The sequence below is a fragment of the Lampris incognitus genome, chromosome 10, assembly GCF_029633865.1.
Source record: "Lampris incognitus isolate fLamInc1 chromosome 10, fLamInc1.hap2, whole genome shotgun sequence".
NCBI classification, from domain to species: domain Eukaryota; kingdom Metazoa; phylum Chordata; class Actinopteri; order Lampriformes; family Lampridae; genus Lampris; species Lampris incognitus.
In genome coordinates this window covers 16,910,864-17,055,042 of record NC_079220.1, presented here as the reverse complement: position 1 = coordinate 17,055,042, position 144,179 = coordinate 16,910,864, and the positions used below count along the sequence as shown (strand labels likewise).

Genomic DNA, 144,179 nt, shown 5'->3' with positions numbered 1-144,179 from the left:
CCTGAAGGTGTCTTGTGATATCTGGCACCAAGACGTTAGCAGCAGATTCTTCAAGTCCTGTAAGTTGCGAGGTGGAGCCGCCATGGAACAGACTTTTCGGTCCAGCACATCCCACAGATGCTCAATCGAATTGAGATCTGGAGAATTTGGAGGCCAGAGCAGCACCTAGAACACTTCATTATGTTCCTCAAACCATTCCTGAACAATGTGTACAGTGTGGCAGGGCGCATTATCCTGCTGAAAGAGGCCGCCGCCATCAGGGAATAACATTGTCTGAAGGGGTATACCTGGTCTGCAATGAAGTTTAGGTAGGTGGGTGGCTAGGGCTGTGATGGTATGGATATTTTCTTACCCCGGTGAAAAAGCAATATATCCCAGCGGTTTGGCGGTTTACCGCCAATCCACCCCATGACCACCACTGAAAAATTCAAATGTGGCATATTGCCTTAGCCAAATTTGCTGGCTGCCCCTTGTTGTCTAGCTCCTAGCCAAAATGGACCCAAATAGGCGACGTAATATTTGGCTTTGGAACTTGTCACCATTGTTGAATCGAATAAAGTCTACTGTATGTGTGTTACCACATAAGAGAGGTGTGTTCGCTATAAGCACCTGCAATTAAAATCTGACTCCAACTGTTTACTTTATGCTTCTGTCTTTTATGTCTGTGTATTATGAGTTTTTAATTTAAAATTTTCTGTGGATATCACAAGTACCCAAGCCTAGAAATAATTGACAATAATGATCGGTCACACGCAAAAGAAATCCCCCATATGTTTCATGGACTTTCCCTCCCCCTCGCTCACGAAGCTGAAGTGACGAGCAACTGAAAAGTTTTGTTTCTCCAGAAGCCCTTGAACATAGGATGGAAGACAGTCAATGATGATAATCAAACAATGATTATTGTGTTTATATGTATTCTTGTTTATATTCATATCACACACACCATATGCACTCCTGTAATTTTCACCAGCAAAGGAATGAAATGCAAAAAATATATATAAATAAATAAAATTGCATTGATGGTGGTAATGCGGTCAACCCTAAGGTAGGCATCACATGACTGCAGTATTGCGGTCATGCGGTTATCATCACAGCTCTACTACAGGTGGCACATGTCAAATTGACATCCATATGAATGATGAATGGCCGGACCCAGGGTTTCCCAGCAGAACATTGCGCATAGTATCACACTCCCTCCACTGGCTTGTTGTCTTCCCACAGTGCATCCTGGTGCCATCGCTTTCCCCAGGTAAACCCAAGTAGCACTGGCTGCAGCCTGCGGGAAGGCGGAGTTGGCCGTCCAGCCCGACCAGCCCTGCCCACATTTACCGGCAGGCTGCAGCCATTACCTTATGGGTAAACAGCGCGCGTATACACGGCTATCCATGTGATCTATAAAAAAAATGGGACTCAATGGGACAAGGTGACCTTCTTCCACTGCTCCAAGTTTCCATTCCAATGCTCACGTGCCTGTCGTAGGTGCTTTTGGCGTTGGACAGGGGTCATCGTGGGTGCTGTGATCGGTCTGTGGCTACGCAGCAGGGTGCGATGCACTGGGTGTTGTGACTTGTGCCACATTAGACCTTCTGTTGGTTTGGACCAAATGGGATAGCCTTCATTGCCCTCGTGCGTCGATGAGCCTTGGGCGCCTGACAGCTGTCACCAGTTTGTGGTTTTTCCCTCCTTGGACCACTGTTGGTAGGTACTCACCACTGCTGACCGGGAGCACCCCACAAGCCTTGCCGTTTCGGGGTGCTCTGACCCAGTTGTCTGGGCATTACCATTTGGCCCTTGTCAAAGTCGCTCAGGTCTTTATTCCTGCCCATTTCTCCTGCATCCAACATGTTGACTACGAGAAATTATTGTTTGCTTACCATCTAATCTACCCAGACCTTGACATGTGCCCTTGTTTGGAGATCATCAACGTTATTCGGTTTACCTGTGAGTGGTCATAATGTTTTGGTTCATCGGTGTATCTATAAAATCACTATCACTCTAATTCTCTGCCTTTGGCGGCGTTTGCCTCTCTGTTGCTCTGTCAATCTCTTGAAATATAGTTCATTTCACATGCCAACTGAATATATACTCCTCTTACACCCATACCTCTCTCTCTCACATGCAGGCTCGCATGCATGCACACACGCTCGCTCGCTCGCTCACTCACTCACTCACTCACTCACTCACTCACTCACTCATTAAGCATCTGCAGTCAGCAGCCTGCAGCAGACCATGAAGGCTAAATTGTGTCTGACCAGAAGTCGGAAGTCAAGCAGCGATTGTTAAATCTAGACTTTGACGCTGTAGACATCTTGGATGTAAAGTGCTGAAGTAACCCTGATAACAGACTGTTGCAGAGAAAACTTTAGCTGTCAGGGATCCTACCAGTGAAAACGGGGGGGGGGGCTTGTCAGTAGGGGTGGGTGATATGGCCAAAATCTTAATCAGGATAATGACATTTTTCACGATATAGTAATTTTTTTCTAGAAATTCAATTCACAAGTAGTTTACTGCTTCATCTTTAGGGAATAAAAGAGGTTGCTCATTTGCACCACAACAATCCTTGGCATGGGAGGGATCAGGAATAGTTAATGAGCGCATGGATGACACTCAAAAACATCCAATCATGAACCAACTAAATCAGGGGGTTTAGGGGTTAAGTTTAGATAGTGGTTATATTTATGGTTAAGGTTAGAGTTAAGTTGGGGTTAGATTGCCATCGTGTTGAACAACCTGTAATTTGTTGGGATACAGGTGGCAAAAGAATAACTCCATTCCTGCTCATGAATTATTCATGATCCTTCCTTTGCCATTCTAGCAAAGAAAGAAAAATTGCTTCCAGCAACAACAACAAATGTGGTGTTACACAGCTTTGTAGTTTCTTTTTTGTTCGGTGTTGGATTTTGTCAACCCAAACCGTGTCCACACAAAAGAGGTGATGCCCCATTTAGCAATGAGCTTGTCCTCCTGTTCTGCATTTACAATTCACTCTCCTCCATGTCACTCTCACGTGGAAATACCATAAATGTCCAAATCACGTAAAGCCAATATATCTGTAAAGCAGTTCCACTCACTGATTAGCGACATAGCACCAGACATGCTAAAGGGAAAGGCTACCATGGCAGAAACGATATATCCAAATCTCTACCGATGGACAAGTTTCTATGGGCTTGAGAGGAGGGGTATACCATCGTACCGACCAATCCTACTTATAAGGTACAACACAATGAAGTGAATGATTATTTGCTGATAATAGTGTGTACGATGAGTATGAAATAAGGATACACTTTAAAAAATTCAAAATATTTCTTTAAAGCCACTAGAATTACATGAGACCTTTACAAACCAGTGGTCTCCAATATGCCATCATGAGACATGAGTATACGAGTTTATATTCCAAATAAACTTAGTGGTGTGCTTTTTAGTCAAATCAGTTTCTTTAGTAGTTGTAGTAGTTGGAGTGACAAGTCGCATACATGGCTTTCCATGGTATGGTTGGAGACCACTGCAACATACATTCCTGACATGGAAAAATATACATAATATCAACAATATGGATAACTTTATTGTTGGCCATGTTTTTAAAAAAAATCAACCAATCAGTCAATTATATGTTAATATGTAAAAGTAGAATCAGGAAATTTTGATCACTGATTGTTTAGTTTGGATTCACAAATGGTCAACCATTCAGTGTGCTTGTCTGTGGTTCTCTCTACTTAACATAACAGATGAGATGGTGATCTCTATGTGCCATTATTTATAGCTGCACAAGCAAAATGCTGTTTTCAAAGCACTTTACAATGATACAGGGCTGTACTTGAAAGAGGGTCCATATGGCTTAGCTGAAACAAATTCCTGTACCATGCCTTTTCAAAAGGAACTCTGAAAAATGATAATGTAAACCTGTTAAAGATGTTAGCGGGGTGGGCGTCCAGGTAGCATTGCGGTCTATTCCGTTGCCTACCAACACGGGGATCGGCGGTTCGAGTCCCCTGTGTTACCTCCGGCTTGGTCGGGCATCCCTACAGACACAATTGGCCGTGTCTTCAGGTGGGAAGCTGGACATGGGTGTGTGTCCTGTTTGCTGCACTAGCACCTCCTCTGACACAAAGCCGAGATTCTTCTGACCTTGCACTGTTCCATACGCAATGCTCACAAAAGTGTAAGCGAAAATTGAAAGACTTTTTGAGAGATGACATCATCACTCTGGTGAAGTACTCGGAGTGGGCAGCACCAGTAGTGCCTGTTGTAAAACCAGACGGCTCAGTGCACTTATGGGAGGATTATAAATGGACTGTGAACAGTGTCTCCTTGCTAGAACAGAATCCCATACCACGAGTTGAAGATCTCTTTGCAACACTATCGGGGGAAACGATTCTCAAAGCTGGACATGAGTCACGCATATCAACAAATAGTCATGGATGAGGAATCAAAGGAATATCTGACTGTAAACACACACAAGGGCATGTTTACATACAACTGGCTACCTTTCAGCATCTCATCGGCACCAACTATTTTCCAGAGGACAATGGAGGGGCTGTTGCAGGGGGTTCTGAGAGTAGGGGTGTACTTGGATGACATCCCAATTATGGGAGTGGACGAGGACAAACATTTGAGGAACCTGGAGGAGGTCCTTAGACGCCTGAACAGTGCAGGCTTGCGTCTGAAACGAAGCAAGTGTGCATCCCTAGAAGAGCAGGTGCAGTACTTGGGGCACAAAGTAGATGTGCATGGGCTACACCCAGTAAAATCAAAAGTCAAAGCCATTGTGGAGGCTCCTGTGCCCGCCAATGTGGCTGAATTGAAAGAATATTTGGGCATTCTGAATTATTATAAGTTCCTACCCAACCTGTCCACACTGCTAGCCTCACTCCACAGGTAGTTGAAAAAAGAGGCCTGCTGGGAATGGAAAAAGGAGTGAGAAGAGGCGTTTGTTAAGTCCAAGATGCTGTTACAGTCAGCCGAAGCTTTAGTGCACTACTGGTCAGACAAAGAACTCATTCTCTAATGTGGTGCTTCACCATATGGTGCTTCACCATATGGCGTAGCGCCGTGTTGTCACACAATATGGAGGACAGAAGTGAAAAACGGCGAGGCTTAATGTCAAGCACCTTTACAACCACAGAAATACGCTACTCACAGCTGGATAAAGAGGGTTTAGCTGTGATTTTTGGAATTCAGAGATTTCACAAGTATCTCTATGGTAGAGTCTCCACAATCTATACTGACCACAAGCCACTGATCACCTTGTTCAATGAGAAAAGGCCAGTACCACAGATAGGGTCACTGCGAGTCCAGAGGTGGTCACTGCTGCTGAGGGCATACGAGTACAAAATTGTGTGCAAGCCAGAAAAGGACTATGTCAGTGCTGACACGCTGAGCAGGCTGCCAGCTCCAGAGGTCATTGGAGAAACCGAAGTGGCAGATCACGTTCTGACACTAGATCTATCACGTATCTGGAAAAACCCAAAAGCAGACGGGACAACCAGGTAAGGGAAGAAATCAAGTCTTTATTGAAGTGGCCGATCCCAGGGATAGAGCAGGAGTTGGCTCAGTGGCAGGTAGACTGGCAGGCTGAAGTCCTGAAGAGCAGAGGGCAAAAAATCAGACAGGCAGGCAAGAATGCAAAAACTATGAACATCAGAGAATGCGGGCTAGGACTGGGACTGGACGTGCAATAACCTTGAGGCAACAAACCATGAATGGCAACATTCCAACGAAGACTGGTCCACAGTGGAGGCTTCTTAAGGGTGAGGGCGATTGCTTGATGGCCAGCAGGTGTGCCGGGGTGAAGGAGGGGTGAGCAGGTGTCAAGGGAGAGGGGGTGATTGCTTGATGGCCAAAAGGTGTGCCGATTGAAACCACGGGCAGGTGTGCCAGGGTGAAGGAGAGGTGAGCAGGTGTCAAGGGCGAGGGGCTGTGACAGTACCCCCCCCCCCTCCGGGGGGCACCACCGGGCGACCGACCAGGCCCGTCAGGGTGCGTCCTTTGGAAGTCCCGGACGAGGTTCACGTCCAGGACAAGGCGACGAGGGACCCAACACCTTTCCTCCGGGCCGTATCCCTCCCAGTCAACGAGATACTGCAGGCCGCAACTGCGGCGACGAGAGTCCAGGAGACGACGAACAGTGTAAGCAGGATGATCATTGATCATACGATGAGGTGGGGGCGGGGGGGCCGGAGGAACTAGAGGGCTGGTAGAGACAGGTTTGAGGCAGGACACATGGAAGGAAGGATGAACCCGGAGAGTGCGGGGCAGCTTCAGACGGACCACAGAGGGGTTAATGACTTTGACAATGGAAAAGGGACCAATATACCTGGGGGACAGTTTTTTAGCGTCCGATTTCAAGGGTACGTCCTTGGTAGAGAGCCATACCTGGTCACCGGGGGAGTAGTCCGGAGCAGGGGTGCGATGACGATCCGCCAAGCGCTGGTAACGGCCGGAGGCCCTGAGCAGTGCAGCACGGGCTCACCGCCAGGTCCGACAGCACCAACAGACATGGGCCTGGACAGACGGAACCGGAATGTCTACCTCCTGAGAAGGAAAAAGGGGAGGTTGATAGCCGTAAAGGCATTGAAAAGGGGACAACCCAGTAGCAGACGATGGCAAGGTGTTATGGGCATATTCTACCCAGGGAAGTTGTGAGGACCAAGAGGATGGGTTGGCAGACACCAGACAGCGGAGAACAGTCTCCAATACCTGGTTGGCCCTCTCGGCCTGGCCGTTGGTCTGAGGATGGAACCCCGATGACAGGCTGACGGTGGCACCGATGGCAGAGCAGAAAGCCTTCCAGACAGCAGAAGTGAACTGGGGACCACGGTCAGACACTATATCACAGGAAAGAAGGTGGACCCGGAAAACCTCCCTGACCAGCAGATCTGCAGTCTCTTGGGCCGAAGGCAGTTTAGACAAGGGCAAAAAATGAACAAATTTACTGAAGCGATCAACAATAATCAGTGCAACGGTGTTACCGTCGGAGGCGGGCAGACCAGAGACGAAATCCAAGGACAGATGCGACCAGGGATGGTGTGGAACAGGTAGGGGGCGCAGCAGACCGGCACTGGCCCGAGTGGAGGGCTTATTCTGGGCACAAACAGGACAGGTAGAAACAAAAGACCCAGTATCCTCCGTCATGGAAGGCCACCAGAACCGCCTACGGAGGAAGGCTAGGGTACGGGTTACTCCAGGATGGCAGGTAAGTTTGGAAGAGTGAGCCCACTGCAACACACTAGATTTAACAGCATCTGGAACAAACAAGCGCCCAGGGGGACCGTTACCTGGGTCAGGCTGAGTCTGTTGTGCTGCCATGACCTCCCTTTCAATGTTCCAGGTGACAGCCGCAGCCGCAACCACACAGCTAGAGGGAACGATGGTGTCAGGTTGGAGCTTGGGCTCAGACTCCTTCCCATGCACACGAGACAGAGCATCGGGCTTGGCATTCCTGGAGCCAGGTATGTAAGTCAAAAAAAAATTAAAACGACCAAAAAAAGAGCGCCCACCTGGCTTGGCGCGCATTGAGTCGCTTTGCTGACTGGATGTATTCCAGGTTCTTATGGTCAGTCCACACTATAAAAGGAAGCTCAGACCCCTCCAGAAAATCTCGCCATTCCTCCAGTGCCAATTTCACTGCCAGGAGCTCACGATTCCCCACATCGTAGTTCCTTTCAGCTGGGGAGAGACGGTGAGACAGGAAGGCACAGGAGTGTGTCTTGCTATCCTTGCTGGAGCGCTGAGAAAGGACCGCCCCCACCCCAATCTCAGAGGCGTCCACTTCTACAATGAACTGCTTGGTTGGGTCTGGCTGTATGAGGATAGGAGCTGTGGTGAAGCGGTGCTTGAGGCGCTTGGAAAGCTGCCTCTGCTACATTGGTCCACAGGAACTGTCTGGAGGTGGAGGTAAGAGCGGTTAGTGGGGCCGCAACACGGCTGTAATTGCGGATGAACCGTCTGTAGAAGTTGGCAAAACCGAGGAACCTCTGAAGCTGCTTATGGCTGGTCGGGCTTGGCCACTCAAGAACCGCTCTGACCTTGGCGGGGTCCATTCTCACCTGCCCATCGGCCACGATGTAGCCCAGGAAGGTGACTGAAGGAGCATGGAATTCGCACTTCTCTGCTTTTACGAAAAGGCGGTTCTCCAGAAGCCGTTGAAGGACTTGGCGGACGTGCATGACATGCTCTGACAGGTCTCTGGAAAAAATCAGGATATCATCCAGGTAAACAAAAACGAAACGATCCAACATGTCACGTAGGATGTCATTGACCAGACTCTGGAAGACAGCTGGGGCATTAGTGAGACCAAACGGCATCACCAGATATTCAAAATGCCCCAGGGGGGTGTTGAAGGCAGTTTTCCATTCACCTCCGTCTCGAACCCGGACCAGGTGGTAAGCATTGCGGAGGTCTAGTTTAGTGAACACTGTGGCTACCTGGAGAGAATCAAAAGCAGAAGTCATGAGGGGCAGAGGATACTTATTCTTGACCGTGATGTTATTGAGGCCTCTATAGTCAATACACGGCCGGAGGGTCTTGTCCTTCTTGGCCACAAAAAAAGAACTCCGCACCAAGGGGTGACGATGAAGGGCGAATAAGACCAGCAGCCAAGGAGTCCTTGATGTACCTCTCCATGGATTCCCGCTCAGGCTTGGAGAGGCTACATAGACGGCTGCTGGGGAGGGGAGCGCCCGGCAGCAGGTCAATAGCGCAATCATAGCGGCGATGAGGAGGCAGGGAGAGAGCTTGCTATTTGCTGAACACGGCTTGGACGTCATGGTACTCTGGAGGCACCAGTGACAGGTCAGAGGTCTCAGGGCTTGACACCTGACAAGGGACAGACTGAGGCAAAGCAGACTGGAGGCATATGGCATGACAGACGGGACTCCAACTTGAAATTCTGGCCGATGACCAATCAATATGGGGACTATGCTTAACCAGCCAGGGATGACCAAGTATAATGGGAACAAATGGAGAATTGATAACAAAAAAACTTAACTCCTCTTGATGGTTTCCCGACAACAGGAGGCGCACAGGCTCGGTCTTAGAGGTTATCCGGGCCAGGAGACGTACATCCAGGGCATTAGCTTCAAGAGGCTGGTCCAGACTCACAGTGGCAAGACCTAACTGCATCACAACACTTGCATCCAAAAAGCTTTAATCAGCTCCAGAGTCAATTAAAGCCAAAAGTTTAGTGGACTGACCTTTAAAACTGATGATAGCTTGCAACTGGGTACGTGGACAAGGAGACAGAGGGCAGAGAGTTGGGCTCGCGAGGATCGTCCCCCTCCCTCGTGAGCCTGCTAGTTTGACAGACGGTGAGGGCAGGAGGCGAGAAAGTGACCAGGCTGACCACAATACAAGCAGCTGTTCTCGGTGATGCGGCGTTGACGCTCCTCCGGGTTGAGCCGGAAGCGGCCGAGTTGCATCGGCTCCGAAGCTGGGGAACACTCACGCCTCGGGCATTCTCGGAGGACGTCAGCCTCAGTCGAGCGAGCTTGGCCCCCAGAGTTTGGAGGTGTGGCCCGTTGAAAGTTGTTGTGACCAGGAAAGCGGCGCGTCCTCTCTCTCCTCCACTCCCGGAGACGGTTGTCCACACGAATGGCCAGGGTAACCAATTCCTCCAACCCTCCAGGCTTGGGGTAGGAAACCAATTTGTCCTTTATGGATTCGCTTAGAGCGTTGGAAAACCCGTCCTGGAGGGACTCGTTGTTCCATCCGCTCTCTGCTGATAGCGTACGGAACTCAACTGAGTAGTCAGCGACGCTGCGGGAACCCTGGCGGAGAGAGATCAGTCTTTTTGAAGCATCCTTTCCTTGCACGGGATGATCAAAAACCTGGCGAAACGCAGTGGTGAACTCAGCGTAGGATGAGGAAGTGGGGGCCTGCATCTCCCACACCGCTGTAGCCCAATCCAGAGCGCTTCCCCGGAGAAGACCCATGATGTAAGCGACTTTGGCTCCATCCGTGGAATATGACTTGGGCTGCTGGTTAAACACAATCTCACACTGCATCAAAAAAGGGCGACAAAGTCCAAAATCTCCATCATACTTATCGGGCAGGGCAACCCACGGTTCCTTAGCCGAAGTTGATGGCGCTGAGGGTGGCAGAGCTGGAGGGGCAGGTCCCGGGCTAGCGGAGGCACTAAGTTGGGTCTGGATTCTGGAGATCTTTGAGCTGAGCTCACGGAGGGCGTCAGCCATCCCCTGTAGCACCTGGCTGTGCTGGCCAAGGACCGATTCCTGGTTGGCTACAGCCTGGCAGACCGTGGCGAGGTCTGTGGTGGAATGGTCTGCTGGGTCCATAGTGGCTGGAACGTACTGTCACGTATCTGGAAAAACCCAAAAGCAGACGGGACAACCAGGTAAGGGAAGAAATCAAGTCTTTATTGAAGTGGCCGATCCCAGGGGTACAGCAGGAGTTGGCTCAGTGGCAGGTAGACTGGCAGGCTGAAGTCCTGAAGAGCAGAGAGCAAAAAATCAGACAGGCAGGCAAGAATGCAAAAACTATGAACATCAGAGAATGCGGGCTAGGACTGAGACTGGACGTGCAATAACCTTGAGGCAACAAACCACGAATGGCAACGTTCCAGCGAAGACTGGTCCACAGTGGAGGCTTCTTAAGGGCAAGGGCGATTGCTTGATGGCCAGCAGGTGTGCCGGGGTGAAGGAGGGGTGAGCAGGTGTCAAGGGAGAGGGGGTGATTGCTTGATGGCCAACAGGTGTGCCGGGGTGAAGGAGGGGTGAGCAGGTGTCATTCCGACCAACGGCTGCGGCACCCTTCTGAAGCTACCTCACCAGACGCACTCTGGCATGTCGTGGATGAAGGGCTTAGCCAGGTCATACATCTGGTGGCCAGGCATGGACCAGGAAATAGAGTGAGAGGTGCAGGCATGCAATGATTGTCAAGAAAGCAGAAAGGTACCCGACATACCCTTGGGAGTGGCCAGAGACTCCATGTAGACTATGCAGGCCCATTCCTGGGGAAGATGTTTTGCTGATCGTGGATGCACATTCAAAGTGGATGGACATTTACCCTGTGAGTACCACCACCTCACAGGCCATGATCGAGAGGCTCAGACAGAGTTTCAGCACCCATGGACTGCCACAGGTTACCATGTCAGAGAACGGCCTGTTTCAAGAGTACTGAGTTTGAGATGTTCATGAAGCAGACTAGCATCCACCATATAATGTCAGCTCCTTTTCATCCCTCTTCAAACGGACTAGCTGAACGGGCTGCCCAGACATTCAAAGCAGGGATGAAGAAATCAAAGGGGGAGACAATTGACTGTCATGATTCCTCTTCAGCTTCTCTATCACACCACATGCCTCCACGGGCCTGTCACCGGCGGAAATGCTGATGTCAAGCAAACCAAGGTCACTGTTTGATCTGCTCCTGCCCGACTTCAAAGCAAAGATCCAGAAAAAACAGGAATAACAGAAAGCATCACATGACAAACATGCAAAGCTGCGAAGTTTCCAGCTGGGAGAGGATGTCTTCATACAGAACTACAGTTATGGGCCGAAGTGGATTCCAGCAGTCATCGAGAGTGACACAGGTCCAGTGTCATACACTGTCATCGCGGGGAACGGCCAGTCCATGAGAAGGCATGTGGACCAGATAAGAGCATGCTTCATTACCACGACCAGCACTGCCAACTTAGAGAACAGCTAGGACCAGACTGTCATTGGGGTGAGGATCCTGCTAGCTCGCCTCCAGAGGTGCCGGGCGAGTTGCTGGAACCTGAAACAGCAGCAGAACAGGCACCTGAAAACATTCCTGAGAGCACACATGCACCAGAGACACGTAGGTCAGACTTGCCTGGGAACTTACCTGTCGCACTTCCCATGTGAAGCTCCACATGCGAAAGAGCACCTCCAGCTTCACTGAAGGATTTTGTTAGGTAGGAGTGAGATCATTTTTAGCGCAAGAATGTTCTCTGGTCTCACTAGAAGGCTGGCAGTCTACCTGCTCCTTCTTAGCTTAGGTAGCTCTAAAAAATTTTTTAAAATAAAGATAAAAGAAGAGCGAAAGAAAAGAGACTACTGTTTTGTGTAAAAGATTTAACTCTGAACTTGTTGAACTTTAACATATTTAAAAGAAAAAAATGCTTTAAGATTACTATCTGTTTTAGCCTAATACTTAGGATATTAAACTGGTGAAAGTTATATGATTGTTGACACTGTTGTTGATTGTATTCTTAGCTTAAAGGGAGGGGGTGTAGTATCCTATCTTTGACAATTAAAGCACTTACCAGTGTTGGAGCCCATCAGTAAGGGGGCGTTCTATATATATAAGCTAAGGTTGAAACGTCACAAAAAGCCCCAGAAGTGCAAGATTTGTGGGAACGTGCTTTATACAGCGCTTTATAAAGCACTTATAAAACCAGCAAGAGAAGTTGAGAGAATAAAATAGAAAATGTGTAGTATATTCGCAAACAATGGACTAAAAATTTCAATTGAGGCTAACAAAAAAGAGACTGACTTCCTCGACATCTCATTAAACCTTAAAAATGGCGCATACAGGCCATACATGAAGCCCAATAATATACTGCAATACGTCCACAGAGAACACAATCATCCACCCTCCATCTTGAAAAATACCCCAGTGAGCATAAACAAGAGACTCTCATGTTTATCATCAAGCGAAGCCATCTTTAATGAAGCAGCCCCCCCCCCATACCAGGAAGCCTTAAAAACATGTGGATATAATTTCAGACTTAAGTACAATCCACCACCAATTAGTGACAGCCAGCCACAAAAAAAAAACGCAGCAGAAGGCGGAACATCACCTGGTATAATCCTCCCTACAGTGACATCGTGGCCTCTAATATTGGAAAACAATTTTCCAAGCTTTTGGATGATTGCTTTACCCCAGACCATCTATTGAGAAAGAATTTCAACAGGAACACAGTCAAAATGAGCTACAGCTGCATGCCAGATGTTCAGCAGGTTATTTCATCCCACAGCACAAGCATCATGGCCAAGGCACAGACCCCTCACCACAACCAAACACCTCCAACTGCAAATGCCATGTTAAGGCATCATGTCCTCATGAAGGAAAGTGCCAGACAGAGTCATCTACCAGGCATCGGTGACAAGAGAACAAAACTGCAATGTGGACTCTTATGTGGGATTAACAGAGAGCCCTTTTAAGATTAGGTTTAACGCCCATATGAGTAGCTTCAGAAATGAACATGCAAAAAATGCAACGACCCTAAACTGCCACATTTGGTCATTGGTAGACAAGAATATCAGTTATTCTGTCTCACGGAAAATGCTTGCAAAGAGCAATGCATATTCAGTTAGAGGTAAAAGATGTAACCTGTGCTTGGCAGAAAAGTATTTTATTATTTGCAGACCTGATATGTCCACCTTGAATAATAGAAACGAATTGGCCCCCAGCTGTAGACACCGAAAGAAATACCTCCTTTGTAACTGTAAGTAAAAGGTCTTTATTATTTCCCCCCCCCCATCCATTAGATGATACACATGTGACATTTATTGGAGGACACCACCTCACTATATGATTCACATAAATTACCTTGTTATATTTTAAATGTATGCCATTTCAATAGTGCCCTGTCCCTAAATGATTTTCAAAACAAGCCCCAGTCCCTTACCCCATTGGTTGTAATGTTTTCCACCCCTCCATTGTTTGCTGTGCATCATAAGTACCTACCCCATTGGTTGTTATAGTTAAAATGTTTCCTCATCTGATTGGTTGCTGTCCAACCGAAATTAGGGGCGAGACGCTGGGCAACATAAACTATGATTCTTTGTTGAATCACATTAGCAGCTGATGAGTGCGTGACGCACGAAACAGGCCTGTACTGCTATGTATTAAAACTTTTTTCCCCCCTGTATCAGTATTGATATTCCGCTCCTCATTAGTTGAGCACCATTGACGGTTTCGGGAAAAAAACGTTTTATATATATATATATATATATATATATATATATATATATATATATATATATACTTGCCTCGAGGAGGAGTGCTGTTCCGTTGATAGAGTGTACACACAGAGGTCTGCAAGATAAGACAATGTTAAATAAAGAAGTAGACTTACCTGTCCAAGTGTTCATCCGTCCTGAAGACATAACAAATACAACAACAAAAAAGAAGACGTTAGCAGGGATGAATTGGCTGTCCCCTAAGATGCATACCAATCCTTCATACCCAGCGTTACTCTAATCACCCAGAATAAGCTCTCTTTATGTTTTACTGTCAGTAATTTTGTGCAGCGTCAGATTAAATTCAGTGGGTTGTCTTTGGTGTGGGCCTGTCAATGATTCTGTCCTGTCTTTAAAGAGTAGATAATTGCCAAATGTATGCCGAAAGCTAAAGGGCGCACTGAAACAAACCAATATTTGTTTTCTAAAATCCCTACAATGAGGGCAATGTCCATACATACATTTCTAACTTTAGATAAACCTACACTTGCTATGAAATTGCTTATGCATTGCTGGCCCTGGCGAAGGCATGAAAGCCCCAATATTTACGTCACACTGCCAGGCATTCCTCTGTTATGACAGCCCCTGCGTCAGAAACACACAGATCATATCATGTTTGATATCCATCTTCATTAGTTGGGTGGTGTGATTAAAGGGTGTTACCTTCACAGCCACCAACACTTGCTTGCTTCATGACAGAAGCGTTTTCATCACTATGACACATCGCAGCGCTGGAGCCTGGTCAGATGCCTGTGTGGGAAACGGACATATTCCAGCCAATTTGTGTTTGTTATTGAGTTTGTGTGTGTTGTGTCAGCGGGAGAGAGCTAGGGATACATCTGTCCTATATCTATCCTGTCAAAGCAGAAATATGTCGCTGAAATTAATCCTCATCTCCCAACTGCCCCCCATCAAACTACCCAATTAAGAGTCATAAACGGCGGTTGAGGGGAATCTGGGTAAACAGTGCTGCTAATCGGCAAATGTGTGGCATATGGTTCCTGAAAAATCATCATCAGGCTTGCTTGGGTTTGTATGTGGAACACCCCTGAAAAGTGGATCACTTATTGGCTTTTAAATACATACAAAATGGTGTGTTCAGAATCAAATAAAAAGGCTTAAGAGAATGTTTTCTCTTCCACCAAGCAGTACAACAGCAGATTAAACAACTAAGGCTGCGATCACATTTTTTATTTTTTTTGGCAGTGAGAGGCACTAATCTGGTTGCTTTCAATGGGGTTTAGTGTTATTGCGTTATCATGTACTGTGTATGTGTATATATTTTTTTTTCTTTTTTTGGGGGGGGGGGTGTCCTTGTGTCCTTGTATCCTTTGAGCTTACATCCCACACTTCCCTCCCGGAACCTCTGTTTCTACCTACGGTGGCAACCCACGGTACTGTTTTGTCTGATAGCTTCCTCCACTGGCCTCATCTGTCATCAACCCTCTCACCGGGCTCAAAGCAAGTTGAATCAGCTCATCTGGACACAACGTTGTGTCCAGATGAGCTGATTCAACTTGCTTTGATTTTCTTACCTGGATTATTGAGCATGCATAAAGACACTTCTTAACGGGAGTTTCCCCATACAGACTATTATTAGGCACCGGGCCTCTTATCCACACGACATATTATGACGTGACCGGCATGTAGACCATAGCGTGCTAACTCCGCTAGATAAATCAGCTATTCATACGCGCACGACCTGTCATAAGTTTGCCCTCTATAATATCCTATCTATTACCAGCAAAGCCCCTCTGGTCAATGACTTGGTCACAGAGCACAAACTGGACTATTTATGTTTCACGGAAACCTGGCAGTTACAAAAGGACTTTCTACAGCTAAGTTCATCAACTCCTCCAGGATTTGTTTGCACATGCAAACCTTGGTCTTCAGGCAGACGAGGCGGCCTTCCGCTGATCTATCGCAATAGTATAAAACTAACGCCACTCTCTTTACCTGATCAATCTTCCTTTGAACTGCTGGCTGTTTAGCTCTGGCCCTACACCCATCATTATAGCTGCTCTGTGCAGACCACCTAAGGCATCAAATATTTTCATCACTGAACTCTCAACAGCTTTAACCACCCTTTAGTACAATGTCTCCGAATCCTAATGGGGGGATTTAAATGTTCATTTTGATAACACTGACAATATGTTCACCAAAGATATTAAAGAAAAGTTAGATTGCTTTGGTCTAACGCAATATGTCAACTTTACAACCCACACAAAGGGTCATATCCTTTACTTGGTTTGCTGTTCCGGCATCGCACCATGTAACATCACCTCTGCTGAACTACCCATCTCTGACCATAAAGCTGTGTTATTGAACACCAACCTACTGCTTTGTAAATCAAGGGTGCATCTTACCATATCACATTAGATATGTTAAATCAGATGATCTTAGCAGTTTAATTACCTCGAATTCCATTCCTGCTCCCACCTCGCGCCCACCTCCTCACTCCCTGATATTATGGACTACTATAATAATATTCTATCTTCTGCACTTGATACTTTAGCCCCCCTGAAAACACGGGTTGTCTAATTTGCCCGTACCGCTCCCTGGTACACACCTGAATTATGTCAGCTCAAGGCTATAAGTCGGTGCCTTGAGAGGCTTTGCACCAAGACTGGACTTGCTGTATACTCCATTACAAAAATGCTTTTTCAACAGCTAAAACACCCTATTATGCAAATATAGGTGGCATGGTGGTCCAGTGGTTAGCACTGTCGCCTCGCAGCAAGAAGGTCCTGGGTTCGAACCCCAACCTTGGGGGTCATCCCAGGTCATCCTCTGTGTGGCGTTTGCATGTTCTCCCCGTGTCTTTGGTGTTTTTTTTCCTGGTGCTCCGGTTTCCCCCACCATCAAAAAGACATGCATGTTAGGGTTAATACTCCTGTCTGTGCCCTTGACTGAGTCATGGCAAGACTAACTGGAGTTGGTCTCCGGGCGCTGCACGGCGGCTGCCCACTGCTCCTAGCTACACAGCTAGGATGGGTTAAATGCAGAGATGAATGTCCCCACAGGGATGAATAAAGTCTATCAAATATGTTTTTTTTCTAAATGTAGGCTATCAATAAAGGTGAACTACAAAAATACATTTTAAAGGTGAACTGCAAAAATACATTTTGTCGGCACATTCTATTTTTTTGGGGGGGGGGTTCTTTCCCCCCTTTTCTCTCCATTTGTATCCGGCCAATTACCCCACTCTTCCGAGCATTCCTGGTCGCTGCTCCACCCCCTCTGCCGATCCGAGGAGGGCTGCAGACTACCACTTGCCTCCTTCGATACATGTGGAGTCGCCAGCCGCTTCTGTCAGACCTGACAGTGAGGAGTTTTAACAGGGGGACTTAGCACGTGGGAGGATCACGCTATTCCCCCCTGTTCCCCCTCCCCCCTGAACAGGCGCCCCGATCGACCAGAGGAGGGGCTAGTGTAGCGACCAGGACACATACCCACATCCGGCTTTCCACCCGCGGATACGGCCAATTGTGTCTTTAGGGAGGCCCGACCAAGCCTGAGGTAACACGGGGATTCGAATTAGCGATCCCCGTGTTGGTGGGCAACGGAATAGGCTGCTACGCAACCCGGATGCCTTGTCGGCACATTCTTGTACTACTATATTTATACTTTTTAATTCTCTGTTTTTCTCCCCAATTGTATCCGGCCATTCTTCCAAGCCGTCCCGATCTCTGCTCCACCCCCCTCTGCCGATCATGGCCAGCTTGGGCACCTTTTTTTTTTTTTCATTTCCCCCCTTTTTCCTGGCCAAATCCCCCGAGCCATCCTGGTCACTTCTCCACCCCCTCTCTGCTGATCCGGGGAGTGCCTCGACTGACCCTGACATCCCTCTCACTCACATCAGTGACGTCACGCTTCAACTCACCTTGGTTTTTAAACGGAGGAGAAAATGCCGAAGACCTCAGCTGTACTGCTGTTATTATAAATGCACTACCTTGTTCTATTTATTACAGTTCTTTTTTTTTTCTTTACTGTGTTGGTAATTGGTAAAAATAATAATTGTATTTCTGAGTGATCTGTGATTTCTTTGTCAGAAAGATGTCGGAGTATTACACTGTTAAGCCTACTGTTACGGCTATCTCATTAAGAGTAGTGTTATAACAGAAATAAGTGTGTTTTATATCTCTGTTTGACTCTTGTTGGGTTCAGATTGTAAAATGTTATAGACTTAGGCTAACAGCTGGTGGAATGTGGAACTGGAGTTGGCCCCGCCCACTGCTCCTGGTGTATAGGAAGGATTAAATGCGGAGGACAGATTTCATTTCAACATATGCGAGTACTGAGAAATGACAATAAAGAAATTATAAATAAATATAAATCTCAACTCTTAAATTTGTCAGAGTTACTCATAGCCGTGGGAACGTATTTTGAGCAGGGGGGGCTGAGAAAAAAAGAGGGGGGGGTCGAGTTTTGCTAGGCTTGACATTATGACTGCATAGCCTAGACACTTAAGTAAAACATGGATAAATGACTAAAATGCGACATTAGTTGCTGCTGAGGGACAAATAGACTTTCTCTCTCTCTCACACACACACACACACACACACACACACACACACACACACACACACACACACACACACACACACACACACACACACACACACATACACACACACAGTGGTGCCAGGCTTAACGTTATGGGCGCTGCTTTTTTATGCGGAGTGCTTGTACGCTGACCGTGATGCTGAACATCAACACTCATTTATGCATGACACATAAAAGCACGTCACCATACAAATGCAGACTGCTCGGCGGCAGCATAAAAAAACAAACAAACATAAACGCACATCATATGTACGCCTATAGCCAAAGCACAATCTCCAAAACACAACTGCAGGCTGCGCAGCGGCAGCATATAGCCTAAAAATTAACCTATAATAACACATGGGCCTATCAGCCACATGTAATCTCCAAACACAACTGCACGCTGCATGGCGACAACATGTAAAAATCAACTCATACACATAGCCCTATCAGCCACAATCTCCAATCAAGAAATATATAATTGTATGCAGAACTCCAAACGTGGCCTTTCTCTCCGGGTTGGTGCTGATAAAGTCCCTCATGAGGGCATCAGTGTCCAAACTGTCCAATATATCTCCATGAACATGCATCAGAGCAAGGTGGGTCAGTCTTTTTTGCGCCATAGTTGTGCGTAACCATGTCTTCAGACAGCGGAGAGCGGAAAATTTCCTCTCCGATGAAACAGCTGAGATGGGGAGACTTAGGCAGAGTTTGATGAGGTTTTCAACTTGGTTGAAAAGAGCCCTTGTTCTTGGATGGAGTTTAGACATGGTTGTTGCGATGTCTTTTACTGTCTTGGGAGAATCACTGCAGAGGTCTCCCATCATTTTCAGCTGGATCTCCAGTCGGGCTTTGTCAAAGTGCAAAGGAAGGTGAAAGGAATCTATATCCACTATTTGTTCCTTGTTGGCTGCCTTAATAAGCACCCTTTCTCTGAGAGCTGCTGTTTTCATACCATCTTGATGAAATCTCCTCTTTACTTCTGTTGTGACCAAGTCCACAGCTTCACAGAACTCTCGTCTCCATGAGAGTTGTGCAACTTGTGCGTCTGCCTCTGGCTCTAGTGTGTCGATAACTGGCTGGGTTTTTTTTCACCCTGTGCTCACCTGGCATTTTAAGTCCCGCCGTGGATACAGTTTGCTGTAGCATGTTATCCACCACTGTATCATCCCGAAGGGCCTCCATGCCCCTTCCAAGCAGTTTAGCACACTCAAGGGCGCCCAGTGCGCTGGCTTTGGTATGCTGCAAACTCCTGGTCACCGACTCGCACTGCTCGAATATTGCTTCACAACAGAGGAGGCCATAGTAGGTTTTAGCCTTCATTGCTTGCTTGAGCAGGCCTCCGATCTTAGCTCTGGTCTCTCCCCTCACACTTTTGTCATCCTTAAGCTGCTCCAGTGTTTTGATGATTTCTCTGCAGGCACTACACACACGTTTGATAGCTATTGTTCATATGAACCATTTTGTTGGACACATGGCCAGTATAGTAACTATCTCATTGCAGCCAAACATGGACTCATAGAGCTCCTTGCATTTTGCTGACTCACGGATTACCACAGCTATGCCCTGAACAAAGTTAACTGAATCAGCGATTAGACCCACCTCACGTACAGCCTCCTGAAGAGGTAGGTCAAGTGAATGGTTGGCACAGTGGACGAAGAGGGACTCAGGGCATGTTTCTTTTAGCCGCGTCTGAACACCCGAAAACAGTCCTGACATGTTAGAAGCTCCATCAAAACAATATCCAAGGAGACGCTCAATTGGGATGTTCAGCCTGAGAAATACATCTTTGATGCACTTGAACAGGGTCTCTCCGCTGCTGTCGGGGGCATTGTAAAATCCAGTGAATTCAGAGTGAATCTCCAATTTCTCATCCACATACTGCAGCATCAATGAGAACTGCTCTATTGTACTGGAGTCGGTGGTACCATCAGCTGTGAGTCCATAGTACGGACTATTTCTGGCACGGGATACAATCTCACGTTGAATAGCGCAGGCATACTGTTGAATGACTTCACTCTGGATTGTGTCTGAGAGCCAGTTACCTCTCCTCTCAAGCCACTGTCTCTCTCCTGGGAGGTTGTAGGTACATTCAAGCATCTGTTCATACAAAATGCCATCACGGGTGCCATCACCCTGAAAAGCCACCCCCTTCTTTCCCAGGAAGAGCACTGACCTGAACATGAGCTCCAAAACATGCCTTGCTGTGCCTCGAGTTCGGCGGGCAGCATCGGATAAAAGGGCAGTAATTGGGGTGCTTTGTGGAGCAGCGATTTTTTTGAATGGCATCACTATGAAGTTTAGACTTTTCATGCTCGTTGAGTCTTTCTGTGGCTTTCCGCCAGTTTGTGAAGCTTCCCTTGACAAAACTGCTGTCAAACCTTACACTATCTTCATTGATGAAACGTTTCTCCAGCGCTTTCACACAGCTAAAACAGACAACGCCATCACCTTCCTCAATATAATGCAGCCATCTCCATTTTTTGAACCAGTTTGCATTGAATGAACGAGAAAACGTCTAATTTCCAAACTGCCTTCCAGGAAAACTGAAGTTGGTTGGTTGGTGTGGAGTGACTGCCTCGACTGAAACCACATTAACACTAGCATGTTGTCCTGGTACTGCCACAATGCTAGCTTGAATTAGCTCAGTCTCTTTTTGTCTTTTTTGGGCTTCCCAAAAAAACTCAGAAATGCGTTTTTGCGCCATTTGGACTGGTGTTCAGACACTTGACCTGACTGAGTCACTGACGGGTGCCGTCATGAGACAATTGTTGCTTGTTACCATTGTGGCTTAGGCCATTTACTTTTTACAGTCAAGTCATTAATATTTCCAATGAATTTTAATGAATAGATGAATGAATAAAATGAATTTTATTTATTTTTTTGTTAAAACATGGGCTCCACGCCAGCGGGTGCTGCAGCACCCTCAGCACCCCTACTTCCCATGGCTATGGAGCTAGTATGCTGTTTCTGCACTTCTGTTTCACAGTGCTTTCTCGGATTCGGGGCCCATTATAATGAGCATTTTTGTAGGTCTATAATTTATCCACGATAAGAAAAAATTGTCACAAGCTGTTATGTCAAAAAAGTGCATAGACCTTGTTCAGTCAAATCACTCGGGATTACGAACATGCATAAAAACACCAAACTTTTTGGAAAATGTTTTCTATTAACAATACACAGCGTTCGGGTAGCGTAACAGTGTATTCCGTTGCCTATCAACACGAGGATCACCGGTTCAAATCCCCGTGTTACCTCTGGTTTGGTCTGGCGTCCCTGCAGACACAATTGGCCGTGTCTGTGGGTGGGAAGCCGGATGTGGGTATGTGTCCTGGTCGCTGCACTAGCGCCTCCTCTGGTCGGTTGGGGCGCCTGTTTGTGGGAGGGGGAACTGGGGGAAATGATCCCCCCACGCCTCCTCCTACGTGCCCTTGGCGTTACTCCTCACTGTCAGGTGAAAAGAAGCAGCTGGCGACTCTACATGTATCAGAGGAGGCATGTGGTAGTCTGCCTCCCCGGATCGGCAGAGGGGGTGGAGCAGCGACCGGGACGGCTTGGAAGAGTGGGGTAAATTGTCCAAAAAATATAATTGGGGAGAAAAAGAGGGACCCCACCCAAAAAAACAAACAAACAAACAAATAACAATACAAACAACAATACTGTAGAATAAGAGAATCCTTAACAATTAATAGCTTTAATTAAAGTGAAAGATATGCGTTGCACCACTACGCCGTCCATCTCAGCCAACAACAGAGTCTGGCTGACTCCTTCCCAAGTCATGGCACCCCCCCCCCCCCCGGCCAAAGCTCCGAATATTCGCTGTTGATTACTACTGAAGCTCTGGGGCCCAAAAAAAAAAAAAAGAAGTGAGCGGGACAGCCCTACAGGTATCCCCAACAAACTTCTTTGCTGACTTCAACACATCCAGAATTCTGCAGCACGGATTATTACATATTCATAGTCCACTGACAATGTCTCTCCCCTGCTGATTCAATTACACTGGCTTCTCGTGTCACAGCGGATTAAGTTTAAACTTTTATTATTAACATTCAAAACTCTTCATAATCTATCCCTTATCTCACAGACCTCCGTCAGACTTACACCCCATCTCACTTCCTGCGGTCTTCACCAGCAGGTCAAATGGCACTACCAGCCATCAACCTCAGCACAATGGGTGCCAGGGCTTTCCCCTACGCTGACCCCAAACTCTGAAACTCCTCCTTTCCCCATCACATCCACTTACTGGTCTCCATTACAGAACCCAAAACTGCTCTTAAAACCCACCTTTTTAAACTAGCATATGCACTTTAACAGCATTAACAGCATCAAATTCTTTTCTTTTTTATCTCCTGCTGATGTATGCTGTATTGCTTATTGTGTGTTTTATTGTTGATTGTACTGTTTTACTGCTTTGTTTTGTTGTGTTTCATGAACAGTGCCTTTAAATAAAATGTTTATTATTATTTTTATTAGGCAGAGAGAGCCAGAGCACAAGAATTTCAATGTATTCTACACATTACAATAAAGTTGAACCTGAACTTGTTTTGCTCGCTGTTTACATGACATCTGATTCCGGGACAAACGCCATGGATGCCTAAATTTGAACAAAACATTTTTTTACAGCTATATTGAAATAGACACGTTTACAACATCTTATACAATTTGATTATACAATCAAAAACACGCCAGGGGGACTAAATGTTAATAAAAAAAAGAATAATAAAGGATAAAGTAAGTATCTTGCAAAGCTTACAGAGTTTATACATTTGAAAAGCTGTTTTGTTTGTAAATACAGATATTGAAGAAATGTATTGTTTGATATGAACAGTCAGCTCTGAAAAGTTTGGCTTTTTGCTTAAGAATTTGGATTTGTGAATATAAAACTTAGCCATAATAATGAACAAATTAATCAAATAAACTGCGAACAGAGATTCCTTTCATATTCACCAAATATAAACAATATATTTTTCCAAAGTAACAAAAACTGAGGATAGATATGATCAGCAGTAAGTTGTGACAATTTACTCCACAACTGTTTTGTATGTGAGCAAGACAAAAACAAATGTGCCCGCATTTCTCTGAACTCTCCACAAAAGATGAAACTTACATCAATTTCCTTCTTGAGTTTCTGCAAATAATGATTAGTTGGATAAAACCTGTGAAGTATTTTAAAGGATATCTCTGAATTTGTTAGTCCAAAAAATATATATATATATATATACATATATATATATATGTGTGTGTGTGTGTGTGTGTGTGCGTGTGTGTGTGTGGCAGTAGCCAAACTCTTTCCCAGCAAATGTTTCCAACAAACATGGACCAGTATGATAAGGCAAAGGGTGTACTTATGACATCTTGTTTAAAAAGTTGACGGAATACCTTATTTTTAAACTTCATTTGCCATAAAAAACAAGTTTTACCAACAGTTGTTTGAGTTGCATCTAACAGTATATGGTGATTGCCATTTCCCTTAAAACCTTCCCCCCCTCCCCCTTTTCTCCCCAATGGTATCCGGTCTGCCGATCCAGGGAGGGCTGCAGACTACCATATGCCTCCTCCGATACATATGGAGTCGCCAGCCGCTTCTTTGAGGAGTTTCACCAGGGGGATATAGTGTGTGGGAGGTTCATGACATTCCCCCCAGTTCCCCCTCCCCCGAACAGGCGCCACGACCGACCAGAGGAGGCGCTAGTGCAGCGACCAGGACACATATCCACATCCGGCCAATTGTGTTTGTAGGGACGCTCGACAAAGCCGGAGGTAACACTGGGATTCGGACCAGAGATCCCCGTGTTGGCAGACAGTGGAATAGACCGCTATGCTGACTGGATGCCATTAAAACCTTCAAAAAGAAATAATACCCAAGGGGACAGCATCAACGACAATTGAGAAATCCTTTGGCGAGACAGGGATTCCATAGTGTTGAATAAATTCAACATAATTAAAGAGTTGACCATGTTGGTTAAATAACTGACTTAACAATAAAATATTATTACTTAACCACTGTTGAAAAAAAATGTATTTTTATATGACATATGTCTATTTTTCCAGATAGGAAAAAACCTGTGAGGACTGAGGTTATGCTTGTAAATTAAACACCATTTCAGTAGCATTTGTTACTAGAATGAAGAACGTTTAAGATGAATTTTGTCAAAATTATAAGTGCACAACAAAAAAACTTAAGACCACCAACCAAGGAGAGGATATAGTGGAGAATACAATTCAATAAGGAGGTTGGACACCTGAAATTACGCCTGATCCAATTAACTCTGAAGGTGTCATTTAGTGTGAAGTCTAGAAAATTAAGGCAACCTTTACTGTACTCGCTCATGAAACAGACATTTTTAGATAATGACCGGTTTATCCACACAAAGCCAAGCAGAGCTTTGTCTATTGTTTTACATGTGACAATCTACATAATATAGTGACAGCACAGCGTATGTTAATCTTCAGCCTTTGAGAGTAGAACCCGCCTCTTAATGATAAATCGCGTAAAATTCATTGATTAAATTTCTTTCTCAATAATTGGATTAAAATTATTGGTATATCTCTGGGGTTCATTTTAATCTACTACTACTACCACTACTTTTGGCTGCTTCCGTTAGGGGTCGCCACAGCGGATCATCTGTTTCTATCTCTTCCTGTCCTCTGCATCTTCCTCTATCACACCAGCCACCTGCATGTCCACCCTCAGCGCATCCACAAACCTCCTCTTTGGCCTTCCTCTTTCCTCTTTCCTGGTAGCTCCATATTCAGCATCCTTCTCCTAATATACCCAGCATCTCTCCTCCACACATGTTCAAACCATCTCAACTGTTGCTGTCTCCAAACGTCCAAGCTGAGCTATCCCTCTAATATACTTGCAGAGGCTAAGCCGGTGCTTTAAGTCACTGAGGTGTTGCACCACAGATAATGTAATTGACGCACTTATTATCGTGTCTGATGAATCAAAGTCAAAGACAAACTTGCCAGTTGAACAGTCCGTCCATTTATTGTTAGTGTCCATTAAACTCGAACGAAGCACATTGACAAACAAACAGTAATAGCCAGAACCACAAGTAACGACCACAGCAACAAGCTGCTCAGCATATGTCTCTGGGTGTATGGTCAAAAACTGTTAACCTTCCGGGCGGAACACCTAACCAGACAAAGATTGGTTCCTATTTATACAGTCGAGCACTAATTGGCTCCTACACACCGGCCCCTAATTGTTAGTGGCAGACAGACACTACAATTCATTACAAAACAATAGAGGAGCCAAATGTGAAAACTTCAATTACCATACATGGAAACATAGTTCAATCTACACCTCTTGTACTAAACAAAGTTTAGTTACAGGTCTCTTAATAATGTTGTTTTTGGTCTGTTGCTTGACAGAACGCACCAGGCCCCTTTTGTCAGGAAAAACTTCCAACACTTTGTCGAGAGGCCAGGAACCACATGGAGCTGAAGAATCCATGATGACTACAACATCTCCAGCAACTGAGCTCCCTTTCCTTTGGTTCCACTTTTGTCTCCCTTGCAACAACGGCAGGTACTCCCTGACCCATCATTTCCTAAACAAATCAGAGATGTATTGAACTTATCTCCATCAACGTTTCACATACATGTCAGAGGGTTCAAAAAGTTCAGGTGGCAAAGCTAGTTTTCCCTTTAATAGAAGAAGATAATTGTGCGTGAGAGGTTCCAAATCATTTGGATCGTCAGATGGCTTGGTGATTGGATGACACTGCCAACATACCTAAAGGATTGTAAACTGAGCTGGTTGTGGACAGCATGCCGCGTCTGGTTAGAGACTGCTGTTTCACTTCCATCTTGAACTTCTGAATCATGAGAGAGCATTAGAAATTGAAGGAGTCTGACTCGACACACCAAAGCAGACCTAAAGCTCTCTCCATAAGAAGATTATCTCTATCCAGATTCAGCTCCTTCAGATCCTTGGCCCTTTGGTCTTCTGCAATTGTCTGTAACACTGCCTGACTATTGCTGATACACTTCTCCAACATGAAACCACCTCTTTTACAGAGAGCACTGAGATCTTTAATCATTTGCATGGCCTCCTTTTCCAAGCCCAAGCTCATCAAATAGTTGTCCACATAAAAAAAATTCACAACAGCTTCAACAATCTCAGCAGAAAAAGTCACACGTGTTGTCGTCACCAGTTTTCCTCAGTGCATAACTAGCGCAACTGGGCAATGAAACAGCCCCGAACAAATGTACAGTCATTCTGTAGACCTGGAGCTCTCTGCTGAAGTCTCCTTCTGGCCACCAGAGAAAGCAAAGAAAATCTCTGTCTTGTTCTGCAACCTTCACCTGATGGAACATAGCCTGTACATCACCCATAAATGCCACAGGCTCCTGCCTGAATCGAGTGAGAATTCCAAGCAGTGAACTGGTGAGGTTAGGACCTTGCAATAGTTCGCTGTTTAACGATGTTCATTTAAACGTAGCCCCACAATCAAACACCACTCGTAGAGAACCCTTTCTGGGATGATAGACACTGTGGTGGGGAATGTACCACACTTTTCCACTTCTACACTGCAACTGCTGCTGAGGTACTTGCTTTGCATAACCTTTATCAATAACCCCATTGAGATAGCTTGAATATTCCTTGTGCAACTGTGGGTTATTCACAAACTTCCTCCTTAATCCAAGTATCCTTTGCTTAGCCACTGCAAAGATGTTTGGTAGGACGACATTGGGTTTTTTAAGGGGCAACTTCAGGCAGTACCTCTTATCCTGTAGTGTTGCAGAGGAGTCCATGATTTCCATAAATCTGAAGTCTTCTCCAGACATCTCTTTGTCCTCTGAGGTCTTTTCATTAAAGTCGTGGTTATACTGATTTTTCAGTATGAGTTTCAAGTTAGATACAAAAATTCTATTCACCACAACAGAAGGAAGCTCAATGTCAAGATTGCTGCCATTTCCATTTAACTGACCATTGATGACCCATCCCAACACTGTTCTTATAGCATATGGGCCATCTCCACAGCTGTTGACATTTTCTCAAGTTTCCCATATCTTGGGAGCGTTGGTTCCTATCAACATGTCAACATTAGCCTTTATGCTGGGGATATGAACCTTTGACAAATAAGGCTACCTTTTCAAGTCTGCAGCAGTAGCAATGTTTTCTGCAGTGACTGGCATTTGCTTCTGTGTGAGGACCTCTGGGAGACGGTAAAAGTTATTTCCATCAAGACCAGACACCTCCATCTCAAATAAGGAGTATGCTGGAACAACCTTTTCTTGTCCTATAGTTTAAGAGAAAATGAGTTCTTTTTCCTGTAACATATAACTTGTGCATGAGATCCTTTGAAAAGAACGTAGCTCTACTACCAGAATCCAAAAATGCATAGGTCTGTATGACTTCACTTCCCTTAGTGGACTTGACCTGCACTGGAACAATGGAAAGAATACAATGATCCTTTCCAGCCCCTGTATGCCCGCATGTCTGAGGGAGAGTTGATGGTTTAGCTCGTGGTGGCTCATTCATTTGCTCAGACTCCACATTTTCCTTCTTGATATGAAGCACAGTGGGATGCTGTTGATCACAAACCTCACAGATCAAGCGCTTATTACAGTCATGGCTTATGTGTCCAACACCTAAGCTTCCAAAACAAATTCCTTTCTCCTTTAGAAGGCGAATCTTGTCTCTGTGCCTTTTACCTTTCAATTGATGGCATTTCTCTAAAAGGTGAGCACATGAACAGCAATGACAGTACAAGCTCTGTTTCTTTGAGTTATTTGTCATAGTTTTATCCTCAGCAGAATCCATTGGTGTTACTGTAGCAGAAAAACGACTTCCTCGCACTCTGTTCTTTGACTGTAGCTTAAACTTGTCGGGAAGATTTAAGCTAACTGTAATTTGAGATACATCCTCAATATTTCCAAAGATCGGGTCAGAAAGGATTCTCACATGCTTCTCAAGAAATACAACCACATCAATGAAATGAGCCCTGTCATTGGAGGCTTCCATAATGTCATGAACTTTAGCCCTCCATCGTTCCCCGAGTTTGAATGGCAATTTAGAAACGACAATTCTCATATTGGTTGGCATATCCAACTCCTGCATGTAATGAAGCTCTTCCATTGCATTACGACATCCACACAAGAATAAAGCATAGGCTTGTAGGGCTTTGACATCCTCAGACTTTATTGTTGGCCAAGCTGAAGCCTTTTCTATGTATACAGTAGCAATCTTGTACTCGTTTCCGAAATGTTCTTGTAGAAGACCCTTTGCCAGAATGTAGCCACGTTCAGGAGCCATGTGCTGGCAGCCACGAACCAATTTCTTTGGCTGTCCTCTGGTGAACTGTTCCAAGTACAATCAGTCAGCTCTGCTAGCATTGTCCTCCACTCCTTGTTCAAATGCTTTAATGAAAGTTTTATATTGAAATGGATCTCCTTTCAATATAGGAATTTCTTGTGTTGGCAGAGACAATAAGCGCTGCTGGTGAACAAGGGCAGCTGTTATCTCATTTTGCATGTGCATGATAGTGACAACGTCTCCAGATGGAATTTGGTCATTTTGTTATGATTCATATATTGCCTATTACTTTGATTTGCCCAAGAAGTCATTGCACCTTGTGATGTTTCCCAGTGCTGTTGATCATGTGTATCAACCTCTCACTTTGATGCACTTGAAACCTGCCTATCAGTTTGCTTTGGTTTGATGTCCATTGCCGTCTGTTTGCTCTATGGCAATGACCACTCCCTTTGCTGTGCTTTCCATGCTGCAGGCTCATATTCCTTTGCCATAGGGTTAAGTGTTGAATGGTGCCAGTCTCCTCTTTTCCTTTTTCAAAATAAGAGTTCATGCCATTTGTCGCTGCATGAGAGGAACGTTGTCCATCTGAAGTCTGCAAAACTGCCAACTTAGCAGTAGATGCAGCTAACTCAGTTTCCAAATCGAGCAGTTCTTTTCTCCTCATTTGTTGTTCCTGTTCCTCCAACGAATGTCATTCCTTTACAACTGCCATACAAAGTGCAGCTCTTTCTGCCGCTGCTTTAATTTGTGCAGAAGTGGTGCTTGGCTTATCACTGGTGTCACTTTTGTTTGAATGTTTACCTACATTGGAAACACTGTCATTGGGATTAATAGCATCATAATTACCACCGTCAATATTAAAATCACCAGTACCTGCATTTTCAGACACATGCTTTTCATTTCTTAACACCCACTCTTGTGCATTGGCAATAAATTCATCATTGAACATAATTTTTGCCTTAAACCATTTTCATGTCTTTTTCCTCATGTGGCCATAAACTCATTATGGAAGCATGCATATGTGGCAGGAATGAGGAAAAACACAGGAGACCAAGGCGAGTTTGATGTTTACTCCTCAACTCCAAAAACCAACTGCAGCAGGAACAACCCTGCACCGGCGAGCCCGGGAACGTAAATCACGCCCCCAGCTCACAGTCCTGCTGGGTGAGAGGCATAGCCCCTAGTATCCGCCACACAGCCCCCCCCCCCCCCGAACACCCAGAAGGGACTCCTGGAAAGAAAATGAGTGTCTCACTGGAGGCTTAAGCAGCCTGCCATAACGGCTGCGCCGTTTCTCAGCCGAAACAGTAGGTGAAACACAGTCCAAAGCCGGCTGAGAAGCAGAACGCTGAACCCGTGAAGACACTGCAGGGGTCCTGGCAGGAGGACGACCCCGACGGGGAACCTGGGCCGGAAACACAACTTCGCCTGCCACCCTGTGCGCCGGTTTAAGCCTATCAAGCGTGACACGCTCCCTACGCCCACCCATATCTAGCACTAAACCCTTAGGACCCGTCTCAAGAACACGAAATGGGCCATCGTATGGGGGTTGGAGGGGCGAGCGGTGAGCATCATGCCGTACAAAAACAAAACGAGCCGACATGAGCTCCGCAGGCACGAACGACCGCGGAAAACAGTGGTGAACGGGGCCTGGAACCCGAGTGCTGTCGGACAAAAAAGGATAAACGGCCGGACGGGGTCGAGGAGCGGAACTCCCAGGCAAAAATTCCCCAGGGACGCGGAGCGGCTGACCGAGCACCAGCTCAGCGGGTGACGCGTCGAGGTCCTCCTTAGGAGCCGAACGCAACCCGAGCATAACCCAAGGTAAACGATCCACCCAGTTACCATCCGAGAGCGCAGCGCTGCCTTGAGCGACCGGTGAAAACGTTCACACAACCCGTTAGCCTGAGGGTGATACGCGGTAGTGCGGTGTACCTGCACACCCAAGGATCGCGCAAGTGCCGACCAGAGCTCTGACACGAACTGGGGGCCCCTGTCTGAGGTGATATCTGACGGAGTGCCGAAACGGGCGACCCAGGAGGAAAGAAAAGCGCATGCAACATCCGAGGATGTTGTGGAGGATAGAGGGACAGCCTCTGGCCACCTGGTGGTCCGATCTACCATTGTGAGCAGGTGCGTAAAACCCTGTGAAGAAGGTAGAGGGCCCACCAGGTCCACATGCACGTGGTCGAAACGTCTGGCCGGGATCGGAAACGGTTCGAGGGGCGATTTAGTGTGCTGGTGGACCTTAGCGCGCTGGCACGCTACACACGCAGCTGCCCACCCCTTGACGTCCTTGCGGAGGCCAGGCCAGACGAACTTGGAACCGACCAACTTCACCGACGCCCGAACTCCAGGGGGCGAGAGGGAGTGAATCGAATCGAAAACTCGACGGCGCCAGGCCACTGGAACAACGGGGCGGGGACGGCCGGTGGAGACATCGCAGAGGAGGGCAGGACTGCCTTCCTGCATCACAGCGTCCTCTAGCTTGAGACCGGTACGCGTTGACCTAAGGGCAAGGACGTCCGGGTCGCTGGGCTGGTCGGCAGCCATAGCGGAGAAATCCACACCGAGGTGCACAGGACACACAAGCACACGCGACAGACAATCAGCAACAGGGTTGGACTTCCCGGCCACATGCTGAATGTCCGTTGTGAACTCGGAGGTCGCCGCTAGGTGGCGCTGTTGACGAGCAGACCACGGCTCAGTCACCTTGGACATGGCAAAAGTCGGCGGCTTATGATCCACATAAGCCGTGAATGGGCGACCCTCCAGCAGGAAGCGGAAATGCCGGATTGCAAGGCGCAGTGCCAGCAACTCCCGGTCAAAAACGCTGTACTTGCGCTCGCTATCCCGCAGTTTGCGGCTAAAAAATGCGAGTGGCTGCCACGCATTCGCCACACGCTGTTCAACCACAGCCCCCACGACTATGTCAGACGCATCGGTTGTTAAAGCTATGGACGCCGTGGGTGTGGGATGGGCGAGGAGGGCAGCGTTAGCCAGGGCGCGCTTAGCTCCGTCAAAGGCCTGGACCTGTTCAGGAGTCCAGTCGACAGGGTCGTTAGCCTTCTTGAGCCGCAGGGCTTTGTAAAGTGGCTGAAGGAGGTGGGCAGCACGAGGGAGGAAACGGTTATAGAAATTCACCATGCCCAAGAATTCCTGCAATGCCTTAACAGAGACTGGGCGGGGAAATTCCGCCACCGCTTGCACCTTAGAAGGCAACGGGACCGCGCCTTGCGGCGAAATGCAGTGACCCAAGAAGTCAATCACCGGCAGTCCAAACTGACACTTGGCCGGGTTGACTATCAGGCCGTGTTCGTCCAGACGACGGAAAACCTGTTTCAGGTGCGCCAGGTGCTCTTCAGCTGACGGACTGGCCACTAATATGTCGTCGAGATAAACGAACACGAAAGCAAGGTCACGCAACACCGAGTCCATCAGCCTCTGAAAGGTTTGCGCTGCCCCCTTCAAGCCAAAAGGCATGCGCATGAACTCAAAAAACCCAAACGGGGTGATCACTGTGGTCTTGGGCACGTCCTCTGCGCGCACGGGAACCTGATGATAGCCGCGCACCAGGTCCACCTTAGAGAAAATAGTGGTACCTGCCAGGCGTATGGAAAAGTCCTGTATGTGTGGGATGGGATAGCAGTGATTGGCGGTGACGTTGTTTTTCAGGCGGTGAAAATCGCCGCAAGGCCGCCACGACCCATCCGCCTTGGGCACCATGTGAAGCGGCGAGGCCCACGGGCTGTTGGAACGCCTCACTATACCCAGACGCTCCATGATGGCGAACTCCTCCTTAGCTGTAGCCAATTTTACCGCGTCGAGGCGCCGCGCGTGCGCAAAAACTGGCGGTCCCAGAGTGGGAATGAAATGTTCTACCCCGTGTTTAGTAACCGCGGTGGAAAAGGCAGGCGTAGTCACCGATGGAAAATCCGTCAGCAAACGCTGAAAAACATCCCCTAATGCTAAAAAGTTAGCGTGTGTTAACGGCCCGGCTCCCTCTGTCTCGCACGGAACAGTGGCGAAAGACACAGCATCAATTAAACGGCGGTTTGCAACATCAACCAGCAGACCATTAGCACACAGAAAATCCGCGCCGATAATGGGAACAGTAATGGCGGCCACTACAAAGTCCCACTCAAAATGGCGCCCGTGGAAGCAAACAGTCAGCAACCTTGTGCCAAACGTCGCAATGGACGAACCGTTAGCTGTACTCAACTGTGGGCCGCCGCCTTCGGCCGACCTGTCTGTCTTAGCAGGAGGAAGTAGGCTCTTTTGCGAGCCTGAGTCCACCAGAAACCGTCCTCCTGACATCGTGTCCTTAATGAAGAGCAGCTCACTATGTCCGCCAGCGCCCACAGCTGCTACTGAGCGCTGGCCCTGGAGTTTCCCGCCGCCTCAAACGTGCACGGAGGGACGCAGCGCCTCGCTTTGCCGCCGAACCGCTGGTGGAAGAAACAGAGGCCTCTCCCGCGCCGTCTCCGGGCAGTCACTTCAGCCACCACTGCCGGGTCCGTGTCCGCCGACGTCGGCTGCAGAGGCTCCGATGCCACACTCTGCACAGAGAACCATCTGGTAGCCAGCAGGACCCGATCGGCCTCCTCAGCCAAACCTCGGCAGTCACCAGCGGCCAGACACGGGGAGTTAGCCAAAGCCGCGCGCACAGGAGACGGGAGCTGGCGCAGGAAAACGTGCGGGAAAAGGAACCCACCTTCGTCTGAGCCTAGCAGCGACAGCATATTGTCCATGAGATCCACAGCCGTCCCGTCGCCCAAACCGGATAGGGAAAGGATTCTATCTGCCCTCTCTGCGGTAGATAGGCTGTACCTCCGGAGCAGAAGATGTTTGAGGGCGACGTATTTATCGTGTTGCGGAGGGGCGCGCAACAGCTGCATGGCCCGGCGTGTGGACTGCTGGTCCAGCGCAGCGATGACCAGATAGTATCTGGAGTCGTCCGCGGAGATTCCACGCAGGTGGAACAGCGCCTCGACATGCTGGAACCACAAGGCCAGGTCGCTCTGCCAGAACTCTGGGAGTTTCACAGCCGCGGCGAGAACGGCCGGCTGTGAGAGTTGGGGTAGCGTGGCCGAAGTGGATTCACACTCCTCTTCTGCTCCAAACATGTTCAATTCGGGGTCACCAATGTGGCAGGAATGAGGAAAAACACAGGAGACCAAGGCGAGTTTGATGTTTACTCCTCAACTCCAAAAACCAACTGCAACAGGAACAACCCTGCACCGGCGAGCCCGGGAACGTAAACCACGCCCCCAGCTCACAGTCCTGCTGGATGAGAGGCATAGCCCCTAGTGTCCGCCACACATACACCTTATTTCATCACACAATTCATTGTAACCATCAAGAGCATTCTGTACCTCTGGATTTTTACCATTTTGCATTAAACCTTGTATCATTTGTCTTAAATTGCTAGCCTTATTTGGCTTAGCTTTTCTACTACTTTGCAGTCTGTCCAATCTATCAGCAAGTGCTTTAGCAGAAAGTTTGACCACCTGCTTGCTTGTTTGTGTTTCCCTACAGCTGACCACATTGTCCTGTTTACCAGCAGTAGGCACACTCGCACCTGACGGGATGTCCATGTCCGCAACGGACTCTTCCATATTTAACAGTCATCAGATTGCAACAAATCAATCGATACAACGTTTATTGTTCATCCACTTCAGCAACCAGTACATTGGAATTACGCTCTTATGTTTGCACACAAACTTAGCTGTCCATCTTAATGGTGGTAGCACCACACATACTTCCTTAAGATGAACGTTGTTCCGTGATTCAAGCGGCGGGAAGTTCCACAGCATCCTTCACAACGTTGCTCCGCTCATGGTGTGCTGAGCAGCACATAAGCAGATGAAATGCAGCTGTGCTGCTCTCCGGCGTCCTGAGCAGCAGATGAGCAGACGAGATGCAGCTGTCGAAGCGCTCCAAACACCCAGGCCCCCTCTGGCTCCCTCGTCTGGCTCCCTCGTCGCCGCCGTAATTATCAAACATACAGAAACTCGTCTCCAAAACTCCAACAAAGCACAGTTTTTGACTTGTGTTGTAACGTAACATGTAACGTAATTGACGCACTTATTACCGTGTCTGATGAATCAACGTCCGAGACAAACTTGCCAGTTGAAAACTCCATCCATTTATTGTTAGTGTCCATTAAACTTGTATGAAGCACAGTGACAAACAGTAATATCCAGAACCACAAGTAACGACTGCAGCAACAATCTGCCTCAGCATGTGTCTCTGGGTGTGTGGTCAAAAACCGTTAACCTTCCAGGCGGAACACCTAACCAAAGATTGGTTCCTGTTTATACAATTGAGTGCTAATTGGCTCCTACAATACTCATTCCTAATCCTGTCCTTCTTCATCACTCCCAATGAAAACTTCAGCATCTTCAATTCTGCTACCTCCAGCTCCGCCTCTTGTGTTTTCCTCAGTGCTACCATCTCCAAATCATACAACATAGCTGGTCTCACTACCATCTTGTAAACCTTCCCTTTCACTCTTGCTGGTACCCTTCTGTCGCAAATCACCCCTGACACTCTTCTCCACCCACTCCACCCTCCCTGCATTCTCTTCGTCATCTCACTTCTGCAGTCCGCGTTACTTTGACAGTTGACCCCAAGTATTTAAACTCATACGCCTTCGTCACCTCTACACCTTGCATCCTCACCATTACGCTGTCCTCCCTCTCTTCATGCATATGTATTCCATCTTGCTCCTACTGACTTTCATTCCTCTTCTCTCCAGTGCATACCTCTGCCTCTCCAAGCTCTCCTCAATCTGCTCCCTACTCTCGCTACAGATCACAATATCGTCTGTGAACATCATAGTTCATGGAGACTCCTGTCTGATCTCATCTGTCAACCTGTCATCACCATTGCAAAGAAGAAAGGGCTCAGAGCTGATCCTTGATGTAATCCCACCTCCACCTTGAACGCATCCGTCATTCCAACCGCATACCTCACCACTGTCACACTGCCCTCATACATATCCTACACCACTCTTACATACTTCTCTGCCACTCCTGACTTCCTCATACAATACCACACCTCCTCTCATCTGCTTTCTCTAAATCCACAAAGACACAATGTAACTCCTTCTGACCTTCTCTATACTTCGCCATCAACATTCTGAAAGCAAATATCGCATCTGCAGTGCTATTTCGTGGCATGAAACTATACTGCTGCTCGCTAATCATCACCTCTCCTCTTAACCTAGCTCTCACTACTCTTTCCCATAACTTCATGTTGTGGCTGATCAACTTTATACTTGTTACAGCACAACAAGTCACCCTTGTTCTTGAAAATCGGTACCAGTATGCTTCTTCTCCACTCCTCAGGCATCCTCTCACTTTCCAAGATTGTGTTAAACAATCAACTTTATACTTGTTACAGCACTACAAGTCACCCTTGTTCTTGAAAATCGGTACCAGTATGCTTCTTCTCCACTCCTCAGGCATCCTCTCACTTTCCAAGATTGTGTTAAACAATCTAGTTAAAAACTCCACTGCCATCTCTCCTAAAAACCGCCATGCTTCCACAGGTATGTCACAGGGTTCATTTTTATCTACAATGACATCTAAATAGCTACCAGAATTCTTTACAGGGATATTAGAAATGTAGTCAACATAACAATGTATGATAGCTAATAATTCACATTTTTTAAGATTTAAGCGAAGACTAGAAGCTTTAAGTAAAGAGCTCTATACTACTGATAGCTAGAGGCACTTAGGATCTGTCCTTTAGAAAAAAGTTTGTGTTGTCTGCAGGCTTACTGATAATAATAGTTCTACCAGTAATTGAGATTACTAGAATTAATATATTCACATAAAAGCTGGGCAGCACGTAAAAAGAGATAAGGGGATATTGGGCATCCTCTCTGAATGACATGTTTCACTTCAAATCTGGAATATGACCCATATTTAAGCTTAATTTAACAATTGGCATTACAGTAAAGCGTTTTAATTGCCTACAAAAGAAATCTCCAAAGCCAAACTTCCTTAGTGAATGGTAAAGTAAAATATGCTCAACATTATCAATAGCCTTGAAGTCTTAGAAGAAAGAATAAAAGACTGTTTTATGAAATTAAATGTGAATAATCAATTGCATCTACAACTAGTCTAACGTAATATGTCTATTGGGCATGAATCCTGGTTGTGCTTCATCAATTATAGAACCCAGTACTGTTTTGATTCTTGTAGCAAAGATTAAGGCCAACATTTTATAATCATTATTCAAAAGGCAAATTGGGCACCAGTTGTCAATGTAAAGTAAATATTTGCATGGTTTGGGGATTAGAGTAATCAAGCCTTGAGTCATGCTCCAAGATTGTAAGGCACTGGCAGAAATGCTGTCGATAAACACTTGTAATAAGAAGAGCATTATCTGCTGGGAAAACAATTTATAAAATTCAGATGATAAACCATCTGTTCCAGGGGACTTATTATCCTTCAGAAGTCCTACACAATTACTGACCTCTGTTAGGGATAAAGGGCGATCACAAAGATCCCTTTCTGTGTCATCTAGTTGATGGATGTTGTGTAATGAATTAACGAATTTTGATTTATCATTTTCAGAGTATTCTGACACAATTTCCTATAAAAAGTGGAACAAAAGTAAGATATAAGCTTTGGGTCATCAAATATTGTGTCATTAATCTTTAACTCATTAATAGTATTAATTTCTGCGGGATATTTTTCCACTTTGAAGAAATATGAGGAGTTCTGTTCTCCTTCTTCTAACCATTGTTTCCGGGACTCAATGAAAGCTCCTTCTGCCTTCCTTTTATACAGCTTATCTAAGCTCTCTTGTAAATTAAACATTTATATTTTGTCTTCTTCTGTTAAGGTGTCTGATGATATTTGAGAGAACAAGGAACTACCTGGGTTAATATCTTGTTCCTCTAATTTCCTAATTTTAGCAAGATTACTTCCAAACTTCTTCGGGTATTTTGCTGTCTCATATTCAAATAACTCCCAATTTAAACAAAAGGAATTTCCCATCTTTGCTTTGCTAAAAAGTGTGTTATTAATTGCAAGATATTTGTCTTCACTTCCTCATGTTTAAGAATATAGTTGTTCCGTTTCCAATAATTTGTTTTCCAACCACTGTCTGAGGGAAATAATTTAATAGAAATGTACATAGCTTTATGATCACTAAGAGTATTGTTTATTAAAACAGCTTGCTCTTTAATACTTAATGAAACCAACCAGAAGTCTAAACAAGATAGCCTTGTAATTTCTTTGTCACTCCAATTGAACGTTACCACAGCTGGGGATTTAACTCTCCATACATCTATATTAAGTCATCTCTTTCCATAAAAAGTTTCAAGTATGGGAGCATCCGGGTAGCATGGTGGTCTATTCCGTTGCCTACCAACACGGGGATCTCCGGTTTGAATCCACATGTTATCTCCGTCTTGGTCGGGCGTGCCTACAGACACAATTGGCCGTGTCTGCAGGTGGGAAGCCGGATGTGGGTATGTGTCCTGGTCGCTGCACTAGCATCTCCTCTGGTCGGTCGGGGCGCCTGTTCAGGGGGGAACTAGGAGGAATAGCGTGATCCTCCCATGCGCTACATCCCCCTAGTGAACTCCTCACTGTCAGGCGAAAAGAAGCGGCTGGCGACTCCACATGTATCGGAGGAGGCATCTGGTAGTTTGCAGCCCTCCCCGGATCGGCAGAGAGAGTGGAGCAATGCCCGGGATGGCTCGGAAGAGTGGGGTAATTGGCCGGATGCAATTGGGGTGAAAAAACATTTTTTTTAAGTGATTTATTTCTGCCAAAATTGTATGCAGGTGGCCATCTATCAATCAGGGAGTTCAAAGCTACTACAGCTAGATAAGATATGGGAATTCAGAAATTTAGCTAACCACCGCTTAAGTATATTCTCTATGTCCGCAAATAATTGGGTGTTTTCTAAATTAGAATTGTACATTAAAAATAATCAAAACAACCTTGTTGTAATTGACAGCTTGACAGATAATGTGCCCTTTTGGATCTGTGTCTGTATGTAAAATGTCACCATTGTACCTTTATTTCACGGTTAAAACACAAGCTGATCTTTCTGTGAAGTGCGAAAACCACAAAGCATTACCCCACTGGGTTCTCCAACAATTCACATCGCTTGAAATTGAATGAGATTCCTGACAAAAACAAAAATCGTGTTTTGCTGCTTAGCAAATAAACAAAGCTTTACGTTTTGTAATATTTCTTCATGCCCTATGGAAACTATAGACAATAAAATACTTTGAAATAAAAAAAACCCTTCTGAAATACTGCGGAACAAGTATTAAGATAATGTCACGCCGAGCATCTGCTGCACCTTAGAAGATTAGCAAAGTTATTTGGTGAAAAATTGAAAGTATAAAATAAATAAAGAAGTCCAACACGTTCTTTGGATTATGTAGCCCTTTAGATTGTTGATCAGCAAATATAGTCTTTATAGGATAGATCCAACAAAAGTGCTCTTCATGCAGCAAAAATTAATGGAAATAAAATTAGATGAAAGAATAAAAAGCGAGAAGGATGAAGTGATTTTAGGTATCCTAATGATGCAGTGTCAATCATGTTATAAAAAATCAGTACTGGTGAGCCAGAGCACTAAACCTGGTTACATGACATAGGGATCCCGGTTGAATTTTAATTTCACATATACAGTACCTCAAGTAATTTCCTTCCCACTGACAAAGTCCCATGCTCCAACATAGTAGGCAGGCATTCCCTCACTTTGTGCCTTCTTTACCATAGGCCACATCTTTAATCTGGCCTCCCTGACAGGTGGAGAAAGATCCTCAGCAAAGCGGAGCTTGTTATCATGCATGAAGAGATGTTGTTTTTTTTGTGCAAATTTCTAAACAATATCTATGTAGGATCTCAGAGAGGATTGGATGATGGTTGCTCTTGGTTTGGAGCTGGTTTGTGTTGGTTTCCCAAGGTGATGTGCAACATCAGTAGCATTCAGAAGCTTGTCCTTTTCCTCTGGGAGAATGTTCTTACAGAACTCTGACTTTTTCCTTTGTATTTTTTTCTCCCTTAAGTTTTTATTGTTTTCAAAAAGATACAGTCCATCCGGAAAGTATTCACACCCCTTCACTTTCCCCACATTTTGTTATGTTACAGCCTTATTCCAAAATGGATCAAATTCTTTTTTTTTCTCATCAATCTACACACAATACCCCATAATGACAAAGTGAAAAAGGTTTTGTAGAAATTTTTGCAAATCTATTAAAAATAAAAAACTGAAATATTGCATGTACATAAGTATTCACACCCTTTGCTGTGACACTCAAAATTGAGCTCAGGTTCATCCTGTTTCCACTGATCATCCTTGAGATGTTTCTACATCTTGATTGGAGTCCACCTGTAGTAAATTCAATTGATCGGACATGATTTGGAAAGGCACACACCTGTCTATATCAGGTCCCACTGTTGACAGTGCATGTCAGAGCAGAAACCAAGCCATGAAGTCAAAGGAATTGTCTGTGGACCTCTGAGACATGATTGTATCGAGGCACAGATCTGGGGAAGGGTACAAAATAATTCTACAGCTTTGAAGGTCCCAAAGAGCACAGTGGTCTTCATCATTCGTAAATGGAAGAAGTTTGGATCCACCAGGACTCTTCCTAGAGCTGGCCGCCCAGCCAAACTGAGCAATCGGGGGAGAAGGGCCTTGGTCAGTGAGCTGACCAAGAACGCAACGGTCACTCTGACAGAGCTCCAGCGTTCCTCTGTGGAGATGGGAGAACCTTCCAGAAGGACAACCATCTCTGCAGCACTTCAACAATCAGGCCTTTATGGTAGAGTGGCCAGATGGAAGCCTCTGCTCAGTAAAAGGCACATGACAGCCCACTTGGAGTTTGCCAGAAAGCACCTAAAGGACTGATGAAACCAAGATTGAACTCCTTGGCCTGAATGCCAAACGTCACATCTGGAGGAAACCAGGTACCTCTCATCACCTTGCTAATACCATCCCTACAGTGAAGCATGGTGGTGGCAGCATCATGTTGTGGGGATGTTTTTCAGCGATAGGAACTGAGAGACTAGTCAGGATCGAGGGAAAGATGAATAGAGCAAAGTACAGAGAGATCCTTGATGAAAACCTGCTCCAAAGCGCTCAGGACCTCAGACTGGGGCGAAGGTTTACCTTTCAACACGACAACAACCCTAAGCACACAGCCAAGACAATGAAGGAGCGGCTTCGGGACAAGTCTGTGAATGTCCTTGAGTGGCCCAGCCAGAGCCCAGACTTGAACCCCATTGAACATCTCTGGAAAGACCTGAAAATAGCTGTGCAGCAACGCTCCCCATCTAACCTTACAGAGCTCGAGAGGATCTGCAGAGAAGAATGGGAGAAATACCCCAAATATAGGTGTGCCAAACTTGTAGCTTCATACCCAAGAAGACTTGAGGCTGTAATCGCTGCCAAGGGTGCCTCAACCAAGTACTGAGTAAAGGGTGTGAATACTTATGTACATGCAATATTTCAGTTTTTTAGTTTTAATAAATTTGCAAAAATTTCTACAAAATCTTTTTCGCTTTGTCATTACGGAGTATTGTATGTAGATTGATGAGGGAAAAAAAGGAATTTAATCCATTTTGGAATAAGGCTGTAACAAAACAAAATGTGAGGAAAGTGAAGGGGTGTGAATACTTTCCGGATGCACTGTATAAACAGAACAGTACAACAACATCAACACACAAAAAAAGAATAGAGTATACAAAAAGATAAAATATTCGTTTTTGGTGACGCCATAGACTTTCAGATTCCACCTTCTTGAGTAGGTCTCCAACTCACATGCACACATTTGAAGTTTGGCCACCTTGTATTCTTCCTCTTTAAGATGAGCATCGACATTCTCCATTTTCTTCTGTGTGTTCTTTACTTCACTGCATGCAAAGTTCAGTGTTTCTTCAACCCTTCTGTAAATTTTCATCAATTTTCTTGGAGTTTACACTTACCAACTTTTCAATAGAGTCAGTATGCTTATTTGGGAGTTGGGGGAAAGGAGAGATGACTACGTTGTTCTGGGATGTAGACTCATACTCTGTCTTTTAGAGAGCCTTTTTTTTTGCAGCTGGGTATTTACATGGAGTCACAGCTAGTGGAAGAAGTTCTTCTGACATGGAGACCACTACTGTTGATATTTGCTAGGATAATCATTACACAAGGCTCAGATCATTACCCGGCTTGGCTTCAAGAGTGTGGTTTTTGCTCTTTTGCACTTTTTCTTTCACAACTCGGCATTAGGTTGCTTCCGACCATCACAAAAGTTAACCCAACTGTCGTGAAAGTTAGTCAAATTATAACTTCTTCATTTTTCAATGTTTTAATACTTTTTTGTGCAGGAGCTCAGCAGTACCGATCATACTCTGCAGCCATCTTGGAACGCTCCCAATTGAAAAATGTTCACCTGTGAACAGAAAAACATCCTTCGTCACTGCGGCTTTATCTCTTCTGAACCAATCAGAAGAGCGGGAGCCGGAGGGGGGGGGGCACTTATCAACTAAATCATTTACAACCAAAATGGAGGAGAACAAGCTAAAGCTAGTGCTCTCTGCCATGTTTTAGAATAATAAGAAATATTAGTATAGGTAATCAAAAGAGATACAAGTTTAAGTAGTGGTAGTTTAAGATTGTGTAGCTATGCTAATTCACTTATCACTAATGCTGGCACACAAGTGATTGACAAGAGACTCGGCTGCTTAGCAAGGGGAAAAGCCTCTCACTGCCGATAAGGGGCCCAATGTGTTTGGGCAGCACGGTGGCGCAGTGGTTAGTGCTGTCGCCTCAAAGTCCCAAGGAAGGTCCTAGGTTCGAACCCCGGGGTTGTCCAATCTTGGGAGGTCATCCCAGGTCCTTTTTGTGTGGAGTTTGCATGTTCTCCCCATGTCTGCGTGGGTTGTCTCTGGGTGCTCCGGTCCCCCTGACTGAGGCATGGCAAGACCAACTGGAGTTGTTCCCCGGGCGCTGCATGGCAGCTGCCCACTGCTCCTAGCTACACAGCTAGGATGGGTTAAATGCAGGGGGAAAATTTCCTCACGGGGATCATTAAGTAGTAAAATAAAATAAAATAAAATAAAATGTGTTTGGGATCAGGGTTGTTATATGAAAAAGCAGTTTGGCATGTCTTGCGGTAAAAGACATCCAATGTGACTGCAGCCTAAAGGGGTTCAAGACGGATGCACAAACTCCACTCCCACGCAATCAAAGACATTGGGGTTGCATCATTTTAACTTCTGTTCAGACAGAAGCAGTTAAAACTAACAGCTAATCTATTTGTCATACGCTATTTTTGTGTTTTTCAACAACCCCAGTATGTCCACGTGACTAACTATGCTTCCCTGTGATAGCTTTCCTCCCAGCATCTTGATTTGATGTCTATATTTTGTGATACATTTTGGGAAATTTGGAGATTGCCAAAAGAAAAAAAGAGAAAAAAAATCCTTAGTTTTCCTGTTGTTTCGTGACAAGGGTTTCTTTTTTTTTGTTACGTTTTTTTTTTCCTCGCCTGAATGGACAGGGGGTGTTGTACTGAAGGTAAATTTATTTGTGAAGCCCTCTGTGCCTGAATTGTGATTTGGGGCCATACAAATATATTTGATTTGACTTCACCTATTCCTTTTCGTTATTTCTCTTGTACTGGATGGGATGACAAATCTGCAATACAATGTGGGCCAAATGACATCTTAACAGATCTGTTTTGTTTGTTTCACTTTTGAAATTCACATTACACATTCTACACATAACCACTTTCCTGTCATGTGTTCCACCTCAGCCCCACATGCATGTGAACATTTTTTGTGTCAGTGTTGACAATCATAAAGAGATTTATGTGTTACTGAGCTACCGCATGAACCCTACCTTTATTTATTCGGATACTAGCATGCTTTACCGTAGCCAATCCCACTGCCTGCTAACCCGCCGGCCAGTTACCCCAACTATTAATTGCCCACTTGCGACCTCCCTCTTGCCCTCTTTCAGACTCTATGACGGTGCGTAGAGGAAAGAAGTTCTGCATCTCCATCCAGGAACACATGGCCATTGACGTCTGCCCCGGCCCCATCAGACCCATCCGGCAAATCTCCGCCTACTTCCCCCGCCTGTCCCCCACCTCCCCCACCCCTCTCTCCCCAAACCCCACCAACTCCACGCTTGTCCTCAGCCCTGGAGGTGTGGCCTCTGGCAAAGGGTCCTCCCACTTCCTGACCCCACTGCTGCCCCGGGGAGAAGTGGTGGGCGGAGCTGGGTCGCTGTCGTTGGCGAGCAGCGTGGACACATCGGTGGAGATCAACAGTTCGGACAGTGATGACTGCAGTGAGCATGGCTGTCAGCGTGTGTGTGTGTGTGTGTGTGTGTGTGTGTGTGTGTGTGTAATGAACTGTATATTTGCTGTGCAAAAGTTATAACTTAAATTTAGCTGTTGGCATAATTTAGTGTATGAATGAGCTTTGTCGCACCATTTCAACGCTCAAAAAGACAGGTCAGAATTTTCTTTATCTAATTTTCCCCATCTTAGTTTATTTTATTTTAGTTATCTTAAAGGGGGTAGCAAACCTTTCTCCCCATACGTTTTGAGCTGAAAACATGCTGGATTTGGTCTAGGATGAGCAGTCTGGTGTGAAAAGTTGTTTGTGAAGCAATTTTCGCTTTATTCAGTTTGGTTTCCCTAATATTTGATCATTCTATACTTTTTGAGGAGCAGTAAACCTTTTTTTTTATTTCAACATCTTTTGAGTTGAACATATGTTGGCGTGGATCTAGGACGGTTCAACTAGAACTAATTGTCTTCATCATGAATTCAACAAAAACACAAGACACGCCACACAGCTGCTTTGAAGGAGAAAATCGATGCTTTTTTTGTGCATCCACGCCTCTGAATAGCCTACATAGTATGGGGGCATCAAGGACACCAACACCTGTGACGTCCCATAGGCCACATTCATTGCGGTCCAACACAAATAGACCAATAAGTAGAAGTAGAAAGGCAGCATGCGGGTGTTAGCCAACTGAACTCTATGGATAGACTTGTGAAAATATTTTTCTAAATATGGGTGGGAATAGACAGACTAAACTCAAGCGCTTATGTATTCAGATACATCAAAAACTCTTTAATTGCAAAAACATCCTGAGATCTGCAACCCATACACATCAAAAGACTCCAATTACCGATGTCTCCTTCCAGGCCCTTTGTATTTCGATGTTACTGTACGAGTATTTAGACGTAGCTCTGAACCAAAAAAAAAAAATTGCTCAATATGCAATATGTTGTTTGCTGCCGGCGAAATGACTGGATGAAAGAAGGGACCCGAATTACCTACCCAACCATAAAGCATTATGTTTCTACAAGAGAGAGCAAAGAGAGGCAAAAATGAATTTTATAGCTGTTTTTCTAATTTCCCCAGACAGTTAAATCCGGGGAAACACCCATTAAAGTAATTCATGTGTGCCAATAAAAGCAACATTAAAAATGCAATGCACCTTTGCAGACTTTTCCCAGGTTCCAATCAACACAACACAGACTATAATATTGTTATTATATTAACTTGATATAGCCTCGTGTTGCTTCTTTTGCGCCATTGCATCATCCTGTCAGTGATGAATGATCACCGACTAATACAGAATACCGACTAATATTCAGGATGTCCAAATATTGTACATACCAACAATTGCCCCCCCCCTTGTTTTAAAGTCAGCGAAGGATTTATTGTCAGTAATGTCGCTTCCCTTATTTGAATGTATGTTCTGGGTTTAGTCAAGCTTTTGTCAGGCTCGAGTTGCCTTTTGATGCATCCTTCGACTACTGAGGGATTTGGATGTACTGAGGACAAAGCATTAAAGCGGATTGCTATGCACTTTATTCTAATAATGCTCGTTATCAATTTTATTATACAGTTACCAGCTGATGAAATCCCCTTTTGTTTTCAATAATAAATTACATGCAGCTAATCAAAGCAGCGACTGCTTTGGGGGAAAGTAGCTGCAAATGACTGAAACCGATTCATCTCACACCACCAAAGAAACGAGGGCCCAATAAAATCAAGAGGAAGTTAAATAATGGAAGAAGGGTCCCCCCCATGCATAAAATATTCCCATACAGACCCCCCCCCTCTATTTCCATCATTACACATGCGGATTGGTTTTGCACTGACATCTTTAAGATGTTGGAAGGCAGCTCTTATGTCAGGGCCAGACATGCTTTTCTTCTCTGGTGCAGTAGATTTTCAGAGATGTTAACGGTCTGAAAAGCATCTACTTGGTAAAGCCCCCGCCAGCTGTAAGTCGCTGTGGGGGAAAGTAATTAGACGCAACGAACTGAAAAAAAAAACCTCACATAAAAACTTTACAGTAAGAAAGTTTAAACCAAAGTAAGAAAGAACTCTGCATGCATTGTTATGTTGTGTCCATTTTGTTTTGTATAATTGTTCAGCAGTGGCCAAAGGAGGCTTTAACACATTGTCTCTTTGTTTTTCTTAACACACACACACACAGAAAATGCATCCAATTACACACTTCAACAAAGAGGGCAGATAACTAAGACTGTGCATCATCCCTGGCCACAGCGGGGGTACCAGGGTGTTTCTCAAGGGCACTGGGGCAGTCATGGAGAGCACTGTAGCTGTAATACCCTTGCTGATCAAAGAAACCAACCCTCAGATCTTGGTCAGCCTGTCCTCCTCAAGGAACAAATTTGCTGCTATATTTGATATTTTTTCTTTTGATTTTTTTTCCAATTTCTTGTAGACTGCAACCAAATCTCTTTGAAACTGCAGTGAAGTGCCAGTGGTACTTTTTAACGTTTAGTATAAATTACAACATAGGATATTATAACACGTTGTTTTGTTTATGTGAACAGACATGAAGCACTTGAATTGCTGATATGAATACAGCACAGTCCCTCTGAATAGATATAATATACCCACCTGCTATGTTACATAGGAAAAATAGTCAGCTTTATTGGTGTAGCCCAATATCACAAATTACAAGTTTGCCTCAGGGGGTTTTACAGCGATACAACAACCTGTCCTTAGACCCTTGAATCGGATAAGGAACAACTCCTTAAAAAAAAACTCTAACAGGGAGAGAAAGATAGGAAGACACCTCAGCGAGAGCAACAGGGGGATCTCTCTCCCAAGATGTACAGATGTGCAATGGATGTTCCGATACCACTTTCTCACTTCCGATACCGATACCGATACCAAAGCTTTGTCTCTCTGCCGTTACCGATATTAATCCGATATTTTGTTTTACTCTTGTACTACTACTACTACTACCCTTTAGGGGTCGCCACAGTGGATCATCCATTTCCATCTCTTCCTGTCCTCTGCATCTTCCGCTCTCACACCAGCCACCTGCATGTACAAATAATAATAATGAAAAATATACGGAAGCGCTTTGCTTATGATAGCCAATTACCAACCTAAAAACATCTCACTCAAATGGAGAAAAAATAAATACTTCCCCAGTATATACTCCACAACAACAGTTGGTTATGGAAGACTGCCACCCTTTATTCAAACGCAAAAAAAACAAAACAGGTACTGCAGTACTTAAAGCGAACAGGTTTAAAGTCAAAACAATCAGCTTTCAGCATTGTAAAAAAAAACATATAAAAAACGATCTCTTACAGTGCAGCTATGGCACTGTAAAACACAACTTAAATATGTATAATATTTCAAATAAATAACATAACATTAACAAACACAGTTTAAACGGACTTTACTGACCCAGTTGCTTTATTTTAAAATTTTGCATTCTGCTGTTGGATTTTTTTCCAATGAAATACTTCCACACCACTTACGTGACTATTCCACATGTAGTTAACATTCATACACTTGCAACTAATTCTACCACTGTTGTTATCACCTGACACGCTGCGCCGCTTAACCGGAGGTGCGTGGCACCAGAAGTGTTGATATGAAAAAGCCATTGAAAGATGTTACACATTCTTGTGCAGTTGGTGGCGGTATGCACCTTAAAGTTGATTGCGATCCGCCAGTAAACCGAGGGAAGAAGAATAAGAAGCAGAAGACAAAGAATAAATAATGCATAAGCATTTAGGCGATGGTTTAAGATAGAATTCCCCATGGATTGTTTCGGATAGGTATCGGATCATATTTTCATTCTGGGCTAGTATCGACCCGATACCGATGCCGTGGATCGGATTGGGACATCCCTAGTTGTATGTACAGAATTGAACCCAATTTACAGAATACAATATTTAAATAGAATAACAGAATTATAATGGAACTATAAGATACATGAAGAATATGATGAGGAGGATGCCAAGCAGTATCCACATGCCACCGGAACAACCTAGGACCTGAGCCACGCGGCCACCATCACCATGTAGACCTGACAGGAGGACAGACTACACATGCACACAGAGGGAGACTCACATCAAACCATTATTCACATACACAGGGGAAGAGACAAGAAAAAACAGTCTCACATCGGAGTGACAGAAGGATATCACATTGAAACAGGATAACAAAATTATATGGGTTTATAAGATATATAAAAAATATGATGAGGAGGATGCCAAGCAGTGTCCAGGTGGCAACCACCGTCACCATGGAGACCTGGGAGGAGGACGGTCTACATGTGCACACGGAGTAGACTCATCACACCATTCACTTATACAGAAGAAGAGAAAGGAGAAGACATCATTCAGAGAGACAGAAAAGACATGAGAGAAAAGAACAGTTTGTAATAGTCAACCTATACTCCATAATCTCGTTGGCAGAACAGTGTTTGGTAAATTCATTGAGACAGAAACCGTAGTTTCTGCAGTACAGGTTGTTAAGTACTCAATTTAATGGCAACTAATTGTAGGTTAAGGCAAAAAGATGAGTTTTAAGTTTGGATTTAAAGGACTCAATAAACTCTTAATTGTCTGATGACAGCAGGCGGGTTATTCCACAAGAACGGGGCCCGATAGGAAAAGACCCTGCCACAGCTGACTTCTTTTTAACTTTGGGTACACACAGGAGCCCTGTATTTTGAGAGGGGAGAGCTCGAGGTGGAATATACGGTTGAAGGAGATCAGACAGGTATGATGGGGCAGCCCATTTAGGATTTTATAAGTCAGCAGAAGCATCTTGAAGTCTGATCTAACATGGAGAGGGAGCCAGTGAAGGGAGGCAAGAATTGGTGTAATATGGTCAAATTTTTGGGCGGCACGGTGGGGCAGTGGTTAGCATGGTAACGTCATAGTAAGAAGGCCCTGGGTTCGAGCTCTTGGGTAGTCCAACCTTGGGGGTCTATCCAGGTCGTCCTTTGGGGTTTGCATGTTCTCCCCGTGTCTGCGTGGGTTTCCTCCGGGGGCTCTGGTTTTCTCTCACTGTCCAAAGACATGTAGGTCAGGTGAATCGGCCATGCTAAATTGTCCCTAGGTATGAATGTGTGTGGGTGTGTGTGCGTGTGTGTGTGTGTATATGTCCGCCCTGTGTGATAGTCTAGCGGCCTGTCCAGGGTGTCTCCCCGCCTGCTGCCCAATGACTGCTGGGATAGGCTCTAGCATCCCCGCGACCCTGAGAGCAGGATAAGCGGTTCGGAAAATGGATGGATGGATGGTCAGATTTTCTAGTTTTAGTTAGGACTCTAGCTTTTCGGTATTTTGAACCTTCTGAAGATTTTTAGTACTAACATATGGCAGACTTGAAAACAGAACAATAATCAAGTCTGGATGGAAACAAATGCATGTATTAGATACTCTGCGTCAGCATGGACAGGAAAGACCAAATTTTAACTATGTTACATAAGTGAAAAAAGACAGTGTGATTTCTTTAATATGCTTATCAAAGGAAAGGCTCGGATCAAATGTAACACCAATATTTCTAGCTGCCAAACTTTGTGAAATCACAGAGTTGTTGATTGTTGTTACTTGATCGAATTGGTGTCTGTGTCAAGCAGGCCAATGACCAGCATCTCAGTTTTATCTGAATTTAAAAGCAGGAAATTTAGTGACATCTATTTTTTTCACAGTAGCCAAGCAGGCCTCTAAGTTAGTCATTTGAATATGATCATCAGCCCTTATAGACGCATACAGCTCAGTATCATCCGCATAGCAATGGAAATTTATTCCATGACTGCATATTGGCCAAGAGGTAAAATGTAAAGAGAGAAAAGTAGAGGGCCAAGAACTGAGCCCTGAGGTATGCCATATTTAACATCAGAGAATTTCGATGTAATATTATCACAAATGCAATGTGTTTTTCCAGATAAGTAGGACTTCAGTCAAGAGAGAACTAAGCCAGAGAGACCAAAATTTAAATTTATTCGGTCTAATAGTATACAGTGATTAATGGTGTCAAAGGCTGCTCTGAGGTCCAGTAGTAGATGCACAGAGGTGGAATCAGAGTCCATAGCTAGTAGAAGATCATTCACCACTCTGGTCAGAGCAGTTTCAGTGGAGTGACAGGCCCTGAAAGCCAATTGAAAAGGTTCATATAGATCTTTTTCTTCTATATGGGTTGAAAGTTGGTGATACACAACTCTCTTGGGTACTTTAGGAAAAAATCGAAGATTAGAGACTGATCAATAGTTATTAAGAGAACCTGGATCGAGTTGCAGTTTCTTAGGTAGAGGTTTGACCACAGCTGTCTTAAAACTGCTGGGGAACAGCACCAGTAAGTAGTAAGTGATAAATTAACAATGTTGCACTGTAGGTCCCAGGAAAGGCCAGAGGTCTTTAAAACGTTTTGCTGGTAAAGAGTCAAGTAGGCAAGTAGTTGGTTTAGAAGTTGACACAAGCTTAGTCAAAGTATCAAGAGAGATAGTCTCAAAAACTATACAATGAGTCACTGACAGGGACGATCAGTGACTCATTGTATAGATATGAATTTAGCAAGACAGAATCTGCAGGAATAGCTGGAGTTGAACTAATTGTTTATGATCTCATCAACCTTATTGCAGAAAAAGTCTAGAAACTTGTCTACCTGTGTTTTGATTTTTAATTCTTATCCTCTTTGATTCTGTAGAGTTCGATGGGTTTGTGAAATATTTTATTTCCCTGTTGGTTTAATATATGTATGTTGTATTTTGAATGTTTTTTCTATAAAATAAAAGAGGAAAAAAATCAGCTAATAGACGGCTGGTTTTTGGTAAATTTAGCCACAGTGTCAAAGAGAAATCTGGGATTATGAAAACCAGTTTGCATGTACTAGTAGGTTTAGTGTGTGTGTGCGTGCGTGCGTGCGTGCGTGTGTGTGTACAGTATGTGATGTGTGTATTTGTGTTTTGTGTGTTGTATACACGTGTTTTCACCTTTCATGTATGTGCATAAATTTGTATTCAATCCACTTAAGAGGACTTGCCATGTCAACGTGACGGGCTTTGCTCAGATTCTCATGACAGCCGATGGATTCATAAATGGGATTTGCGTTCTTTCAACCCATGACACCCACGCACGTGTGTGTGTGTGAGTGTGTGTGTGTGTTTGACATGTCGACGGATGCATGCTTTCAATTTGTTCCACCAAAATGTTTCATCTTTGAAGGATGTCATTTTCCCCCTCCACCGATGCAACAGCTGTCATGAATTGTTTTCATGCTCAATGCCATTTTTCTTTTTTCTTTTTCTCATTCTTGTTAATTGTCATTCTTTGCTGCTTCTTAAGCATTTTATTCGTTGTCTCCAAAGCTGCCTTGGGAACCCTGGAGTTTGAGCTGCGCTATGAGCAGAGCTCAAACGAGCTGCACTGCACTGTGCTGAGGGCCAAGGTAAGAGGGGCTGATTCTCACTTGATTAAGTTGATGTTCCTAATGTGCTTTCCTTGGCTTGCTGTCACCCTGTAGCGGCTTGGAGTGAGATCTCCATCCCATAAATCAGTGCCCTGCCAAGTAGTCCAAGCTGCTTCATTTCTCACATTCTGATCGGGATGTTTCATGCAGCAGTGAAAGCGTACCCATTTGTGGGATGGTGTGATGGTTTTGTCAAAGCACTATTTGTGGGGCTGACCCGCTGAGGATGAAAACCCCCAATTGCTGCCATTAAAGTCAGCTAAATGCCTTGAACATAAGAGTCAGTGTGCTCAGCGAGCCATGCAGGACTGGGTGTGTGGGTTAGCGAAGAGCAGCGTGAGGTGGTTTGATAGTTTCAGTCGATGACAAGCGCCGAGGGAGCAACTTTTAGAAGCAGCAAAGAGATGAGAGGTGGAACTACCCATTTGTAATCTCGTCATAAATGCATGCACGTAAAGGACGTGCCTTGCAGCTATCCGAAACAGATAATTGAAAGTGTCAAATAAAGGAAATGGAATATGGTGTCTTTACTGGGGATTTGTTTTCCAATTGTTACATTGAGCTGAACCTAGACTCTCATTTGCAGTTGACTGGTTAAGTGTTGCAGGTCTGTTTGTTGTTGAATCCGGAGCCATTGCACTGACTTCACTATCAGGGAGGTAGACAATATCTATAACTGCGCTTAGTTGGTGATATCTTTTCTTTACACTTCGTTGCCAGTGTCACCTGGCCCACTTTTTTCTCATGAAACAACATAAGGATGAGCAGTCTGCGTTTTTAAAGCTGCTATCAAACAGTCCTCTCTACAAGAGTCCTTCCCAGCAACAGTATGAACCGAAACCTATTAAAATTATAGTTAATAATAACACGAACTCCGACTCGACCGATCACGTGTTTTACTTCATTGTGGTATGTACCTTTATGGGAAAGATCCCCTTCATTCTGACAATTCATTTTCAGCGTTTGTGAAAACACGGAGTCAAGCCAAGATCGTCGCCAATGGCTCCAGTATTTTCTATGTGGATCGAGTGAGAATCATCAGAATCAGGATCAGAATACGTTATTCATCCCCGAGGGGAAATTGGGTCCTATTACAGACACTCACACTCTAGTAAAGAAAAAGAAAAAAACTAACAAGATACACGATAACAAGAAAATAGAAACGAGAAAAACAGAAACAAAAAGAAATAAAAGATAAAATAAGACACAGAAATAAGAACAAAATAGCATGGTGCACATAACACCCTATCTATACTGCATGATTTTTACTGGCCGAGTAAGATTGCTCATGTAAAGAAAAAAAAAACAACTTCATGGGTTGCTCATGTAGCTCATGTTAACCATAAGAAAATGACAAGGATGGACTAGGGCCTATAGCAGGAGATATTTGGGAACAAAAACACCTCTAAGATGAATGGTTATTGTTTGTAGACCCGTACACCTACCTGTCTGTTTAGAGACAGAAAGTCATTGTGGTACAGAGCAAAATATTTCAGCCTTAGGGGAGGGCTTTATACCCTATCTATCTTCATATGAAGCGTGGGATATGTGTTTTGAGTGCAGACACACGCACACACTTCAACACAAACAGCAAACACAGGTACCCATGCAAACTCCCACACTACAAGGTGAAGTCAAATAGGATTACAAGAGAGCGGGCAAAGGCGAACATGTGCAATGGGGAGCCAAGAGTTTGCAGGTTTTCGTTCCAATCACTAAAACAAGGCGATTTTACTGACCCGTGAAGCAAATCAGTAAACTAATGTGTGAAATCACCTGGCATAATGAAAACCTACAAACCCCCCCATACAGATGTACAACTAGGATAAAATGCCAAAGTTGTTGCCCTTTGTCTTGGTACTCGATCTGGAAATGTCAAGGCTTACTGCCAGAAATTTGGGCAATATAATGAAATTTGCAATTTTGCAAGATGATCTCAGATCGTTAAAAAGGTCACAAGCATCTGTCTCGTAATTATCTCAGCTGAGAAAGATTTCCAAAATTCGGTTTTTTTTTCTCTACCTTCCAGTGAAGCAGTCAAGATTATGTCTCTTTTAGTTGACACTCAAACATGGGAACCCAGTTTTACTCCTGGCTTAATGAACGGTAGCGGCTAATGAAGATGATCTGGGCTGGGAAATAATGATTTACATTTAACAGGCTTATAAAGGGTGAGCTTGTTAAATTTTCTGCTGTGGTTTCTACATTTGATGAAAGAAAACATCAGATTTCTTTTTGGATGACTTGGATCACTTATATGTCAGAGGAGACAAAAAAAATCTGATTTTCAACATTAATATTACATCACAATAGAAACAATAGTAGATATTTGATGCAGATGTTAATGGCATTAATTCCCAACAGCACAATAATACCGATAACAGTAAATGACAATAGATATTTTATAAATACGTATCAGAGGGATTTTGAAAATAAAGTCAAACTTTCAAATCACATGACTGAATATCTCAGTAGACTATCGGCCTGACTGCAAATTTGAAAGAGCCATTGGCAGTCTCTGGATTGCATTTTGAACAATATGTTTTATGTTTTGGCAACTGCCATTCTTCACTGCAGGGTCTCAAACCCATGGACTTCAATGGTTTGGCTGACCCCTATGTGAAACTGCATCTACTGCCTGGGGCATGCAAGGTGAGAAAAAAGGAAATTGCAACATCAAAACACAGCTTTTCTTACCTTTTATAAAAGATAAGTGCTTACCTTTTTCCCATCCACCCACTTACTTGCCTCTCTCTCTCTCTCTCTCTCTCTCTCTCTCTCTCTCTCTCTCTCTCTCTCTCTCTCTCTCTCTCTCTCTCTCTCTCTCTCTCTCTCTCTCTCTCTCTCTCTCTCTCTCTCTCTCTCTCTCTCTCTCTATGTATGTGTCTATCCATCTATCAATCATTTAGGCCAATAAGCTGAAAACAAAGACAATTCGTAACTCTCTGAATCCAGTGTGGAATGAGACACTCACTTACGTCGGGATAACAGAGGAGGACATGCACAGGAAGACACTCAGGTGAGACAGCGAAAGACTCAATTGTAAGAGATGTGACTGAGAATATAATTTGTGTGTGTGTGTGTCCCATCTCAGGGTCTCTCATGTTGTATAAGATCACTTCAACGGACTCCGTGGAATTCAGACACGATGCTTCAGTAGCATTATGTCTTGAGTAGTAATTTTCACTGAATTAAAAAGTGCAAGTGCAGAAAACGCTCTGTTTCATAAGCGTCCGGCAAAATAATGTTACAGCATTGGAAAATGGGTTCACAAAGCTGAGAGTTTCCTTCAATGTCCCTTTCGCAATCCTATTGGTCATGCTTCACGGGTGTTTCTGATTATTTCTTCGCACAGCATGGTACCCCGGGGCCTTTTTCACTCCTTAATGATGAATTAACACTCTGTCATTAAAACCACAGATGAAGGTAGCTGCAGAAAATCAGAGGACCATGTCCACAACCGGAGGGTGTTTGAAACACAAGCGAATAATTGCACAGCACAAACCCAAATGTAAACCTTTTAAGCACAGCACTCAAGGACAACTAGACTCGGAAATGAATGAAATGACCGCCGGCATGGTGACGCTGTGGTGTAATGGCACGTGTGTTTACTTGTGATGTGTGGAAATGGTGTTTATGTTTGAGGCGGACATGTGCTGAGGTTGTTTACTCATCATCTAGTGGCCCGACACACATTGTTTCCCTGAAAAGTACCTTTATATCCCTCAGCAGCTTCCAGTCACCTCCATAAAGGCTATTTAACGAAGGCAATTCCTACAGACGCAATATCCCCTCGAATTCAGCTATTGGGGCCTCTCAGAGACACTTCCCTGCTCTTCAAGAGGGAGATGGAGGCACTCGGTCTTATCCCCAAGATTATCCATGGAAGATTACCTGTGTGGCCCCTGTGCTACCAATGATCCCATTTCCCCCGGCAACAGAAAACTGGTTTTCAAATTTTGCTAGAGTTGCTCCCACCCTTCTCCACCCTCTAATGTGAAAATGAGAGTGGAAATATAAATTTACTGGGTTATGTAAGGGGTCTTGTGTTTATGTGGCGAGCTGTGCGTGTGTTTGTGTGTATGTACATGTGCGTTTCTGAGTGGGTGTATGTGTGAGTGTGTGTACCACCACGACCAACCTATCATGGCAAAGACATTGCTATTGAGGACTGCGCACCCCCTGTGGCACTCTAAAAACCTCCTTGTGTAGGTCTCCACCTCTGACCATGGTTTTACAATATCTGGCCTTACATCCGGTTGAAGTCTGAGGGTGTTGAAGTGTCTGGTGACAGGAGCAGGGTAGAATGGCCTGGGAGCCCCTAGCCAGAGCCTTGCACATCAGCGGCATGGAGTATATGGTTGCTAGCAGCAGGGATTGATTGGCAGCTGCTTTCGGCAGACTCTCGTGTGACTGAGCAGCCCTATTTAGGGACCACACTGCTCACCCCAATTGGGGAGGGGCCGAGAAAAAGTGGTCTAAAAATTGTCCACTCAACCAACCTCCTGTGTAGGTTACCACGCCTACTGGGAATTTCATCCTGTGGTAAAAACAAGAAAATGATCCCGTTCAAATTGGCAACATGTAATATTAGGACTCTCCTTGATAATGATGGCAACAGACCACATTGAAGGACCACCCCGATTGCTGAGGAACTAACACGCTCAACGCGGACATTGCTGCTCTCAGCAAAACCAGGCTCCTGGGTGAAGGCTCCCCTCAGAAAGGAGAAGGTTACACCTTTTTCTGGAGAGGCTATTCCCCTGGCAGACAACATCAGCATGGTGTTGGACTGGCAATCAAGAACAGCATTCTACCCAATCTCACTGAAAAACCCATTGGATTAAGTGAGAGGCTAATGACCCTCCGTATCCCCCTAGCAAAGGCATGCTATGCCACTCTAGATAGGTCCTTTGCAGTTTTAGCCCCAAGCCTCTAGAACAGGGATGCCCAACTCCAGGCCTCGCAGGCTGCAGTGTCTGCAGGTATTTGTTGCAACCATGCACTACACCACCTGATTTAACTAACTTCTTTCCCTCCTTGGTCCAAGAGGTGAGCTAATTAGTTAAATCAGGTGGTGTAGTGCATGGTTGGGACAAATACCCGCAGACACTGTGGCCCTCGAGGCCTGGGCACCCCTGCTCTAGAATAATCTTCCCCAATCCATTAGATTTGCTGAATCTTTGGACTGTTTTAAGCGGCTTCTAAAAACCCATCTTTTCAGGCAAGCTTTTTTATAGATTCCCACTCCTTGGCTCGTGTTTTGTTTCATTTTTCACTTGGTGCATTATTCACTATGCCGTGTTTTTATATTTATTCAATTTATTTTATGTATTTATTCATATTTTGTGTATTGAGTGTAAAGCAATTTGTAACTGTATGTTTTTAAAAGTGCTATATAAATAAAATGTTGCTTGCTTGTTTGCTCTGTTAAGGGCATATGCGCCAACACTACCATCTGACATTGAATATGACTATGCATTGCTTTTGTGCACTGCCTGTTGAAACCTATGTCCTATTGGACTTGAACCTAGTTTTTTGGCACTTACTTGCGTTGTTGTCTCCTGACTAGATCTTTGTTTGTGTTGTATTAACTCTCAGATGTATGTCGCTTTGGATAAAAGCGTCTGCTAAATGAAATTGTAATTGTAAATCTGACAGTGGTGTAAAGGACAGCTTCTATCACCGACTAGATGAGGCCCTTCATCATATACCAAAAAAGGACAAGATCCTTCTTCTGGGAGACTTTAATGCTAGTGTAGGAAAGAACAATAACATGTGGAGTGGAGTATTGGGTAGACATGGGGTTAGTCCGGTTAATTCAAAAGGTGTGAGGCTGCTAACACTGTGCAGAGCATGACCTCACCGTTACGAACGCACTGTAGCAGGAGAAGACCAGATACAAAACATCCTGAATGCACCCATGATCTAAACACTGGCACCTGATTGATTATATCATAACAAGATGTATTGACACTAGTGATGTCTTGCTGACCCGGGCTATGAGAGGTGCAGAATGCTGGATGGATTGCCGCCTAATCATGACCAAACTCCACATCAAAGTGCGCCCCCCACAGCATCTCAAGAAACCCATAAAAAAGCAATTGAACTGTGCTAAATTGAAGTCAGCCACAGCATGGAATGAGTTCCATCACCCTGTAGGCATGGTGGCACTAGAGTTTGAGGCCATTCTGAGTTCTGACAATTCCATGGATCAAAAATGGACTTTCCTAACCTCATTGCTTCATCACGCTGCAGCTGACTCTGTAGGCTACAGAACCAGAATACATCAGGACTGGTTCGACGAGAACTCTGACACCATCACACCCCTGCTGGAAACCATGCGTAGGGCACACAGGGCTACTCTCAACTGCCCTGCATCCGCCATCTTTCGGCAGCAGTGGCAAAAAGCAGGTATGGAGGTACAAACAGCCTTGCACACACTGCAAAATACATGGTGGATGAACAACGCTCACGAGATTCAATCATATGCTGACAGAAATGATATGCACAAGTTCTAAACTCTATAAAGACTATGTATGGTCCTAAGAACTACTCTGTCACACCCTTAAAATCAGTGGACGGACTGACAACCCTGAAAGACCAAAAGCAGATCCTGGCAAGGTGGGCGGAACATTTTGAAGCCCTACTTAACCAACGAGCACTCACCAACTGACCAATCCATCTTGGATGAGCTGCCAAATTGTCTGCCCATCCCAGACCTTGGCTACTCGCCAACTTTTCAAGAAGTACTTGAAGCCATCAACTCCCTCAAGAACAATAAGTCCCCTGGCAGTGATTGTATCTCAGCAGAACTTCTAAGACAAGGAGGATACTTGTGCACCAGAATGATATATCAGTGCATTCTGCCGGTCTGGGACTAGGAGAGTGTCCCTCAACAATGGAGGGATGCTAAAATTGTCACCCTGTACAAAAACAGGGGTGACAAGTCCATCTGCGGCAACAGTCGCGGCATATCCCTGCTAGCTGTTGCAGGCAAGGTCCTAGCAAAGGTCATGCTATGCAGGATGGTGAAGCACTTGACAGAACATCTGCTGCCAGAGTCACAGTGCAGTTTCAGCAAGAACAGTAAGACAGCTACAAGAAAAGTGCCACGAACAACATCAAGACCTTTTCACGGCTTTTGTCGACCTCTCCAAAGCTTTTGACACTGTGAATCGAGAGCTACTTTGGAAAATCCTGAGAAAGTTTGGCTGTCTGAGCAAATTTGTTGACAATCTGTCACAGTTCCATGATGGGATGGTGGCCCGGGTGGCCATAGGAGGACAGGAATCAGCGCCCTTTAATGTATGCACTGGAGTGAGGCAGAGGTGTGTGCTGGCATCGGTACTCTTCAACATTTTCCTCCTATGTGTCACAAAGCTTTTTCATAAAGATCTGGTAGGAAGTAGTGGGATCACAATAGACTTTAGGCTAGATGGAAACCTCTTCAACATTTGAAGGTTCCAGGCAACCACCAAGTTGTCAGCTGTGCAGATCCTTGAGCTGCACTACACTGATGACTGCGCTCTTGTAGCTCACACCTGGGCAGCGTCCTTTCTGAGGGCTGCAACACTGATCACAAAATTCACAATAGAATCAAACGAGCCTCTGTAGTTATCGGCAAACTCCGACATAAGGCCTTCCAAAACAAACACGTCCACCTGCACACCAAAATTGCCATTTACAAACCTGTCTGCATCCCTATACAGCTGTGAAGCCTGGGTCACATATGGGCGCCACCTAAGGTTGCTGGAGCAGTTCCACATAAGATGTCTGCAGAAAATCATGGGGATCACATGGCATGACTATGCTCCCCATGCGAAGATTTTTGCTAGGACAAACTGCAAGAGCATAGAAGCCACGGTCACTGAACACCAACTGCGCTGTCTTGGGCATGTCATCAGGATGCCTCAAGAATGCCTGCCACGTCAAGTCCTGTATGGACAGCTTCATCTGGGCCACCGGTCCACAGGTGGTCAAAAGAAGCGATACAAAGACCAGGTAAAAGCATCGCTGAAGAAGTGTTGTATCGACCTCTTGAGACTGGAGCAAGCTGCCATCAACTGTTCAAACTGGCGGGAGATCGACCACAGAGGTATAGAACAACGAGAAATGGAGAGGAAATTGAAAAAAAACAACAGAAAAGACTAAGGAGACACACAACCATGCCCGCCCCCACTAATTCAGACTTCATATGCTCAACTTGAAATAAAACTTGTGGATCAAGAATTGGACTCTACAGTCAATCAACCAGTCAATCAATCAAGTTGCATTTTATATAGCACTTTTCTAGCTTTAACAGCAGTCATCAAAGAACACACCATACAAGGAGGGATGTCATCATCGGACTCTATGGATTACCAGCAAGCAAGCAATGTATCCACTCTTTTCTCTCGCATAAGATGTACCAGGTTGCAGCTACACGTGGCACTGCTCTTCAAATGGGCTAACCTCAAAAGTCCGCCAGTGTCCTTCTCACTCCATTCATAAATAATAGATTTGCATTCTGAGGAAGAATCCAGCTGTTCTGAATACCAGTAGCATTAACTCAGAGGTCAATGTCTTTGCACCCCATATAGACAGAGACAGACAGAAAGACAGACAGACAGATGGATAGAGACAAAAGCATAGATAGATAGATAGATAGATAGATAGATAGATAGATAGATAGATAGATAGATAGATAGATAGATAGATAGATAGATAGATAGATAGATAGATAGATAGATAGATAGATAGATAGATAGATAGATAGATAGATAGATAGATAGATAGATAGATAGATAGATAGATAGATAGATAGATAGATAAACCGTGTACCTCTCTTAAGTAGCAGGATGTTCCTCGGAGCACTGCACCCATGGCAGTGGGAGATGGGAGCTGGATTGGTGTGTATAGGAGCAGTGGGCAGCTGCAGTGCCTGGGGACCAACTCCAGTTCTTCTTTCCATTGCCTTGGTCAGGGGTACAAACAGGAGTATTAACCCTAACATGCATGTCTTTTTGATGGTGGAAGGAAACCCACACAAACACAGGGAGAACATGCAAACTTCACACAGAAAGGACCTGGAACAGCCTGGGGTTCAAACCCAGGACCTTCTTGTTGTGAGGCAACAGTGCTAACCACTGGGCCACCGTGGATGGATGGATGGACGGACGGACAGATGGACTGACTGACTGACTGACGGACGGACGGACGGACGGACGGACGGACGGACAGCCAGCCAGCCAGCCAGACTATGTGCTTGCCAAGTAAAAGAATTAGTGTTACTGCATCTAAAACTTTAAGTGGTCCCTCTCACCCAATCTACATCTCTGTAGTCTTTCATCCTCCTCACATCTCCACTGTTCCCTGTCAGCCTGACACATTGCTACCCCTACATCTATTATGCTGTTTGTTTTGGCTTTCATCCAAAGCTGCTTTGTGTGTCACAGGTGATCATATTCTCACCACGGGTTTCGCTGTTAAATCGGGAACCGACCGAGCTTGCTATCCATTTCTGTTCTGTTGTGTTGGTGCCATGCGCTACCGTTCATCAATCGTTTTCTCTTTCTTCCTCCTCGACCTGATCAATACACTCTCTCTGCCCCTCACTCTCTGCCTTGTCTGTCCTCCCCTCTCTCGTCCTCTTTATCTCTGACAGGTTGTCGGTGTGCGATGAGGATAAGTTGACTCATAATGAGTTCATCGGGGAATCCCGGGTGGCATTAAAGCGCGTGAAACCTGACCAAACTAAACATTTCCACACCTGCCTGGAGCACCCACCCCCGGTACCTCACACACACACACACACACACACACACACACACACACACACACACACACACACACACACACACACACACACACACAGAGCTATGCAGGCCAGCAAACACATGCACAGCCCCCCCCCCAAAGGTAGGTGGTTTCAAGCTTTTGTATCCTAATGGAAAAACCTGGTACATACATACACACGCACAGTTCAAATACATGCAGATAACAGATTAACCCGACAGAGAGACTTGCTGCTGGGGCTGTCACCAGTAAAGAGATGTTCAAACATACAAGTGTGTGCACTGTGCACACACATGCACATCATACACACACGCACAAATGTTTTTATCCGTCTGCCTGAGAGAATGAAGCTTTGAGAACAAAGTACACACATGATGCACAATCTGTTCCCCACCACATTGTGTGGTGCCTTGAGCCTTAAACCCTTGTAACCATGAATAAAACCTGACTATTTTTATTGTTTCTGCTTCTCTCCCTGTTCTCAAACTTTCCTTGCCCCCCCCCCCCCCACACACCCCAATCCAGCTCCCATCTCCCACTGCCATGGGTGCAGCACTCCGAGGAATATCCTGCTACTTAAGAGAGGTACACTATCTATCTATCTATCTATCTATCTATCTATCTATCTATCTATCTATCTATCTATCTATCTATCTATCTATCTATCTATCTATCTATCTATCTATCTATCTATCTATCTATCTATCTATCTATCTATCTATCTATCTATCTATCTATCTATCGATGCTCAGTAAAAGGTGCTGCCAAGTTCAAAATCTAAATATTGATTCACATCATGTTAACAGAATCTGTATTCTTTATTCAAGAATTTCTTAATTGTAAACATAATTATATCAAAAGATTTCCTGGTTGTGGATTTAATACATTTAAAACATTAACACCATTTTGATTTATTCATTTGCCAATGAATTAACCCCCAAACCCTGGTGAGGAGCACTTTTTCCTCCTGTTAACACCTCACATTTCAGCAAGATCAATTAGAATTGATGTGCTAAAATGCTGAGGCCCAGGGGTGTGAGTAATAAAGGTAATCGACCTTGGTTTATACTTGTATTTTTTTTTATCTATGGAGCGATGTGAGTGGTTGGGCAAGGGAGTGGTAGCTTGCCATCATTCTGAGAGTGCTTTGATTTGAATTTCAATAAGGACAATTTGTTTTGGTCTAATTAGAGGGATAAAGTCACACATCTAGATGTCATTACAGTTAGACACTCCAGAGGGCAACATGGGAAAATCAAGAGGGAGAAACATCTGCATATAGTAAAGGACAGGGGATGGGAGAGGAAAAACCTCATTAAATATGAACTATCTTGATGACAAGCCCCCTCGAAGCCGTCATCCCTTCAAAAAGTAAATAGATAGGGGTCTGATGACGGATCCTTGTGGTATGCCTGTAGTATAGTAAACTCTGGAAATTGATAGTGGTATTCAGGCAAAGAACTGTAATACTTGTAATCTAAGCTTGCCCAAAAGTTTTGTTTTTTGTACCGACCCCTGAGAAACCGGGAACAAGCCGAAAGAAGAAGAAAAGGACAATTTAGACTAAATTTGGCTGCTCTTTAATCCTTGAAGGGGTCTCAGGTTGTCATTTTGCTATGAATATGAATTGGCGCTGGCAGTTACTGTTGCCCCTGTACTTACTTAAACACCATTACTATTGGTGTTTAATATTGAGCCCTTTTCTACTTGTACTTGATGGCATAATTTGACTTTTCTGACTTATTTCAATGTAAAACTACTTTGTATTTCTAAGGTGCATTTACACTTAAATGCACCTTAGAACAACAACATAACATGCATTCTTGTCTATGATATGATTAAATATAGTACTCTATGTTGCCAGTTGGTAACATTCAAACATTATCTACACATTGCTAATTTTCTTGTAGGCTGCTTTGGATGAAAACACTTGATAAATGAGTAAATATAAATGCAATCTAATGTTTTCCCTTTCCCTGAGGTTATCTACACGTTGCTAATTTTCTTGTAGGCTGCTTTTGATGAAAACACTTGATAAATGAGTAAATATAAATGCAATCTAATGTTTTCCCTTTCCCTGAGATTATGTGCTTTGGGCAACATTCTTACTCGAAAAGAATAATTCGCATATTGTATTCTCAATGCAAATCAAGAGTTTACTTTTTCTTGACATTAGAGAAGCAATTTGCCTGATTTTGAGATTTATCAGAAAAAAAAATCTTGAAACAAGTGAAACAACATGAGACAAAAGTGAAGTTATTTAAGTCCCCTTGTTTGAAGAAAAACAACATTGTTAAGGCTCAGTACTCGAGTACATGGCTTGCTAAGAAGAATATTTCTTTGAAGTATGGAATATGATCTCCGCCTGAAACATATAGCAAAGTCTTTTTGGAGGACCTGCGGCTTGGTGCTAAGGATAAAAAAAAAAGAAGATGAATTTGGAGGATACTTTTGATGTAATGGGCTGGTAAACTCTCCAGACAGTAGAAACAAGACAGATGGCACATCTAACTCCTCCTCCACTGTGGTGAAGGACTATATCTACTATATTTTGTTTCTGGAAGCTTTCCAGAATCTCAAGGGACCAGTTACCAAACAGCCTACCAAGATGAAAGAATAAAGCTGATGAAAACTTCCTGATTTAGTACAAACCTAAGGGTGTGGCACTTTTGAAGTGTTTGATTTTTTTGCCGTTGTAAGTTAGCCTCTTTCCAGGTTATAACAAAAAGTGTACCTTCGCCTTCCTATATCCTCTTGAGTGTAAGATATAAGATGAAAGCCTTGTGACAAGATCTCCACATCCCTAAGGGTCTTTTTTTGTGGGGGGTGTACTCTATGGTATCAAGTATCAACGGTCGAAGATAAAGAATGAATGTTTTAAAAAATGACAAAATGATGAAAGGCATAAGGGTAGTGATTCAGATAATGGGAGATAACTTATCAGTAGAGCATTGAGTGATGGACAGCGAGGGGAGGGGGGTCTCTGAATGGAGACTGAGTCACAGATGGTGACAAGTCGACTCACCCAGCGGTGTCTCTTTCCCCACGGAGGAATCACATTGACATGCGTCTGTCTGGGGAGAATAGAAGGTGATAGATGGTGAGAGTGGGATGAGACTATTGACAGAACACATAAAACAGGGAAATGGCAGGAGCTTTGGGCATCCTTGATCCTTTTTAGAATTTTGCAAGGATTTAAAGTTGAAATCTGCAGTTTTTCTTCGATTAATAAATCATTGTTTTGCCCATCCGGATCATGGAGTCAGGTTACATAACACTGTCATCTTTACCATGGTTGGAGAAATTCTCTTGTCTGTTCAACACTGTTGAAATGTTCTCACCAGGTAGGATGAACACTGGTGCAGCAGCAAATACAGTCTTATTCGATTGTAATGCCATCTCTCTGTTTTTAGTCTCATTTAATATCGGTTTGTCTACTTCTGTATTGACAGGACTTGTTATGGAAAATGCCACTCTTTGTATGTGCAGAAGTTATGTTCGGACTACATGTATTGCACATACAAACAGATACATTGAACGGCTCACCACATTTCGTCTGCATATAAACAGTTCATTTAAAATCTTCAATCAGATAGATTGGATGGATGAAAATCTCAGCATGTAAACTCAGCTAGTGTTCCTAAATAGTTTGACGTAGTTTGCAATACATTAGACTGTCTATGTTAACTTTGATCTGAAGATCCATTTTTACACTGCTGAACTGTTTATTGTTGAGTTGATGGCACACCAGCCACAATGGCTGCTAGACCTTGTTTGTAGTATCGGAAAATCAGTGACAACAGGTCTGTTTCTCTCTGCCTCCTACATCCAACTATATCATAACACTGTTTCACTGGCATAGTGATTGTCTGTATGACATAATCGCCACATTGTTGTAATGTTTCCAATGAATGAAGTGTGGGTTGCACCTTTAATGTTACCGAAAAAGAAAATACAACCTTAATATTCTGTTTACTAAATAGCAATAGATCAGGACTCAGGAATATTTATTTATTTAGATGTACTGTTTCCTGGTCATATTGTCTGGGGCCCACACTTGACATACCTCTGGAAGCATGGAGTTGTTTAGGAGAGATGGCAGTGGGGTTTTTAACTAGATTGTTTAACACAATCTTGGAAAGTAAGAGGATGCCTGAGGAGTGGTGAAGAAGTATACTGGTACCGACTTTCAAGAACAAGGGCGATGTGCAGAACTGTAGTAACTACAGAGGTATAAAGTTGATCAGCCACAGCATGAAGATATGGGAAAGAGTAATAGAAGCTAGGTTAAGAGGAGAGGTGATGATTAGCGAGCAGCAGTATGGTTTCATGCCATGAAAGAGCATTATAGATGTGATGTTTGCTTTGAGAATGTTGATGGAGAAGTATAGAGGAAGCCAGAAGGAGTTACATTGTGTCTTTGTGGATTTAGAGAAAGCATACAACAGGGTGCCAAGAGAGGAGGTGTGGTATTGTATGGGGAAATCAGGAGTGGCAGAGAAGTATGTAAGAGTGGTGCAGGATATGTATGAGGGCAGTGTGACAGTGGTGAGGTGTGCGGTAGGAATGACGGATGGGTTCAAGGTGGAGGTGGACTTACAGTGAGGATTGTCTCTGAAGCCTTTCTTGTTTGCAGTGGCAATGGATGAAATCAGGCAGGAGTTTCCGTAGACTATGATGTTCGCGGATGACATTGTGATCTGTAGCGAGAGTAGGGTGCCAGTTGAGGACAGCCTGGAAGAGTGGAGGTATGCACTGGAGAGACGGGGAATGAAAGTCAGTAGGAGCAAGATGGAATACCTATGCATGAATGAGAGGGAGGACAGTGGAATGGTGAGGATGCAAGGAGGAGAGGGGACGAAGGTGGATGAGTAAAAATTGGGGTCAGCTGTTGAAAATAATGGGGATTGCGGAAGAGATGTGAAAAAGAGAGTGCAGGCAGGGTGGAGTGGGTTTGAGAAGCGTCTCAGGAATGATGTGTGACAGAAGGGTACCAGCAAGAGTGAAAGGGAAGTTTACAAGATGGTAGTGAAACCAGCTATGTTATATGGTTTGGAGATGGTGGCACTGATGAAAAGACAGGAGGTGGGGCCACATTTAAATTTTATGGCAATTGTAGAATTTATTCGGAAATACCCACTATATGTTATCTTCATCTCTATTACTAATAATATTACCATTAGTTATATAAAATGGGTCATTTTGAACAGGAAACCATTAAGTAAACTCAGAGTTAAGTAAACTCAGGCTAAATCAGCCTTTATGGGAGCTTGACATGGCTGTTTAAGTCTTTGTTCTCTAGTGGAAATGCTGAGATGCTGTAGGTTTGAGGGGATTTTGCTGTGTGAACCAATGCTATAACTTCTTTTTTTTTTGGCGCTTAAGTTGTTTGTATCAGTTTTTTCCAGCCAGGATTGCTGAGTCAAGGCCTCTTCTCAAAGATGGTATATACATTTTGAAATGGTACAGAGCTACTTGACTGTCAGCCTGCACTCGAACCTGCTAATGAGTGTTCTCACAGCAGAGTTGTGGTGGTCATCCACTGAACTCCAAACTTAATGTAATACATAATTCATTACATAAATGCATGAGCCTATTTTGGGAAATGTACTTAAGAATATGCAGGTGGAAGTCAAGGACACCTTCATAAATGATGGCTTATAGGTTTCCTTGTTGTGGTTACACTACACTTATATTCATGGTAAATGCTGTTTGGGGCTTCAAATGTTACTTAGTTAATTTATCAAATATTTGTTAAATCAGCTGCTGTATGGTGATTTATGACCAAAACAAAATATAAAGGTGTAAATGTACCTCTGTAGACCAAAATGCTCCAAAAACACTAAGTTCATTGCCCTCACAAACTCTACCTCAGGCATTAAGGTCTTCGAAGTCGTTCCACTGCTGGCTTTTTGGTGACATTGCTAAAGGTCACACCAACTCCATTATAGATTATGGTTTAGGTGGGATGAGGCAACTGGAAGAGGATCACCTTAGCGACCTTAAGGTTCAATGAACAGAGGACAAAGTCAGCACAACTTCATGTGTGCTTTTCCATTGGCACCAAATGAGGTCTTTTATACCAAAATGCCGCCTAAGCATTTTGAAAATATAATTCAGTTTAAAGATAGTGCTCTCGAAAACGTTGGCATTTTGTAGCCAAAGGCCTCAAGATTAAAACTTCAGTGGTCTTGCCTTGCAAAATGCAGTGCCACAGATTTATTTCATTTTAGCATCAGCTTTACTAAGATTGGCAGAGTCACTCTCAATCTTTAAGAAAAGAATAAGACCCAGCTCTTTTGCGATCACCTCTGCACTTAATAGACTGAAAAAAAACTGCTTCTATGTAGTCTATGCACTCTGCATTGCCTCTGTGCACTGTCTGTTGGTACCTATGTCCTATCGGACTCAAACTTAGCTTTATGGCATGTACTAGTGTTGTTCTCTCCTGCCTAGATCCTTGCTTGTGTTTTATCAGCTCTCAGATGTACGTTGCTTTGGATAAAAGTGTCTGCTAAATGAAATTGTAAATTTGTTAAGTCTATCCACACCTGCCATTTCAAACCCCGTCAATTAAGACAGCTCAAAGATGTCTTAAAGTGTCAGTTAAATTGGGTTTAAAAAATCACTTACCACCAAGAGAGTACACCCTGCAAGTCAGTCAGGCTTGAGCACTGGTTGGACTCGATGAGTTTAACTACTTGCTTGGATTGATTAATGGAGGTCATTACATGTGTATGTGAGAGAGACTTGCTGAATGACAGCTGGCCATCTGGGGTTCGATCACATCAAATATGAATATGAAAGTGCAGTATCAGGTGCCCATTTGCATTTTTGGCAAACCAGCATTACCCCTGTGTGTTTACCTGTTCATACCAGCTGCAATCATCACATTAATTCATGCTGAACTTTCAGACTGGTGGCTTTGAGTCAGGGCCACTCTGCCCTGAGACAAAGGACAGATATTTACCAGCAAAGTGTAGGGTTGAAAAGGTTGAAGAATGTCAACAAATGTTTCAAAATTTGTACTTTTCTTTTTTATTTTATTTAGAATCACATATTAACAGCATTTTACATAATCATCTTTAGTTAGATACTTTTATAAAGTGATCCGTCTTTTCTTCATTTTACAGAGTTGTGAATGTGAATGTGGATGTGAATGTGAATGTGGTCAAAACCTGATCTGATTCGATTCCATGTGCTTTTTTCCTGGTCATGCGGTCATAATACATATCTTATCTGTGCCACATGTGAGCAAAAATAAACTAGAATCTCCTGTCACTTGCACCAGGTGGTCTAAATGTACCAGTTTTTCCATCCACCATGTGTTTTTCACGTGCCATCCAGACACGTAGCTTTGGGTGGGCCTAGGTGGGTCTGGGCCCACCCACTTGGCACTCAGGCCCACCCAATCTTCCAAAAAGAGGGATGCAAAAAGGCTTCCCTTTTTGCTGAATACTCCAGTGAATAGCAGTCAATGAATACTGTTTCAATTACCTGAATATGTGACCAATAAAAATAAAACAATTCTTGCTTCTTGCTTCTTGATAAGTCAGATGTGGCACAGATAAGATATGTGGCAATGAGTGGCAGTGCATTTCGCAAACACCAGATTGCAAGCAGCCCCTCCTCCTTCACTCAGTGTACTGCCCATGCGACTGCAGAGGAACAGAGAACTACTACTACTACTACTACTTTTGTGGGTTAAAAAAATCATGGCAAAACAAAGCAGGGCACATGCTACAGTGCTGGGGAGAACCAAAGAATACAATTGAAGCCATCAGCCAAGACGGGGAAATATTATCAAACAGCTATACAACAATGCTATTAACAGGGCGTTTGTGGAAAGGAATAGAGAGCACATTAAAGTTGTAATAGACCTAATTTTATTCTGTGCAATACAAAATATCCCGTTGCGTGAGCATCGTGAAAATGAAGAAGCATTGAACAGAGGCAACTTCTTGTTAATTATTTCAACTGATCTCTAACTATGACCCAGAAATAAAGCAGCGTCTAGAGGAATTACTAAGAAATGGAAAACTTACGAGCCCCGACATCTAGAATGAGATACTGGAAATTGCAGCATGGCTACTTCTCTGCAAAATAAAGATGGATTTGCATGATGAGACAGACACGTACTATGCAATTTTGGCAGACGAGTGTAAAGACTTATCGAAACGAGATCTTGTGGCTGTCTGTATCAGATACAGAAACAAAGGCATATTGAAGGAAAGGGCTCTGTGTTTTATGGACATTGCTATATCAGTAAATGCTATATCAGCAAAGATCCTGCAATTACTGGAGCCGTTGCAGCTGGACCCCGCGCTGTCCGTTGGATTTGGTTTCGATGGGGCATCGGCTATGTCCAGCAACAAACAAGGGGGACATATGATTTTAAAGAAAACATTTCTCCATGCCATATATGTGCATTGCAATTCCCATTGCCCAAACTTCGTCCTGTGCACAACATCAAAGGTGTCCCCTGGCATTTCTCATGTCATTAACAACCTGCATAGCTTCATGAGAGGGTCACACTGACATGCTAGATTTATGGAAATCCAACAACAGCTGTGACCAGGGAAACGAACTTTGGAACTAGAGAGATCCTGCAATGTCCAATGGAACAGATTTGATTTGAGATACTTTATTAATCCCCGTGGGGAAATTACGCTCTGCATTTAACTCATCCTAGCTGTGTAGCTAAGAGCAGTGGGCAGCCGCAGTGGGCAGCCACAGTGCAGCGCCTGGGGACCAACTCCAGTTCTCCTTTCCATTGCCTCGGTCAGGGACAGAGACAGGAGTATTAACCCTAACATACATGTCTTTTGATGGCGGGGGAAACTGGAGCACCCGGAGAAAATCCACTGCAGACCCGGGGAGAACATGCAAACTCCACACAGAGGACGACCTGGGATGACCCCCAAGGTTGGACAACCCCGGGGTTCGAATCCAGGACCTTCTTGCTGTGAGGCAACCGCACTAACCAGGCCACCGTGCCACTTTTTTTCTTCTTTTTTTTTTTTGGAACTCGTGTTCAAGTGCGGTTAGTAAAGTCTTGACACTTTTTGGTCCAATTTTGGAGACCCTTGCTGAATTCTCTGAAAGTTCTGGCCACACAAAACTTGACGCCAATGCTCTACTTCAGCACATGCAAACAAAAAAAATTGTGTTTCTACATGTCACAATCAATAAGTTGCATAAAATGAGTGACTACGCCATTATCGGCTTGCAATCTTCAGACCTACCAGTTACAGGTTGCATTGATCTACTTGAGTGTCTTAAGGAGAGCTACAACACATTCAGGAATACAGAAAATGACTTTGATAAGGTAATGACAGTGACAGATGATCTGATGAAGAAACAACATCTGAGCTGGGATGTCATTGGGTCTTGAAAGAGGAAGTTGCCAGCTAAGTTGGGCGATATGCAAGTTGAATCTACCGTGGGAAAAGCCTCACATGTAAAGGACAACTCAGACCTAGACAATATATGGAATGATATAGACAGGCAGATCACAGAACTCAACATTCGTTTTAAGTTGGACACGTACGGGTTTATGAGAGCCGCTGCTGCTTGCTTGCCTCGGTCAAACACCTTTGGTGACAAGGCATTAATACAGCCCGCCAGCACACTTTCCCATCGGATAAAAACTGGCGTTAGGGCGTCAGTGATGACACACAGACTGAACTCTTTGTCCCTGCTCTCCTTTGAAAGAGAACTGACTGACTCGTTGGACTATAATGAAATAAATTCGGTGCTCAACACCAAGCCCCGGCGTCTCCTGCTATAATCATCAAAAGTAAGCTAATTTACAATGTCAGGCTGTATATTGCTTATTTCATTATCATTATTTATTGGGTACAGTTTTTGTTAGGTGTGCAATTGGATTTTATGCTGAGGTGTGTGTGTGTGTGCACGTGCATGTGTGTGGTTTAAGTGGCTGCTGAGCCAGGCTATGTTCAAGTGTCATCCTTAACATTACTGAGCATGTTGGTGCCGATGTACCTCTCTCCATAGATAAGGATTATTGATGCTGTTGTATCTGTCAGCTGTGTGTGTGTGTGTGTGTGTGTGTGTGTGTGTGTGTGTGTGTGTGTGTGTGTGTGTGTGTGTGTGTGTGTGTGTGTGTGTGTGTGTGTGTGTGTGTGTGTGTGTGTGGCCGCCGTGCCAGGCTATATGATGCTGTTAATGTTCGTCTTGGTGCCTGAAACATTTACCTCTGATGATGTATAAGCCTTGTATGATTAAACTGTGTTGCATTCAGGCAAGTATAGTTGTAATTGCCTATTTTGTTTAACATATCCATTTCAGAACCTATTAAGTATTGGTCTTGGACAGGCTAGGCCCACCTGATTTTCTCTGTGCCCACCCACACTGTGATTTCGGCCTACGCCACAGGTGCTATCCTTGTTGCAGAAAAACAGATATGGTGGAAAATCAGCAAATTTTTCCCTTTAGAGTCTCCCATACTTATGTTTGTTTTTAATGTCCTGACAAAAAGAAGACAGAAATATTCCAATCTCCACAAGCTTTCAGTCAGCTGCTCACCTGGAACAGATGAACTGCCAACTAGCGGACTTCTTTTTTCAATTCAGGAGCTCCAAAAGTAGAAACAGCCTCAGATGGACTTTTCTGAAATGTGTTCTTACAAGAATCAAAGTACACTTTGATTGCTGATTATAGTAAATATCAGGAAACAGAAAATTGCAGTCCATTAGTATGGGTTAATGCTAACACCAGTATGCTAGTATTTGTCAATGCTAGTAGCTACAGCTATTGCTGTGTTACCTAACGAGTTAGCCAACCTAAGAAATCTGAAATTTTGAAAAGAAAAAACTTAACAACAGAAAGTGATATTACTGGAAAATCTGTTATTTTACCACTGTGGTGTGGGCTCTTTGATTCCACCAATGGCCCCATCAGTGGAGGTTGCTGAGCTGAAAAGTGAACTGCGATCCATTGAGCGGGTCATCGAGAATCTCCTCCAGCAGCAGATGGAGCTGTGTTCCCAGCTAATGTGTCTCGAGCCTGTGAGTATCCAGCGGCTCTTGGAGGCAGTGGCTACTCCTGCTGATGTCCCTGGCCTGACTTCACCTTGTCCCCCCATCCTGGGCATCTGTAGTTAAGGATCGCAAAAGGCTCTCTTTTCCTGTCTCAGTGGTGATGATGTCCCACTCACTAACTTTTTCTCTCCTCTGGCTGACGTGCCTGCCCTCTCCCCTGTCCCACCTCCTGCTCTCAAAGTGTACCACTTGTGGTCTGCTATCACAAAGTGCTCCACACCCGCCAGTTTCACGTCATCCATGGGCTCGCCATCCCCTTCATCAAACCCCCGCCCCCCGATGCTAACGTCCCTGTTTGTCACTCCTGCAATTGGAGCCTGACAACCTGTTCCACTCGATGTCAGCTCCAGTGACTTCTTCTCCTTCCCCACAGCCACCTGCTACTATCTCAGTGCCTCCCCTCATGCAAGCATCAGACTAGGTAATCAATCATTCAGTTAACCTGCACTCAGTCAGCTTGATAACAATTGGCCATAAAGTCAGATCAAAGCTTTCCATTTACAAAGGCAACCCTAAAACTGAGGAACCTAAGAGTTCAGTTTTTTGAGACTCTTATCATCAGTTTCGTAAAGCTTCCTGGTGCAATTTCATACTGTCTCTCAGGAGGCAAGACAGCTGATTTTATATAACTAATCCCAGCTCTTCTCAGTATCCATCCATCTGTCCACACTGTGATAGTGCACACTGGCACCAATGATGTCATGTCCCGGCAATCCATTAAGCTGCATTATGAACTTTAGTCTTGGGGAGGAGGTCCTGTCTGGTCCCACTCCCACTATGACCAAGAGCTCTGAACCTTTTAGCTGTCTTTTTAGTCTGCGCCTGAGGAAGCAAAATTTTACCACTGCCACTGGATTTGGTTTTATTAGTCATTTTAGTTCCTTCTGCACCTAATAGGACCTGTTTAAATATGATGGGTTGCATCCTCACAGGAAAGACACAAGATATTTGATTTTTAATTGTATTAACTTTATTAACTTTATTGCTTATAGCCTTAATTGATGGTTTCCCCAGCAAGAACCTGCCCAGCATCCTGGCTCTGTATTTCATAGCCCTGTCCCAGTCACTGCGGTTCCTGCTGGTGCTGGTTTCGTTTTTGTTTCCCTCACTAATTCATTCATTCCTGTTAGGACCACTGAAAGGCAGTGTGCAATACCAAAATCTATTCACAGTCCACACAGACACAATCTCGTCGCAGTTAAAACCATGTCTTCAAGCCCTGCTGTTGAATCAGCTCAATTCTATTCACTCAATGTAAGATCCCTTGCCAATAAGTCTTTTATCAGCCAGGATTTTATCATGGCCAACGATATTGATTTAATTTTATCATCACAGAGACTTAGATTAATCCTGATAAATGTGCCCCCCTCATTGAGTCATCACCCACCCCCCAAGAACATTTATTTTTCCACCAGCCAAGAATGACAGGCCGAGGGGGTGGTGATGCAGTAATAACCAGAAATGATTTTAGTTGTTCTCCAGTTTTGCTTGGCTGCTTCTCCACATATTAGTCTTAATTTTGTTTTAAATAACAAACTGCCCATTCTATGTGTTTTAATCTACCAGTCCCCTAAACTCACTTTTAGTTTTATTCGGGAATTTCCAGACCGTTTATCAGTCATTATGTTGCAATATGACAGAGTTCTTATTCTTGGTGATTTTAATATCCATGTTTGTTGCCCTTCTTCCTCTTTGTTTGCTTCCGATTTTATCAAACTTCAGATTCGTTTAATTTGCCCCAATATGTGAAGCAGCCCAGACATGACAATGGGCAGACCCTTGACCTTGGTGTCAGTGTGGATGATGTGAACTTGGTTGATTTTGCCATCTCAGATCACAACGCAGTGCTCTACCAGGTTCCAATCCTCCAACCTCTCCTGACCCCAAACCCCCCGACACTGATTCACTCTGTAAATTCAGTATCTGTTCCTCGCTTCTGTCAAGCTTTCACTGCCTCAAAGACATGCTTTAATATCAGTAAACAACATGGCCTCACCGCAGAGCAGCTCGTCAGTGTTTTTAACAGCTCTTGCATGAATATTTTACATTCTGTAGCTCCAGTCAGGGAGGGAATTTAAAAAGACAATGCAGGAAGGCAGAGTGGAAATCAAAAAAGGATAAACAGTGCATCCCTTCTAATGTCCTCTTCTCAGTATAAAATCAAAGAAGCAAGGAGCACATATTTTTCAAAACTTGTGACTAAAACGGGTGAACTAGATCTAAACCGGGTGAATAAACTGGATAAACTAAATCTCAAACTTTAGGGTTGTTTGATTCAACAGACTGGTTGGTTTTTAGGAACCCTCTGAACCTGAATGAATACGCTGATAAGTTACGGACTATGTTAAATCCCATGAGTACACCCGTATTCACAGTCGTACCATCCGGTTCCATCCGAATCAGAAACTCTGGATTAATGGTGACATTCGGCTGAGACTAAAAGAAAGGACTGCTGTTTTTAAAAACGGCGATAAGGACCACTACAAGGAAACCCGGTATGTGCTGAGGAAAGCCATCAAGTCAGCCAAGAAACAATACCAGGATGAATTAGAACAGCATTACAACGGTGAGGACTCCAGGTACATGTGGCAGGGACTACAAGTGATAACGGACTACAAACCCAAGCCGGGTGGTTTTACCAACACCACCGCTTCTCTCCCAGATGACCTGAACAGGTTGTATGCCCACTTTGAGTGTAACTCAGGGCCACCAGGCAATACACAGAACTTTGTTGGGCACTCACTCAATGAGATAACACATCAAGGGATGGAGTCTGATGTAAGACTTTTAAATCTGTCAAAGCGAGCATCCGGGTAGCGTAGCAGTCTATTCTGTTGCCTACCAAATCAAATCAAATCAATTTTATTTGTATAGCCCAATATCACAAATTACAAATTTGCCTCAGTGGGCTTAACAGCAACACAACAGCCTGTCCTTAGACCCTCTCATCAGATAAGGAACAACTCCCTAAAAAAAAACCTTTAACAGGGAGAAAAAATGGGAAGAAACCCCATGGAGAGCAACAGAGGAGGGATCTCTCTCCCAAGACGGACAACGTGCAATAGATGTTGTGTTTACGCAATTTACACAATACAACATTGAAAGAGGATAACAGAATTATAATGGACTTATAAAATATATGAAGAATATGATGCGCAGGATGCCAAGCAGTGTCCAGACGCCACCGGAACAGCCCAGGACCCAAGCCACGCAACCAGCGCCATCATATAAAAAAAGAAAAGAAAAAAAGGTATATGGATTCATAAAAATAAAATGTGATGAGGGGAATGGCAGGCAGCGTCCAAGTGGCGACCACCATCACCGCAGAGACCTGGAAGGAGAACCGACTGGACGTGCACACAAGGGAGACTCGACATGACACCATTCACACACAGAGAGGGAAAAGACATGTGAGAGAAGAGAACAGTTTGCAATAGTCATTAGTCATAATCAATTAAGTCATCAACTAGTCATAGTCTATACTCTATAATCTCGTCGGCAGAACAGTGGTTGGTAAATTCATTGAGACAGAAAACCAACCCGCCATGCAGTACAGGTTGTGAAGCACTCAACTTCACAACCTGTACTGCAACCTGTACTGCAACCTGTACTGCATACCAACACGAGGATCCCAGTGCGAATCTCCGTGTTGCCTCCGGCTTGGTCGGGCGTCCTAATTGGCCGTGTCTGCAGGTGGGAAGCCAGATGTGGGTATGTATCCTGGTCGCTGCACTAGTGCCTCCTCTGGTCGGTCGGGGTGCCTGTACGGGGGGGGAACGGGGGGCAATAGCGTGATCCTCCCACGCACTACATCCTCCTGGTGAAACTCTTCACTATCAGGTGAAAAGAAGCGGCTGGCGACTCCACATGTATTGGAGGAAGCATGTGGTAATCTGCAGCCCTCCCCAGATTGGCAGAGGGGGTGGAGCAGTGACCAGGACGGCTCGGTAATTGGCCGGATGCAATTGGGGAGAAAATGGGGGGGAAATCCATCCATCTATCCATTATCCAAACCGCTTATCCTGCTCTCAGGGTTGTGGGGATGCTGGAGCCTATCCCAGCAGTCATTGGGCGGCAGGTGGGGAGACACCCTGGACAGGCCTCCAGTCCATCACAGGGGGAAAAGTCCAAAAAAATAAAAAAAATAAATCTGTCAAAGCACATGAAGCAGCCGGCCCAGACAGTATCCCATCTCATGTCTTTAAGAACTGCTCTAGTCAACTATCAAATGTTTTACAGACCTAACCTGTCATTGTCACTATGTGTGGCTCCTACATGCTTTAAGAAAACTCTTACTGTGCCTGTACCCCAAAAAAAATCACCTGTACCCTGTCTTAAACGACTACAGACCTGTTGCTTTGACCTCGGTAATAATGAAATGCTTTGAAAAATTAGCTAAGACATACATAAATATTAGCATTCCTGCCAACCTTGATCCAATACAGTTTGCTTATCGGTCAAATAGATCTGTGGAAGATGCCGTGTCAATGGCTTTGCATACTGTGTTAAAACACCTTGAAGGAAAAATACCTATGTCAGAATGTTGTTTATTGACTATAGCGCTGCATTTAACACCATTGTACCATCTAAATTGGTGTAAAAGCTTAGGGACCTTGGTCTTTGTAATTCCATCTGGACGTGATGAAATTACTTTCTGACAGGCAGACCTCAGACAATGAGAGCACGTACCAGCTACTCATCTACCATAATTCTCAGTACTCTCCAGTCTTTTCTGCATGACTGTGTTGCCAAATATAACGGCATAGTGAAATTCGCAGATGACACCCCAGTAATTGGACTGATAAATGACAACAATGAAGATGCCTATAAGAAGGAGGTGAGGGACCCATATGGTGTCACGATAACATCCTCTCCGTAAATGTTGACAAAACATTTATCTCCTAAGATAAGTGTTGATTTTAGGAAGTCCAAAATGGTTCAGACACCAGTTTACATCAAAAATGTCCCTGTTGAAATTATGAAGAACTTCAGATTTTTAGGCATTCAGATCTCAAGACTCCCTCCCCTGGTCTCTGAACACCAGTTGTATCATTAAGAAGGCACAACAGAGACTATACTTTCTGCTATGTCTTAAAAAAATTCAGAATGTCAACAAAATCCCCAGTCTTTTTCTATCAGACTACCATAGAGAGTATCCTTACTGGAAGCATACTGGTGTGGTTCGGTAACCTGACTGAACAGGACCACAAACAACTGAGAAGGATAGTAAAAACGGCTTCAAAAATCATAGGAACAGCACTGCCACGGCTTCAGGACATTTACACCACCCGTTCTGTTCTCCCTCCTTCCCTCAGGACAATGCTTACAGAACATCAGAGCTTGGACCAACCGCCTCAAAGACAGTTTTTACTCCCAAGTGGTCAGAATAATGAACTGTAGGCTCCTTATGTAACTTTCGCTGATTTATTATTTTGTGGGATTTCTGATTCTTATTTATTGTTTGTTATTACTTATTATTTCCTTATAGTATTTTATAGTTTTATAGTATTTCCTATCATTCCTTATAGTTCCTATATAGTTTTAAGGGCTGAGAGAGCCATGGCATATGCATTTCCTTGCATTTGAAAGTACATGGTACGTTTTATATGTATATGATAATAAAGTGAACTGGAACTTGAACTTGATCCCAGAATCATTTTTAAAACCATAAATTCTGGGATCGGTCCCCCGCCTGTCCAGCCAGTTGAATCCTCCCCAGAGAGATGTAAAGAATTTCTTTATCAATTTGATAATAAAATAGTTGCGATTCACCAGCACTTTAACAGGGAATTTCAGGGAGCTTGGTGTTGACTCCTGCCCACCTTCAACATTAACCCATTTCAGTGAAAGCTTTCTGTCAACCCTTGAATGTACTGTTGCACTTTCAAAATCATCCAACTGCCCTTCAGACTGCATTCCCACTTGGTTTTAAAAGCTGTATTTCAGACAGTTGGTCCAGATATTGTAGCCACGACTAACTGCTCTCTGCCTACTGGTATTTTTCCCTCCAATTTTGAACATGCCCCTGTTTAGCTCCTTTTAAAGAAGTCCTCTCTAGATCCCTCTGTTTTAAGTAATTTTAGACCCATCTCCAAACGGCCATTTTTACTGGAGATTTTAGAAAAAATTGTCTCAACTCAACTGAGTTGAAATGTTGATTGAGAAGTATAGAGAAGGCCAGAAGAGTTACATTGTGTCTTTGTCGATTTAGGCAAATCATGCATAGACATGACATTAATTTCCCAATTGTATGTCCCGATAAAGCCTGGTACCACGGATGCATCCTGTATTATGTCCTGCCTCGGTGAAATTACTCCAAATCAGATTAGATTAGATTAGATTAGATTAGATTAGATTAGATTAGATTAGATTAGATTAGATTGTTTTATTAGCCACATGACCAACGCCAGTGGAATTTGTTTTTGGTACACATTAAACTGCAGCACAATGCATACATGGACAACAACAGACACTCCACATATTATCACGACCAATACAGTTACACAATAACAGAAATAAACATATGACACATAACATCAGGTGAATGGTGGTATTTATGCCAATGGTGTGTGAGGAGGGGACTATAGGGAGGAAGTCAGAGTCCTGATGGCTAGGGGAAAAAACTGTTTGTGAAGCGTTTAGTCTTAGTGGACAGTGACCTGTAGCACCTCCCTGAGGGAAGGAGATGGAAGAGGTGATGTGAGAGGTCGGAGATGATCTTCTTTGCTCACTTTACAGTCCGGTTAGTAAGTAGAGATTCAACTGAGGGGAATGGGTTGCCTATAGTGGGTTGCCTATGATTTTGGATGCCTTGTTGACAATCCGCTGCAGTTTTTTCCGTGTTTGACTGTCCGTGCCACCGTACCATACTGTAATAGAAGATGTTATAATGGACTCGATAACGGCTGAGTAACACAGAACGAGCAGTTGATGTTTGATCTGATATTTTTTAAGCTGCCTAAGAAAGCAAAGTCGTTGTTGGGCTTTTACAATGATGTGTTCTGTTCAGTGTTAATTTTCCACTTCAGGTTATTGCTGATGTATGTTTCAAGGAATTTAAAAAAGTTGGTGGTGGTGATGGGGTCTCCGTTCATTTGTATGGGTGTTTTAGGATTCAGCATGCATCGGAAGTCAATAATAAGTTCTTGGGTTTTAGCTGTGTTAAGCAGAAGGTTGTTGTTTACACACCAAGTGACAGCTTGGTCTACTGCAGTGCGGTACTGGGTTTCATCATTGTTGGAGATGAGGCCTACAATGGTTATGTCATCTGCGTATTTTATTATTTTCACAGAGCTAGCCGTGGCTGTAAAGTGGGTGGTGTAAAGTGAGAAGAACCAGGGGGAGAGAACACAGCCCTGAGGAGCAACTGTACTGAGAAAGGGTATGAGGTTAGGTTATTAACCTTCACCCTCTGTGGCCTGTTACACAGGAAGCTCCTAATCCAGTGGCATCTTGCTGGGTCAATGTTCATATCCAAGAGTATGATAAAGAGTTTGAATGGGTTGATGGAGTTGAAGGTGGAACTAACGTCTATGAACAGGATGCGTGCATAGGTGTTTGGTGATTCCAGGTGTTGCAGGGCATGGTGCAGGGCTATGCTAACTGCATCCTCAACAAACCGGTTGGCTTGATAGGCAAATTGATATGGGTCCATCATTGGGGAGGTGCAAGATTTCAAGTGTGACAGAATGATGTGCTCAAATGCTTTTATGGCCACAGATGTTAGGGCAACTGGTCTGAAGTCATTGAGGCAGGTGATCTTTGAGGACTTTGGCACAGAAATGATGGTAGAGAGTTTGAAGCACTGTGGGACTGTACATTGGCTTAGAGAGGTGTCAAATTTGGTGGAAAATATTGAGGCACTGTAACTATATCTACACCCTCTGGCCCCAGCACTAGCAGCATAAAAAAAAATCTCTCCTCTAGTCTGAGTCCCCCATTTAATAATGTTCAAAAAGAGGCCTGCAACCTAGGTGTTGTGTTTTTGACACATAATTGTTCTTTGATGCTCAGGTGACTAAAGCAGTGCAGTCCTGCTTTGTCCAACTGAGATAGCTCACTGTGATCAGATTCTTTTCCTCTGCAGACTTGGAAAAGGTCATCCATGCTTCTTTCTCTTCCAGACTTCTCTATGGCAATGCATTTTATTCTGGTATCAGAAGGGGAAAAATCCAAAGACTGCTGTTGATACAAAATGCTGCTGCCAGGCTTTTAACACATACTAAAAGAAAATACCACATTACACCAGTCTTTGCTGCCCTTCACTGGTTACCTGTTGTTTTCAGAATTGATTTAAGATTTTACTGCTTGCTTTTAAAGCCTTGAATGGTCTAGCCCCTGCCTATATCTGTGATCTGCTAACTTCCTATGAGCCTGATCGCTGCTTGAGATCCTCCAGCAGGGCCCAACTAATAGTTCCAAAATCTCGACTTGTCTCTAAAGGTGATCAGCCCTTTGCTGTTTGTGCCCCTCAGCTGTGGAACCCCTGCCTGGAGATCTCAAGCAGGCAAACTGATTATCCTCCTTTAAATCTCTTCTTAAGTCTCACTTTTATCTTATGGCTTTTTCTTAACTGAAGGTATTTATTGTAAATATTTAAAATGTTATCTTGTTTATTTCTTAAATTCTGGATCTTATTCACTTTTATTATCTGTTTTTATAAAGCACTTTGTAACTTTGTTTTTGAAAGCTGCTATATAAATAACATTGTTATTATTGCGGTTTAGAAATGGGTGCCTGAATAGTTATATTTGGCAGGACTCATGGGTTATACAATATAAAGGTTGATTTTTTTTTTAAACACGTAGCATCTGAAGTTCCAAACTTATCCAGTCAGTGGTTTGTTAGCGACGTGGCCGTTTCCATCAATTGATGGTGGGTGGAAAAGAAATTCTGCCACGCTCTTCCCTGACTCCTGATAAACACACCATCGGTTCCTGTATTTTCTGACAAAGAGTTACGCGTAAGCCGTCTTTTCTTAGCTGTGGGTTTTATAATGTTGAGTGCAATTTGGGGTGTGGACTTCTGGGGCCATGATGGGGCTGAATGCCAAGATTTAACAGAGAAATCATCAAGTTTGGACGCCCTTCAGAACCTCTGCCTTCTTTAATGTTTTTATTTTTTTTACACACCAAAATGAGTTTCTTAACAGCTTGGTAAATAAGGGAGGAGCAGGAGGGCTGTGATTTATTAGCGAAGACCAATCCATTTAAGGGAAGTGCAAAGTCTCGGTCTCGGTTTGAAAGGTGGAGAATTGGTGGGAAAGAAAAATGAAAGGGTGAGTAGAGGGGCAAGGCTGAGTGGTTAAGTCTGGGTTCTGTCAGCACAGCAGTATTTACTGTAATGAGTGCTGGTGTGCGAGTTAGTGGAGGAGAGAGAGCCTAATAGAGATAGGGAGACACAACTGAAGCCTCACAGTAGGTGGGAGTGTGGGCGAGCCTTCACGCAGCAACCAAAGATCATGGCTGGAGGATTATGTTATTGATCTTCTCATCCTCCGCTTTTTGTGTGTGTGACTGCATTTAGATGTGCGTGTGTGTGTGTGCGTGCGTGTGTGTGTGTGTGTGTGTGTGTGTGTGTGTGTGTGTGTGTGTGTGAGCGTGTGTTTGAGTTAGTGCAGTAGTTCTCAAAGTATGAGGCGCACACCACCACAGGGCGGGGTGCAGAGGTACTGCAAGGGGGCGCAAGCCTGGGAAATAAACTGAGGAAAAACACGATAGAGAGAAGCAGAGATTTAACAGGTGCTAGTCGTGGAGTGTAACAGAGAAAAGTAAACATTCGAGTAATATTTAGTAAGAAGATGGGGACGTTTTTGACAGGGATGAAAAGAAGAGCAGATGAGGCTTCACAGACTGCCCAGTTAAGTGCCAGTCCACATTCAAAACCCAAGAAAAGGAAATGGGACGACGGCCAGAGTTGTAAAAACCAGGTCCAGAAAGTAAATGTCCAAACCGTGTATTTGCTGCAACCATGTTACTAAACCAGCTGATTTCATTAGCTAGTTTTCCCTACCTAGTTGAGGAGTGGTGTTGACTAGAATCTGCTGGTGTAGTGCATGAGTGGAGCAAAGTCATGGTTTGGACTTTCACTTTCTGGACCTGGTTTTTACACCTCTGGATATCTTGCTCTCGGGTTCATTGTTATTGTACCCCTCCAGACATGTTTTAAAGTACTCTGAAATGAACAATATATTGTTTAACATGGTTTACCCACATTAAAAGTTTAAAAAAAAATCTGAAAAGGGCTGGAAGCAAATCTACTCTTTCTCCCTCATCGAGAAATTCAGGCTCTATGAATATGCAAATGTTGCAGGCCTTGCGCCGCACCCACCACCACTGCCTGCTCTAGGTTAACCGGTGAAAGAGTGGTGCACACCAAGATGGCTAGTGTTAGAGCAAACATCGACAAGATTCAGCCGTACATGTTTGAGCCTCAGTCAGATCCAGATTCGGACTCTTTTGTGCACAAAAACTGGTGGCAAACAGACGTATCAGAATGGTAAGTGTAGTTGGCATCTTTGGACGTACGTGTACCCCTGACTTCTGTTTTGTTTCGTTTTTAGCTTGGTCTGTTACTCCCTGTGCCATGTTTTTATATTCATTCAATTCATTTTGTGTATTTATTCATATTTTGTGTGTTGAGTGAAAGCACTTCGTAACTATGTTTTTAAAAGTGCTATATGAATAAAATTTTGCTTGATGCTTGCTTGCTATTTGTGTTGTTTGTTAGCTTGTAACAGGCAGTGGTTGACACAGCAGTGGTTGGGAAACATACAATAATATCTGCTACAATGTTACAGTGTGTTCACATTGTCACATTGTTATTAGGTAATTTATACCAGAGCTCTAATCAAAGTTTGTAGAAAGATATATTCCGTCAGGCTGAGATTCTTATATTAAAACCCCTAATCAGAAAAAGTTGGAATGGTATGTTAAATTAAAATTAAACCTGAAAACAGGGATTTCTAAAGTATTACATTGAAAACAATACAACAACACATTATGTGACATTTCCCTTCCATTACCCAAGCCACTTATCCCAATCAGGGTCACAGGGATGTTGGAGCCTAACCCAGCAGTCACTGGGCGGCAGGCGGGGAGACACCCTGGACAGGCCACCAGTCCATCACAGGGCTGACACATTCACACCTAGGGACAATTTAGCACAGCCGATTCACCTGACCTACATGTCTTTGGACTGTGGGAGGAAACCGGAGCACCTGGAGGAAACCCACACAGACGAGAAGAACATGTAAACTCCACACAAAGGACGACCTGGGATGAGCCGCAGGACCTCCTTTTATTTGATGTTTTACCTCGTGAATTTTATCGGGTTTTTTTTCAAAGTATACACTTATTTCCATTTTGATTCTTGCAACATATTTTTTTTTAAAAACACTGTAATGTTGCCATTCCTTTTCACAACACTTAAGACTTTTAGGGACTGAAGACACCAAGTGATGAAGGGTTTCAGGTGCAATTTTGTCCCATTCTTCCTGCAAATAAGTCTTAAGGTATGCAATGTCTTTGTTGTTGTATTTTGCATTTCAAAATGCACCACACATTCTCTATTGGGGACAAGGTCGGAACTACAGGCAGACCAGTCCTCTTCTTCCACAACCATGCCTTTTTAATGTGTGCAGAATGTGGATTTGCATTGTCTTGATGAAATATGCATGGGCATCCCTGGAAAAGATGTCACCTTGAAGGCAGAATATATTGCTCCAAAATCTCTATGTACTTTTTGGCATTTAATGGTGCCATCACGGAAGGGTAATTTACCTTTACCAAGGGCACTGACACAGCCCCATACCACAATGGACCCTGGCTTTTGGACTTGTTGCTGGTTAACAGTCTGGATGGTCCTTTTCTTCTTTGGTCTAGAGCACATGGTGTTCATTTCTTCCAAAAAAGACCTGAAATACTGATTTGTCTGACCACAATACACGTTTCCACTGTGTGATGGTCCATCCCAGATGCTTCCGAGCCCAAAGAATTTGACAATGCCTCTGGGCACGGTCAACATAAGGCTTCCTTTTGTCACAGTAAAGTTTTTACTAGCCTTTGTGGATGTAACTATGTATTGCTGTGCTTGACAAAGGTCTTCCAAAGTGATTCTGATCCCATGTGGCTATCTTGCTTATAGTTGAATGACAGTACTTGAGACAGTGCCATCTGAGGGATTGGAGAGGACGGTTATTCAGCTTAGGCTTGTGCCCTTGCCCTTTACGTACTGAAATCCCTCCAAATTCCTTGAATCTTAATTATGTTATGCACCGTAGATGGTGAATTATCCAAATCCCTTCTTATCTTTCTTTGAGGAACATTGTTTTTAAACATTTCAATAATTTTCTCATGCATTTGTTGGCAAACTGGCAATCCTCAGCCCATCTTTGCTCCTAAAGGACTAGGCCTTTCCTGGATGCTGCTTTCGCACCAAATCATGATAATAATCACCTGTTGACATCACCTGTTTCAAATCACATCATTATTTAACTACTTTACCTCATTACTAGTCCTAAATGGCTGGAATGTGTTTTTGGAATGTCGCGCAGGCCTGAATGGCAGGAATGGATGTAATATAGTTGCAAATGAAATTAAGTTGACCAGACAAAAGATGAAACATCTTGTGTTCATGCTGTCTGCAATAAAATACAAGTCAAAGTAAATTTAGAAATCACTGCTTTCTTTTTTTTATTTGCTATTTCCTTTCCATACCATCCCAACTTTTTATGAGCTGGGTTTGTACATGTAATATCTGTTTAGCTTGATCCAAGTCTGCCTGGGAACTGGATCATTGGCAGTAGTCTAAAATTCAGAACTGCCAGGACGTCAGGGCGAGACAACCCACACTGGAGGGGCAAATCCCCTGCGGCCAACGGCTCATGACACCATCGCCGCTGCTCCATCAACCCTCGGAGCGCACGATGATGGACATTTATGAGGCGCCAAACCGGTAAAAAAGCCGAGTGAAAAATGCGAGAGAAAACAAATGTACACAAGAGATGTTGGACTTAAGGTGCGTGAGAGAGAACAAGTTAACGCGCAAGAGAGGCTGAAGGACCATTTAGTGTGTGACAGAAACTGAGTTACTGCGCAAGAGAGACAGTTAATATTGTGCACGAGAGAGGACGTTACTGCGTGAGAGAGGAGGAAGAGGATACCTAAAAGTAGTTGCTTATCGAAACATACCTCAAAAAGTGGTAAATAGTTGCATGCTGTTGCTGTAACCTTCATATTTTTCAAGTGACCACTTTTTCAAAGTGACTTACATATTCAATGATTAATTAGTACTACATATAAATACTCTTGTCTTATACACACACATTATACACAAAGGACAAGTCTCTTCAGAAATGTGGTAGGCATGTGTTCTGTTTACCAGTCTCTGCTTCATCAGAAATAAAGAGTAAGCACCATGCTCTGAGACTTTAATAAAATATCCATGCATTATCCAAACCGGCCATCCTGCTCTCAGGGTCGCAAGGATGCTGGAGCCTATCCCAGCAATCATTGGGTGGCAGGCAGGGAGACACCCTGGACAGGCCGCCAGGCCATCACAGGGCCAACACACACACACACAGACACACACAGACACACACACACACACACACACACACACACACACACACACACACACACACACACACACACACATTCAAACCTAGAGACAGTTTGTTATGGCCGATTCACCTGACCTACGTCTCTGGACTGTGGGAGAAAACCGGAGCACGAAGAGGAAACCCACACAGACACGGGGAGAGCATGCAAACTCCACACAGAGGACGACCTGGGATGTCCCACCAAGGTTGGACTACCCTGGGCTCGAAGGGCCTTCTTGCTGTGAGGCAACTGTGCTAACCACTGCGTCACCGTGCTGCCCCCTAATAAAATATGCTCTGAGTAAAACAAGACACATTGTGAATTACTGCAAGTAGGCCTACTACCATCAGAGTAAAATAATTAATATCAACGAGCAGTACTGTTGCCCCCAGGAAAGTCTGGGCTTGACTCACAGATCTGGGCTTTCTGAATAGAGTTTGCAGATCAAATTATCTGCAATATTTTTATTGTGTTCACCCTTCTTAAAGTAAACGTCTCTCAGGCATTAACAGTTTCTGTTGCGCAGTATAACCCAGTCTCTCTCGCACACTTAATGCCAACTAAACCTCTCTCATGCAGTAATTCATCCACTTTCCTGCAGTATAACCCAGTTTGTCACGCACTAAATAGTAATATAACCTCTCTCGCACAGTAAATCGTCCTTTCTCACATGTGTATCTCCGTTTCCTCTCACAATTTTCACTTGGCTTTTGTCCGTATTGGCGCCTCACAAAGCTCTTTAGTGGCATCGCTGGAGCAGGGGGGTCAGGCACAAACCTGGTTGGGATCGAATTCCAGATTAGAAAAGATGTTTAGATTGCACACCGTGCTGTTCTTTGGGTGGAAAATGATGCACCTCGGGCCACTGCCATCGTTTCATATGGCTGAACTCTGAAACATTAGCTAAATACATAGTTTACAGTTTTACTATTACCATGCAAATAGCAGCAGCTAGCAAAAAGCTAATGTAATTAATGCTATTTATAAATCACAAAGGAACTATGTTCCATGCAGAAAGTTTCATTTGAATGTTGGTTGAGTAAAATAAATATATAACTTACATACCGACTCCCACTCACTGTCACGGTCCCAGGATAAATATTCGGCACAGCATCAGACTTCAAAACTAATTTCTTGTGAAAACCCAGTGACTTTTGCATTAGGTTATGGAAACAGTCGTCACTGAAATTAGCATTTTAGATATGCAGTTCCTCAAGGTTTGTAGGCATGGAGCCCAATGTCTGTAAATAAATCCCAACCCTTTCAGCAGTATAGAGGGATTTTTTTGGTAAGTAGACTTAGACTGCTTTTATTTGTCATTGCCTTATATGCATGTCTCATACATACAGGGAACGAAATTACATTTGACATGGACCTCAATGCCACATAAAAACAAATAATACGCAATAAATATTAAAAACAAAAAGTGTTTTAAAAACAAAAATTACTTCACAGACCCAAACATCACAAGCACACGTGATACAGACAGTGAGTAAGAAGGTCAAAAAGTCATTTTATGGGAGGTCGAAGTATTGTGTGGGTTGACTGTGGAGAGGGTCTTTCTCACATCATCTGCAGTCACCTGCAGAATCTGGTCATCCATCAGGAATGTAGACTTCACCACCGGCACGTTGTTCAGTCTCCCATATCATGCGTAGAAGTAATTCAGTGCATCTGGGAGGATTGGGGGACCGCCACAGTTCTGAAGAGGAGACTTGTAGCTAGTGAGGGCCTGGATGCTCTTCCAGAAGCTCCATAAATCTCTGCTATCAGTAACGTGGCTGTTGATTCTCTGTGCATATTGTCTTTTGGCCTCCCTGATGCCACACGACATGTTGGCCCTTGCTGTCTTGAGGGCTGCCTTATCACCAGATCTGAATACAGCATTCCAGGTCCTCAGCAGTGCTCGAACTTCTGCTGTCAGCCAGGGCTTCTGGTTGGGCTGCGAAGAGATGATTTTGGTGACTGTGACATTGTCTATACATTTATTGATGTAGGCTGTCACTGTGTATTCCTCCAGATCAATATGCTCACCAGAGGAGGCTGCCGCTTTGAAAATGCCCCAGTCGGTGCTCTCAAAGCAGTCCTAAGAGCTGAAACAGACCCCTCTGGCCAGACCCTGATCTGTCACTGAACCAGTTTGGCGAGTTTCAGAAGTGGCCTGTATGCTGGAATTAGCATAACAGAGATGTGGTCTGAGTTTCCAAGGTGAGGGCAGGGGAATGCTCTGTATGCATTCTTCTCATTAGTGTAAGTAAGTAAGTAAGTAAGTTTTAGTATAGCACCTTTAACAGAACAAGTTCACAAAGTGCTTCACGAGAGAAAAATTGCTAAAAATTAGGCCATAAAAACAGTAAAAAAGAAAAACAGTAAAACATAAACAACAAAAGGCCTTAAAACACAGAAAATTACAAACACTAGACATCACAAGCGAGACAAAGGCCAGCTTGAATGAACAGATCGTCAGCTGCTTTTTAAAGGTGTCAAGCAAGACCTCAAATAGTATGTCTAAAGGTAGCGCATTCCACAGTGTTGGAGTCACAACGTCAAAGGCACGATCACCTTTTCTTTTTTTTCAAACAAGTGGGAAAGACAACCAGTAAGCCCTGATCGGAAGACCTATGTAAGTGACCTACTGGTGACATAGCGATGGAGCAGGTCACAGATGTGCACAGGTGCCTGACCATGCAGCACTCTGTGTGAAAACAAAAACCTCAAAATGAATTAAAAATTTGATGGGAAGCCAATGTAAAGAAGATAGAATGGGTGAAATGTGAGTTGTCCTGCTGGACCTGGTCAAAAGCCTTGCAGCAGCATTTTCTTTTTTCTTTTCAATGTTCCCCCTTTTTCTCCACAATTGTATCTGGCCAATTACCCCGCTCTTTTTGAGCCATCCCGGTCGCTGCTCCAGCCCCTCTGCCGATCCGGGGGTCGCCCCGACCGACCAGAGGGGGCGCTAGTGCAGCAACCAGGACAAATACCCACATCCGACTTCCCACCTGCAGACACGGCCAATTGTGTCTGTAGGGATGCCCGACCAAGCCGGAGGTAACAAGGGGATTTGCTGAGGCAGGTGAAAAGGGAATTGCAGTAGTCTAGCCGGGATGATATAAAAGCATGAAAAATCATTTCTAGCTCAGGTTGTGACACAACAGACCTGAATTTGGCACTGTTTCTTAAATGGAAGGAGAAAAAAACATGTACCATTCAACATCTTAAATACATAGCCTGATCATAAATAACAATAACATGATTTCTAAGATTAGACTGTACAGCTGAAGAAAGGGACCCAATAAACTGAGCAACCTTGGAAGCTATACTATCTGAAACAATGATAAGGACCTCAGTCTTATCTAGATTTAGCTGTAAAAAGTTATTGGCCTGTGTCTGTGTGGGTTTCCTCCGGGTGCTCCAGTTTCCTCCCACAGTCCAAAGACATGCAGGTCCGGTGAATTAGCCATACTAAATTGTCCCTATGTGTCAGCCCTGTGATGGACTGGCAGTTTGTCAAGGGTGTCTCCCCGCCTGCCGCCCAATGACTGCTGGGATAGGCTCCAGCATCCCTGTGACCCCGATTGGGATAAGCGGCTTGGATAATGGATGGATGGAAGTTGTTGGCCATCCAGTCCTTAATGGCAATCAGACAATTGAGCAAAACAGACAGTTTGTCAGTCTTATCAGCTGCACCAAGACAGTGCATTCACCCATATCAGAAGACATTATTATGTCATTGGAGACTCAGAGAAGAGCCGTTTCAGTGGAATGCTTCCGATGGAAGCCAGAGTGGAATTTATCTAAAATGTTGTGTACAGTCAAGACAACGGTGAGATGTTTGGCAACAACTTTCTCTAAATTTTAAGATAAAGGCAGCTTAGATAAAGGCCTATAGCTTTTGGGAAGGAATGGATCAAGGTTAGTTTTTTTTTTCAAAAAATGCTAAACAACTGCACGTTTAGAATAAGCTGGGACACAACCAGATTGTAAGGAGCTGTTTATAATAGAAACCAGGCATGAACCAATAGACCCAAGTACATTTTTAACCAGGTAAGTTGGTAAAATATCTACAGGAATTGGTGAAATGTTCATACTGCCCACCAGATCAATGAGGTCTTGCAAAGAAATAGAAGAGAAACAGTTCAAAATTGACGGCCGACTTCCATAAGCAGAAAAGGGAGTAGAAGAGGGGATGATGCTAGCTAGCCCTAACATCTCTAATCTTATCCACAATTAAAGAGAGAAAGTTGCGGTATCATTACTTGAAAAGACTGGCACATCAGGAAGTGCAGGAGTGACAACGTTCTTGATAGTGTCAAAAAGGACTTTAGGGTTGTGTTTACTGGAGGAAATGAGGTTAGCAAAGTAAGAAGCCCTTGCATCCTTAACCATGTAGTTAAAATCAGTTAATAGACTTTGTAATGGAGATGTTGAACATGGAGCTTGATGGATTTCCACAGTCGTTCTCCAGAGTTGTGGACTCGAGTCACATGACTTGGACTCGAGTGCGACTCGAGTCACAAATTTGATGACTTGCGACTTGACTTGCCAAAATGAAAATTACTTGAGACTTGACATCTATGACTTGGACTTGGACTTGAGCTAGATGACTCGAGAGAATTGTTTGAGTGTTTTCTCAATGTTTATGCGGGATGCACCTCTCTCGTATTTTATTTATTTTATTTTGTAATCATTCTTCATTTCCAGCGCGCACACAATTACCTACGCACAGGCATCGCGTAGGGCCAATCAAACGTTTAGATGGGCGGGAAAACAAAAATACTCAAATCTAATTGGAGGTACCATCATGCTACTCAAAAACTAACGTCAGCTCTACTCAACATGAACGCGGAGAGTTTGCAATCATGGCAAGTGCAGCTGCTGGAACGATTCCAGAAATAATTATTTACGGCTATAAGAACTTCAAAGTTGTTGGGAAGAAAAGCACTACTGTTTGTAAAACATGTGCAGCGAAATTATCAGATGGGATTTCAACAACGTCAAACTTTGTGCGTCACCTGAAAAGCCACAAAGAGAAGTAAGTTTATTTGCTAGCTAGCCTACAGGTACAGTAGCGTGTGAGTGGTCAGACACACACACAGACACAATCTGCCCGTTCGGAATACGCCAGGCTGTATCGCCCGAACATCGTCCCAATCTCATCTCATCTCAACAATACAATGGAACGTATTGTTCTGTTTCAGAACGCCTAACAGCGAATATTCACTCATGTTGGCCCAGTGGGCAAACCATGTCTGGGCGATGTAGCAGTCACCGGAATGAATTAGCATACCCCCTGTTGCCCCCTGATAATTAGCTAATCAAACACTGTTTCAGTGCATGGTTTCACGTATCATACTATAATATAACATGATATAGTTTTAAATATGCGTAATATAATGCGGTTCTCGAGAAAATCAGCCCATTCCGAACGGGCACTGAACTAGTGGTATTCAATCGTGATTATGTTTACACTGTTTTTAATTGAGCATTTAGACTTGATGCTCCGAATTATGTGCTACCGACGACTCCTGCCGAGGGACTACATATGCAAATTAGCTTATAGCTAATTCTGGTGCAATATATTTACTGTGCATTGTCCCTGTCAAGTAAACAAATAAATAAAAAATATTAAAGTATCTCCATGATTCAAATTAATCTATTTATATACTGTCTTTGGAAAGATTTTTCTCCATTGAATTATAAACATTTATAAATACATTTACTTGTTTCATGAAACCAAAATTAATACCTATAATTTCCTATATTACAACACTTTTTGTATGGCACAATGGCAATTGAAATAATGCTCAGAGCATGACACACAGTGCACTGCACCCAATATGAAACATACCCTACTAAGCATAGGCTTAGATTAGAGCCATGGGGTAGTAGGTTATTTCACAAAGCTGGCTAACTAAGTAAGCCTCACTTCTGCGCAGAGTGAACCCCGGAACGGCTCTTTTTACTTCAATCCATGTTCCAGATCTGAAAGGTTTCCAGGGTTTACTTTGCGCAGATGTCAGGCATCATACTCAGTTAGCCAGCTTTGTGAAATACTCCCTTGTGTCTAGTCCAGTGGTTCTAAAACCTCCGTGGCTGTGACCAAAAACGCACCCCTATATATTTTAATGTACGCTTATTAAGTACACATCGTCACGTACATCGGTGCTTAATAAGCGTACATAAGTAGGGTGCGCCTTTCGTCACACACAGCCCATGTATTTATTGAATTACACCAACAGCACCCCTGATTCCACTAATCTAGGGAGTCAAATAATTAAAGGTAGGGAAGGCGATTTTTTTCAGAAGCACTTTTTGTTATATTTTTTGCAATTCTCTTTACATCCCGACAGCAATTAATAAATAAAATGCTCTGACACTAAATTAAAAAAATAAAAAGAGTAATCTGTGTGTTATGGCTGCACACATCGACAGTGCTGCATTTGATTTGGTGCTGTTTTATTGTGCTGGGATCGATTGGTGATGCCTGCGGGCTCTGGGTTGTTTGATCGGGTCTGCCTTTGATGCTGTGTCAGTCTAAATAAAGAATGCAACGTAGCGGTTGTGTCGAGCGACAGCGCTGTGTCCTGACGTGATTTCTAAATACAATATTGGTGACAAGGATGTGTGGGGTACTTGGGATTTAGTAGCCCCCCATCTATTTTTTATTTTATATACTTACCTTCTATTTCATATACTTACCTTCATTGACCACTCACTACTAGTAAAGAGGAGAATTGTCTGCTGTGTTGTTGTGATAGCCGGTTCTCGCCACAGGAGGGCACTGCAGGTTAATTGTTAATTGCTTCTAGCCTGTGTGACGTAGTGCTGGCTCTCGCGGTGCACTCTGGGGCATTCGGGTAGAATCGTCAGATGAGTGTTGCCGTTCGTATAGTTAGCCATGCTCTGAAAACGTGTCCTCTGTAATGTCTATTTGACAGGTAAGCAGACTAGTTAGACATATGGAATTAGGATGGTGATTAAATATGATGTGTAGGTGGGATATGGATGCCTATTAGAAATACCCACGAAGGGACTTTCATATTTATTTTGATAACGTCATATCACTGGCTAACGTTAGCTAGATTGCTAGCGAGTTGCTAACGTTAGCATAGCCATAGCTCCCGTGGTCTGAACCCATTGTTCTGTAGCTTGGCTTTGACATTGTCTGTATGTGTGATTAGTCTCCCTTTACTATGTTTAGTGTCTCCACACTGTGTAAATATGAAGGTAGGCCTATGTGTGTTGCTATTTTGATCCCCCCATGTTCCGTAACGTTATATACTGTTTAGCTTTGCTAGCGGTAGGCTAGACTAATGTGAATTTATGGAAGAATATATTTGGTGCTCTTATTGTGTATAAATTGTAGATGAGTGTTGCCGTTCGTATAGTTAGCCATGCTCTGAAAACGTGTCCTCTGTAATGTCTATTTGACAGATGGAGTAAAACAACAAAAACACCAGCCCTTGTAAGTGTCATTCTTATCAAGTGTGCTACAAATATTGGTGCCGAAACCCGGGATCAGCGCCATTGCCGCCATTGTCAGGAGAAAAAGTGGGAAGCAGAGTGAGAACACGTGACCAACAATGGAACTGGAGCTTGAGCAACTGCAAGACAGGCTGAGTGAGACCCTCCTGCAGTTAGGGTGGGACCAGTTAAAAGAGGTGTGTGTTATTGCTAAAGTCCCCACTGAAAACCAGACAAAGAGGCATGCGCTGATCAGACTTATTAGTGAAACTGTGGATGAAGCAATTGAGAAGGAGGATGAAGAGGTAGCACGTCAGTTTCTGTCCAGACTAGTGGACCTCTCTAGTGAAATGAAGCAGAGAGGGGCGGAGTCACATACTGGTGCAGGTGCCGACAGTACTAACAAGGATGCTGCCGAATTGGCAAGCTTACATGAACAATATCAGGCCTTACAGTCCAGCTTTACTGCATCCACAAAAGTGCTTGAGGAAGAGATATCACGCCTCAGTGAGAAACTAAGTCTTAAAGAACCCAGTAGACCTAGTCAACCTTCAAACCCAACCCCGTCAGTAATCCAACCCCCTGAAGTGACCATACGCAGAGACTTTAAGATAAATGGCCAAATAGGAGAACGGGGGCAGAAAGACAAGTTGTCTTATACAAATCTTACGCATCAGATTGATATGGGGGTGAGAAAAGGCCACAGCGAGTTGGAGATAATAGAGGCTGTAATCCGAGCCATCAGCCCTGGGCTGACTCTCCGTGACTTGTTAGAGATCAAAACCGAACTCACCCTCCCTCAGCTGAGGACCATTCTGAAAGGCCATTTCAAAGAGGATAGCTCTGTGGACCTATATCACCGACTAATCAACATCACACAGGACAGTCAGGAGTCACCACAGAACTTCCTGTTCCGAGCCATAGCACTTAAAGAGAGACTCTTAGCAGCAGCGAGAGAGCCTGGCTCTGATGAACAATACAGCCCTGAACTGATACAGAAGAAGTTCCTAAGAGCTGTGGGAACTGGGCTAGTGAGTGACCAGGTAAAATATCAGCTCAAGAGCTATCTCGATGATCGAGCAACTACTGATGATGTTCTCGTTGTTAAGATGATAGAGGCCGCAAGTTTCGAGTCAGAGAGACAGCGGAAATTCAAGAAGAGCTCCCACAGTAAGGAAACCAGAGTGCGGGAAGTGCGAGCTGAGGCACATCAGTATCTAGGAGCGGAAGCTGCAGTGGTCGGGGGTCAGGAGTCGTCGCCATCAACATCCACGAGTGTGAAAGCCCTTAAGACACAGGCAGGGAACCAAAAGGAGTCTGCATTCTACGAGATAATCCGACAGCTGAAAGGAGAAATGGAACAGATGAGAAAAGCCATGAACCACTCCTCTGGCCAAAGACCCTCTCGTCAGCAGCAGCCTGTGAGGAAGCACGGATGCAAAGCCTGTCAAGACAGTGAAAGGGGCGACCAGTGCAACCACTGTTTCAAATGCGGACAGAGTGGCCATCTTTCAAGAGGGTGTAGAGCTCAGAGGCCTGAAAAATCGGAGCAGGTAGACAGATCTAGCTGTACTGTCACCAGCAAGCTCATCGACGACAGTATTCAGCTACTAGAAGCCAGAGGGTCTGCCCGACAGCGAGACGAGGCAGGGCGGGAACAGCAAGCACCCACAGTGAGTCATATCTCCTCAAAACGCCAGTCACAGCTGCTGAACCTAATTGGAAAGAAATACATGATAAACTGTTACATTGATGGTGTAGCCACACAGGCATTGTGGGATACCGGGTCGCAGGTCTGCCTAATCAGTGAAGAATGGAGGAGAAAACATCTCCCACACACCAAGGTGAGAAGCACAGAAGAGATCCTTGGCCCTGGCACCCTGACTGGTAAAGCAGCAAACCAGACAACCATTCCTTTCTCTGGATGGGTGGAAGTGACTGTCCAGTTAGCACCGAATAGCACCACTCAGACCCCACCAATGGAACTCACTGTGCCAATACTAGTAACCACACACCAGGGCACCGCAGAAGAACCGATCATCGGTTACAATGTAATTGAACACCTGTTAGAGTCTGGAGCTGGACAGCCATCAAGTGTAATCACAAAGGCACTAAGCATTGTGTTCGCGGTTGACTACAAGAAGGCTGAAGTCCTCGTGAAGCTGATAAAGAGCCGAGATGATATGGAAGGTGAGGGGATGGTTAAAGTGGGCCGAGAAAGCATGACTATTCCGGCGGGCCAGACAAAGACTGTTAAGTGTGGTGTTAGAGCAGGGCCCCTCCAAGCAGACCAGAACGTCCTCTTTGAGCCTAATGTGAACCCAAAGTGGCCAGAGGGCCTGAAGGTGGATGAAAACATTGTATGTTTACAGAAGGGAACCTGGTCACGCATCGCTGTCCCAGTGACTAACGTCACAGCTCATGACATCACACTGCCGCCACGGACTCCCCTGGGGCAGACCCAAAGAACTAGAGCCATCTACCCTGCCGCCGTGAAGCCGTTGGATGTGGATGGGACTAGTACAGTGAACCCAGTCATCCCAGGGACCTCCACAACAGGTACAGAACGAAGACCTGTGATTAGAGACACAACAAAGCTGAAAGGGCCAGGTGATGTCAAGACGGAACACCAGGAGGAAGATCTATGGGGACCCGCCTGTCCCTCTGAACCACCTGACACCTGAACAACAACTGCAGGTGAGAGAGCTACTGCGGGAGGAGAGTAGTGTGTTCGCACGCGATGACCATGATGTGGGGACTATTCCATCACTCCAGCTCAAGATCCGCCTGAGTGACACCACGCCGGTGAAGCGGACATACACATCAGTCCCAAAGCCTCTTCATAAAGAAGTGAAGGAATACCTCGAGGATTTACTGAACAGAGGCTGGATAACTAAGTCAAAATCACCCTACTCAAGCCCAATCGTGTGTGTGCGGAAAAAGGATGGGAGCCTCCGCCTCTGCTGTGCCTACCGTGAGTTGAACAAGAGGTCCATCCCAGACCGCCATCCAATACCACACATCCAGGATATGCTCGACAGCCTGAAGGGGAGTGCCTGGTTTTCTGTCTTGGATCAGGGGAAGGCATATCACCAGGGGTTTCTTGAGGAGTCCAGCCGCCCACTGACTGCATTCATCACCCCGTGGGGATTATATGAATGGGTGAGAATTCCCTTCGGACTGTCCTCAGCACCAGCAGAGTTCCAGAGGTCCATGGAGGAATGTTTGATTGGGCTGAGGGACGACATTTGTCAGCCGTATTTAGATGACAACCTGGTCCACTCAACCACATTCGACGAACACCTCCAGCACCTGAGAAGAGTACTGCACCGCTACAGAAGCCATGGAATCAAGCTGACGGCAAGAAAATGTGAACTCTTCAAAAACCAAGTAAGGTTCCTGGGAAGGCTTGTGACCAAGGATGGATACACAATGGACCCCGCTGATGTGGCCCCGGTCCAGGCACTGAAGGAGAGAGAACCTACGACCATCGGAGAGCTCAGGAAGATGCTGGGATTCATCTCGTATTACCGGCCCTACATACCTAACTTCTCCCGAATCGCAAGGCCTCTCTATGACCTCCTCACCCCAGAGAAGACAGCAGCGGGGAAGCTCAAACAAAAGAGAAAGGACAAGGGGAGGAAGGGCTCCCGAGACCATCTGCCCTCCTCTCACCCAGTTAAGTGGACAGCTGAACACCAACAGGTCCTCTGTCAGTTGATTGAATTCCTCATCCAGCCACCAGTGTTGGGCTACCCAGACTTTGAACAGCCCTTTATCCTTCACTGCGACGCGTCACGAGAGGGCCTCGGGGCAGTATTGTATCAAAGACAGTCACAGGGTGGGCTGGCAGTCATCGCGTACGGGTCGAGGACACTGACAACTCCTGAGAAGAACTACCATCTCCACTCAGGGAAGTTGGAGTTCCTCGCGATGAAATGGGCCATATGTGAGAGATTTAGAGATTACCTCTACCACGCTCCATCATTCACTGTCTACACAGACAATAATCCCCTCACCTATGTGCTCACGACAGCCAAACTGAATGCGACCACCCACAGGTGGGTAGCAGAGTTAGCCGATTTCCAGTTCTCTATCAAGTACCGGCCTGGACGAGCCAATGGGGACGCAGATGGCCTCTCACGCATGCCGATGGAGCAGTACATGCAGACCTGTTCACAAGAAGTACACCCCGAGGTCATGAACAGTGTGACCCAGGCGCTGTCAGTACAGCTGGAGAGAGCTGAGCCTTGGATGTGTCCGGTAACCATAGCCACAGCACTAGCCGAGTTTGAGAAGGAACATACATCACCTGTGGCAGAGATACCCAGTCAGACGGTGAGAGACGCCCAGAGGGAGGATGCTGTCATTGGTGAGGTGCTGAAGTACATAACCTCCAATCAGTGGCCTCGGGGAAAAACACAGTGTGCGAGCAGGGGTGTTGCGACACTCATGAGAGAGAAGCATCGGCTGTGCCTTGATGATGATGGCATCCTGCGCCGGAAAACAGCTACCCGAACTCAGCTAGTCCTGCCGAAAAATTTCCATGAGCTGGTGTATAAAGAACTGCACAGAGACCTGGGCCATCTAGGCGTGGAGAGGGTGTTGCACCTGTTGAGGGACCGTTTCTATTGGCCTCACATGCAGAAAGATGTGGAACATTACATCACACAGGTGTGTAGCTGCCTGAAGACCAAGCGCCCCAACAAACCAACCAGAGCCCCTCTCACCAACATCGTGACCACACACCCATTTGAGATGGTCTCCATTGACTTCTTACACTTAGAGAAGTGTAAGGGAGGGTACGAGTATATACTGGTGGTTATGGACCACTTTACCCGTTTTGTTCAAGCCTATGCATGCAGAAACAAAGCTGCCAAGACCGCCGCAGAGAAGGTATTCGGGGACTTTGTGCTGAGATTTGGTTTCCCGGCGACGCTGCACCATGACCAAGGGAAGGAGTTTGACAATAAGCTCTTCGCCAAGCTGCAGGAGTACAGTGGAGTCAGGGGTTCTCACACAACACCGTATCACCCGCAAGGAAATGGTCAGGTCGAGCGTTTCAACAGAACGGTTCTGGCGATGCTGAGAAACCTGCCAGCGGTTGCGAAAACGGATTGGAAAGCGTCACTCCCAAAGGTGATACATGCATACAACTGCACCCGAAATGAAGCGACCGGATTTGCACCTTACTATCTGTTGTTCGGCAGAAATCCAAGACTTCCCATTGACCTGATGTTTGGCCTTAGAGCAAAGGACCAGGCACTATCCCATCAAGAATATGCAGAGAAGTGGAAGGCCCGCATGAATGACGCCTATCGCCTAGCATCAGAGACAGCACGGAAGGAGGGGGCCAGAAACAAAACACTATACGACAAAAAGGCCCACGGGACTGAGCTGTATCCCGGATGCAGGGTTCTCATCCGCAACCTGAACGAGAAAGGAGGACCGGGGAAATTAAGACCATTCTGGGAGGACCAGGTGCATGTAGTAACACAGAGGAAGCACGCTGACAGCCCTGTGTATGAGCTGAAGCCGGAGAATGGAAAAGGACGAACCAGAATCATGCATAGGAACCTTCTTCTGCCATGCGACTTCCTGCCGGTGGAACCAAGAGAAGAGGACTTACCTGTGAAACAGAGACAGAGACCTGTGGACCCAAGAGGAGAGAACTTACCTGTGAAACCTAGACGGGAGAGAAAGAAGACAGACAGACAAATGCAGTGGAACCAGGAACAGGACAGTGACTCAGATGATGAGGATAACTGGAGATGCATCGTGGGACGACCAGGAGTCAGAGCCAGTGAGCGGATCCAGAGTCAGCTGAGCCCAGACGCCTTGGAGTTCTATCCGGAGGAAAGAGACGGTCAAGATGAAGAGGATTTTGCGGAGCAGCCTGCAACAATAGAGGACAATGGGACAGTGTCAGAGAATGGCGAGACATCTGGAGCTGAAGAAGAGGATGAGCCCGATGATGACAAGAGCCCGGAAGATGCCTTGCAGCCTCCACCAGAAGATGCCTTGCAGCCTCCTCCAGGGGAAGCTGTGCAGCCTGCCAGAGAAAAAGCATATCCTTTGAGAAATAGAAAACCTACACCAGTGTTTACTTATCACAGACTAGGGCAGCCTAGTGTGTCTGGTAGATAAGCAAATCAGACAAGTCAGTATAAATAAATAAATGTAAAAAAAAAAAAACACCAAAAAAAAAAAAAAACTTTTGACATGTTACAATTGTTATAGCTATTGTGATTTTAGTTGTCCTGTGATCACCAGACATAGAGTTACTGTAGCATTAGTGTTTTAGAACACACCTGTTACCACCAGGGATATTACTATTACAAAGTTATTTGCTTTTAGTCGGATACTATAGCTCCCCGGCCTCAAGACGGAAGAAGCAGTGGATTCAAGTGCACATTATTTACTGCAAACATATACCATTAATAGGAGATGTGTGTTATATGTTATGACTGATTACAGTACAGTATCCAGATTGACCCCTGCTTAGTAATAACCTATCTTTTCAGTGAAAAGTTATGCAATGTGGACTGGTAGATTTGTTATGTCGGGACGCCATTATCTTTTTGAGGGGACAGTGTGGGGTACTTGGGATTTAGTAGCCCCCCCATCTACTTTTTATTTTATATACTTACCTTCTATTTCATATACTTACCTTCATTGACCACTCACTACTAGTAAAGAGGAGAATTGTCTGCTGTGTTGTTGTGATAGCCGGTTCTCGCCACAGGAGGGCACTGCAGGTTAATTGCTTCTAGCCTGTGTGACATAGTGCTGGCTCTCGCGGTGCACTCTGGGGCATTCGGGTAGAATCGTCAGATGAGTGTTGCCGTTCGTATAGTTAGCCATGCTCTGAAAACGTGTCCTCTGTAATGTCTATTTGACAGGTAAGCAGACTAGTTAGACATATGGAATTAGGATGGTGATTAAATATGATGTGTAGGTGGGATATGGATGCCTATTAGAAATACCCACGAAGGGACTTTCATATTTATTTTGATAACGTCATATCACTGGCTAACGTTAGCTAGATTGCTAGCGAGTTGCTAACGTTAGCATAGCCATAGCTCCCGCGGTCTGAACCCATTGTTCTGTAGCTTGGCTTTGACATTGTCTGTATGTGTGATTAGTCTCCCTTTACTATGTTTAGTGTCTCCACACTGTGTAAATATGAAGGTAGGCCTATGTGTGTTGCTATTTTGATCCCCCCATGTTCCGTAACGTTATATACTGTTTAGCTTTGCTAGCGGTAGGCTAGACTAATGTGAATTTATGGAAGAATATATTTGGTGCTCTTATTGTGTATAAATTGTAGATGAGTGTTGCCATTCGTATAGTTAGCGATGCTCTGAAAACGTGTCCTCTGTAATGTCTATTTGACAGATGGAGTAAAACAACAAAAACACCAGCCCTTGTAAGTGTCATTCTTATCAAGTGTGCTACAGATGGCTGATATCTCTCTCCCACCACCTGCCCCCTTCCTGGCATTACCTGGCGAGCCTCCGGTACCATGGACTCGCTGGCTACATAGTTTTGAAAATTACATCATCGCCTCAGGGCTCGACGACGTGAGCCAGACTAGGAAGACGGCTCTGTTGCTACACTGCTTGGGAGCAGAGGGTCATTGTGTGCTCGGGACTCTGGGGAACGTCACAAACTTTGACAAAGCTGTGGGACTTATGAGCACCCATTTCGCTGCTCCACAGAGTGCCCTCCTTCGGCGATGTATATTCCCTCAGCGACACCAACTGCCTGGTGAGTCTGTGCAGCAGTATGTAGCTAATTTGCGAGGGCTAGCTAGCTCATGCAAGTTTGGCGCGCTTCAGGACGAAATGGTTCGCGACCAGCTAATCGAACACACCAACAACGCAAAGGTGCGTGAGACTCTCCTGCTGGAAAAAGACAATCTGCTGCTGTCCAGAGCAATTACCATCGCACTACAGGTTGAGGGAGCAGCTGAGTGTGCTGCTATGCTAAATACACAGCAAGTGGCCACCTCCAGTCAAGCTGCCAATGACTCCTCCCTCTACTCACGGCTGCCCCTCGGGACGCAACCCAGCCAGAGTGAGGCGGGCGCCGACTCCACTGGGGATGTCTTGCAACTGCAACGACGGCGTTCTCGGCCCCGCCCTCAACAGTCCTGTGGTAACTGTGGATCTCGGTCTCATGTTTCAAGGGCTCAGAACTGCCCTGCCCATGGCCAGACATGCCGTAGCTGCGGTAAGCAAAATCACTTTGCCAACGTCTGTCGATCTTCCCCGGCTGGGTCAGAGGGCCACACCCCCCAGTCTTCAACCGCCGTCATTCACAAGGTGAGCTCTGGGCCAGTGTCATTCAAATCATGCACAGTCAAGATTAATGATGTGTGCATCCCCCTGGTGTTAGACACTGGTGCAGGTGGGTCTCTCCTGAATGTTGATACCTACAGTCAATTTTTCGGTTCACTGCCACTGTCCGCACCCTCAGCTGTCCTCTGTGGGTATGGTGACTCCAAAATCGATCTGGTTGGCTCTCTCCAAGTGACTGTCCGCTATGGAACCAAGCTGGTGCCCAATGCAGTTTTTCATGTGGCACGCCGTGGGGCCAACCTGATGGGCCTGGACCTGTTCCCCGCTCTGGGGTTCTCCCTCTTAGACACAAGGGGGGCAGCAATCCTGACTGTTGCCACACCTTGGCAGCAGAAGTGGCCATCGCTGTTTATGGGTCTGGGCTGCCTCTCCGCCTTCGCCCATCAACCTCGGCTCAACCCTGCTGTGAAATCTGTCATCCAACCACTGCGCCGCATCCCGTTGGCTCTCCGTGGTGGGGTCTCCGCCGAGCTGCAACAACTGCTGGAAGCTGGCATCATTGAACCGGTGGACGCGTCACCTTGGGTCTCAAACCTCGTGGTGGCTAAGAAGAAGTCGGGGGGCCTGCGTGTCTGCGTCGATCTACGTGCAGTAAATAAGGCAGTGGTCCCTGATAAGTATCCACTGCCCACCTCAGAAGAACTCACTGCTCAGTTCTATGGCTCTGAGGTGTTCTCCAAGCTCGACCTCAGACAGGGGTACTTACAGGTGCCCCTCCACCCCAGCAGCCGAAACCTCACAGCCTTTGTGACACATGCAGGAGTGTTTCGCTACACCAGGATGCCTTTCAGTCTCAGCTCCGCCCCTTGCTGCTTCCAGAAAATCATGGTCTCCGTGCTGGCTGGCGTACTGGGCGTGGCCATTTATCTGGACGATATAGTGGTACACGGGCCCACCAGTGAAATCCACGACAAGCGCCTCAACATGGTCTTTGCAGCCCTGTCCAAGCACAAGCTAACTCTCAATGCTGAGAAATGTGTCCTCTCTGTGCCAGCCATCGAGTTCGTGGGGTTCCGGCTGTCAGCGAGCGGTGTAACTCCACTACAATCCAACGTGGACGCCATTCAGGCCATCCCTGAGCCCAGCTCGGCCGCCCAGGTCGCCTCCTTCCTGGGTATGACAAGTTACTAGCTGAGGTTTCTTCCCCAGTACTCTGCGACCACAGCCCCCCTGCGCCAGCTGCTGCGTAAGGACGAGCCATGGGTGTGGTCAAAGGCATGCAGTGACGCTGTGCGTGATCTCAAGACTCAACTGACTTCACCACCAGTGTTGGCTCACTTCGACATCTCCAGCTCCACCTTTGTGACCTGTGACGCATCAGCCACAGCGATTGGGGCTGTGCTGTCTCAAACCCAGAACGGTGTGGAGAAGCCCATCGCCTTCGCCTCCCGTGCCCTCAACCTGACCGAGCAGTGGTACTCCGTGGGTGAGCGTGAGGCGTTAGCCTGTATCTGGGCTTGTGAAAGGTGGCACCTCTACCTCTATGGCCGCTCCTTCACCCTCAGGACAGATCACCAAGCCCTGACAGCGCTGCTGTCCACATCTGGGACAGGCCACAAACCCCTGAGGTTGCACCGCTGGTCTGACCGCCTCCGCCAGTACAACTTCAGCCTGCAGTTCACCCCAGGCAGAGACAATGTTGTCGCCGACCTGCTCTCTCGCTCTGTCTCCACCCCAGCTCCACAGACGGACACTGACTGTGTGGAAAAGGACATTGTCCAAATGCTACACACACCCCTTCAGGCCACTGTCTCTCTGTAGAAGCTGAGGGCAGCCTCCGAACAGGACCCTGTCCTCTCCCAGCTCCGCACCTACATCCAGAACGGCTGGCCTCACAAGGTCCCAGAGGAGCTGGCTGCGTTCGCCCGAGTCAGACAGCAGCTCTCCTGCTGGAACGACACCTGCGTGGCACGTGGGTTTTGCACAGTGGTCCCAGCTGCTCTCCGTGCACGTGTTTTGAATACGGTGCATGAAGGCCACCTGGGCATTGTGAAACTGAAACAGCGCTGCCGAGACCTGGTGTGGTGGCCGGGGATAGACAGAGATATTGAGGCTCTGGTGAAGGACTGTTCCGCCTGCCTTGTGAGTGGCAAGACTGGCCACCAGGCTCCCCCACCCCTGGAACCTCTCGCCTGGCCCTCTCAGCCCTGGGAACACCTGCAGTTGGACATTTGTGGTGAGATCCATGGAGTTCCCCACCACCAACGCTTCATGGTGGTCGCCTACGATCTACACTCAAAATGGCCTGAACTCACCACTTCCGGCACTGTGACCTCACAGATCATCATCGACTTCCTGGACTCTCTTTTCTCTCGCTGGGGCCTCCCAAAGACCATCACCACTGACAACGGCCCTCAGCTGGTCTCTGCTGAGTTCGCTGCTTATCTCTAAAGCAAGGGCATCCGTCATATACGTACTGTGTACTACCACCCCCAGGCCAATGGCGGCGTTGAACGTTTTCACCAGTCACTGAAGAACGGCCTCAGAGCACACATGGCCCAAGGGTGCTCTTTCACGCAGGCCATCCGTCACACTCTGCTGCACTATCGGGCCACACAGCACTCGACCACAGGCGTCTCCCCAGCCTCTCTCATGCTAGGCCGGGAACTGTGCATGCCCCTTGACAGGCTCCGCCCCTCCACACCCCAGGCACCTCCCTCTGGGGTCAGAGCCTCAGTCACTCGTCAGCAGACGCGGATGAAGCAAAGGTTTGACCAGTCAAAACGAACCAGGGTGCCAGACATCAATGTGTCAGACTGGGTCAGGGTCCGCAGGCCCCACAGGGACAATAAAATGGCTTCATACTGGTCCTCTCCTCTCCAAGTCACCCGTCAGCTGGGCCCCGCCCCTTACCTCCTCAGCGATGGCACTCGGTGGCACTCCAGTCGTCTACGGAAGGTGTCAGCTCCGCCACACACAGCTGGTGACACAACCTTAGCCATTCCCCCAGCATGGCGGGACGCCCCGGGGCTTCATGCAGCTCCTACACGGGCCCCAGAAATTCCTGGGCCTCAGCTTCCCCTGCCATCTCCCTCCCCACCTCGGCCTGCCCAGCCTCATGCCGCCCTGCGACCTGTTCGCACACGTTTACGCCCTGGCCACCTAGAGGACTTTGTGTCAACCTTTCATGTTTGAAATCCTGCCCGGGGGGGGGGGGGATGTTATGTCTGCACACATCGAAAGTGCTGCATTTGATTTGGTGCTATTCTATTGTGCTGGGATCGATTGGTGATGCCTGCGGGCTCTGGGTTGTTTGATCGGGTCTGCCTGTGATGCTGTGTCAGTCTAAATAAAGAATGCAACGTAGCGGTTGTGTCGAGCGACAGCGCTGTGTCCTGACGTGATTTCTAAATACAATACTGTGGAAGTCGCAGGACCGTTATAAACCCATCCAATCATTTTAAGGTGTCCGGTTAAAATGATTGGATGGCCTACCTGCCTGTCAACCTACCTCCAGCAGTAGGCTAGTCAGGCAGTGCGTGTTTGCGTGTTTTTGAGGAGTGGCTTTGGAGGGAGGCAATAAAGTCCTAGCCAACTTGATATTTTGCAAGTGCAATGAATTGTAGGTCGAACTAGACAAGCAGAGGGAGTGTTTGTTTATTGTGTATTGGAATGATCAATATGTTTTGTATTGTTATTAAGAGTTGTGCGCTCATTTGTGATTTAGAGTGTGCCTTTTATTATTTCTTAAATGTAAAACAAAATCCAACTGTTGCCCAAATTTGAACACGATAAAATAACAATTATTTCTAACATTATCTGTGGTTTATTTATATACTATTGTAATGAAACAATTTAATATTACCTGAATTTAAAAAAATGTGTTAAATTGGTATAAAACACCCTACACTTGAGACTTGATGACTTGACACCTGAAATTAGGGACTTGTGACTTGACTTGACCTGAGCTCGGTGACTTGAGACTTGCCCTTCATGACTTGGGACTTGACTTGAGACTCGAAGGTTAAGACTTGAGACTTACTTATGACTTGCATAACAGTGACTTGGTCACAACTCTGCGTTCTACCCTCTGACATTTACAGTGGAAACAATGAGTAGTGTCGTTTAGCCAGGGGGATGAGTTGACAGAAGGAAAAAGTCTCATTTTACTAGGAGCCACTTTCTCCAAAAACGTTGGGGCAATGGATATTAAATAAGAGGACCAGACAATCAACATCAGCGTGAGAAGACAAAACTGTGCTTGGGTCAAAAGCTGCAGAAAACTTCTCAGCTGAGAGGCAATTTAAGATGCAAGAGCAATTTACACATTTACTGGGCAGAGAGTTGAAATTAAAATTAAAAAACCAGTTGAACAAACCACAGTAATGGTCAATAATATGCAGCCCCTGAGAGCAAATAGAATCAATATTTAAACCAAGTGTAAAAACAAGGTCCAAAGTATGACCCCTAATGTGTGTGGGACCAGACATGTGTTGAATATAATTAAAAGACTGACATTTAGAAAATCATCAGCACAGCCACAAGAATTGCCATCGACATGAATATTAAAATCACCAAACATAATAACTCTGTCCAACCTCATGATAGAGGATTAAAAAAAAAATCACTGAGTTTGGACATAAAAGAACTATTAGAACCTGGAGGTCGGTAAATTAAAATAAAACAGATTTGAATGACCAAGTTTGGTCATCTGCAGTTCAAATGAGTAGAAAGCCCAAGTACTCACTGAAAAGCAGTTCCTGAAAACCCCGACGAGTCCTCTATCCTGGCCCAAGGTCCTGGGGGTGCTGATAAAATTACAATCCGATGGGCGTAGTTCAATTAAGGGGCCCATATTCCATGGTCCTCTGCCAAATCTCAGTCAGAAACAGGAAATCCAAGCCTTTTGAAATGAATAAAATTGTTTGATTTTTAGGATTTAGTCACAATGGAGCGAGCATTTAACAGGGCTATCTTGAGGGGCACAGACCCACTGCTAGCACCAGCAGTGGTCCAAGCCAAAGGGTGCAGGTACCGAGGGTTTGGTCTGCCGTGCACAGCAGAACGTCTCACCATGTGTGTGAGGTGTGTGGTTGACAGTGGAGGGAAGCTTCAGGGTCCGGTTTACATCAAAAAACTGCACACTCTACCATGATTTCTATCAAAACGTCCACTATGCTAATGCAAACTCACTCTCCGTACTGACAAGTCCACTCTGCACAGGAAGTTTCAGGTTTCTTTGCCTGCCCTGCATTTGCATATTAGACAGTGATTGTCTTTCAGATTTGTGACGTACCAAATTGAGCTTACCCGGGGTACGTTTGAATATCAGACTTTAGGGAAGTGCACAGACAGCTCCTCCTCCAGGAGAGGAATGTGAAAATACAGCTCTGTTGGCAAACTTTACACAGACACAAATCAGTATAGTCAAGGCCAGACATTTTAGGGGACACAAACATAAGAAAAAAACATTTTTGAGTGAAGGGGTACTTTTATATTGTGGGAGTTTTTGTGTCTAAAAACTCTGGCAGCTCACAGCATGAAACCCAACAAATTGAAGAGACACATTGTGAATAAGCAAACTGATTTTTTTTTCCAGCGAAAACTTGAGAAATACTGCAGACAGCATACTGGCTTTGCAAAAGCCACACTGGTGTCAACCAAAGCCCAATGGCTTCATACAAAGTTGCTTGCCATGTTGTGAAATGCAAAAAAAACACACATGATCACAGAGGAGTGAATACTCCCGGCTGCATTAGATATTCTCATTTAAGCATTGATGAGGCAAGCGCCACAAAATTAAAGGCTATCCCGCTGTCCAATGACACAGTTTCAAAACAAATTAATGAAATTCCATGTGACTTGGAAGAACAGCTCATCAACCAAATTAATGACAAATGCTACACTTTGCAAGCTGATGAGGTCACGGACAGTAATAAGGACTGCTTATGTATTGCTTATGTTCGATATGTTGATTCAGGGTCACTGAGTGAAGGCTTGTTGTTTTGCAAACAGCTGATGAGCTTTTTAAAATGATAGACTCTTACCTGACGAAGGCTGGGCTTTAATGGGAGGACTGTGTGGGAATGTGCGCTGCTGGCGGCGGGGAAACGGAGTGGGCTACAGGTGCTCATCAAGAGAGTTGCATGAAATGCAGAATGGATGCACATCGAGAAGCCCTGGCATCAAGGCAGTTGAGTCATGAGCTAAATAAAGTTTTGTCCAATGTAATTACTACAGTTAATTACATCAAAATGAAACTGCTGAAAGCTCGACTCTTCACTGCGCTCAGTGAGGAGATGGGTGCCGTTCACACAGCAAGGCCAGGTGCTGTCCAGGGTGCTAGAGCGTTAAGAGGAGATTTTAAAAAAAACAATTTCAGAGGAGGAGGGCATGGATGAGCTTTCAGCAAGTTCGATGATCAAATGTTTCTAACGAAACTGGCCTATGCCACTGACATTTTCACCAAGTTGAATGAATTAAATTTGCTCATGCAGGGCAAAGACAAGCACCTACCACACTTTGCAGACAAGATCAACTCATTCACTAGATATGTGGGACAGAAGACAGGCCAAGGAAAAGTAGATTCGTTTGAAAATCTCACTGCAGTCACTGAAACCAATGAGCTCACAGAGATTACAGTGACATGTCTGATGGAGCACACCTCTGCCGAGGGGACATTTTGAGAAATACTTCCCAAGCAACAGCAGTCAATATGACTGGGTCAGAGAGCCCTTCAGTAGTGCAGCTCCTGCTGATTTCAGCTCCTCTGAGGAGGAGCAGTTCATTGACATGACATCCGACTCCACTGTAAGGCATAAGTTTACATCTCAGACACTGAGTGAATTCTGGCTTGGAGTGGAGAGCGAGTTCCCACTCACAGGCCATTAGGGCTGTGGGCATTCTGCTCCCCTTTGCCACGTCCTATTTGTGTGGGAATAAGGTTCCCTGCTATTGCCTCACTGAAATCGAAGTACAGATCTAAGCTGAAGTTCGAGAGCGACTTAAGAATGGCTTTATTGGAGCTGGAGCGCCGCTTTGAAAAGCTGTGCAATGAAAAACAGGCTCACAGAAGCCACCGAAAGAAAAACTGATGGTACAAGATGCCTTTGCAAAGCAAACCGACTTTTTTTTTCTACATCTCAAAAAGCATTTCATCAAGTTCATCTTCATGTTCAGTTCATAAAGTTGGAAGCCGTTCATGTTTTTAGCGTTTTTTTTTCAATAAAAAGTTCATTCAATATCATTAAATACCAATATTTCAAATATCGATGATTTGCGTTGACTGAAAGAGTATCGGTTTATGAAAATGGGGGGGAAGTCCTACTGTTAAAGGGGGACCTGACATAAAAAGTTTGAGAACCACTGTGTGTGTGTGTGTGTGTGTGTGTGCGTGCACGCACCCTTGTTTTTATATCCCAATGGTGACCTAGTGTCCCATTAGGATAGAAAAACCAGAAACCACCTACCTTGTGGGGACATTTTATTGGTCCCCATGAGGAAAATGGTCTATTTTAGAGTTAGGACTTGGGTTTAGGGTTAAGTTTAGGCATGTAGTTATGAGGTGATCCTACAAGTATAGAGAAACTGTGTATGTGTGTGAGAGAGAGAGAGAGAGAGAGAGAGAGAGAGAGAGAGAGAGAGAGAGAGAAGTGGTGGCATGGAATGATAAACAGAATATATGATCTATGAAAAGACCAGAGATGGGACAGAGTGGCATCGTATTTGCTGCCTTGCCTGTCTAATGAACGCCGCTGGTACAATGTGTTCCTCTCTTTCTTTTTCCTTTGTGTCAAATGATCCATCTCTAGATCCCATCTGGTGCTATTGCACTATTTGAGTCCTTGGAATGCTGCTTATTTTTTCAGGGGCTTATCTAAAAATAAAAAAAACAAAAACAAATGGGGGGGGTGTCTTCCTGTTCTTTTCATAAAGCACGAAGTGTACAATGGATTATCGATCCCTCTCTCCCATAGCCTCTTCCTTGGGTCGCCCCATCCAAGTCTGCATTATTGGGTTGTTTTTTGTTTTGTTTTGGGTTTTTTTTGGGGGGGGGGGTTGTGGCTATATTGAAGGATAATTGCAGTTTTTTTTTTTTTTTACAACCTGGGTCTTATTTTTGTAGTTTTTCCATCATGCATATCGGTTATAATACAATTTTATTCATCAGCTTCATTGTGGAGATTTTGGATATTAGACCACCACTGGGCTCAGTTTTCCAAAAGTTGTCTTACAGGGCAACTGTAAGTGTTAGACACGTTTCAACAAGTCCAATTTAACCCAATTATCTAAACCGCATATGTGGAAGTGAAAAGTGCAAGTTATTAGTTGAAATGTCCAGTATCAATAATGGTCCGTCACACTGCTGAGCTATATGTGGTTCAGCTTGCAAGAATGACCAGGCTGGACTTACCCCACAGGCAGTAGTAACCATCAATAAACTAAGTGACCGGTGCAATTGGGAAGTCAAAGATAATGGGAAATCCTGTACATATTCTATCTGAGACACCAGAGGAGTTTCTTAGTTAAAAGGACAGGGATAAGGATTGTATTCTTGTGGCGTCACACCCCGGCGTAGAGGCGATGTGGAAATTCTCCAAAACAAAGCCAGTGATTAAAATGATATCATAATCCATATCCACTACAGCAAAAACTACAAAAATAAGACCCAAGTTCTAAAATACCAGCATTATCCTGTACCGTTTGAAACTGTATAGTTAATTATGTTTTTGTTTTTTTGTTTTTTTAATGTCATGCAAACTATCTTCTGCAAAGAAACCTAATCTGTTCTGCTCCACAGTGGGAAAATGAGCAGCTCCACAGTCTGGAGGAGAGGGGTCGCCTCCTTCTCTCCCTGCAGTTGTTGCCTCCAGTCAACAAACAAGACATGGAGGTGGAGGAGGGAGGAGGAGGAGGGGGAGGAGGAGAGGGGCGTCGCAGCGGCGGGCTTAGTGTCGGCGTGAGACGCTGTGCCCACCTGGCAGCCATGGATGTCAACGGCTTCTCCGACCCTTACGTTAAAATGTGAGTCCCCTTCATCTGTCTCCCAAAGGGTTATCCTGTTGTGGTTTTATTGTTTGGAAACAGATCAAATGGCATCAGACTCATGATATTTCATTTTCAGATGCTTTTCTCCTTTCAGTGGACCACCAAGCTACACTTTAATATACTCTGTGAAGCAAATGGTCACCTAAAACAACCGTTAATAAACTATGAACAGAGTTATGAAACGAGCCTCAAATTGTTGGAACCGCTAATGTTCTCTATGAAGTCTATGCACTGCAAACATGCCATGTCAAAACTGAGATAACATTCTGCATATTCAAGTGAGAAAATCCCCAAAACAAGCAAAATAATCTGCCAGTGGAGAAAATCCATCCATTGGTTATCCAAGCCAGTTATCCCAACCGGGGTTGCGGCATGCTGGAGCCTATCCCAGCAGTCATTGGGCAGCAGGTGGGGAGAGACCCTGGACAGGCCACCAGTCCATCACAGGGCCAATACACACACACATTTCTAAAGTATTACATTGAAAACAATACAACAGCACATTATGTGATGTTTCCATTCCAATATCCAAGCCGCTTATCCCAATCAGGGTCACGGGGATGTTGAAGACCAACCCAGCAGTCATTGGGCGACAGGCGGGGAGACGCCCTGGACAGGCCACCAGTCCATCACAGGGCCGACACATTCATACCTAGGGACAATTAAGTACGGCCGATTCACCTGACCTACATGTCTTTGGACTGTGGGATGAAACCGGAGCACCCGGAGGAAACCCACGCAGACACGGGGAGAACATGCAAACTCCACACAGAGGACAACCCGGGACGACCCCCAAGGTTGGACTACCCTGAGGCTCGAACCCAGGACCTTCTTGCTGAGTAAAATATTTCAACTATTGCTAAGATTTCCTCGAACAAGACAAAGTCACATGAAAGACCAGAAATGTTGAAACAAGCTGAATTGAACTTATTTTAAGATATTCCATCTAATCCAAATCATAATTTATGAAGTTTAATCATCCAATGCTTTGATAAAAGCCGTTAAAGCAGTTCATCACAAAAAAGTCCCAATTTTACATCTAAAAAAATTCTGTTTTTAAGATAAAAAAAAAGCTAAATTAGTGTCTTGGCAATTATTTAAGTCTACTCTGGCAATAAATGAGCAGCGAGACAGATCTCAAGTACTGTCAGACTTTAATAATGCTCGAGATCATGGCACACACGGATTCAACCTCATGAGTGCGCGCCCTCCCCTGACAGCACTCTCCCTTATACCTTACTCTTGCTACGCAGCAAAACTGCGGAGTCATGCTTACCGGAAACAAGTCTGAGTTATGCGGAATGCTACCCAGTACCTGTCTCTCTGCTGGGCTGTCATCCTAACTGATAACAGAGCTTCTACTCATTCATTCATTCATTCATTCATCATCAGCCGCTTTTCCGGGGTCGGGTCGCGGTGGCAGCAAGCTAAGTAGGGCACTCCAGATGTCCCTGTCATCAGCAACGCCCTCCGGCTCCTCCTGGGGGATCCCAGGCCAGATTGGACATGTAGTCCCCCCACGAGTTCTGGGTCTACCCCGGGGTCTCCTCCCAGTTGGCCGTGCCCGGTAAACCTCCAAAGGAGGGCACCCAGGAGGCATCCTAATCAGATGCCCGGACCATCTGTGAGCTTCAACTCACAAGAGCGTATTGTTCAAGGAAATCTATTGGGCAGTTGTTCTTCACCTTATCTTTCAGCTCATAACTCACCAAGTCCGTTTCTCCAATTACTGTGTACAGACTTTGCAGCACTCAGTGAGTTTCTCATACATTCATCTGCTATCAGCTAACAGTTAAATAGGCCTTTACTTGTTCACATGGAGGAGACACTTTATAACACTACCTTTGTTCTGTTACATTTGAACTTTAAGCATCTACCTAAGCAATACAGACTAAAGTTAAACATAGTATAGGTCAAACATGGTCAAAAATTAAAAGTAATTGGGCATCTGGGTAGCGTAGCGATCTATTCCATTGCATACCAACACGGGGATCGCTGGTTCGAACCCCCATGTTACCTCCGGCTTGGTCGGGTGTCCCTACAGACACAATTGGCCGTGTCTGCGGGTGAGAAGCTGAATGTCGGTATGTGTCCTGGTCGCTGCACTAGCGCCTCCTCTGATCGGTCAGGGTGCCTGTTCAGGGGGGAGGGAGAACTGGGGGGAATCGCGTGAGCCTCCCATACGCTACGTCCCCATGGCGAAACTCCTGTCAGGTGAAAAGAAGTGACTGGCGACTCCACATGTATCAGAGGAGACGTGGTAGTCTGCACCCCCCCCCCCTCCCAGATTGGCAGAGAGGGGGTGGAGCAGCGACCAGGACCTTCGGAAGAATGGGATAATTGGCAGGATACAATTGGGGAGAAAGAGAAAAGGGGGGGGGGTAATTGATCATATATGATTATATGGCAGACAAATTGCCTTCACATGTAGATAACAAGAAAAATATTCATTAGTAATTATAAATAATCTTACTGTCAATTCTTAATGGGTAAAACAATCAAGATATTTCTTTGTACTTTTAAGACTGTCAGACTGTCTTTTTCTGTAAGACAGACAAAAATAAGGTAGAAAAAAGCACCAAAGCTGAATTTTAAAGCTAGTTTTATAGTTTAGATCTTCATTTATACTACCTCAGAGTAATTTAGGATTACGGGTTAACTCTCAGTCATGCTTTGAAATTGACCCTAAAATAACTAAATGCATATCACGGTATCACAACTGCTTAGAGTTTTGTTCAGTCATAATTTCAGAAAATAGTAAGACATTAGAGCCAAACACCAGTGCAGTAATGACAGGGCAATCTTTAGGATGCCTCCGACAGGAAAAAGAAAAATAATTGTGGAACAAATACCAAATATATAAGAAATGGTAAACCCCAGTCTCAATCCAGAGCTGCTACTGTAGTCAACCCTGTTATCATCTCATAATCTGTACTGATGCAACAACTTTTCCACCACAAGAAAGTGTAAAGTATTTTGTAGTATGTTTTTTTTTTAGTTTAAAATGTCCTATAGTAATGAAAGCAATATGGGACTGTGTGGAATTTCTACCTGAGTGCTGACCTCTAACCAAAAAATTCAATAAATACAACAAATCAAAACAGACAAGCAAAGTAAAAAAAAAAAGAGAGAGATAGGAACCATCAAAATGAATGTGCCAATGCAAGCTTCACAACTAAATCATGGATTAATGAAAAAAGAAAGTATAAAGAAGTGGAAGAAGAAGAGAGCTGTGGATTGTGGAGGCAAATATTTAAATTCATTACCTTGAGGACCTTCTGTCCCATCTTAAATCAGGCATCATTGCACTTAAGCGCATACTGTAAACCGAACAGACCGAGTATTAAGGTGTCTGGCAGCAACAACCATGAATAAGCAGGTGGAGATAAATTTCTTAGTGATGACAGCACTGGTTTTGTATGTCTGGAGGATAAAATTAAGAGTTTAGCATTTTTGAACATGCATTTTAAGGTAAATAAGGGTGAGCAGGGATATGCTAATGCAGTGGTGGACAGTCAATGCCATTAGGGCCTTCTCCGCTGGTCTAAGATTTTAGATTTTGATCTAAAAAATTTTAAATGTTAGATGTGGAATACTACAAGTACCTAGGGGTGTATATAGACAATAAACTGGCCTGGGCTAAAAACACTGATGCCCTCTCCAAGAAAGGACAGAGCCGTCTCTACCTTTTGAGGAGGCTGAGGGCCTTCAAAATCTGCCACACAATGCTTAAGATGCGGTATGAATCTGCGGTGGCCAGTGTTGTCCTGTTTGCTGTTGTGTGTTGGGGCAGCAGGTTGAGGGTAGCAGATGCAAACAGGCTCAGTAAACGGATCCACAAAGCCGGTGACGTTGTGGGGGTGGAACTGGATTCTTTGGCGGCGGTTTCTGAGAGGAGGACACTGTTGAAGTTATGTGCCATCATGGACAATGTCTCCCACCCACTCCATGACATACTGGGTGGTCACAGGAGTACTTTTAGTAATAGACTCATTCTGCCCAAAGCACCACAGAGCGCCACAGAGCGCCACAGAGCTACCTGTGGCCATCAAACTTTATAACTCCTCCCTCAGACTGTCAGACACTCAGAGTTAATGGTCATTGGACTGGCCCTGTTGGGTTTTATTTGTGCTGCTTGTTTTGTGCTGCGGTAGTGCAGTATAGGTAGGGTGTTATGTGCACCATGCTTGTTGATATATTTTCTTCTTATTTCTATTTCTTATTTTATCTTTTATTTCAAATTGTTTCTGTTTTTCTTGTTTCTATTTTCTTATCTTGTATCTTGTTAGTTTCTATTTTATTATCTTGTTAGTTTTTAGTTATTAGAGCACGAGTGTCTGTAATAGAACTCAATTTCCCCTCGGGGATGAATAAAGTATTCTGATTCTGATTCAGATACTGATAATCTGTTTTTCATAGTTAAATTGAAGTGTGCCTGAAATGTGTGTGAGTTCAATGACATGTTTTTTTGTGGGACTGAGCAGGGATTTCCTATGTCATTTAAATGCATCACAGCTCCTTGGACCAGCACTAGTTTGTATTGCTAGCCTTTCGTTGAACCCAAAAGCTGCAAACTGATTACAACTTTGAGTGACCGTGTCATCAGCCAATCAGATTTTCATGTGTAGTGACAGAACACGCCAGGGCCCAGCGATGTATCAGTGCTAGCCCCGGTGTCGTCATCAACGTTGAGCTTGAGCCTTTGGCAGGTTGCGAGCGAACTAAGTGCAATTGACGAAGCACTGTTGATGAAGCAGTGGAGGTAGTCCATATGAAATTGCAGAACAACCCCACCCTTAGCAATAACACCACCCTTAACACTGACCTGGTGTGTCTGCTGTATCTTCAGTCCACGTACTTCACATACAGGGGGCAATACTACAGGCAGAAACATGGGTGTGCTATGGGTTCCCCAGTTTCACCAATAGTGGCTAACTTATACATGGAGGATGTGGAAAAGAGGGCTCTGATGTCCTATCCAGGGACACCACCTCGCCTTTGGTTCAGATTTGTGGACGACACCTGGGTTAAAATTAAATCTCAGGACGTACCACATTTCACCGACCACATTAACTCTGTGGACAACCACGTCAAGTTCACCAGGGAGGATGTGAAAAATTAGTCGCAGAAAGGTGAATCAGTTCATCTGGACACGTTTATTGAGAGAGAAATGTTCCATCACTCATCTAAGTGACCTCTTCAGTCCCAACTGAGTGCAGGTATCCCCACCCTTATAAACAATACAGTGGCATAATGACAAAAAATGATAGGTTTCATATGCAAATTGCCATGAGCATTAACTAGAGTTTCAATGGCAATGTGTACTATTCATGGAGGATTTGGGAATGGTTGCAATGTGTGAACTTGATGTGGTTGTCCACAGAGTTAATGTGGTCGGTGAAACGTGGTACATCCTGAGATTTAATTTTCACCCAGGTGTCATCCACAAATCTGAACCAATGGCTAGGTGGTGTCCCTGGATAAGACATAGGAGCCCTCTTTTCCACTTCCACTATATAAAAGCTGGCCACTATAGGTGAGACTGGGTAATCCATAGCACACCCATGCCTCAGCCTATAGTACTGCCCCCTGTATGTGAAGTACGTGGACTGAAGACACAGCAGACATGCCAGGTCAGTGTTAAGGGTGGTCCTATTGCTAAGGGTGGGGTCATTTTGTAATTTCATATGGGCTTCCTCCACTGCTTCATCAACAGGAACGCATGTAAAGAGAGACATAACATCATAAGAGACCTCTGTTTCATCCCCCTCCATAATGATGCCCCTCACCTTATCCACAAAATCCATAGTGTTCTGAATGTGATGTTCATTACTGCCTACCAACGGGTTAAGAATAGATGTAAGAACCTCAGCGATATTATAGGTCACTGAGTTAATTAAAGTTATTAAAAACTCCTATAAAGCAACCCTCCTCCCCCACATTGGAAACTCTGATCACCTAACTGTTCCGCTGACTCCGGCATACAGACCTTGGGTGAAACGAGAGAAACCGGTACTCAAGGAGGTCCGAATGTGGTCACAGGAGGCAATTACATCACTGCAGGACTGCTCTGAAAACACACCATAGGACATTTTTAAAGTGGCAGCAACATACAATAATGTAATTGACTTGCAGGAATACACTTAGTCTGTAATAGGCTATAGGCTATATCAACAAATTCGTATAGATGATGTGACAGTAGTCAAATCTATCAAGAAGCGGACCAACCAGAAACCCAGGTTGAATGGAGAGGCCCGTTCACTGCTGGGAACCCAAAATGCTGCATTCAGATCGGGAGACACTGCAGCATACCGACTGGCCAAGAGAAATCTGTCCCAGGGTATCAAGGAGGCAATGACGCTGTATGGACACAGGCTGAACAGCCATTTCTCTCATAATAAAGACACACGGTGCTTGTGGTAAGGTTTTCAAGCAATAACTGACTACAAGCCCCCAGCCCCACAGGCATGCCATAAAGATCCCTCCCTACCAGACAAACTAAATTACTTTTTTGCACGTTTTGAGGTAACCAACAACAGGCAGGCACAGAAACGTCCATCATCACCAAGTGGCCAGGTACTCCAGCTGTCTACAGCAAAGAAGGCCTTTGCCAGCATCAGCCCATGCAAAGCTGTGGGGCCAGACAACACACCTCGGCATGTTATGAAGGATTGCGCAGAACAACTGAAAGATGTTTTTGCAGACATCTTCAACACCTCGCTCAGTCAAGCAGTAGTGCCCAACTGCCTCAGAAGTGCCACCATCATTCCCCTGCCCAAAAAGTCAAACCCAGCCAGTATGAATGACTTCCGCCCTGTGGCCCTCACTCCCATAGTTATGAAGTGCTTTGAGCAGCTTGTCATGCAGCACATCAAGGCCTGCCTCACTGCAAACCTAGATCCCCTACAGTTTGCATATAGCACAACCGATCCACAGAAGACGCAATATCTACCACACTCCACCTCACTTTGTCACAGCTGGAAGAGCAGAACACCTATGCTAGGATCGATTTCAGCTCAGCATTTAACACCACCATACCACAACAACTGGTGGAGAAGCTGAGGTTGCTGGACATGGACACTGGTACCTGCAACTGGGTGCTGGACTTCCTGACGCTGAGGCAGCAGACGGTCAGGGTGGGCAGCAAAACATCAAATTCCATCTTAGTGAGCACAGGTTCACCCCAGGGCTGCGTCCTGAGCCCCATCTTATTCACCCTGCTAACCCATGACTGTACTACCAAATTTGACACCAACCACATCATCAAGTTTGCAGATGATACAACAGTAGTGGATCTCATCAGCAATAATGATGAATCTGCATACAGGATGGAGGTGGAGCAGCTAATGCCATGGTGCGAATCCCACAACCTCTCCCTGAATGTAAGCAAAACAAAAGAGATGGTGATTGACTTCAGGAGGGCCGGCAGGCACCATCATACGCCGCTGACCATCGATGGCACCACTGTGGAAAGGGTCAGTAACATCAAGTTCCTGGGAGTGCACTTGGCAGACGACCTGACCTCAATCATTAACACCTTGGACATCATTAAAAAGGCCAAACAGCGGCTCTATCCCCTGCTGAGACTTAATAGGGCAAGCTTCCCCATTCAAGCTCTCAGCAACCTTCTACAGGGGCACCATTGAAAGCCTTCTAACCTATGGTCTCACTTCCTGGTTCGGTAACTGCAAAGCGACTTAACAACACCAGCTGAACAGGATAGGGAAGACAGCTAGCAAGATCATTTGTGCCTTTCTCCCCTTCCTGTTGGAGATGTACCATCAATGCTGTGTTCACAGAGCCTCCAGCATCATTAAGTATCTCCACCATCCTTCTCACAACCTGTTTTCCCTCCTGCCATCTGGGAAGAGGTACAGAAGCATCTGTGCTAAATCCAGCAGAATGCTAAATAGCTTATACCCACAAGCCGTCAGGATGATAAACAAACGGTGCCCCCCCCAGTCATGCCCATCCACCTACCCTCTAACCCCCCCCATCAGTGCTGGTCACTCGTTGACAGACACCGGCTGTCAACATTTAAACTGAAATGGCACTTTAATGATCTGTGTTGCACTTGAATGGACTGTGTTGTTAATTTTGTGCATTTGTTGTTTTGTTCTCTCTGGTTTTATGTTTTTAGTGATATCATGTTTAGGGAATTTTTGGATGTGTATTTTTTATCTTCTCTGTTGCACTGCTGTGGGCTGAGAGAAACGGCATGTCGTTTTTATTTATGTGCGCAGGTACGTATTGAAAATGACAATAACCTAAATCTTGAATCTTGAATTGGCTCCAGCATCCCCGCGACCCTGAGAGCAGGATAAGCAGTTTGAATAATGGATGGACTATTATAGTATCTAAAACATCTTTTAATCTTTGAGCAAACAATAAGGCTAATATTTTATAATCATTATTGAGAAGCGTGATGGGGCGGCAATTATCCAACAATAACGGGTCTTTGTTAGGTTTTGGAATTAAAGTGATGATCCGCTAAGTCATGGTGGGTGGGAGAGCTCCTTTTTGTATGCTTTCTAAAAATAAAAAAAAACACTAATCAAAAAGGGGGATAATTGTTCAGCAAACATTTTGTAGAATTCGGCAGTAAAGCCATCATTTCGAGGTGATTTGTTGTTTTTCAGATCTCCTATCGCTTTTTCAACTTCCTTGACATCAGTTGTATAATCACATGAATTCCTATCATCTGTGGATAAGACTTTACATTGAGGGATTGAGTCAAGAAAAGCTGTGGCTGCTTCTTCAGAGTATTGAGACTTGTAGAGATTGCTGTAAAAATTGGTACAGAAAGAGGCAATTCATATAGAGTCATTAACTACTTTATTATCTATTAGTAACTGATCTATAGTGGAATTATCAAAATTTCTTTTTTCGAGTTTAAAGAAGTAAGAGGAAAAACGGACACACTCTTCACCTTGGCTGCACCTTGAGATCCTGTCTATGAATATCACAAACAGAATCGGAGACAAGGGACAACCTTTGCGGAGTCCAACACCCACTGAAAACATGTTTGACTTAATGCTGAGAATGTGGACACAGCTCTCACTTTGGTTATACAAGGACCAGATGGCTTGTAGCAACTGCCCAGGTACCCCATACTCCCGCAGTACCCCCCACAGAGTGCCCCGGGGTACACGGTCGTAAGACTTGTCGAAGTCCACAAAACACATGTAGACTGGCTAGTCAAACTCCCATGCCTCCCTCAGCTCTTCTGCAAGGGTAAAGAGTTGGTCCATTTTTCCATGGCCAGGACGGAATCTGCATTGTTCGTCCTCGATCCAAGATTCAACAGTTGGTCGGAGCCTCCTTTCCAGCACCCTAGAGTAGACTTTTCCAGGAAGGCTGAGCAGTGTGCTCCAATTAAACCAAGTATGCATAAATAGAGGAAATCAGGAAAGGGCGAATACCTTTTCATGGCACTGTATCAACCTGGCGACATTGGCCATAGTGTGCAGCAAATCATCCCAGGCAAAAAAGACGTCTATTTTTGTACTTCCAAAGTCATTCACGAAGAATGACTTTGTCCACGGTTTGAAAAACCTGTCTAAGACAACACTAAATCCAAGAACACACCACACAATGGGTGTGTGATGATAACCCAATTTGGCCTTGATGACTGATTAGCAGGTGACCGTGGATGGACGGCACACGTAATCTTGTAGCTTGCGGGTTTTTAAGGTTCAAATTTCTCAATCGAGCCTCAGACCAGTCAGAGGAGTCGCGATAACATCCAATGTGTGATTTTAACAGATCAAATCTCAACAAGTCTTAGCCTGCTTGAGTAGCAAGCGACGGAAACAACATTTAAGTGTGTGCACCACCAAGATTGCATGGAAAGACTTTGAATCTGAAAATTTCCATCATTGAATGTGATGTGCTTTTTCTTTTCACAGTCTGCCGCCATTATAAAAGATATGTAGTCTGTCCAAGGCTTAAGACAGGTAAAATCGTACAGTGTGGTGGGGGGGGGGGCATCAGATAAATTGCCCGCTTAATAACCCCAAAGACATGGTTGCTCTCACACACTCTCACATGGGCCAGGGGATTAATGACAGAAAAGACCTTATGTCTAATTCAAAACCCATTCATAAATTGGGGCATAGTTTAACACCCTGCTACTGTCTGAAGGCTTATTTTGGGGTATGGCAGAAAGACTTGTCACATCATATCAAGATTCAAGGAGCTTTATTTATCTCATGCACAGAGACAAAGTAAACATCCAGTGAAATGAAAGGGATACTCACTTACTGTGCAAGTATATCCAGTAAATCAGTAAATACATAAAAGAAAATAAATAGAAAAGAATAAAGTAAAATAAAAAATTGCTAGTACAAGATGAATATATATATATACTAATCTTAAAGATAGATAAAAACTATATATCTATGCAAATCTTCCATGTTTCCAGAATCTACCAATCTTCTTTCTTTTTCTTCTTCTTTCGGCTTGTTCCCCGTTTCTCAGGGGTCGCCGCAGTAGATTTTTTGCCCTCCATAGCATTCTGTCTGACACATCCCTCTCCTGCAGCCCAACCCTCCTCATGTCCTTCTCTATCTGGTCTCTCTATCTTTTCCTTGGTCTTCCTCTTTTTCTTCTGCCAGGTATTTCCAGGTCCAATTTCTTCTTTCCAGAATCTACCAGTAGTTACAGTTAAAGTGACCTGGTGTGCACATGAAAGTGACACTGACAGAAACAGTGTGTGCAGTATTGTTAGAGTTTTCCATGTGTGTGTTGAGAATCCGGATGGCCTGAGGATAGAAACGCCTCTTCAGTCTTAGGTTTTGGCCATGTCATTGTGTGTTCCATGTGTGCGCCATTTGGTGTGTTATCGGAAACGGTTGTGAATTGGCTTGTTGATGGCAGCAAAGTTTGTTTTTGTCATCTTTTTTCCAACCATGATGGACAAAGGCTAAGAGAGAGGTATCCATCAGTAAAACTTGGTGCTGCTCCGCTGGGGGGTAGGGCTTTGTCAAAATATGGGGGTGGGGGGCTTGGCAGCTTCTTTACGATATCTTTTTTGTGGCCCTGGAGGGACACATGCTGTGGAGGAGAGAATATGATCTGAGATGGAGGAGGAACCAGAAGGCGACTGACAGCCATGTGGTTGAACAAACCAGCAGATGAGCCAATATCGTGCAACAACTTGTGTCAGGGTCCGAAATATCAGCTAGCTAGCTTAGTGGTGGCAAACACTGCATGCAGATACTGCAGCCAGCTCACGTGGGAGTCAAGACGAGGTTTCAAGATGAGCGCGTCAGTCCTGGAAAGATGAGAGCACCAACAGACCAAGTAATCTTCAACAATAGCCCATTGTTTCCTAATTTCCTGCCTGTCGCCTTTGACACTCCAAAAAAAACATGTCAACAAACAGCCGTTGAGCTGGCAAGCTGTCGATAGATAAGAAAGAATGGGAGGACTGAGATGAAATGTGGCCCGAGACATCTTTTTTTCTGGCCATTAGCTGGAGAGCTGGATAATGAGGGAGGATTCAGCTAAATTAAAAACGAGCATGTGTGTCAGTTCCAGCAATGCCCCCCCCCTCTTGTTATTTTCCTTGTGTCATCAGTTGAAATAACAGGTCAAAACCAATTATTTTTCCATTGGTAAAGTGGCACCAAAAGAGACCCCCACCCACCCACCCACGCACGCACACGCACACACACACACACACACACACACACACACACACACACACACACACACACACACACACACACACACACACACACACACACTGTGTGTGTGTGTGTGTATGTATGTGTGTTGTGTGGCTGCATTAGCAATTGCCAGCGAATGAATGCCTGATGATATGATAGCATTACTCAGGACTAACAATAAGAATGATTTATTAGAAATGATTCATTTATAGACATGTCTCATTTAACTGCAGTAAAAGACTAAAAGGTGAACAGACCATAACATCTCAAAAACTGGTAAATGCACATTAGCCAACACAAATTCCAAGCTTTTCAGACGTCATTACTCTTTTTATGGGCCTTTTGTCCACTCCTTCCGCGGAGTATAATTTTGTAGATTATTAAAATGGCTTCCACTTCATCACCTTCAGACGTAAGTGAAAGTATTGACTTTGATAACAGTGTGCTGAAATGCATGCATGCGGCAGGACATAAGCACATATACTTTTGCAGTTATGCAGCAGGGGAGCCCGGTACTGGTGACTCGTGTGCATGACAACATACACTGCCGTGTCACACATGGCACATTATTTTGTCTTGGCTGGAAATGGGAAAGTGTCTGGAACAGCTTTGAGAGGAGACACTGAAACCCTCAGCTCAAAAACAAGACTAATGACATTCTGTTGGGTGAAGAGCCTCCTTTGTGCCTGGTTTAAATTTGGTCCCTGCCTGTCTGCTCACCGGTAGCAGACACATCAGACACATTGCTGTGTGTGTGTGTGTGTGTGTGTGTGTGTGTGTGTGTGTGTGTGTGTGTGTGTGTGTGTGTGTGTGTGTGTGTGTGTGTGTGTGTGTGTGTGTGTGTGTGTGTGTGTGTGTGTGCGTACGTGCACTCTGGGACATGAATCCAAAATGTGCTAAATAGCCAATCTCTGAAAACTAGTGTGCATGCCTCTGAGAGATAAGGTCTGCTGTGTCAGGATCAATACGACTGTTACTTACAGTTTAAATCAGGGGTGTCAGACTCACATTAGGTAGTGGGCCGGATTTGTTCAAATGAGATCTCATGGGGGCCAGATTTTTTTTTTTTTTTGCTTATATTAATTTGACTCAGCACATGGATGGATATTTAGGCTACTTGCAGATTTATTATTTTAAATCATTCAAGAAGGCCTGCAGATACCGATCGGTGAGAAATTGCATTGTTGGCACATGAAAATAACACACAATATAAAATAACATAAAGCAGAAGAAAGCATGTTTCCTATTCATACAGCTAGTAACATCCATCCATCCATGCATTATCTGAACCGCTTATCCTGCTCTCAGGGTCACGGGGATGCTGCAGCCTATCCCAGCAGTCACTGGGTGGCAGGCAGGGGGACACCCTGGACAGGCCGCCAGGCCATCACAGGGCCCACACACACACACACACACACACATCCATACCTAGGGACAAATTTTTAGTATGGGAGATTCACCTGACTTACATGTCTTTGGGCTGTTTTCCCCCGGAGGAAACCCACGCAGACATGGGGGGAACATGCACACTCCACACAGAGGAGGACCCCGCAAGGTTGGACTACCCCGGGGCTCGAACCCAGGACCTTCTTGCTGTGAGGCGACTGCGCTAACCACTGCGCCACCATACCCAACTATTAACAATAATTACATACTGTGTTTGAATATGTGTGATTCATTAATCATGCATTTGAAAGAATGCAGGTTATAGCTACAAAAACACCCAATGTCTGTCCAGGATAGCTGTACCAGTCAATGAGAAATTGCACGTTGGCACATGAAAACATTACAATGTGAAATTGCAAAAAGTAGAAGAGACAAGTGTAACAAATAGCCTATTGTAAATCCCACAGAAAGCATTTCGCACAACTATTAACAACAATAATTACATATTGTGTTTGAAGATCTGAGTAATTCATTCATTATACATTTGTCCAGAATAGCTGGTTCAGACAACGCGGTTAATCCAGCTGAACCGTGGTCAATACATTTAGAACCCAGTGCGCTGTGGAAGGGATGGGAAACAGGAAGACCCGGGGGGGGGGGTGCAGGGGGTCTGTCAAGGGGCTCAGTGGCCTGCAGTACAAGTGCAGTTGAGTGTGGAAAAGGAAGAGGCTAGTTACATTTCCACTTCAAGTTGAAACATTTTCGTCATGTGTATTTAAAATGCAATGAAATTCTTGGGCTCTGGCTCTCTCTGCCTCAACACAAAGAACACAAGGACGCACCACCCCCTCCACCCCCCCACCCCCAAAAAACAACCCATAGGCTAAGTACACAGTGAATTCAGACATCATATACACGATATACAGTACATGAAAACTCAACAATGTAAGGTGCATATGGGTGCCAGTCGACATGGGGGACAGTTTCTGAGCAGTTGCGATTTTCATTTTGTCATTCAGATAGATGTCCGTGTGTCAGCCGATTATGCAGTTTGAACTTGTTAACGTTCATCACCGAGAAAGCCTGCTCACGTAGTTTTGTTGTCCCAAACACACAGAGTATATTTGATGCAAAGGCGGTCATCTTTGTGTAATTTGGTGTCAGGCCGACAGAAGGATTCAAATCCAACAGGTGTGAATTTATCCTTCAACGGTGCGCTACACTGCAATTTGATCAGCTTCATTTGTGATGTAATGCGGTTGTCAGCGCAGTTTTTCCTACTTCCTATGGACGGAGATAACAGCTCATCTCAACTCAAAATTTTATTGCAGACTCGGGGTCCATAACAGACAAAGACAAGGTGGAAAACAAGAAAAGAAAGAATAAAGCCATAAAAGATAAAAAAAACCAGAGGTAAAAGATAAACCCTAGACAATACATAAAGTAAACACAATAAAATAACATAAAAGCAACAAATCAGTGTGTTATAAGAAGGCAGCCACACCGATGGTCCCACTGCCGGGATTGGTAGCGCGTGGCACTGCATCTTATATTAGTTACACTCTTGATGATTACATTATCGGAGCCGTTGAGCCGGAAAACAAATTTATACGTGAGATTTCTTAGAAGAGCCTGAAAGGTACTGATTCTTGCAGCCACAAACATTTCACTTGCACTACACCATCTGGGTCTATTTAGGAGTATTCTCCATCCATCCATCCATTATCCAAACCGCTTATCCTACTCTCAGGGTCGCGAGGATACTGGAGCCTATCCCAGCAGTCGTTGGGTGGCAGGCGGGGAGACACCCTGGACAGGCCACCAGGCCATCACAGTAGTATTATTCTCACTCATTCTCACTCTTATTCAGTAGTAGTATTCTCATAGCATCATTATAAGCTACTCGAAGCCTCTGTAAGCTTGCTTTTTTGTAGTTTGACCGCAGGTGTGCAGTATAATGTGGTGTACAATATCGAGGTAGAGCGGGTTGTCTAGTAATCGGAAGGTCGCTGGTTTGATCCCCAGCTCCTCCAAAGAGCGTGTTGACGTGTCATTGAGCAAGACACTGAACCCCTAACTGCTCCTGATAAGCAGGTTGGCACCTTGCATGGCAACCTCCGCCATCAGTGTGTGAATGTGAGGCATCCATTGAAAAGCGCTTTGAATGGTTGGTAGACTAGAAAAAGCGATACTATATAAAGGCAGTCCATTCACCATTCACAATATGCTCTGAACAGAGCACATCTTCACACTAACTGAACAAACACATACCAAACTTGCGTGACAGAGTGTTTGCGTGTGCATACATCATGCGGCACTTCCTATAAATATCATCATCATCTGTCATTTGTTCAGTAATATAATGTCCAAGATATTTCACCTTATTACATACCACAAGATTATTATCAGACAATTTAAAGTCAGGAAATTTTAGATGATTGACCTCTTTGGTTCTGCAGATCATAACAACACTCTTACTAGCATCATATTTGATATCATGATCCACGCCATACACAGAACATATATCAAGCAGCTGCTGGAGCCCAGCACTACAGGGACTAAGAATGACAAGGTCATCTGCATACATAATATGGTTCACCAAGGTATTACTAGTCATGCACCCAGTGTTACAGGCTTTCAGCTGCTTGGACAGATCATCAATATATAAATTGTGGAGAACTGGGACAGAATTCCCCCTTGTCTGATACCATTGCTAACCCCAAATGGGGCTGAAACACTATTACCCCATTTCACTTGCGTAGTCTGGTGGGCATACCAATAAGCCAGGATTCTCACAATGTATTTAGGCTCCCCTCTTTGACTCAATTTAACAAACAACTTTCTATGATTAACACGATCAAAAGCTTTAGAAGCATCAATAAAACACATACGATCCGATGAGTTTTGGCCTCTATATTTGTTAATAATTTCCTTTAAGGCCTATATACATAAGTCAGTGCCATGTTTAGCTTTAAAACCAAACTGGTTATCTGTGGAGTTGATAAATTCATGTACTCTATCCAGCAGTATTCTTTCTAGGACTTTTGACAGGATGCTGGCTAGAGCTATAGGCCTGTAGTTATCTAGGCTGCATACTTCACCAGCTTTGTCCTTAATGACTGGCACTAACAGTACAGACAACACTGAGTCTGGTAACAAGCCATGGATCATAAAGCCAGTAAAACAGATAGCAAGGAGAGAAGCTCTCCTCGGACTGGCATATTTAAGGTGTTCAGCAGTAATATGATGTAAGCCACTTGCCTTGTTGACAGACAGCTTGTTTATAGCTTGGTACACCTCGTGTGACATGATGACCATTGAATCATCACTCTCAATATTGCCCACCTTATACAGATCACTGTGGACACAATTGAATAAGGTACTATAATGCTGTCGTCATAACTCAGCAATATTGTGTGTACCGGAGATACCACCAACAGTGCATGGTAGAGATGTTTTACAGTTGTTGAGAACTCTCACTGCTTTCCAAAAATTAGCAAACTTGTTTCCTAGCAGCTTCTTAGCCATGGACGCTGCCCTCATGGCTTGCTCGTTTTTTACAAATGGCGCGAATGGCATACTTGTATCTTGCATTAATGAATTTCTTGTGTTCAATCTCAGATAGTTTGTAGTGCTAGGTTTAATTAATGTATCATATCATAGAAACACCCTGCTTTACTTATTACACATAGTTGATAATAAGTGGATGCAAATATTTTTATTTTGTGTTTTTTCTTTTTTCCTCTCTACCCAAAACATCTCGATCTCGGGGGCCAGAGGAAACCTGCCAGCGGGCCATATCTTGGACATCTCTGGTCTAAATGATGTTTCTTGTTTCAGTTTGATTGAAAATTTACTACAGCGGATACCAACCATCACAGGAATTCACAAACGATTGGCCACTGATGTCTGCCACACTGAGGGCTGACTGCCATCATCAGTTTCTTACTTTTGCTTTTGAAAACCTGATGATCGGATCGGATGATCGGATGATCCGCTGTGGCGACCCCTAACGGGAGCAGCCGAAAGTAGTAGTAGCTTTTGAAAACCTGATCTGAAAAAATGTTTTGTTTGGGGGGTTTTTTGCAAATAAGGTAGAAAGTATATCCCACTGAAAATGAATTCGCCTACCTGCTGAATCATACTTGTCGATACATAAATTTCTCCATTTGTGCACAATAATGTGGAGAGCTCGGTTAGAAAAAGAAAAAAGTGATGCTGTTATTGGATCTAAAAGACATATGAACTCTTATCTGTGTCGGTTCTCCTGATTCCTGCAAGTTCCGGATCAATGTTTGATATGATCCCCAGGGCCATCGTCTCATCCATCCAATCAGATTCATGCTAAAAATACATTTAGTGTCAGCATTAAAGTTAACATTTTCTCCTTTTAAAATCAGATTGTGAGTGCCATGACGACTCTTGGAGCACGGGCACACCAAATTCTCTCTCCCGGTCACTTTTCCACTGTTTTTATGACGTCAGAGTTAAGCAAAATGACGGACCAGATAACAACTAGTAAGTGACTGTGGACTCCAAATAGGCGAATAAGTAGGCCCACGTCTCATAGTACACACAGTTTGGTCTTTTCTACAAAGCTCTATTAGCGTTCTATGGTGTCTAAGAGGAATTGTGACACCATATCCCACTGGGCAAAGGACAAAAGGAGTGATGCAGCCTGATGTAATACCCTTTCTCCAACTTTCTATTCTTAAACTATCTTTCTAATCTTATTAAGATAAGGAATTGACAGAGTCATCCCGGCATGAGGGGAATCCGAATCCAAATTGGGATTATAACTCCTTCCAGAAGAAACCAACAGCAGTAGCGAATAGATCCGAAAACATCTCTCATTTGCAGACATCAGGAGGTGTTCTACTAACTGTGGATGTATGAAAAGCCACGCTGTTAAGAGAAAATGGGAAACGCTGCTTTAAACTACAGTCTTTAACCTCTTGCTCACCTTCCACATTTTCCGCTTTCACTCTCAGATACCTGAAACCCGACATAGAGAAGAAGTCCAAGCACAAAACGGCGGTGATTAAAAAGACCCTCAACCCTGAATTCAATGAGGTATAACCCCCGTCCTCCCACCACCTCCCCCAACACACCACCACCAACCTCGACCCAGCCCACCCCCCACCCCCGCCCTTCACCTTCAAAGCTTTTGCAGCGTCGCCATTCATCCTCTCTCACGGAGATATTAATGAGATGCCTGCTTCAATAACTCACATTCTCTCATTCTCTCTCCTGAAAATCTGCTCATTTTTTATCTTCGGTGTTTTCATCTATCGCTCGCTCTTTTTTTATCTTTTCTTTCGCTTTTGACACAGACCCATGGGAATAATATATGTTTTCTTGTTTTTTTTAATACATCATCTGTGTGTTTTTATATATATATTATATACTATATATTTGCATATATAAGCATACACACATATGCCATACTCATTTTGTATACATAATAGAACAGGAAGATGTTCAGTAAGTGCTTGGGTGCCATGGAAACTGAGTTGGTGCAGACCCCAAAAAAACATCAGCTGAATCAGATAAACCACACTACAGCTTCCTGTCTAATGCTGGCGTATCACAGATGTTTTATAATGTGTGTGGAGGAAACAGTCAAATTAAAATCGCCTCCGTTTACCGCAGGAGTTTTTCTACGAGATCTCCACGTCAGAGTTGGCCCATAAAACACTGGAGATAACAGTGTGGGACTACGACTTGGGACGCTCCAATGACTTCATAGGTGAGACTGCTGACCGGCAAAATCCCCCCCCCCCCACACACACACACACACACACTCATACACTGATGGTGATGTAAACCATGCAAGGTAACAACCAGCTCATCGGGAGCAGTTAGGGGTTAAGTGTCAGGGATACCAACATTTTTGTAAGGACGAGCTGAGGATCGAACCAGCAACCCTCCAGTTATCAGACCTCTTAGCCACTGCTGCAGTACAGACCAATTTTATAGTGTATGGACACACGGAGCTAGCTGGCTGACAGAGACATCTTACTTGATTTAACTGATTATAAATGTTATTATGCCAATGTGAATACCTAATATCTTTTCTCCTAGTTCAGGTCACTGGTCCAGACAAATCAGTTTAATGAAAAGATTGTGTTTTTGATCAGCGATCCAGTGTCATGTATTGTTTTTCCAGCAATTTCTACATTGTTCATCTATGTTTTCCATTATGTGAGCATTATACACTTGACTCATACATGCATGAATGAATTTAAGAATGAATGGATGGACTGAATGAATTAAACAATACATGTGACGTTAGACGCAAACGTTTTTAGGGGGCGTCAGGGTAGCATAGTGGTCTATTCTGTTGCTTACCAACATGAGGATCACCAGTTTGAATCCCCGTGTTACCTCCGGCTTAGTCGGGCGTCCCTACAGACACAATTGGCCGTGTCGACGGGTGGGAACCCAGATGTGAGTATGTGTACTTGTCACTGCACTAGCGCCTCCTCAGGTCGGTCGGGGCGCCTGTTTGCGGGGGGGATAGCGTGATCCTCCCATGCGCTACGTCCCCCTGGTGAAACTCCTCACTGTCAGGTGAAAAGAAGCGGCCTGCAGCCCTCCCCAGATCAGCTGAGAGGGTGGAGCAGCGACCGGGACGGCTTGGAAGAGTGGGGTAATTGGCGGGATACAACTGGGGAGAAAAAGGGAGAAACCCCCCCCCAAAAAAAGATGCAAAACTTTTTGATGCCCTTTAATGCTTCAGCAATTAAATGAGCCTTAATGGTCCTGGTTTACACCGTTTGTGTGTTTGTGTGTTGTCTCAGGCGGCGTGTGTTTAGGCTGTCACTCCCAGGGGGACGCTCTCCGCCACTGGATGGAGTGCCTCAAAAACAAAGGGCAGAAGGTTGAGCGATGGCACGTACTGACCAACGAGCTCCCGAGAACCTCAAGCCACGACTAAGTGCGAGCATTTCGACCTGCTCGTCGTTGGAGGGCAGGCGACAGCGCTCAACACAAATTGCATGTTTATAGAGATGCTTTGGGATGGTTTCATGTAACTTACTCACGGGAATCAATGAAAATCAACTATGAGTAAAAAAGTTATATGTTCGTGCCACCGTGGAGGCTGAAGAACAGAATGTGCAAAAACATGCATATAACAGGCAAAAACATGGTGGCGTGCCTTCGTGAGTCGTGTTTTAATCCAGACAGGGATTTTTTTTCTTTTTTGCCACAAAGCCTTGAAGCATGTTGCGTGAAAGGTTTTGTTAAAAAATTAAAAAAAGGAGTTAAAAAAAAAATACACGGTTTCGAGCATGCTTTTAACAAAAGGTTTGCTTGTTTGCATTTACAGCTCAACATTGTACCTCCAAGTTCAGCACATGGTAACGTTCAGAGGTCCTTTTTGGTCTCCTTTCTCTTCCACTTTAATAATCCAGGTCCTTAACGTCATCCTATCCAACACACACAGGTGAATTTCTATTGCACTCCTGTTAAGGTAATCTGTCGTTTCAGCCGATCGACTGCATCCCGTTCGTGACCATCAATTGATGATGATATATTGAATACAAGTGGTTCTTCCTTGTTGTTGCATGAGGAAATATGTTGATATACTAATTTATATTGATATGCAGTGCCATTATCTCCCTGCCTGTTTTCTATTTGAAGTTGTGCAAGGGTATTCTTCAAGCCAGTCTTGGTAATTCGCTGAGGTATGGTCCATGTTCAGTTTCTTCACAGTATTGTGGTTCATCCTTTATGCACGACCGAATGTACGAATGTGGCTTTCTTTCTATACGATCTCGCTAAATTGTTGTTTACACTGATCTTGTGCTTTTAAGGGGTGTCGCTCTTACATTTCTATGAAGTGTTTTATGTACGATAATAAATTTGGAATGCAATACTGTATACCACTACTGCACCGTCTGGTTATTTATTGGCGGGGTCGTTGCCAGCGTCTTTAGGGTGATCCATCCACCCAGCGCTTATTCAAACCGCTTATCCTGCTCAGGGTCACGGGGATGCTGGAGCCTATCCTAGCAGTCATTAGGCAGCAGGTGGGGTGACACCCTGGGCAGGCCACCAGTCCATCACGAGGCCAACACACACACACACACACACAAGGACAATTTACCACGGCCGATTCACCTAACCTGCATATCTTTGGCCTGTTGGAGGAAACCAGAGCACCCCGAGGAAACCCATGCACACACAAGGACAACATGCAAACGCCACACAGAGGACGACCCGGGATGACCCCCAAGGTTGGACTACCCCGGGCCTCGAACCCAGGACCTTCTCGCTGTGAGGCGACCGCGCTAACCACTGCACCGCCCCCAAATGTTAGCATTTACAAGCAAATCCCTTCTAAAGGACAGAACTGTTAAGTGCTCATGACTTATGAGCATATTTTGAATACTGCAGGGAAATAAGTAGGCTATTCCATTGCTGTTGTGGAGTTAGAAAACAACGAGACAGGAGACGTGAGAGTAGACGTAGTCGAGGTAGTTTACTAACTCCAACTTTGCATGTCATACGTTCAACAACGACACTGAACTGTGTACCGGAAGCGGAAGTGCATTATCTGACCCCTCACCTCTTCCCTTAAAGGTACACTGCCCTCTTAGGTGAATGTCTCTAGTTATATAGATGTGGGTCACCACACTGTACAGTTTATGAAGGGCTAGTGTCATCAATGCTGTTTTTCTAAACAGCAGAAAAACATGCATAACAGACTTTAGGGTCATTCTGGATTGAAAAACAACCTGCAGCAAATATCGCGCAATTAATTATCTTATTTCCTTAATTTCCAAAAATTTCATCAATTTTTTTTTTACTGCAGAATAAAATTTAACTTGCACTTCAAACATAAAATTGTAAATCGTTGATTGATTGACTGAATGAATTTAAACAACACTTCTTGGTTATTGTTAGGATGGGTATCATTAGGTGTGACTGCCTCACATTACCAGTGAAGTTTTAGTGCGGCGTCTTCCTTTAATTTTGGTTCCTACCTTTAATGTCCGAGAAGCGGAACTAATATGCTGCGTCAGCGTTCCTCACGCAATTGATTGATACACCTTTATTAAAGGCGCCAGGAAGCAGCAAAAAAAATAGCTTAAAGAAAGAGACATAAGAGTTTAAATATTAGGCATATTGTGTGTGCAGTGTGTAGAAGCCTAAAGGAAGAAGGACAACCACAAACCAGAATGAAGGAAGACGATTTTAGCCCCTGTAGCAACAAGCAGCCTACGAGGTATGTTTGAGTCAAGCTACTTTCTCCGGTTACTATGCAATAATGCTACGTATGTGCTAGCTAGCTAACATGCTACCTGTTGCATAGCTATAGGAAATTAAGAATTGTGAAAATAGTCCTGAATGCACAGTTGCAGATGCAGACCGGGCATGTAAAATTGGTGTTGGGGGAGCATGCCTCTTTGCACGCTTTGCTACATTGTGTTGTACGCTGGTTTTCCATATACTTCACTCCCTGTGAGACGTGAGAGTGCCAGATGGTGTGGCAGGAGGCAAGTTCCTCCAAAGAAGAGGGGTTGATCTGGCATCTGAAAAGATGCCAGATCAACCCCTCCCCCCTGAACAGGCACCCCAACTGACCAGAGGAAGCGCTAGTGCAGCGACCAGGACACACCCGGCTTCTCACCTGCAGACACGGCCAATTGTGTCTGTAGGGACGCCCAATCAAGCCGGAGATAACATGGGGATTTGAACTGGCCATCCCTGTGTTGGTAGGTAGCGGAATAGACCGCTACACTACCCGGATGCCCCCAGTGTGAGATCTTTAAATGACAGAAACAATGGCTATAGATTTTGAAAAAAAAGTTTAGTTTTCTGATTAAATTACATACAATTATGAGTTTTTGTGGAAGAATTATTAAGTTGGCATCATTGCAGCAACATGATTGTGACTACTCAGTTTTAAGATATATGAGGGCTTCACTGATACAAAGTACCAGATACCCTCATCAGTATAAGTGTACCACTAGTGCCACTTTCAGTTTTGTTTCTTCACTCTGTTTTTTTTCTTTCGTTTAATCATTTTAACCTGTAAGCATGCGTGGAACAATTAAAAAGCATCCTATACATAATCACACTTAACGAGGACAAACAAAACAACTATAACTGTAATAATGATAGTGTACACAGTAGTAATTATTTTGTAACTATATTTAAAAAAACAGATTTGGCTGTTTTAGTTTTTCATTTTTTTAAATTTTTTTTGGTCAAATTTGATTTTTTCCCCCCATCTCCCAAAGGAGACAATGAGAATCTAAGAACATTTTTATTGCTCAGTTACTAGAGACTATCAGCACAAATTATATTGTAAATTGAATTTACAACAAGGTACGCATCCTAAACCCCCAGGTTTTAAAGTTATACCAAGATGTAAATTTCCTTAGGGAGGGAATACAAGGCAAATGCTAATAAGAGAGCGTTATTCTGAATTTTTCACATGCAGAGGAAAGTGCTCACACCATGAGGTTATGAGGACATGTTAACACTGTCCATCATCTCTGAAGCCTTTAAGGTCACCAGTCTCATTCTGAGGCAGGAATGGCTCTAATCGATACTGCACATAGAAAAAAATCAATAGCGTCCCTCGTATCAACTGAGAGAGTCGACCAATAGCGTGGCCTTACTACAATATGCTGGTTTCCACTCCACCCAAATGCTATGTCATGCGCCAGCTTCAGCTGGAGAGAGAGAAACTAATGAGTGAAATAGGCCGAAATGTATATAGTGCTTGTTGGGAATTTAACGCTGTTTGTACGCCATCACACATATTTCTCCAGCTTGGCTTCAGAAGACACAGGTGTACAAAGATGCAGCAACAACATCATCCTCAGCAACACAGGGGGAGGTAAATTATGCATGAAGATGCATAGGAATGCTGATCATCTCTGTCGCTGCCACTGAGAAACACCTTTGACAAAAAAAAAGTATCAAAGTAGATTGAATTGCTTCTGAAGGCAAAAACAAATTCAAGCATTGTTTAAAGGAGCATTCAAAGCATTGGTATCCACCTGGTCTTGCTAGACAAACCCTGCTGTAAGGATAGGGTCCGGTTGAACCCACAACCAAAGTAGGATAATGAGAGAAACAGGCAATTTTTTTCTGTTTTGAAAAAAATCAATCCCCATTATGATGGACAGCACTTCAGGTGACTCCAAAATAGCGTCAAATTATTTATGTGGAGCCTGAACTCATAGGTAAAATGTTGATGATTTGGGAAGTGAGCAATGGAGAAGTCTCCCGTCAAAGCGGCACCAAAAGAAATCTCATTTGTCGACTTTGTGGTTGTCTTTGTAAAGAAAAGAGAAAAAGGCAAACCTATTCTGTGGTCCCGTAAAACAGCAATATCCTTTAGATTTAGCAGAGCTAACCGGAACCATTGGGGCTAGCAAGTTGGTATCCTGTATCCTGTGAGACCATTCATCTACATTCCTGACATCATCTTCATTCTCCAGTCTCTTAAAATTAAACGATTGCATTTCTACAATGCTTTTCTAGTCCAAGGACCCAAGGTGCTTTACATAAAACATACTATATGTAAGCCATGTCATAGTAGGGTAACTTAATAGTATGGAGTTGTCTGCATGCCCATGTGTGAGTATAACAGGAATCGGGAATCAGGAACACTATTTGTTGTTTCATTTCATGCGAAATACTGTTTCCCCCAGCTCACAGCAGTGCGACACTAAGACAAAAACACATATCCAATAACTACAAGAACACACATACCCAAACTAACACATATATCCAAACATAACACACAAAAAAATCACTGTCCAAGGGAACAAACACCAGCCAGGATGGCCGTTGGAGCATGGGCTAGCAGTTAGCTTAGCCTGTCCCGCTTCTGCGTCCTGTCAGATCACCCTCGGTGTTTCCTATTCGGGCGCAACTTCGGGCAGGGCCATGGTCCTTGGGCCCACCGGACGCAGCAGACCAGGCTCCCTCAGCCGATCCAACGCCAGCTCTCCATTTCATTCTGTTCCGTTCTTCTGAAAGTATACACAGTGGACGGTTAAAGCACTTGGAATTTATGTCTTTATTCACATAAACAGACTGCACGTTACATTCAGCTCTAGCCAGTTTACTCTTGTAGTGTGTCACACTCAAATTGGTCCCCGGAACAACAAACTAGGACCACTACGGATCAATACGGCAGCATACTGCTGCCACACCAGAAAAAGCAAAAAAAAAAAAACATCAGTATATGATACTGATCATTAATTCTTTTTCTGGTGTGGCAGCAATACGCTGCCGCACAATCACAGCATTGTAAGATGGCGACAGATGTACTTTTAGCCCCGCCCCCCAGTTTAGGGACGGTTGTTCCCTCTTAACATAGATGGCCTCTTTGACTCCCCGTTCAAACCATCGTTCCTCCCTATCAAGGATGTACACATCCTCATCCCTGAAAGAGTGGCCACTGGCCTGTAGATGGATGTGGAGTCCTGGCCTGATGCGTTAGCTCTCCTGTGTTGTGCCACTCTTTTGGCTAGCGTCTGTTTAGTTTCCCCAATGTGCAAGTCATTGCAATCCTCCTGGCACTTAACAGTGTACATTATATTGCTCTGTTTGTGCCGGGGGACCCGATCCTTGGGGTGGACCAACTTCCGGCGCAGCATGTTTTGGGGTTTGAAAGCAACCGAGATGCGGTGTTTTGAAAATACGACACTCCCGCCACATACGGCATCACCACTCGTTTATGCTTAGGCAGCTGTTGTCCTTCTCCTGTCTTCGATTGGCTGGTGCACTGGTTGGGCATCTTCCTGGCTTTGACAAATGCCCAGTTAGGATAACCACACTTAACCAGGGCCTGTTTAATGTGGGATTTCTCCCCTTCCCCGGCCACTGTGTTGACGGGGACGTTGGCAGCTCGGTGGTACAGCGTCCTGATGACTCCTAGTTATGTGCTCCAGCGGAAGATGAGAGTCAACCTTAAGTACTGATCAGTACGTGTTGGTTTACGGTAAACATCAACAATCAAATGTCCCCCATCACCAACTGCAATTTCACAGTCTAAGAAGGCTAACCTGTCATTTTTCACATCCTCCCTGGTGAACTTGATGTGGTTGTCCACGGAGTTAATGTGGTCGGTGAAATGTGGTACATCCTAAAATTTAATTTTAATCCAGGTGTCGTCTACAAATCTGAACCAATGGCTAGGTGGTGTCCCTGGATAGGACATCAGAGCACTATTTTCCACTTCTTCCATATATAAGTTGGCCACTACAGGTGAGACTGGGGAACCCATAGCACACCCATGCCTCTGCATATAGTACTGTCCCCAGTATGTGAATTACGTGGACTGAAAACACAGTTTCAGGAGCAGACACACTTGGTCAGTGTTAAGGGTGGTCCTATTGCTAAGGGTGGGGTCGTTTTGTAATTTCATACGGACTACCTTCACTGCTTCATCAACAGGAACGCACGTGAAGAGAGACTTGAAGTCTCTCATAACTTTATGTTAAGAGGGAACGACCATCCCTGAACGGGGGGGGGGGGGTAAGAGTATATCTGTCGCCATCTTACAATGCTGTGACTGCAACTATTCCCCAACCCTCTGTGAATAGTACACATAGCGATCAAAACTCTAGTTAATGGGCACCCCCATATTTGATCATGAAACTGGTCGTTGGTTTCAGTCATTATACATCTGTTGCCATCTGTAATTGCAAAAATCCCTAATCCTCTGTGAATAGTACACATGATCAATTGGTCACACCCATATTTGCATATGACACTGGTCTTTGGTTGTGGTTTTTAGGTACTGTAGTGTTTATAAGGGTGGGGATACCTGCAGTCAGTTTAGACTGAAGATGTCACTTAGTTGAGTGATGAAACTCAGATATTCATACAAAGCAATATAACACGAAGAGAACAAGGGTAAACACAAAATTCAGTTTTTAAATTATAATTTTACTCATATAAAGAAAAATTTATTAGAATACTCTTTATTAGTCATTTTGTACATATACATACAAATTAAATTTACTCTCTGCATTTAACCCAGAGCAGTGGGCAGTCGCCTGGCAGCACCCGGGGACCAACTCCAGTTATTTCTTCCTATTGCCTTGGTCAGGGGCACAGACAGGAGTATTAACCCTAACATGCATGTCTTTTTTGATGGTGGGAGGAAACCCATGCAGACACGGGGAGAACATGAAAACTTCACACAGAAAGGACCTGGGATGGCCTGGGGTTGAACCCAGGACCTTCTTGCTGTGAGGCAACAGTGCTAACCACTGGACCACCATGCTGCCCAATGTTATCCAGTATCAATTGACAGGGGCATCAGTAAAGATTTTGAACCTCATGAAAAGATACCAAGTTGCCCCCCCCCAACCAAATTAAACCAGACACAACTCTGCAAAATTGCAGTAACCACACCTCAAGAACCCAGTGGACCCATAGCTTTAAATAACTTACTTTTTCAGGCTTGCAGGTCTCTTGCACTCCAGTATTTACTGACTGAGCTATGAAACTATGTGCAATACTGTGCAAACATGCATGCAACATTCTGTATACAGTGGAATACATTATTTGATGCAAGACTATCTCATACCCTCTATACGAAATATGTTAATATGTTACCATGTCAAAGCAGAATAAAAGGTTGTCCTCTTGAGGGAGAAGCTCTCTCTCATCCAAGTCTAATGCACAGAGAAAGGCACACAGCCTTTTTTTTTTTTTGGATTCATTTCTTTGAATTTATAAAGAAAATTAAAGTTAAAGAAAGCGGCGAAAGCAGAAAATTGTCTCTTTATTTTATTGAAATCCACACCAAACAAATCTCTACCTAGTTGCCTTGCTTCCTAATGGTTGCTTCCCTTCTTTAACTGTCCGTAGTTATAAGGTGGACTTACGTGTAAATAGGAGTTGAATTGACCCTAGTTTTGGAGTAGGAAGAAAGAAAAAGAAGTATCTTACAGTTAGTACATGCAGTACATGTCTGCTTGTTTGCTACCTAGCCTGTTTTGTTTAATAAAGTAAGTCAAGAACGTCAAGACAGTGTATTTACTTGGCAACAGAACATCGCTTCTCCAAAAATGCTTTGAGTGGCATCTTATAATTTGCAGACCAAGAGTGGACATGTTGGGGGGAAAAGTGGCAGCATATACGCTGTTCAGGTGTCTTCATTCTGAAACTCTGGTGTTAGATCTTTGGAATAGTTCAAGATCATTGGCTGACACACAGATGGGACTTGATCTTCACTAATGCCCCTTTTCCACTGCATGGTACCGGCTCGACTCAACTCAAATCCACTCGCTTTTTTTGGTTTTCCATTGGGCAAAAGTTAGAGATGCAAGGTACTTTTTTTGGTACCACCTCCGTCGAGGTTCCAAGTGAGCTGAGGCGACACTAAAAGGTGACATGAAAATACCACTATAAATAAATAAAGAAAATAAAATATAATATATCTATATTTATATTTATTTAAATATAAATATCTTACAAAAAAAACCTAGCCAACACACCCACAAATGACCAGCAGGGAGCAGGGCTTCGCCGTGAAGGGATACTATCTGCAGTGGAAAATGAAATCCCAAAAAAGCAAGCAGAGTCGAATAGAGTAGAGTGGAGTTGAGCCAGTACCATGCGGCGGAAAAGGGGCATAACATGTCCTGCAGAACAGCAGCAAATTCCTCAACAATTTTTGGAGTGGCGTGGAACCGAATGTCCAAGTCACTTCGGATGTTGTCCATGGCAGTGAAAAACACTGTATTGAGAAATACCGTTGTTATTGTCTCGCATTGTCTCTTCCAGAGATGTCTCATCATGGAACCTCTCCCTTTAACTCTGCCGGCTATGTTCCCTGCTAAATTCAGGTGCAACACCTATTTGAGTTGCAACCAAGGTTGCCTCCAACAGGAGAGACTCCCATTTATCTCTAAGACCCTGCATCTCTTTATGGCCTTAACATTGGCTGGCTCTGTCAAAGGAGATTTTTCCTGACAGGAGGATCACATTCCTGTCTTCAATGCATTGTAGAAATTGAGCCAGATAGTGAGGAGGACAGTTGCATCAAATGCTGTGAAGTAGTTCTTCAGACCCCCTGCGTCTGATTTGACCTCATTGGTGAGACTGCATGTAGGGAGTATGGTATCGATGGCCTCAAGTGACATCAAGTGGGTGTTTTGCTACTGGTTTGACAGCATCAATGCATGAGCTCCAGTGGGGTATCAGAGAGGCAATGTAGAGAGCAGCCTGTTTTCTCTTTGTAGATGGCCCATCTACAAAGAAAGCATGTATAGGTCAGATGCTGCTAAAAAAAATGTTTGACACTTCTGGGCTTGACTCTGCAGCATGCCCACCCACAAGATTTAAGGCATGGGATGCACAAGGTGAGAATGTAGTGAGAGAATTTTTCATTAATATTTGGACTTGGACTCCCCTGACATGTTTTCCCTATTGTCATGTCCCTGCCCTCTGCAATCTCCAATGTCTATTATCTCTTGGTCATGAAGCACATTTCCATAAGCTTTGCTATCTCACTTCCTGTCTTTTTGTTGAAGTCCTTGAACTCAAGAGACCGTTCAGTGATATGGCAGTCATCTGTGTCTTTATAATAAGTCACATCGTATGAGCACAATATTCTGCTCGGTATGTGAAATATCTGGGGTTGCATCACAGATAACAGAATAATAAATTGAATCCTGCCTTTCCTTAAGAATTCTCTTCTGCTACATAGTTCAGTGAATTCATTTTGAGTTTCAGAACTAAGATAATGTGTCAGCCTGGTTCCTTTTTTCTCGTCCCTAATTTTCTGTGAGTGCTCATTCAGGAGCAGATCATAATGACAAAAAAGCTCTCGTGATAGCTTTTTTTTTTATCACTTCGATGAGTGATGAAACATATCTGTCAATAAACGTTGTATCCAGATGAACTGATACAAGAGTTAAACCCACCTCAGAATGGCTCAAAAGAAACAAAATTAAAGGTTATGGAGTAGCCTAGTCAAAGTCCTGACTTGAACCTCATCGAGACGCTCTGGCGGACCTTTTACATGCTGTTCATGCTTGAAAACCACTCAATGTCACTGGATTGCAGCAATCCCGCAAAGAAGAGTGGGCCAAAATTCCTCCACAGTGATGTTTAAGACTGATCCGACAGTAAAGCCTTAAAGTCAACCAATTCTCAATACTAAAACTATTTGGTTTACGTTGCGTCCACTTCATTAGAATAATCCGTTCAGCTGTTAAGAAGGCTTTAATATGTTGTTCAATTTTTTGACTTGTGCATGGTTAATTTTTACACCAAGTATACAAATGACCAGTTATATCTATATTAAGACTACATGGCAGGTTATTGATTATGTTGGTTAATTAAGAGAAGCAGCACCAGCACCATCAGAGTTATGCCTCTTGTGTATTTTCTGTAGCAAAAAAAGAAAGAAAGAAAAGGAAATAACCTGATAAATATGCAGTACTGAAGCAGCACACAACAAAATAGTCCTAACTAATAAACAAATGTGAGTAGAAGGATCAAATTAAGATTTAAGAGGCACAGTACAGGGCGTCCAGGTAGTGTAGTGGTCTATTTCATTGCCTACCAACACGGGAAGCGCTGGTTCGAATCCCCGTGACACAATTGGCCGTGTCTGTGGGTGGGAAGCCGGATGTGGGTATGTGTCCTGGTAGCACCTCCTCTGGTCAGTAAGGGCGCCTGTTTGGGGGGAGGGAGAACTGAGGGGAATAGCGTGATCCTCCTACGCGCTACGTCCCCCTGGTGAAACTCCTCACGGTCAGGTGAAAAGAAGCGGCTGGCGACTCCACATGTATGGGAGGAGATTTGTGGTAGTCTGCAGCCCTCCCCGGATCAGCAGAGGGGGTGGAGCAGTGACCGGAACGGCTCAGAAAAGTGGGTTAATTGGACCGGTACAATCAGGGAGGAAAAGAAAAAAGATACACAGTACAGTAGATGCCACACTGACCTAGACTTTGACATTAGCAAACCCACTGTAATTCAAAACCGAACACTTTACTGGCCCAAAAACAGCCTGGTAACCACCTCATCATTAAAAGTTAAGTCAGAGTTTTTCTTTAGTGGAATTCAGTCGGAGTGAATTTTGTTCAAGACACGTTACCTGATTTTATCCAGCTGCTAAACCACTGCCATGTTCATTTTCACCGCAGACAAATCCAACATTAAAGGCAGCGCCTGATCCTTAATTCTGTAAGCATATTAAAATGTCAGCACAGAAGATGGGCGACTCGAGCTAGTACAATGTTACTGCATATGTCTACTGCCATCTCCTGATATATAGAGGTAAGACACCTTCTGACCCTTTACACACCCTTCAGTGTATCAACTATGGCGTTAAGGGAAATGAATAGTGGCATAACCCTGTTTTGTGAATACTGTGTTACTGGTTGCCAATTCCAGATCCTCTTATCATGTGTCATCATTAAATTCCTTGTTGTGTAGCTTTTTTTCTCTCGCATTGAAACGTTAAAAAAAGGGAATAATTGTGTCCACTTTAATCTGAAAAACTCGACTTTGAATAAAACATTTAATGCTTTTTAGAGAAGATAGCAGAAAATGTCTTAACCTTTTAATGCAGAGATGACTGAGTATTTTTTGTATTGGTTATTATTCTGCATTTGGGCCAAGGTGATCTCCACTCAGTCATGCAGATTCAGAGAAAACAGAGTATTCTTAACTTTCGTACGCAGAACTAATTTCAGTTGATTGGCATAAATCTTTATTTGGAGAGAAAAGTGTTATGCCTGTCAGTATTTGTATCAGGAAAAAAAATAGAAGACTAATGACAGACATTTCCTACTGGCTCCTAGTGCATCATTGTCTGATTTGGAAAATTAGCGAAATGACCTTGAAAAACCAAATAGCTGTTTAGTATTTCATACGAACCACTGATTCTGCTACTTTACATAATGGAAAAATGCCTTTGAAAACGCAAACGTGCAGTAGACCTTAAACTGCACTTCAATAACAAATACTCCGTGTTGCACAAAGGACAAACACACAATATACACTCACTGGCCACTTTATTAGGTACACCTTGCTAGTACCGGGTTGGACCCCCTTTGCCTTCAGAACTGCCTTAATCCTTCGTGGCATAGATTCAACAAGGTACTGGAAACATTCCTCAGAGTGTTTGGTCCATATTGACATGATAGCATCACGCAGTTGCTGCAGATTTGTCGGCTGCACATCCATGATGCGAATCTCCCGGTCCACCACATCCCAAAGGTGCTCTATTGGATTGAGATCTGGTGACTGTGGAGGCCATTTGAGTACAGTGAACTCATTGTCATGTTCAAGAAACCAGTCTGAGATGATTCGAGCTTTATGACATGGCGCGTTATCCTGCTGGAAGTAGCCATCAGAAGATGGGAACACTGTGGTCATAAACGGATGGACATGGTCAGCAACAATACTCAGGTAGGCTGTGGCGTTGACACGATGCTCAATTGGTACTAAGGGGCCCAAAGTGTGCCAAGAAAATATCCCCCACACCATTACACCACCAGCCTGAACCGTTGATACAAGGCAGGATGGATCCATGCCTTCATGTGTTGATGCCAAATTCTGACCCTACCATCCAAATGTCGCAGCAGAAATCGAGACTCATCAGACCAGGCAACGTTTTTCCAATCTTCTATTGTCCAATTTTGGTGAGCCTGTGCGAATTGTAACCTCAGTTTCCTGTTCTTAGCTGACAGGAGTGGCACCCGTTGTGGTCTTCTGCTGCTGTAGCCCATCTGCCTCAAGCTTCGACGTGTTGTGCGTTCAGAGATGCTCTTCTGCATACCTCGGTTGTAAATGAGTGGTTATTTGAGTTACTGTTGCCTTTCTATCAGCTCGAACCAGTCTGGCCATTCTCCTCTGACCTCTGGCATCAACAAGGCATTTTCGCCAACAGAACTGCCGCTCACTGGATATTTTCTCTTTTTCGGACCATTCTCTGTAAACCCTAGAGATGGTTGTGCGTGAAAATCCCAGTAGATCAGCAGTTTCTGAAATACTCAGACCAGCCCGTCTGGCACCAACAACCATGCCACGTTCAAAGTCACTTAAATCACCTTTCTTCCCCATTCTGATGCTCGGTTTGAACTGCAGCAGATCGTCTTGACCATGTCTACGTGCCTAAATGCATTGAGTTGCTGCCATGTGATTGGCTGATTAGAAATTTGCGTTAACGAGCAGTTGGACAGGTGTGCCTAATAAAGTGGCCGGTGAGTGTATATGCTTTGCACTGCTTTTTCTAGACCTTGGTTGAACACAATATAAAATGTAACAAGTCTGTTCTCAATTTCTACAATTCAGTCTTCCCAAAACATTTAGCTATTTTAAAATGTCTTAAAAAATGTTTGAATTTTCACTG

At 44.4% G+C, this 144,179-nt stretch overlaps 1 protein-coding gene across 1 annotated transcript; it reads left to right on the top strand.

The window, feature by feature from the left end:
• Window positions 1-43,754: 43,754 nt before the first annotated feature.
• On the top strand, window positions 43,755-130,763 carry doc2a (double C2-like domains, alpha). The gene is made up of 10 exons (XM_056288546.1): window positions 43,755-44,082; window positions 51,409-51,488; window positions 54,087-54,161; window positions 54,419-54,528; window positions 61,156-61,282; window positions 61,812-61,871; window positions 110,518-110,741; window positions 128,815-128,896; window positions 129,476-129,572; window positions 130,627-130,763. Exons 1-10 carry the CDS (start codon window positions 43,755-43,757, stop codon window positions 130,761-130,763), a joined length of 1,320 nt encoding a protein of 439 aa, XP_056144521.1.
• Window positions 130,764-144,179: the final 13,416 nt, after the last annotated feature.

What these genes read in the sequence shown, in the direction of transcription:
- doc2a (XM_056288546.1), top strand. Translation starts at nt 43,755, where the DNA reads ATGACGGTGCGTAGAGGAAAGAAGTTCTGCATCTCCATCCAGGAACAC. An exon ending in GCACTGTGCTGAGGGCCAAG is followed by an intron (nt 51,489 to 54,086) that starts GTAAGAGGGGCT and finishes TCTTCACTGCAG; the next exon opens with GGTCTCAAACCCATGGACTT. An exon ending in ACGCTCCAATGACTTCATAG is followed by an intron (nt 129,573 to 130,626) that starts GTGAGACTGCTG and finishes GTGTTGTCTCAG; the next exon opens with GCGGCGTGTGTTTAGGCTGT.